Source organism: Neolamprologus multifasciatus, chromosome 18 (assembly GCF_963576455.1).
Source record: "Neolamprologus multifasciatus chromosome 18, fNeoMul1.2, whole genome shotgun sequence".
Classification (NCBI taxonomy): domain Eukaryota; kingdom Metazoa; phylum Chordata; class Actinopteri; order Cichliformes; family Cichlidae; genus Neolamprologus; species Neolamprologus multifasciatus.
Window position 1 is genome coordinate 19,849,772 of NC_140456.1, and position 144,179 is coordinate 19,993,950.

Below are 144,179 nucleotides of genomic sequence, written 5' to 3' on the forward strand. Positions count from 1 at the left end.
AGTTTAAACAACAAGCCACAAATTTAATAAAAAACAAAAAATGCAGCTACATGACTTCAGTGTTTGGTGAAAGGAACGGCAGACATGCATTTCTTCGTGTGAGCCATCCTCTTCTTCCTCCCTCCTCACGCTGTTTCTGCCCTCACATATCTTCTCCTCGTCCCATCCATCCAGTAATGTCTCCACATCTCTCCACAGGATTGAATGCAGATGGCTTGAAGCTGATGAAAAGCGGCGTTGTGAGGCATCCCGAGTCTCCCGTGCGCTCCTGGAGTCTCTTTACATCTCACTGAACTCATACAGCTAACAGGCCCTGGCAGGCATCTGAATAAGAAGGAGGTGCAATCCAGCTCTCCCAGTTAGACTCTCTCTGTGATAGCATTGTAAACACTGGGGCTTAATTGGGCATGCGGCTGGTGAACAGCTTGATTTTCATCATGCTTTTATTGGCGCTCCATGAGTTGGGATGGGGGAGCATGAGCAGGGCCTCACATACATCACAAGTGCAGTGGAAGGCATGAAGACTGGACTGTGCAGCCTCAGCAAGTTGAATGTGAGGTAAGATCTGGCTGTGCTGGTCACAGTCTCATACTTTTTTCCATTAGCTTTTGTGTGTGATGCTCCAGTTTTTTTAAATTGGAAAATATAAAAAAATGAAAATGGGAAAAGCTCCTATTATTCAAGAGGACTGTCTGACCGTCATTAGGGCTTTCAGCACACTTGGACACTTGCAGCTAATTAATGAATGCATTAATTGAAGGTTTGACGCCTGAGTACTTTTTCATAAGACTATTTTTTTTCCTGTAGTGATTGACCAGGTATGACCGGCACTTTTTCATCTTTAAAATTTAGTCCAAAGCATTTACTGTCTGCAGCTGCTAAGCTAAGTTTTAACCATCATCCCTCTGGACATGGCTGACCTGCAAAAGTAGATATGAGTTGACGTGATTCTTATGGTGCGGTTATTCCGGGTAAAACATTAGAACTGACAGCTGAGCTCCCGGAGAAGATTTAAGTGAAGAGTAAACCAAGAGAAAATGATTTTTTTTAAAAAATGATTCTTTAAGGATAAGGCACGCACTTTCTTTGTTCTAGTTTTGATTTCATTCATTCCATTAAGGACTGTTACCATCCTCCCCCTGCCTCCCCTCCTTTCCTATGAGGTTGTTGTATTTGATATATAATTTAAATCAGTGGTCTCTAGTCCTTTTCAGCGTACCCCTGACAGCCATATCAGATGAGCTTGTGTAAGCCTTTATCATACCCCCACAGACAGATTGAATTTTTGGAAAGGCTTGTAGAGTAGTATTTATCTGCAGAGAAAACATAGCTGCATGCAAATTCATGTAAAGCATGGTCACTCATATTGTTGATATTAAAGCTTTACGTTTTGTTTTTTAAACTACCATTTTGGAGTTTCAGAAGCAGGACACTGCAATAATTTACAGTGTGACTTTTTTTTTGTTCCCACTTAGTTCTTATGCAGTCTTAATGAGCTCACTTTGACCCAGGCAGAACACCAAAGTAAACATACCCTATACTTAAGATAAGTATTGTACCAGTTTGTGGTCCTGATTGCATATCAGAGCCCAACTTTCACATAGCTGCAGTAAGGTTTGAAAACCCATTACTGTGAATAAGAGAATGAGTGAAGATGAATTGTCAAGCACGGGGTGATCGATCATGCTTTGGGCTTGTGCTGCAGCCATTTTCAAGTGAAGTTGGAGAGGAAATAATGGGTTCAATCCAATCCCTGAAAGTTCTATAACAAGTATTACGGCATCTATCAGAGAAAAAAGGGGGGGGAAAGCTGTAGATAAAAAGTGAATGATGTCTACCAAGAAAAACAGGTTGTCTGGCATTATGAACATCTGCGTGGACTCAGGAGACTTTAAGGAAGCTTTAATGCTTCTTAGCCCAGAGAATCACAAAGCACAAATCCAAGTCCAAAAATCCCGGGGCTTCTGAAGCGCTTAGCCAGGAATTGGTGACTGAGAGACTGAGGCAATATATACAAAAGGTAATGAGGGAAGAGGAAACAACTAAACACAACTGAAGACAATCAAGGAATGAGTGAAGGCAGGGATAGGAAGTGAAACTAGACAAGATCCAAAAGCTAAAAGCACTTACAAAATAAAACATGAATTAAGGCGAGTAAATGGGGAAACAAGATAAACTTGACAAAGAGGAACACTGAAGGTGAGGCACATATTTTACACTGGAATGAAACACAAAAGGGAAGTAACTAAAAACAGCCTGAAAGCCACAGTAACTACTGAGAACAGAAGATTAAGATAACAAGATTAGAAATACAAAGAACTAAATTAAAGCAAGGAAAAGAATATATATATATATATGACACAGATAATACACTCAACATATGTAAGGCTGAGCCATGACAGCTGAAGGTTTTGCCAGGGTCTCAAAGTCTGTGGCTCAGACCAAAACATCATCAAAAGTCTGTGAAGCATCCTTAGAATAGCAGTGCATAAAAGACTGCCCAAGGTCTTTTATGCACTGCTAAAAGACCTTGGGCGGAGCCTTTTATAAGGACAAATGGTCAAAAAGCCAACAAACAAGAAGTGAAAGACTCTTACATGCTACAAAAAGCCTTTACAAGCTGTGATATTTGCCAGAGGGTGTATTACTAAGTACTCCAAGGTGTCCAGAGTTCTGTGTTGGGTTTTCTGCTCTGTTACTTTCTATATTACTGTGTTTTATGTGAAAAAATAGTAAAGAAATCTGTCATAGTTGGCTTTATGGCATTTGGAAATCAGCTAAACAAGATACATTGGATGTGGGGGTGTGGGTATCCAAACATTACATGGAGGACAGTGAGACTTTCCATTTCCTGTTGCTTGTTTTTGCAAGATTAAGGTCTAACATTTAAAATATACAGCCTAAGCTGAAGACCAAAGGTGTTTCGCTAAAAATACTTGGCTTGTGACCTGCTTTATAAAAAGCCGCTTCCTCCAAGGCTAATTTCCTAATAAATCTATTAAAAGATAAAAAGTGAAGAAAAATTGCTCACAGAGTATCTCATTATTTAGTGTATGTCAGCTGGTGACCTGTTACAGATAGTTTATAACCAACTGGATGGATTAGCTCCACCAGCTACAACAGCAGTGTCACCAGCATATGGATACACCAGCTAATAAATTGCTAACATGTGTGTGCACATACACAAAAAAAACGCATTACCCACATGGGGAGCCACACTTGATTAACCCATATTTTGCTACTGCTTGTATTTGTTTACAAGTATGTCAGTCATCCCCCCCACCCACCCCCCTCACCCGCCCCCACCTTGCCTTTCTTTCCTGCAAAGACATTCTTTGCCATTTTCTTTCCATGATTTAAGGCCAAGTAGGAAATGGAGTTTGATTTTGTAGTGTGCCATTGGGGATCCTTAATGCCCCCTTCATCATTTGAACTACACAGAAGTCCTCGGGAGCCATTCAGATATGAGAGCTGAGACATGTGAAAGTGTCTCTCAGGGCCACAGTGACCCGAGGGCCAAGCGCAGTAGAGAGTATGTTCTGTACTTCGTCACATCACCTAGAGGGAGAGCAATTCTACACTGAGTAGACTTTGGATAGAGATTCTTTTTTAGTGATTCTTGCGGAAAATGGTGGGAAAACGTGTGTTTTTGTCTGTGCGTTTATGAGATCGCTACACCTCTCACTATGTGTAGCAAATGGTAATTATGCTGTAATGGCATTTCAGTAAGGCTGTCAGTTTTACTTTTTTTTTTTTTAAAGTAAAGACTTAGGAACAAACACGGGATGGCAGGAATGCTTGGTAATAAAATCTCCCTAAAACAAAATATGATCACCATCCAACTTTCAGTTACTCAGAATGAAGCACGTGCACAATCAAAGTGATCATCACCCAAGTTAAGGACTCTACTGAGAACTTTCCATAGACTGCCTCAAGGCTAAATCGTCTTGTTTTATACCCCGCTGGGTAAACACAAGCACATGCTGATTAGCCATCAACAACAACAGAAGATGTTAAGTCATATTTACCATACCAGCATGTTTGCCTTACTTACATAATGGCCTCTGAGTGATTTAGATTTAAGTCTGAATAGTTGATCAATGGTGATAACAAGACAAGAAAATTTGACCCAGTGGGGGGCATTAATGCAAGAAAAATATTCAATTACCATCACACTGATATAAACTGGGGTAGAACAGTTAAGTGCTTTTGAGTTTTAATAATAATTTAAATAAAAGTGCAAGTTGAACATTTTCTGATTGGATTTGTTTACTGTGTCAAAATGTTTTTTTGACTACATGTTAGAAATTAAACATGTGCTTCAGGCTCTCTATTATCATTTTCACTTACAGTAAACAGTTGTGATACACTACACAGGTTCTTTCCTTTGAAGCAAACAGACAAACCCGACAAACCAAACGCGCGTATGCATTTAAAAAAAAGAAAGGAAGTGTATTTATGTTTCTTTGTTATCTTATGACCACATATTGTTGCCACACAGCTTGTTTTTGTCTCAAGACTGTCCGTCAAGCTTTTCTACTTGTCAAAAAGTAGTTAAGTCTGTCTGGAAGAGATAAAGACAGTAAATGCTATGTCGCCTTAAATGGGCACTGCGAACAGTGCAGTAATGTCTTGAGCGGCCTTAGTTCTTAGGATTTTGCTTAGAAAACAGAAAAAACGTGCAGTTTTAAGAAGCATCAAAGTCAATATTCAGTATGACCACCCTTATTCTGAACTCTCTTTGAACTCTCTTAAGGTTTCTTATACTCCTTTAGTGGTCTTCAGTAATATTTGTTCCATTTTCTGTCTATATGATTGCACATAGCTTCAGTAATGTTTGGGTTTGGTCTCTGGGAGGCCAATCAATGACTGATAGTGACTGATGTTTTTTTTTTCAAAAAACATTCCTATGATTCAGGTATGATGGCTGGACTAAAAATGAGACTGAAAGCCACAAACGTTGAGAGAAAAACTTTGAAAGACCTTCAGAAAGCCTGGAGAACTATTACTTCAGACCAGTTTAAAAAATACAGAAAATCTCTGACTCCTTGGCACCCCTCATTTCATAAAGAAATGAGGGGTGCCAGAGATTTCTGCATAAAAATAGCAGAAAGAATGCCTGGTATGCATCTGCAAATGATTTTCGACTGTCTTCTTCTGCGGTTTGTATTCGTCATTTACACTTAAGGTATTTGTAAGCTGTTGTCTAACACGAGTGACTTTATTTTCCCACAGTGTGTCACGCTGTTTCTTCTGTATTTGGAAATCCTGGGCCAAGAAAGAAGAAGTTAGAAAGTCCCCGCTGATTATAATTAAGTGCTCTGGAAAAACACTTCCTTCACTGCAAGCTGACAGCATTACTCTGTATTTATTTATGCAGCAGAACAGGCAGAACATTTCTTCTTCACAAGCCAAGAAAGACATGTTTAACATATTTATTCCCAAAGTAGAGCTTGTGTCACATGAGAACTATGCTTAGATTATTACATAAATAGATGTTAAAATAGCACACTGACATCATAGCTAGATTTTTGCATTTATGTGCTCTCATAAAAAAAAAGCCCAAAGTTTATAATGCCAACCGATCGCTATTGAAAGATGACTTTCTCTGAGAGCAAGAGGCAATTCCTTATATAGACAAAATCATTTCTTTCTCTGTCTTGCTCTCTGCCCATTGTCACAGAGTTGGCCTTAGACATTTTACAGGACTGGATTATAGCTCAGGTTTTCCTCCGGGGACACTGGATTTATTAGCAGGCTATTTCTGGACACTTGTCAGATTCGTCTACAGCAACCCTTTAGCCAGTTTCCATTAGCACTCCCATTCAGAAACTCTCACAGTGCACTGGATAGGGTTCATACTCATGTTTCAGTGTATGCTGGCAGAACCAGCAGGTCATGGTGATTCGTAATGCCCTTTTGCACAGTCCACTGATTCTGTGAGGCTTTACTTAATGCTCCTGGTAATGTCAAAGTCACTTTTTTTGCCATCATGATTGTATGACCAGTGATCCGACATGAGCTCAGTGGTCTTTCCCGCAATTTGTTCAGCTACAGACCTGAGTAGGATAAAGGGATATATTGTTGGAACCTTTTTCTCTGAGGTGAGCTCCGCTGCGAGCAGTTTCTATAAACCAGATGGGAGCTGCACCCTTTATAGCACAGGGTCGAGGTAGTATAAATGGAGAGTAAGATTTCCATAGAGGAAATGGGACGTATATGAGGGTCACTGCAGTATAGGCTAAACATAAGGTGTCCACAGAATGAAGGAGTGAAGGAAAGAGATAATAGAGACTGGGGTTTGTAAGAACAAAACAAAGTCTGTCAAGGAAATGCATATAAATCCTATATATATCTTTATAAAATAAAATAAAAAATATCCCCGACAACATATTTCTACAATATCTGCCTCTTATTTGTTCTGATACTGAAACCTGCTGTTTTTTCCATTACTTGAAAAGGCAAATTGTTACATCCGACACCTTTCAGATTGTTTCTTGTGTCGTCTCAAGGTTGAGAAGCAGATCCAACAGCACACATAAAATCTAGGTTAATACAACCCTGCAGGTTTAAAAGTGTGCCTGTGCAAAAGAGTAGATCTAAGCAAAAGAAAAGGCGGCTCCTGCACGCAGGTGTTTGAAGCAGCAATCAAAAGCAGCAAATTGAATACACAGAGAAATCATTTTCATACAAACTACTGTAAAGAAGGATTTCCATCAAGCGAAGTGCTGCTGCACTCAGGTCATTAATCAACGCTTGCTCGAGGTGACTGGACACTGTATTGCCTCAACAGCAGCCGGGATAGAGTCTCACTGTGTAGCACTGCATGCCCTGGCAATCAGACGGCACCCTCTGTGCTGGTATGTGTGTGTGTGTGTGTGTGTGTGTGTGTGTGTGTGTGTGTGTGTGTGTGTGTGTGTGTGTGTGTGTGTGAATGCCTGGTTGCTATTTCTCTGAAATGGCTCAGACAAACCTGCAGACACGGTGAGGCTTGTCTCATAAGTTTTCACATAACCATGCCTCATAGCTACAAAAGAGCCCACTTCCTTCTTCAGGCAGTCTGAAACCTGTCAGGGGGCATGATTTAAAAAAAAAAGGCAGATTATCAGATGAAATCGTCCCATCTACATACACCATGAGCAGTGAATAACTATAAAAGAGCAGCGACTCATCTGGTCTCATCATGTTTCAGATAAAGGACACAGACATCTTTTGCATCTAGCTATCTATACATTTAACTTTTGGATTCCTTCCACAACTACTGCTTCTCAAGAGGGTGGTAAAAGTTAAGTTCCTTTCCTTTCTGTTCATGACCAGGCTCTGCACACATTAGACACTCTTTGAACTAATTCTCCTTATATAATGTGTGCTTACATATTTTTGCATGTATATAAGCACACATCATAAAATATATGAATGCACAGGACCTACAGATTGTATGTCAAAGTCCTTTAATAAAACAACCCTATGATGAGAATAGTGAACAGTTTTCTTTAATGTCAGCTGAACCCTTTTTTTTCTTGATTCTTACTTGAATAAAAATTGTGTTTTGCTTGACTGAACTGAAAGGGCATCGACCACAATGCCACAGGCATAAAAAGTGGGTTTCTCTGTGTGTGTATGTGTGTGTATGTGTGTGTGTGCACTTCACATGACCTCCTTCTTTCATATCTTTCTTGTCTTGCTCATACCTCTGTCACTGTATTTACAGCACACACAAACGTAGGCTCGCGCAGTTTTTGTTCCCCCTTTTTATTCCTGTTTTGGGGCCCACAGATGGGTGGAGTGGTGTTTGTTCAAGCAGTAATTTAGTGCTATTATGCAAAATGTTTCAACCTTGCGTGCAACTTCCGCTGTAGTTGCAAGGTTTTCGGATGAGTGCATGCATGGAGGCCTTATTGTGGAGGGATTCAGCTTTTAATACGGCATTCCTGTGACTTCATATCAGACTTTTTAACTTCATTTATCTGACTTTCCGTCTTTCTGCCTGACGTCATTTAGTGACGGTAAAGTAAAGCAACCACAACTCTTGAGCACAGTGTGTAGGAAACATGTAAGCGCAGACAGAGGGCCCATTCTTATACAAAGTGGGCAGGGTGCAGTGACGCTGTGACCAAAACACACACTTACACAGAGAGGAGGAGGAGGAGGAGGAGGAGGAGGAGGAGGAGGAAAAGGAGGAGGATGAAACAAGGGTAGAGAGGGAAACAGGAACAGAAAGTGACGATGTCAGAGTGAGGGGGACCAGACCAGAGCTGAAGCCAGATGCCAAAACAGAAACAACAGAAGTTTGAGCAGCTAACTGGATTAGACAAGACGCGAGACCTGACCTGCTACTTCACAAGTGCCTGCGGGGTAAGGTTCTGCTTTCAATGAGATCTTAACTGCCACTGAATACTTTGATACTGCTGTGGCTTAAGTTGGTATTTGCTGATGTTTCTTGTTGTTTGATTAAACTCAGGTAAAATTGCTGCTTTTGGGATCTTCATTCTTCATCCAAAAAAAAAAGAAGCTTGCTTTTGGCTGGGGTTAGATTAGATTTCAGCCAAAAGCGTCTGTAATACACTCTCGTCTCCTTAAAACAAACCATCCCACTCAAACGTCTGTTTCTAAGAACTTTCATTTTTTCCCTCACTTTAGTTTTAAAGGGCTGACTAACTTACTGATGATGTTTATTAGCTTCATCTGGCTGCCCCCCCCCCCCCTTTTCTTACTGGCAGTGTGACCTCCACTTTGCTCATTTCATTCCAGTTAGGACTGAGCTGACACATCTGACATGTAATGGGCTTGTGCACTTGCTTTTGTTCACTGTCAGGCATATCAGCGGGCCTGTTGCTACGACAGCAAAACAGCTGCACTTTGAGATCAAACACAGATCATGTTTTCTGCAGAAAAAAAAAATCTAGAGGTTTAGCTGTTTACTGGTTCTTGACTCAGGTCAAAACAAACACGCCCAAGCGCTGTGAATTAATGCTGACTGATGAGCGAACTGCTCTGACTCGGTGCTCGGGGCAAGTCATTAAAGATTCCTGCCATGCCTTCTGTCGCAACTTTGTCTTTTAGGTCACGCGTGTTCCTTAAAAAAGCAGCAGGGGCTAACTGTGTGCAATCATAACATTTTTCTCAGCCCCTTCCTGGCTTTGTGTGGCCCAGAAAGGGCCTTTTCCTGTGTACGAATGCCTCAAGAAGAAGACAAAGTCATGAGAAAGTGAAACAGCCGGTGAGAGTCTCTGAAAGAATGTTGACATGAGTGAGACTCATTTTAATTTATTTTTAGTAAAAATAAAGCTACAATCTATTTAAAATAGCCATTAAGTTAGGAACAAGTACCGGCTCACATGGATGTTGCCAACATTGTGAACAGAGTCATCTCACAGTACTGCACAAAAACGGCCTGTTGAGTACGAAACAACAGTGGCAATCAGTTTGTTGTTACTTCTCTTACTGGATTAATTCCCTTAGCACGTTGATGAAATGACACGTAGATCATAAAGCATTGTATTTCCTCTGCTAGTGTTTCAACTCTAAGTTCAATCTCAAAGTGGGCTCTTTGTTCCTGGCCAGAGGCTATAATTATCATAACACTCAGTGACTTGTCCATTCTATTTAATGACTTTCCTACTGATTCATTGTGAGTCACTTCTTTTCTACCGGCTAGATCACACCTCCGTGCTTCACTCCCGATCTCTGTCCCTCTCCGACAAACTTATTGCTCAGCGGCTCTGGCTCGCCGCGGTGGCAGAGTTTTCATAATGGCGGGATGATCAGAGCGTGCACAGAGGTGCTGCAGCTCAGCCAAGCTCATCACAACAACATGTACCTGCAGCCAACAATCAGGAAAGATGTGGCAGCGACGCCATCGCTCTCAGGAATATGCACGGGTTTCCATGTCGCCTGCAGGCAGCCTTTGTTCCAAACGTGGTGCACATTTTTGAAATAAGGCACAATCCTGTGCACAGCTTTTATGTGCTGCTGCTATATGGAGATGGATATTAGGTGGAGTTATTAAACCATCGCAGCAGAACGAGATAACGACGCACGCTGCACTTGTTTTTCTTCTCATCAGAGGAGCACTGAGTGGCATTAAACTCACTGTCAGTCTGTGCACTGTGTGCATTTTACTTCATTAGTAGACCCAAATTTCCCCACTTCAGCAAAATCTAGATTAATTTTTTCTTAAATTTGCCGGTGACCTCATTTGCTTCTCTTTTTTTTATGAACAAACCAAAACTGTGCAAACTAACATGAAGAGTCTCTAATAACCCAAAAAGAAATCAAGCACAGTTTCTCATGCGGTGGTTTGGATCACTTCTATTTTCTGAAATGGGATTGCTCTTTCTGATCTCTCACTTATACATTTCAGGTGCTACTTAGCTTTAAGTGCTTAGCTTCCTGTTGAGCAAATGAACAGGAGGGAAGTTAGCGGGCTGTCTGTGGGTAAACTAATTTCACACATGAGGCACAACGCACGGTGGAAGCCGTGCCTATTTGCTCTCCACTTGCAGGTGCATCTTCATCTCTCTTTCTCTGCATACGAAGCAACCGAATGTGAGATGAAAATCTTTTTCCTTCCTGCGAACAGAATACAAAGAAGCCCTGTAGCTGAAAGCTACAGAGACTCTGAGGAGCGTACTTGAGTCAAATGGTGTTTGAAAAACTATAGATGCTTAACAGCATTTAAATAAAAATGTTGCCTCAAGGCTTCAGGCTTAATCAAATAGCTTTTTAGTCTCAGAGTAAGGAACAATATGACTTTTATTTCTATGTAGGACTGACAATTGAAGTTCCTTACATCAAGAATTCCTATTTGGGAGAGCTGTTAGGGGGTGGTTTTATTTGAGGCCAGCATAAAATTGTTAAATTCAGACATTTAGGAATACTTAGGTGACATTCCATCCATCTCCTGCTTTGGGATCCATGAGACGCGTATATTCATGAGCCTCCTATAGCAGAGCTTTCTCTGGCCTACCTTTCTCCCACTTCACTTCTTTTTTTTTTTCTGACACTGTCACGTTCTCCATCTCAGCGGGATTCTTAGGAAGATTGGTTACCTCTGTCTCGGTCTCGCCTTCCCTCAGACACAATCTCCCTCCATTTCTTCCACTCCTTCTTACTCTCTCTCTCTCTCTTCACCGCTGTCTTCCTCAGTGGGACTCTTAGAGAGAGAGAGCTGCCCTGAATCATGAATGCCCCTCTGCAATATTAATGAAGGGAAAGCTGAAAAAAATCCGAAGCTGACATTGACAAGATGGGGGGTGGGGTGCGGGAGTAGAGATGTTAAAGACAGAGGCAGAAAGATAGATTGGGAGGCAGGGAAAGAGTGAGGGAGATCGGTTGTCTGCCTGGACCCAAATTTTCTGTTCATGTTAACCTTCTTTTTTTTTTTTTTGCAGATACATCCACATTAAGTCACTTCTCTACAGCTCGTCAGACTGAAAGTTTGAAAGGGGAGGAGGACAAGAGGAAACTCAAGAAAACAATTACTGGAATGTCGACCTGGATAAAGAAACTTCCGCTTTCCTCGAGATCAGAATCCTCATATTGAAAGCCTTCTCTAACCAAGTGACCTCTTGGTTTTGTGGATTTGTTTAAATGGGCCTTGGCCTTCTCCAAAGGAGCACTTTAAAGCAGAAAGCATCAGTGACGTTTGCTTCTGGTGTTTCCATTTAACACACAGAGCAAAGCTCTCGTTGGATGGACGAGAGTCTCAGGGAAACGATTTCATTTTGGGCAGTTTTTTAACCTTAATCCAACCCAAAGGGCTCAGAGGGACATTATATTTTTATCATTTTAGTACCCCAGCATCCTAACATGCACATTTGCTGTCTCACAACTACTTCAACTCTCTAAAGGATTTAGCAAAACTTTTCCAACAGTGAGTTAGTCTCATTTAAAGGGCTGACACGCCGGTATCCTAAGCCATGGATGGGAAAACTGACAGCATTCAGGATTTTTTCAACCAACTGTGGCACTTTGCTACAGAAAAACACAACCAGGGGGCCTATAACACAGTCTGCCTGGTGGTCCTCCTGACGCTTCCCCTGCTTGTTCTCCTCACAACTGTGGTGGTGTGCTGTCACTGCTGTTGCTGTCGTCATGCCAACAGCTGCTGTTGTTGTTGCTGTGGCGACGCCGTGTCGTCTTCAAGGTCAGAAACAAAGAAGAAAAAAAATTCTGCCAATACCGAAGACTTGTGGATCTCGGTCAAGCCAGGGCCGATGACGCCCGACCGGGTTGCTCTGGCCATGGAGTAAATATCCCTTCTTTGACATGAGACTGCTGACGAGTTTATGGAAAGGAGCTGATGGAGCATCCTGAAAAGCATAAACCGTGGACGCTCTTGGACTCTGCTGAGCTGATATCCAAACAAAAAGGATGAACTTCACCTAGTAGCGGGCACCGATGTGGTTGAAATATGTAAAGAGTGTATATATTGTTGTCACTTTTCATTCATAAGATGTCGTGCGGTGGTTTTATGACAATGTTTACAGCATTTTTATGAGCATTTTTTTAGTGTTTGGTACATAAAGGAAGAAATATGAAGACAGAAGCACATATATAACTGCAAGTGTATGTGTGTGTGTGTGTGTGTGTGTAAGAGAAGCACAGTGTTATTGAGAGCACTTTGTTCTTAGAGCTCCCATGTGAAATTCAGTGCGTGTGTATTTGGGAGAGAGAGCCAATTTAGGGTCTGCCCAGTGCTCAGAAAGCTGCATTACTCACATTCAGGCTGCAATGCAGACTGTGATTGACTCTCAATTTCTAAATCAAAAGGCACTGACAATCTAAAAAGCTGAACTCACTGCCTGCAGAAAGAAACTTTCTTCATTCTGACATTTTTTCCCCCCGTTTCTTGAAGATGTTACAGCATTGTCACAGGAGTGGAACTTCACTTTCATCGGGCTTTTTTGTGTTTTTTTTTATTGCACTATTCAGGGCCAAATAAGCATTAATAAAAAAGACTATTTGTAAAAGATAAAGTGAGACCCTCCCCCCCAAAAGACAAACAAACAACACTGGAAACTAGAAACTAGATACTCGTACCAATGGAGGTGTTAGCAATGATGACCATCCATGTATTTATGGAAATTTTGAACATTTATTCCTCTAAAACGTATGAATATGACTGAAAGAATTGGTTTAAGTTGGTTAAGAGCAGATCCATATGCACTTTTAATATTCTGTTTTGAAGTCATCACACAGAAAATTTGGAAGGAGGACCAACAACACACTTAAGCCCCAATGCCTAACCCCAAATGCGATCTCCTGCCTTTTGCCCCCGTATCTGGGGGCGTTGGGGCTTAAGAGGTTAAACTGGCATTACGTTTGTTTGTAATCACTTTTGGCTAACTTCCTAGCACGGATGTGGACAATTTGAGATTGTCAAAAGTCTGTTTAATTAAAACAAACAAATCGCTGTCTAAGCATACATCTTTGCATATTTTGTCATGCTGAGAGCTTCCCCTACACTTGTGATTGTGCCTTATAACTGCAAAATTATGTGCATTTCTTTAAAAAGTTTGATGAGTGCTTACATGGATACTGCTGGTAAACATTTGAACATACAGTTCACATTTATTGCCATTCTGTTAAGATACAAACATAATGCTGATTAATTTGATCAAGTCCTCACTATTCACGTTTATACAACGTTTTTAGAAACGGGTTTGAACAGTATTCAAAGTATTTTTTTGTTTTAGCTTAATTAAATTCACATACTTTTCAAAAATTCCAGTAAAAAGAACCTGAAATAATCAAACGATTTGGGCTTCGAGTGGATTGTGCCTGAAGGCTTCTTGTTTTGAAAGTGTACGACATCTCAAGGCCCAATTAAGCAAAAGCATCTCAGCAGTATCATCATCTTTATGCATTAGCTTATTTTGGCACTAAGTTGATCTTCTTGCTCAAGTGCTGCTGGGAAAACCGGCCCCACTCATTTCATTACGGCTCAGACAGATACGTCCCCGTGTGGAAATCTGGGTTTGTCTCTTCTGCTTTATGTTCGCAGAGAGAAACTATACGTGTTGAGTTTAATATGAAAGCTTGCCTTGCAAAACACAGGCAACGTATGATGACTAATAATTGCAAGAGTGAGACGTTTAACAAGAAAACACACTGCCATGTTCGGGGTTTTTTGCCGAGCACGTCATTGTGGTTTGTGTTTGTCAAAGTAAAATTTACAGTTTTTACTGGTTATTAAATGCTGACTGTGGCAGGCTTCTTACAACATAAATAAAAATGTAAAATGATGTTATAGACTGAAAAAAATTAAAGGAATAGTTTGACCTGTTCAGAGTTATTCTTACTACTTTTACTTTCTCTGTGAGAGTTACATGATTCAGCTTCATGTCTGCATGCTAAATATACACCTGCTGTCAGCAGCTGGTTAGCTTTTCTTATTACAAAGACAAAGAGAAAACAGCTTGTCTGGCTCTGTGCAAAGGTAAGACTGTAATTACTAAAGTAGTGATCAGTAATTGTGAAACAAAAATTCACAGGTTACTTGGTTTTTTATGTGGTAACCTATTCTTGTTGACCAGAAGAGACTTTTAGAGGTACAAGGTGTTTTTTATGCAATTTGGTAAACAGTTGAGCAGTTACATCCCGTTTTCTGTCATTTGCTAACCTCTCCTAGTATTTTAAACTGAAAGGATATTGAAGCTTAATACAAGGATATTCCCTTAAATACCAGAATATGAGTCACGCATTCAGTAAGATCCATAAACAAATATAAGCACTGATTCTAGAAAATGTAAACTGTATGTCCAGCATGGGTGCTACTGTGATGCTCCCTGTTGGTGTGAGGACTTCCAGAGTTCTCAATATGCTCAGTTAATGAAGGAGTTAACGAAGCTGTAGCTGTCTCATGAGGTGGTATGAGTCAGTGACCACTCTGGATATTTTTCCACTGTAAACTTTAATCAGTCCAAGCACACAATACACATAATGGTCAATCCCGTCACGTACTGTTCCAAATGGATTAGCCCACACAGCGGTGGCTCATAACAGAAAAATGGTGCAGAGTGATCATTTAGCCAAATTATCTACAGAAGCTAAGAGGCAAATATATTTGTTTACACTTGCGTCTAGACAAAATGCAGGGATGCTAGCGTTCTGCTAATTTCCTTAATTTGCTAGCAGTTTATAGGCAACATCATAATTTCATCAATCAAGAATTTATAATAAAACTGAATTCCCCATTTTCCAACAATAACCTGACAATCTAGAAATGCAGCTATCTCAAAAATAGACATGCATGTTAAAGAAGCAGCTGGTTGTTGTAATGGTGACTCTTGAGGAGGCTTTTGCTGAAGATTTCTAATGCTGCTCACTTGATACAGAAAATCCATGCGGTCAATGTTCCCAGCACTTGTTAAAAGATATTTCTCCACAACTGAAACACTTTAAAAACCAAAAAATTGAATCGTATCTACAGTTATGACATAAAGAAAGTATGTTCTCTTTAAGTTCTGCTAAAGGTTTTATATAAACGGAAATCATAAAAAATGATCTGGTTATATAGTTAACAAAAATGCAGAAGCAAGGTGTGAAAAACAACAGCTTGACGTAGTCGTTGTCGAAATCGTGTGACTTTCTCAATTTCGCACATTGTTGTTGAGGATTTTTGTCCCACTCTTCTTTACAATGTTGCTTCAGTTCACTGAGGTTTCCTGGCCTCAGTGCAACACCTCATCTTTCCTTTTTCAGCCATTTTGCTGTAGATTTGCTGCTGTTCTTCTGTTAATTTTCTTGTTGCATGACCCAGTTTCAACATACTTTGGTTTACAGAGTTCAGTTACTGCAAGGTGTGCAGGTCCTGTGGCTGCAAAGCAAAGCAAAATCATCACCATCACCATGCTTTACAGTTCACGAGATGATTGTTGTGATACGCTGTTTCAGTTTTCACCAAGTGTGGTTTGGTCTCATCTGTCCAAAGGACACTTTATAAAAATCTTGTGGTTTATTCAGATGCAGTGTTGTAGACTGCCATGCTATTTATCGAGAGAAGAGGCTTTCTTCGAGCAACCTCTCCAAATTAAGCCATACTTTTAGTGTTTTTCTAATTGAGTCTGAGGTGTAGCTCTTGGAGTTTTAGCGGTTTCTCTTAGTGTGGCACAGTCTGGGGTGAATTTGATGGGGTATCCACACTATCTTGAATGTTTTCTGCTGAATAGTCTTTCTCACAGTAGAACAATGGACTTCAGATAATCTGGAAATGGACCTATAACCCTTTCCAGAATCACAGGCAGCAACAATTGCTTTAATAAGATCACCTGTATGGTTCAGACCTGTAAAACTGACACAAATGCAGATTTCATAGATGTGGCCGCACTTGCTGGTTATCAATTAATCAAGTAATCAACTGAGTATCACACACTGTCCCGATATATAAAACCTTAGAATTAAAAGAGGGTGTACTTTCTTTTTACCATGACTGTATATACTCATCTGTTCTATCAAAAACACAACAAACATGTTGCCCACATTATTTTTCTTTGTGCTCCAGCTCCATTGTGTCCCATTTTGAACGGTCCCCTCATAAAAACAAGTTCACATATTCAAATCTTCCCTTTTCTCTTTCATCATATTTTAATGACCCGGCAGGCAGAAGAGCGCAGTTATCACAGCCTGTATGTAAAAAACTAGCATATGGCTTCCAGATTTCCAGATTTCCAGATCCAAAAAAATGATGACAGTGAGAAAGTGCCTTAAAACTGCATCATTTCTAATTGCAAACACGGCACCGCTCCACATGTTGCAGAAGTTCTGTTAAGAAGTTTATCATAAAATGACCCTTCCTTTGATCTATGATCTCATTAAATAATGTCCGGACGAGTTTATGGTCTCATTTGCTAATTTAAAGTCTTATCTAATACAACACGATGTGTATTTTCTAAAGGTGGTCACCATTAGTGGAACATATGAGCATGTAGTGTCCCTTCATTTAAAAGTTAGTTCACCCTCAGGCTTCAAATGGTCACAAAATGATGGTAAATATGGATATATTAGAGGCTTTAGAATGGCCACAGTTGTTATATTAAGGTTTATTTTGTAGTTTCTACAGTTTAGTATATTGCACTGCTTTCCTGCTTGGTTATGAAGGTACACCAGGAATTCTATATTTAACAGGGTGCTAATGCTAACAAGCAAAAAATCGACACCTCTGTATTCACTGACAGAGTCACCTGAGCTTTGAGTTATCAGTAAGGTTAGAATAGTCACTGCAGAAAAAAAAATATGGTTATGGTTGGTTATGACAGCTGGTAAGCTTTTCATAATACAAAGACAAAGAAAAAACAGCTTGCCTGACACTGTGCAAAGATAAGAAAATAATTACTAACATTGTAATCAGTCAAATCAGTTCTTGAGAAACAGGAATTCACAAATTGGCGGGTCTGTGGTAATCTATTCTTGTCGACCAAAAGAGACTTTTAGAGGCACTACGTGCTCTTTGTGAAATTTGGTCGCTGGTTGAGTATTTATGTCTCGTTTTCTGTTATTTGCCTTGGGTCGTACTTTAAACTGAAAGCATATTAAAGGTTAATCCATGGTTTTCCCGTTAAATACTAGCGTAAAGTCACACATGCAGTAAGATCCAAAGATTCATTTTATCACTGTGGCAAATATAGAAAAAAAAAATACATGTTTATGGTTTTTATTGAACTTTTTCACACTCTAATCATATTTTAAATTCATTCCCGCTCATTTGCCTGCCGATTAAATTGTTTACAGGACAGCCATGGGTAACGTATTCCAAATATGGCTTGTTGTTTTTTTTCACGTCTCTGTGCTATAAATATATATATATTAAGCTCAAGTGTCTGATAACACTTTATTTCCGCTCATGTCCACACATCCATGCCTTTTTCTTCAACACTTGTTAGGCAGAGACTTGACCACTTTATGATCACTTTAAACAGATCATAATTTATTTTCAAAGCACTGTTTAAATTAGCTGCAGGAGTTGGGGGAGGGGAAATAACACATAGTGTATATTGTCTTCAGTTCTCTGAGATCAGAGGAAATGGAGGTGAGAGTATTTGTCATCTGTTTCAGTGTCAGATCTACCCTTGTGGATAGCTTCCTGCAAGATCGCACTATGTTTTTGTTTTTTTTCACCCGTCTAATTATGCATGACATTGTTTACTTAAGACATGTTTGCATTGTTCCACAGTTAAAAAAAAAAGTGCTGATGTGATTCTTTTTGTTTTAATTATGTGCATGACTGAGTTTTGTTGGTTGCTCTGCATGCATAATTTAACGTGATATATAGAGAGACAATGATAAAGCATATAAAAACGTTATGGGAGATGACAGGGACAGAAATAAAGTATTTTCCTAGCTTTGTGGGATCTCATTTTTCTATTTCTAATTTAAATTGAAGTTAACGGAGCCTTTAGGTTTTGACACGAAGTCATTATGTTTTCGTTTGCACAGGCATCTTCATTCAGTGTGGCTGCCAGGACAATATGCTTACAAAAATTCACTGTGTATACAAGCAACGCGTTTACTTGGAGCACATATGCATGCCAATGAGAACAAAGTTGCTGATCGCTTTTGCAGCGTGTCAACACACCGCGCTTGAAGAGACCACAGGAAGTATGATGGACTGTGAAATGTGAGGATAAAATAAACATAGACTATGATCCCTGCTGTGGGGCATAAACATACAATATGACGCCTGCCGTGAATGATTCCATACTGCAAAGTTTTCTATTACACAACAGGACCATCCACTGTTACTGCGACAAATTGCAGCAAAAAGTCAACTAAAAGCTGGACCATTGTTGAGTTAGGTATGAACTGCAATCAAAGAAAACGGAAAGCTGCTGAAGCAAAGCAATTAATAAGCACTTCTGCCCGCAGTGATCCTTGTGAACATATAATTTTCATCATTGATTTGAAAGCCGTAGCTAAGAAATCTTTGATGCACGTAATCTGTTTGGCTCGAGGAGCAATTCGTGTTTGACAAAAGACGTGCACTCTGTACAAATTCGTTACGTCTCATGGATCCTGATTTTTGGTGTTGTCAGAGTATTACCATAACTTGAATCTCAACATGTAAACACGCGCTTTTAGAGCCTGAGGTGTCGTTGGTATCTTTGACAACTTGCTACTTTTTTTTTTACAGAGATGTGAAAATATAAAAAAAATAAGGCACCGCACATTCTGCCAGGAGGTGTAACCACTTTGTTGACAACTAAGTGTATACTTTGCCAAGGCAAAACGAAACACAAAAATTGCAGTGATGACAGGTTTTTTAGCATTTCAAGTGAGCATTTCATCTGAGTATTTGGATGTAACTCATAACACATTTGTGCAAATAATATGTGAAGTTTGTCATACATGTAAATGGTAACACTTGAGAGATTAGGATATACACTCACTGGTCACTTTGTTAGGTTCAACTTAAAGCACGTGTCTAATCAGCCAATCACATGAAAGCAACTCAATGCATTTGGTCAACATGAAGAACCTGATGAAGGTCAAAATTGAGCATCAGACTATGGAAGGAAGGTGTAGGGACACTTCCAATAGACCACGTTCAAAAACGTTCCTGGTTTCCGAAACAAATGCTTCTAGTTGAATTAAGACTTGAAGATTGTTTTATTTATTACAAACTAAAATAAACATGAATATTCCAAAAAATAAGATATTTATCCAAAACAACGTGTGTACACGGTAAGAAAATCACGAGACTCCTAACCTCTATGTCCAAGCTCCTCCTCTTCCTAAATCACACATGCTGCCATTGCACTTACATGCTGGAAGTGATGGGCACCTCTTTTAGATCCTAAACAGTGACATTTCATTACCTTATGTGAACATAACTTAAATGTGCAAATGTATTAAAGCTGAAATTATTAATTATTTAACTAATCTTTGAATCATAAACCAAACATGAACTTAATCATTCATAGACTGGTGCCTACAGAAGGTTATTTAAATAATGTTAATCTTGGCATTGTTGTTGGTGGTGAATACCCCAAAAAAGACAAAATATCCAGTGAGCAGAAGTTGTCTGAGTGAAAGTAGCTTTCTAAATCTTGCTGGAGAGTGAGCAGACTGCTATGAGCAGATAGCAAGGCAACAGTAACTTAAATAAACAGTTATTGTAACTAAGGTATGTAAAAGAGCATCACTGAATGCTTAACATGTCAAACCTTGGAGCAGATGGGCTACAGCAGCAGAAGTAGACCATAATGACCATAAAGAAAGAAAGAAAGAAAGAAAGAAAGAAAGAATCCACAGTGTTGCAGAAATGAGTCAATGGAAATTCTTAGTGTTCCCGTGAGCTGTGTGACAGTGGCTATCTTGAATTTCAAATGTCTTCTGTTTTGCAGTTTCTCTCTCTTTCCATGAACTGCTCACACTCCACCCCTTTAAACAAACACCCACTTGTTACCACGGTACCAGGTTCTCTCATGGAAAAAATACATCACACTGAACCCAAGGCATAAGTGTCAAAATTCAGACAAATGTGTATGTCAGCAACCTTATACTGTACTATATATATGCACAAACGTAGAAGGGAGAGGCAGAAAGAGAGAGACAAACAGGGCAAAGTGTGTTTTCTCTCCTCTCTGTTTATCCTGGCACCGAGCAAACCACTTGCCCCGTAAAGCAATGGCAGGAACCAATCTCCTTAAAGTAATTTGCAATCACTGTGCCTGAAAAGGCCTCTCGCATCAATGAGCTTTTGTGAGACCTTTCTTTTCAAAGTTGATATGAATTACTATTCTAGAAATATTTGCTGGCAAAATTTTTGTCAGCAGCCTTCTCAAACTCTTATTTGATTTTGATGAATAAACACTTGGGGAAAAAAACCCCAAGACATTTTTCACTTACTCATTCCAAAAGTGTTCCATTGTTGTTTGAACAGATTATATCTTATTTCGGTATCTTTTTGTGTTTAAATGGCGTGATGACCTTTTTATATCCTTTCCGTACACCCTCAGCAGCTTGATAAAAACAGCTCCTGTGCAGAGAGCCAGTGGCTGCTTCTGTCTGCAGATTATGAGATAGAGAATTGGGAAACTGCTCTGAGACCAGACAGCAAACAATCATCAGTTCCTGCAAATGTAGTTGCTCAACTCAGTATGATGAAAGTGTGGCGTGGTACCAAAGAAAGACGAGCTGAGTTTCACAGGTCAGAGTCACGCCGTAGCAAATTCATGTCTGACTGAGAGGTTTTATTTATGTCTTATTGATAAAATTAAGCATCAATACAAGGAAAACAAGTTAGTAATAAGCACTGAACATCCATCCATTCTCTGCAGGGTTGGCCTTCCTATTGCTTTCAGAACTGTCCTAATTCTTCATGGCACAGATTCAAGGTGGTGGAAGCAATTTTCAGAGATTTTGGTCCATATTGACATGACAGCATCACACATTTGCTGCAGATTTGTTGGTTGCACATCCATGATGTGAATCTCCTGCTCCACAACTTCCCAAAGGTGTTCAGTCAGATTGAGATCTGTTGACTCTAGAGGCCGTTTGAGTAAAGTGAACTAATTCTCACATTCAAGAAAACAGTTTGAGGTTATTTGAGCTTTGTGACATTGTGTGCTTCTCTGCTGAAAGGAACTATCAGAAGATGGGTATGCTGTGAAGCTTTTTCAGACCATTCCATATAAACCCCAGAGATGGTTGTGTGGGAAACTCCCATTAAGTTAGCAGTTTCTGAACACTTAGGCTCCAGCTCAGCTTGGACCAACAACCATGCCACGGTCAGAGTCACCTACATCAACCTTTTCTTCCTTATTCTTATGCTCGACTTCAGAATTAACATGTTAAATGCATTGAATGGCTGTGTGATTGGCTTATTAGATATTAAAAAAACAGTTGAATGGGTGTACCAAGTCAGTTGCTCGGTGCCTGTATTTCCCCAAATTAACATGAATAATTTATTGTAAAAAAACAAATTAGCTGAAGACAAGATTTGTCTCCAGAAAGTCCTTTAATGGAGCACTTCAGGTCCAATGAACAGACAAAAATATAATTAAATAAAAATGAAAAGAACTAATAAGTCCATTACTATGCATATATACGTAGGCAAATGTATAAGACAAAGTTAAAGAAGCATGCATCAGCATTTACTGCTTCAATATGTCTGCATAAAACTTAATGTAGCTTCTAGTGTGGCTGCAGATTTTTGGGGGGTTGTTATGTATCTTCTTACAGCAGTGAAACACCCAAATATACTGAATAACTATAACATTTTGTCTGGCTTTTCCACAGTAACATATTCAGTTTTTAAAGCAACTCATTAAAATCTGCAAAGCAAAAAAAGTTTTAGTACTACTTGCTTGCCTATATTGAATAAGGCCATCGCTATATTGAGATGAGAAAAACAAACAAGATTATCACATATAAAAAATGTTTGATTTTTATTCCCTGAATGATTGCATTAATATGAAAGAGCAGCTATAATGTCAGCTTGAGAATACAATTAGTAAATAAAATATGGATAAACAGGTTTTTATTTCCTCATTTCTGACCTTCAAAGTCCTGATCCTAAGGATTAGCTGGAAGTTAAAAAATTCATAAAAACTTTTAGGGGAATTTAATGTGTGAGAGTCACTGACTGCAAATCAAATAACTTCTGGCAGATTAGGAGAAAAGTTGATTGATGTGCTCAGCCTTGTCACCTAAACCAAGTTTGTAATAAAAATGTGTTAAAAAAAAAAAAAGAAAAAAAAGAAAAAAGTAATCAAGTAAAGTCAAAGTCAAAGACGTATTAATAACTTCTGTCAGCTTTCCAGATTGAAAAACTAAAGTTTGGTCATTATGCTCCCGAGGATGGGGCAAACAAACTTCATTCCTATTGACATTTGATAAAGGCACGTCACATTGATGGATATTAGCTGTCTCGGTCATCTGAATGTAAAGCAGGAGCACTTTAGCGTCTCTAGACAGCCATCCGTTGTTACTGACGGCCTTGTCCCACACAAACTGATGTGATGTGACAGTGTTAGAAGCGCAGTGGCAGTTTAATGTGACGAAGCCAGCTGGCTTCACAATCAATAAACTCACGGTGCTAACTCTAATAGTCTACACCTGATCCACGAAAAAACCCAACAACAGACAAGCTATTTTTGTTTTCTACCATGAACTCAATTTCTTTGGAGGATATGAAATAAGCAAATATACCACAAGCAAAATAAACAGGTTCAAGTTTGAGTGATAAACAAAACCAATTAATGTAAAAAAAAAAAAAAAGTCAAAGGACGTTTGTCATTTGCCACTTTCTTGCAGTCACAGTAAATCTTTGAATTTCTATTGTGCATATGAACAGATATTAAGGTATTCGTTTTTCTAAAAGGTGTACATATTGTCCAAGAATTGAGACACACAGACAGGGAGACCAGTAGGTATTCTAGTCTAGAGTATTAAAACATGCATGTGTACATATGTACAGAAACACCAAAAGCTTGTGTGATGTCAGGCTGATGAGGCTGATGTGGTCACAGGTGCTCTCCTATTTCTTTTGGAGTTTTGCGTTTCTGCTTTTCTCCCTAGCCGCCAGCGATCGCCTCTTCCTGCTGGACAGGGCTCCCACAGGTCGGATCTTCATCTCAGAGAAGTCGAGGGATGTCAGGTGGCCCTTCCACGGTTCCCAGTTCACCCCCTGACAGCAAAAACAGCAGATTGAGAGAGAAGCTGATTGGGGCAAAGTAGGGAAGAGGAGAAATGCCGTATGTTTAGACAGGAGAGTCGTAATGAAAGGGGGAGACAGCGAGTGGAGAGATCGAGTCGCGAAAGAGGCAAGTGGCATGACAGGCAGGCGGAATGACATACAGTAATAAATACCTACCGCTGCTTCATTTCATGTGAGTACAAACTTGTTTTGACTGTTATTGCATTTTGCCAACAAACATTGCAGGAGACATCTGCAACGGCAATATTATGGATGAAATCTCGACAAGAGCAGAGAGATCCCCTGGCATTTCCTTCGGTATCAGTCTTCCTTAGACATAATAACTGTTGTTGTTACCCGAGCAGCCTGGTAAAAACACTTATGGTTTATAGCTGGTGTGAGAAATGTGTTTTCTTATCACTTCTGATGGATGTTGGCCATTTCTGCTTCACCTCAACAATCCAAAACAAAACAAGTAGAAGTGGGCTGGGGTGAAGTTGTCTTTGATTGCTGACCAGGGAGCAGCCTCCCAGAAAGCTTTTTTTTTTTTTTAGCTTCTTTTTGTTCTTGTTGTTTCCCTATAAGATGCTTAGTAAAGACTGTAAATAACAGGGATGTGTTTTTCCTTCACAGCAGTTAGTTGCAGTACTTGTGTGTTGTTCTAAATCCTAACAGAGAATGTTGTAATATATACTGTGAAAAATGGTTAGAAAGGCAACTAAAAATGCATCTGATCTTCAAAATGGAAATGGAAAATGGATTGCATTCGAAGAGCTCTTTTCCAATAGTTTCGGCTGCTCAAAGTGCTTTTATACCATAAGCTGCATTCACCTATTCGCACAGTGCCCACTAATAGAGATTTATGGATAACCTGCTCTGCATCGCGGGTCACAGCTGGACAGTAAATATTGAATTACATATTTTCAGACTGAAGAAGAGTGATAAATAAAAAGAGTAAAAAAGATTTTTGAAATCCAAAAGTTTTCTTCAGTATAGTAAAACACCTAAACTGTTTAGGAGGCAAGCTTTCAGTAATGTTTGCCATAAACATAAAAATGTAATGGTAGAGATGGACTGATGGGACTCTTCCAGAAAACCCATGTTGTTAACTGGTCACAGTTTTCGGGTAATTACAGGGTTAATACAAGTCTATGATGATGTAATATAGTCAGCCACCAACGGGTGAAGCGGTATGGTATAACGATCATACAGTAAAAGTGTGACTTAATGCAGAGCTCAGATTTTATGTTGCCCATCTGGACAAATGGAGCACAAAAAATAAAGGTGCTAGATTTTGTACAGCAGATGAGCAGTATCTTCAAGTCATGACCTTAAGAAATATGAGTCCAACAAAGAACATATGCAGGCCCTGAGAGATGAATCTGGCCCGAACATCAACATTACTGAAGCGGTGTTGGATCATCTTGACACAGAATGGAACAAAAGGAAGAAACATCCAGAGAAGAGCGTTAAATGATCTTCAAAAACACTAAAACACTAAAAAAAACTATTTCTGAAGGCTACTTAAAGAAATGATAAAAACTATTTCTTGAATAAAGGTGTTCATATCAAATATTGATTGTCAAGCTCATTAGAAATGCACTAGCTGTTTCTGCATGTATGAATGTTTGCACATTTCAATAAATCACTGCACATATTTCCCATTTTCATTAAAAAATATAAAGAAATGAGTCTCAAGACATTTGCACAATACTGTTGATTTAAATATGCGTGTGTGTGTCTTTGTGTATGCTATCCAGAAAACTAGAAAATCAACACTGAATCCAATAAACCAGAGTTTACTGCTGCTGAGGTGCTACAGTCTCATTCACTTACCATGCTGTGCCTGGTTTCACCCCATTTGCCGTTAAGGTTGGCCAGGTGGCAGTTTTTGTACCACCAGGCGCCACGGTGACTCAGAGCACAGTTGGTCAGGGCAATGTCATTATCTGAATCAATGGTAGTCCAGGGGAGGCCTTGGTGGTAGGTCATGGCATCACCTGGGGATCATCGAGAAAATTAGGATTGCACCGTTATTACCGTAAGATGGAAGAAATTGAATATAATGCCAAACACAGGGTGAGTCAGTTCTGCAGCACATTTTGTTTCAGCACACTGAGTTATATGTAGACACAGCATAGCTCTCGCTGTGTGTGTCTGTGTCTGTCTGGCTTCAAAGCCCACTTAAGCCTTGCTTTCACCCCTATATAGATACTGTCTATAAGTGACTGAATGTAAGTTTCTGAAACAAATATCCCACCTACTGTTGGGTACATTTCTTTCTCAGCATCCTACAGCATGACCGGTGGGGTGCCTCCCGCTTGAAACCCTTCTATTTTCGACCCTGTCTGTTTCATTGCTATTTTCGCCATCCCCTTTTGGCTATAACTCATTCCATTTAAGTGCCACAGAGAATATAATTCTTGAAAGCTGTTTGATTTGTCTGCACAGCGTCAGCCTTTTATGTTGCCTATAGTTAAGGAGGAAGACTCACCCGCTGTCCCACTGTATTTGCCAATGGTGAGCTTGAACTTTTGCTTGACTGGTGCAATCTTAAAGTTGTCGTATACAGCATATGCTCTCTCTGAACCCACACCCAAATCAAACCTCAGCTCATACTGAGTAGGAGTGTTGGTAAGCTCGTATATTTTATCGAGACCTGAGGGAAAACACAAGCAGAGAATATCAAGAACACACTAGACATTCCTCTAATGCTCAAATGTGCATGTTTATGCCTGTCTGCAGAAAAGCCCTCTTTCCCAAAACACTGAAGTGCTCACCAATCCAGAACTCCTCGGTTAAGTTGCCAAAACCTGCAATGTACTGCCTCCAGCGTTTCATAAAGTCCAGCTTGCCAATGTTACGGCGCTGAAGCACCTAAAAGTGGAAAGCACTCATAAGTGTTACACAAACATTTCAAATGGTTTGTTCTAACTATTTAATGCTATCATTAGGGAGTTGAGCCCAATCGATACTGGATTTCCAGATTTGATGCAGAAAATACATCTTGGAGTCTAATAAATTTTTATACACATAACCAGCATTGGGTCAGTTTGTTCACCACTGTTTCTTTGTTATTCAAAGTGAGACTAATACTGGCTGACAGCATTGACCTGCCAATAAACTGATCAGCCTTTATTAGTGATTAGTGATTGATTTAGCGTTGCAGCTTCACACAGGCATGGAGCTAAAAATCTAAACTGAATCAGGTGAGACCAAGAGTTATTTTAGTCCCATGGCTCATTCAGACAGAAAGAAATGAATCCACTTCCCATAATACAACCCAGGAGCAAATAAGTGACACGCACATGCCAGTGTTCATGTAGTCACTCTCATTGTTAGACAAAAGTTCCACACTGTGAGCTTCTTTATTGATATCATATCAAAAATTCCTACCAGCCAGCCGCCTCCATCAGTGTCCATGTCGCAGTAAGCTTCTATAGGTTTGGAGCGGTCATTGTTAATATAGACTGTATAGACACCATTCCTCCTATTGCCGTTCTTCATGATCTGAACACAGTCCATGGGGAATGGGTGCAGGAGACCAACTGGTGACGGGGATGTGGTGGGAAGATTATTAGAGTTTTCATACCAATGATTTGTAACAGAGTACGAGATGTTTAGTGACGTGGCACAAACCTGTTTTGAAGATGGTTTCTACCACCTTGCTCCTCCTGTTGCCCCTGTAGGCAATAATAGTGACAATGTACCTCTTCCCCATCTCAAGACTTGATGCAGCAAAGCTGCTCTCACCGGCTACAAGCTGCTTTTCAACAGTCTGATGAAAACATATAACAGAACACTGAATATAATACCATTACATTATGGATTTAACATTTCGGACTAAACAGAAAAGTAAATTGTGTTAGGTTTAATTACTTAGATCTCAATTTTTAAAAAGACAGCAAACAGCAACAAAAGAAGCTGATTACTACCAGGTTTGCTTTGTTTATTGCCACAAGAGGTCAGTGTTCTACAGAGATTAAGATTAACGTGCACCTTTAGCCCCAGTCAATTTCCCAAATGTCATTTAAATGACTGAGACCAGGAGAACATGTTGCCCAGAGATTCTGCTTATAACCAGTACAGAATGAGAAGAATCTTCCTTCATCCTTCACCTTCAGGTCTTGTTTTTTTTTTTTTTTTTTGCTGCTAAAGTTACACAAGAAGTGAAAACAACATAATATCTGAGAAATTGCACCTTTGAATATTACAAGTGTGAATACCGTGCTCTATGGTGCAAACACATCGGTGCTAATCATTATGGCGACCTACCTCCGTGTTTCCCTCTTCATCCCTGTAGGTGAGGATGTAACCCTCAATGTCAGCCAGAGGAGGAGTCCAAGTTAAAGAAGCAGAGTCCAGCGTCACATCTACAGCCCTCAGATCCTTGGGAGAATCAATGTCTGGTGGGTATGAGTGCAAATCAAAGTGGATTACAGCTCAGCGACAGTCATTTAGTCATTAATGCATTTGATAATATCATGTTTTCATTTGGTAAATAAACATGTGCTCCATTTACAAACCTTTAGCCCAAAAATTCAAACTGTGAAGAACAAATTAATGATTTCTATACACAATAGGTGCTTTTACATGGTTTTTACTGATAATGTTAATCATTCATCTGTCTATTATTTTCCTCTGTGAACCTAAAATGTAGAGCTTTTGATTCAGGCCGATTAAATTGGCAATTTAGATTTTCAGACTTTCTCCACATGAAACACAACAAGATATGACAACCGTCTACCTGCGCAGTTACCATTTGCCTGTGCAGATAAGCTAGTACTTATGCTTTCTTATTTAAATGCTTTGGGAGTTTGACCTGAAGCAGAAGCTGAGGTAATTTGTCTGACACCGAGATGCCTGTTAGAGCAGTTGGAGCTTTAACCTCCCATGGCTCAAGAAATTAGGGGAAGTCTATGCCACCATAAGGTGCAAAATCATCCCAAACCATTTTCTGTTTGTATTAAAAAATTACTTGTAAATAAAAGGGCAAAACAGCGTGAAGAGTGACATTTTGAGCAGCACCTTGGGTATCATAAGGAGAATGAAACGCTCCTGACAAATCTGTGAAACAGTTTGGTTCGAGACAGCTTTAAATGACATAATAATGGTGCTTTTTACTAGGTCCAATAAAGTCACAAATGTAATAACATGTTCCTTTATGTGTCCCAGATGATATCGTTTGACACAGTAACGCTCCTGTTTGAACACAGCACCACACTGGCCTTCTGCCCGCTGACGAGTTACGATGAGAAAAGTTTATCATCCAAAACTCGGTCATTTGCTGCCTGATTGAAAAAGACCCAGCTTTCACTTAGCGCTCCCAGATGATTTTACAGATCATCTGTGAATCACAAAGATGCCCCTGTTGTAACACGATCACCACATGCTGCTGCTTTTTACTTCAAACTAACCCCTGAGGCACGCCATGTGACCTGACCTGCCAGGCCTCTGGGAATCATATTCCAGTCAGAGAGGTGGTCTTCGGTACTTTAGAGGTTCCAAACAAACAAATATTGACTCTGTAATTGCATGTTAGATCTTTGATCCCTCTCAATACCAAGCTATGCCAAGAAGTACAACTTATTCCAATGTTGTTTGTCATCAGAAAGAAATGTAAAAAGATTTCTAGTCAACTCCACAGCAGTCAAGTCGGTGCAAACTGGTGGTCTCTTCATCAGAAACTCACTGAGTTTGAATCATCTGCAGCTGCGTGATGCCTTTTTGCCTTTTTTTCCAACCAATATACCCCCAAAACTAGGGCATATGTACTTTAGTAATAATTTACTGGTCTCAGGTTCGGATATTTTTATTACCAGTATAAAAGCAATAACATGTTTGAGCTTTTGAAAACACCTGGGACTGATTACTAAAAGAAAGTACTGATGGACCCTGTGCAGCTTTTCATGTCTAGTAAGAAAGAATACTAAATAAATTGCTTTGGATGAACTACAATTTAATGGTGTCTTCCTCTGCCTCTGTAGGAAATTGTAAGAAATTCTGACTGGTAGTTTTTGTGCAATACTTCTGACACATAACAAAAGGACACTCAAATGTTGCTGTTCATTATCAAGGAAATAATCTTGAGCTGCACCATTGTTTATTCTTTTGGGCATTTTCCATCTTGCCATGAAGTGTCATAAAATTTAGTTGGGTAGATTTTTGGGGGGCTTTCTCATCCTAACAGAGAGTCAGACCCACAAACAGGTAAACACTATTTAAAAGTAATGGGTATTTTCAGCATTTACAGCCAGTTAAAGCTCAGAGTTGGCTCATGTAAACATTCAATTAAGGACTACTTTAATAGGAGAAACTGGTTTTGCAACATCCTGCTGCTCTGCCCAAATGCATCAATGTATTTAACCGTAGAACCCAAGCCTGCAACAAATTTAAGAGAAGAAAAATGACCTTTTTCAATGTTTCATAAGAAAGAAGAGTTTCAATATCGCCAAAAGGGGGAAAAAATCCACTTGTTCATATTGTATTGACCTGTCTGTGCTTTTGTTGAAATCTTCCTGGTTGCTTTGTCCCCCTTGACGGCCCAGATGTAGACAGTGTAGAGAACTCCAGGCCTCAGGCTAGTCAGCATGTAAGAGGTTCTGTCAGACCCAACAGGGACTTCCTCACTAGAGCCCTCAGAAGAGGTGTAGGTAAGGATGTAGCCATCAATTTCTGCCTGGGCTGGATCCCATGACACAGTGAAGCTGGATTCTGTTTCATCTCGGGCTAAGAGGTTAGCAGGAGCATCCAGTTCTAAAGGAAGATGTTAGTAGAAGAGGTTTACTGCACTACTCATGCACATTTCAAGAACTGCTTGTGCAAACTACAAGATGTGTTGTTTCATCTTTCAGTACATCAGGGGGATGAAACAACTTTTTCTATTTTTTACTAATTTTCTACAAGCATTAGTATCATGATTGTGAGTACGTGATGAATACTGATGTTTTTTAAGTTCACTTTGTCCATTTAGAAACCTGGTGGTTTGCGTCACATTTCACAGGCCCAAAGTGGTTTAAAGGAAATGATGAGTCAGGACTTCAGTTAGAAACTATTCAGCTCCTAAGTGGTCTCTTTCACTGTGTTTTCATCACATCTAAAATTATATCTACTGATTCCTGCCTTAATGTGGTCTGATGATCCACTTAAGATTTTCTCTCGCCAAACAGGTGAATAGGAACATCCAGTTCTGTACAAAAACATGATTAAGAGCATAGAGAACAGAATAAAGACAGATTTGGGGGCTCTAAAAATCTAGCACCAGGCAAATTACTTGATTTTTGTGAAGAGGATTAAAAATTTAACTGCCTGTTTGATTGTCAGAAAGGAGAGTACTTATTACTTGAATATGGTATTTATATTTGATGATGCACGGAGAATTTTTGGTCAAATATTCCTCTGATATTGCCGAAAATGTCTTGTTTTTCTGTCAAGAAACATTTCAGTTTCAGCTCTGTTTTTTTCTATGTTATAGGTCCAAGGTGCTGTAGTTTGAAGAAGAAAAGTACATGTGATCATCGCAGTTCAAAAACTGCTGACATACATTATGTCATGACTGAAAATGGCTTTAAGAGAACTCTTCAATCCATGCTTCCCTTGCAATCAAAGACGCTGAGAAGCAACTGAAATTAACATACTGTTGAATAAAAGATGTTGAGATGAAGTTCTCCAATATGCTGGCTAACCTGAATGGATCTGAGTCTGCATGATTCAAGGAAGGGTCCTTCGACTGGAAAGGAACTATAAAAGGAGCAACTGCTCCAAATAGTGAGCATAATAGTCAATGGGAAAGAGCAGGCCAGACTGCCTCCCTGCACTGCAGGCATGACTGACTCAGGAAGAGCTGAGGTAAGTTATTGGGGAAAAAGATGTCTGGGCTGCTTTCCCCCTTATTGACCCAAAGAAGAGGTTGGCAAGTAGATGGATGAACTGATGAATGGATACATTGGAAAATTGCTTTAAACAAACAAGCTGATTCTGATTGGTCTACCATCTGAGAGACATTTTTTTAAGGTTTACAAGGAGGTTGACTTGCTGTCTTGTCAGAAAAGCTGTAATTATGGGGCATCTGAAGCTCTAGGGTATTAAACATGAATTTACTAGTCAGACAATTTGTTTTAACAAAACTGGCATCTGACACCTGTCTCAGCTTGTGTTGAGATCTTCCTGCTGGCTTTGTCTCCCTTGACAGCCCAGATGTAAAAAGTGTAGAGGAGCCCAGGCCTCAAACCAGTCAACAAATAATCAGACTTATCTGCCCCCACTAGAGCCGTTTTCAGAGGACGTGTAGGTTAGCATGTAGCCATCAATTTCTGCCTGGACGGGATCCCATGAAACACTGAAACTGGATTCTGTTTCATCTTCTGCTAAGAGGTTAGCAGGCGCGTCCAGTTCTAGGGGAAGATATTAATACACAAACTCTAATGATGAATATTACAGTCATCTGGAATATTATGGGTGACAAATTAAATTAATCTAAAAATGTGAAGGAATATAATAAATCCAGTTATTTGGTTGATAAACCTTATGAAAACTGTATGTCAAGGTGACGGTAGACCAGTGCTGACAATTTAGAATTAATACTTTTGGAGGAATTGGGAAGGGTTAGCGATTTACTCAAACATGTTCAAACAATGATGTTAAAGTCAGTAATGGTGTGACCAACTCGATTCTTCAACACATTCTGAACTCTCTTGGACAAACTATCTTGTCATTTCTTTAAATAGTCTTCAGCATTAGTTCTTGAGGTTTCTTGAAGGACATTCGACAGAAGATTCAATGTGTTTTACACATAGCATTAGACACTAACTGATGTACGACTCCTGAGGTTTTGATGATGATTTTACTAAAAAAAAGCTCTGTGGCACTGATTTGCAGTCTGATTCTTTTGTGATTTAACATTCCTCAGTCTTCTCCCTGTTTCCCTTCCTTAAGAATCGCTTCTTGACAGCCACCTTTCCACTGAGACCATTTCTGACGAGGCTTCAGTGAACAATAGATGAATCTGAAGGAGAAATGCAAACATGTTCCACTTTGCTGACCAAAACTAAAGGGCCAGACACATCTCTCAGATCCTGTGGCAGGACTTTGCTGGTGTGTTTCCTATTTCTTATGGACAGGAATTTCAGGTACTGTTCATCTGCTGTAGATAGTCTACCGCTTCTTTTTCTCCTTAAATATTTTTGAGGACACACTACACATTATCTTGATATATGCCAAGATTTTGGCCAACAGGTAGCTCGAAAATAATATTTTATGCCTGTCAAACTGTGTTATCTTTGGCATTTTTCATAGATTCAAACAAGAAATGGGAACGAATTATATGTCTCTGCAACAGGCTGGTGGTAATAAAGAGCCTGAAAATACAATTTAAAATCAGTTCTTTGCAAAGTTATGTGTCATGTGTAGACACCAATAAAGCCAGGGAACTATTGCTCAATAACTCTTTAGAAAATTACAAGAAAGTCTGCCTCACTCGGAGCAAAATTTTTAAAAAATGAGTGATGACTCAAGACTTTTGGACAATATTGTATCTTTATACGTAACATAAAACATATTATCATGTAAGAGGCAAGGAAATGGGTTTTGTTTAACTTTGATATTAACCATTTAATGCTGTGGTTTGAAAAGAAAGTTACATTTCTGAGACCTGTCTCAGCTTGTGTCGAGATCTTCCTGCTGGCTTTACTCCCTTTGACAGCCCAGATGTAGACAGTGTAGAGGACCCCAGGCCTCAGGCCAGTCAGCGTGTATGAAGTACTGTCAGACCCAATTACAATTTCTTCACTTGAGCCCTCAGAAGAGCTATATGTTAGCATGTAGCCATCAATTTCTGCCTGAGGGGGATCCCAGTGCACGCTGAAGCTGAACTCTGTCTCATCTTGGGCGAAGACGTTAGTAGGAGCATCCAGGTCTGCACAGGGAGTTGTAGTTAGTAGACACTGGTAAAAACATGTAATTACAGCTGTTGCAAACAGAAAAACTAAATAAATCAGCAGTGCGGAGCTTCACCTGTATCTAGAAGCAGAAGACAATGGAATAGATGTCAAACTTGGATTATACTCTGTGGTGAGCTTTAGCAGCTCTCTAGCCTTAAACAACAGCCCTCTTATATAAAGCTGTTGTTTTTCATATATGACATATATGAAAAATCTTTTCAATGGTATCCAAAAATACCACATTCAACTATTTCGACACATTTTTTATTGAATCCAAGTTTGACGGCATGACACAGTGATATGTAAGCAGTGGTACTAGGAGCTACTTGTAAGCAAAGAACATGCAAATTCTACATAGCATACATTTTACTAAGAGCAGGAGAACTGTTAAGAAAGTCTGTTTCACCAGCTTGTGCCGTCACAGTCATTGTGATCCTGATGCGTAAAGATATTTTTTAAAGCACTCATACTTCTTGTTCTGCTGACTTTCTTCCAAAAATATCAATACCAGCAGACAGCAACAGCTGCTAATTTGCACAACAGCCAGATTAAGAGACATGAGATGTGCCTTGCTCTGTTGACCAAGCAAAATGCTTCTGCTCAAACTTCTTATGAACATTCAGCCCGAGGCTAAACTGGGCTGCTTTTAAATGAGGTGTACCACCTAATTATGTTAAACAGCGTTTTTCACACAGAGTTCAAGTTCCCCTCTTGGCAGATGGATAAGAGGGGCTGGTGTGCTAAGTGTGGAATGTCTATGTTAATGCTTTTCACACATTGTCAACCTAGCATGCACAAGATCAAGAGGTAGTAATTGACCAATTATCTGTATGTTTTTTAAGGTCGTACATAAAGGAGCTTAAGTAAAAGAGACCCTAAAATCAACCTTACTTCAGTTCACAGACTGCTCCAAGTTCAAAGGAAGCAAAGAACAGTTGCGCTTTTGATCACTATTCAGACAATCAAAGGCTATTGTGCAATCGGTAAAAAAGAGACAGAAGATAAAAGCACTTGTGTACACTTTCAGCACCATTATTAAAAAAAAGAGGGGATAAGAGTTTCTTTTTTCTGCCTTACCTTTGTAGATATTCATAGCTGACCTCCAAAATACGATTCCTCTGTGGGAGTCTTCAATGACTGACAGCCAAATAATCAAATCAGTCTCTACTGTAATGTTTCCCCTTTCAGTACTTACTTGTTTCAGCTTCTGTTGAACTCTTTCCGCTGACTTTGTCTCCCTTATAGGCCCAGATATAGACAGTATGGAGAACTCCAGGCCTCAAGCCTATCAGCCTGTATGAGGTACTGTCACGTGCTACAGAGATGTCTGAACTGGATCCCTCAGCAGAAGTGTAACTCAGCATGTATCCCTCTATATGAGCCTGGGCTTGATCCCAGGAGACTGTTGCAGTGTCCTCTGTTACTTCGGTAGTGACGAGATTTGTTGGAGCATCAACATCTGAAGACGCAAAAAAGCAAAGAAAAAAAAGCATCAAAAAGAGCTGAAAAAGTCAAACAACCCATTAGAAATATGTTCATATATGCATCCACATACATCCCACACGTGGATACTAAATGTATAAAACAAAATTCTACATAAAAAATATAGAAAAAGAAAATAAACATTGAAGGAACAGAAGCAGAGGGGACTGTAGAGAAACTGTGCACATGTTCTGAACCAGAATACTAAATACGGCTGCTGAACTCACTTAAAGGTAAAGCAGTGAAGTGGTATTTTTATTAAATGTAAACACTAGCTAAATGCCAGATTTAAATGTGTGTTGTTGAGAGTTTCTTGACATCATTGGCACAGTTTGCTTCCTCGGTATATTGAGATAGTCTGTTCCAGATTTTGGGGGCATAAACACCAAAAGCTGCATCCCCAATTTCTCTCTGTGAGGAATACTGTATATCTAAGAGTTTGGCAGCAGAGGATGTTTGAGTGCGAGCCGGGATATAAATTGACAGACTTTCAGAAATATAAGATGGTCCAGATGGTCCAATGCCATTTAAGTAAGAGTATTTTTAAAGCAGTTCTGCAAGATACTGGAAGCTAATGTAGCTCTGCTAAAACTGGAGCGATGTGCTCTGTTATTCTCTCGTTTTACTTAATAACCTTGCAGCAGAGTATTGGATAAGCTGCAGTCTACTGATAATCTTTTTAGGAAGTCCAACGAAATGAGAATTGCAGTAATCCAGTCTACTAAAAATGAAAAAAAAAATTTCAGAGTCGTGGCGAGCCAGGAGAGTCATATTTTGGCGATATTCCTAAGATGAAGGAAAGCTGCCTTGATGATAAAGTTAATGCAGGGTTTAAAGCTCAAATCAGAATGTAAAACAATGCCATGACCTTTTACTTGAAATCTTACTGTGTCACCTGTTGTTGCTAACTTATAAATAAACAACTTGTTTTTTGAGCCAATTAAAAGATTTTCCATTTTGTCTTTGTTAAGTTAAAAAAGAAAAAAAACTGCTGTCATCCATCTATTAATGTCAGTTGCTAGAGAGTTCAGAACATCACTGACATTGGGCTCTACAGAAACATATAGCTGTAGACTATGGCAATCAATATTATACTGTGAGATAAGGTTGAATAATGAAAGAAAAACGAGCTCATACAATAAGAAAAGTAGAATACCTGGACAACATTAGCCAGGGTCTATTGGCAAACTTTACAAGACTAAACAACATAACCCTGAAGTAGCTACTTAAACAAATTAATTATCTACAGTTCTGTAGATAAAAAAATCCTCATAAATAAATGACCTGGGTTTTCTGTCAGTGCCTTTCATAATAGCCAATAATTTCTTAGTTATTGGTAATTATTAGTGCATTTTATGTATATTATGGTTTTATATTTTTACAAATATTTTCAATTTTTTATTAAGGGTTATTGTGGTGTACTTTATGTGTATGAATGCTGGACAGACTTTTCAAAACTGAAAGCATCACAAATGTGTAAGATATAGTCACAGTAACTCCACTGATGAGGTGATGAGGGCTGTTGCTAACAGTCAAATAAACATCAGTTGATGAGAAAGATCCAAGGTTTTGAGATCTCTGTGGTTAACAGACAGTACAGTACTTGACACTTGTTAAACCGAACATTCAAATTGAAGGGTTATACAGAGAGGACTTTAAGAAGTTAACATCTAACTTCTGCAGACACCATTATTCTTTTTTCTTAGAAACATGTAAGTAGTCTATAATTACCCACTTAGCCACCAGTTGCTCATGGATTTGATAGACAGTCTTCTTGCCCATTAGTTCACTTTAGCTGATTTAAGACCACATTGCAGCCCTGCATTTTTCTACACATTCCTTGCAGCAAGGGTCACTATGATGCTGTCAGATCAGACATTAGCAGTCTTCACAGTCTTTCCTGGAAGACCGACAATGTATTGTGCTTTTCTTGATGTGTGCACAGAAAGTGAAAAAAGAGTGGGGGAGACAATAAAATAGAATAATAAAAACAATAAAAACTGAAGACAGTTTCAGAGACATTCAAATTGCTGACTTTCTTACCTCAACACAGCTGGCAAAATTGAGGTGAAGTTCAAATTGTTGGTTTTGGAAACAAAACCAACAAATTGTGACACAGGAAATGTGTTCGGCCAGGCATTTTCTGACCATTTCACAAGCGCTTCTAATAGGTTTCACCGACTCCTGAAAAACAGCCCGTTCAAATATTCTGCAACAGTTTTTGTCGAGAATAGAGCACTTTGAAGAAATCTCACTGATGGCTGTCTCGCCTTTTTAGTCAGCAGGTCAGGCTGTAACATGGCACATTCGTGACACACATTTTTATCCAACAGAAATGTACATAAGCCTGTTACTGTTTTATTAATGGATGCTGAAGATAAAAAAAAATGAACAAAAGGGGAATTTGTAACATCAAAGCAACCTAGGTTACTGATCTGTTCATTGCACTGCAAAGCATGAGCTGTAGAGGAAAGACAAGCAGACCAGAACACCGAGCTTCTGTTTCAGTGGCCTCGAGGAAATATGAAGGATGCATACAAGACTCTGGTGAAGCTGTGAGTGTTGTCTGGATGGGCTCTGGGGTCGGTCGAGGTACTCCTCATGAAAGTGTAGAGGGAGAGCAACAAAGAAAGTAAGACTGAAAATAAAGTCACAGAGACATAGTAGGGGAGACACAAAGGAAGTGAAGGGAAATGTAAAAGTAATCATCATTTAGGATTATTCCTCTGTGGCAGCAGCTCAGTCGAGGTCGTTCTTGTGTCAGTGTGCAGTGTGCATCGTGAAAACTGATTGATGATGCATCCAAGAGAAGAAAGGAAGTGTGCAACTGTCTAACTCTATATCCCCTCTTTGTCTCTCCTCTCCCTCTGTCACTTCCCTGTCCTTGTGGCTGCACTGCCTGACAGCCTGTCATGAGCTAAACCACAGAAAGAATTTATAATAGCTCCTTTTTATTAGAGCTGTGTGTTTCCTCCAAGGCCTAGAAATGAGAGGTCATTCACTTTTCTAAGTACCTTAACTGAAAAACACTAAACAAGCTTAGTGTTGAACATTTTGCAATTAATGACTAATAATTTCAGTTCTGCACCAGAACTGCATGACCTAAAAACAGGAAGTGGCAGTATGTACCACCACGCAGATGTCATTGCATTCTGGAAATTGGCAGTAACTGTGAGGTGTGAGGCAACAACATATGATGCATGAGGCACAACATATAAAGCCTGTTAGTGCAAAAATGTTTTTCGTTTTGAATTGATCTAAAACACTCGAAAGAACTTTGAAAGAACAGTTTGAATATCTTCATTCTTTTCATCATTCATTATTAAATTATTTGTTCACTATAAAAAATGAACTTAGTCTCTCTCCTTTCATCTTAAATAGCCTTTTGCCATAAAACTTGTCTTACTGCCTTTAAATTACTGCCATCTTGTGTCCACAGTTGGCTATCGTCTCTGGAACCAGGATTTACTCCGCTTGCCTCTGATTCCAATTAAATCTATAGGCCAGCAGAGTTTTTTAGCTGCTTCCACATGCACATTGTGGATAAACCTCTGGTTTTTAGACTGGAAATTGATTTGGATACCGGCGCGCTAGACAATCTGCCCTGGCTCTACTTTCAGATCAGTTATCATGTACATTTTATTAGATTGCACTGTGAAAGAAGCTTTTAATATCTCCTTCAGGACTTTGAATCAGAACTTATGATGGAGAGGGGAACTCAAGTCACCTCTAATTTAATTAAAAAAAAAACCTATTTTAATTAAACCAGAGAAATACCTTGGTTGAACAAATGTACAAACTGTGCTTTGTAATATATATCTGATTCTCACAGGAGAGCGACCACATGATTTAACTGAATGTGATGCACGACTGTAGAATAAACAGAATATAGTATTTAAAATTAATAGAACATTAGTAGAAATTTGACAGCAGAAATACCAATACTATACAACACTGAATGGGGAAAATCGTTGCAGAATGAGTCATTTTTGCAAACAATTGTATGTACAGTTTGCCAGTAATGCACAGTTTATGTGTAGTGAGGTCTGTTTATAGTGTTTTATTGCTCCTATTATTACTACAATTCTAATCAATTCCTGCAGAATTCATCATGGTGAGCTAATGCAAAATATTCTGATGATTACTATAAAAGTCAGACCTTTTCACAATTCTTCAGCCAGGAATGAGTGCAGAAAGGTTGCAGATGTCTATGCCTATTTAAGTACAGCATATAAAAAAGAACAAATAAAAATATAGAATCATACACTGGTACACTGATTAAATGTGTTCGTTATCTCTGTTCTCTTGTGTTAAAGTTACTGTCCACCACTGGATTTTCTTTTTTCTTTTTTCTAATGTTCTTTATTCCCCTCTGAACAAATAAGTCCAATCCCTCAGTGGTCTGACATTTTCTATAAGTTATTTGATACGTTTTCTTATGTGCTCCAAGCCTGCATTTGCTCTGTATGATGGATCCAGTTACTCCAGACGTTCTACCCCACTAGCTGTGCAGCGTCAGTGACTACTTGGCTACACAACACAAGCTGCGACTACGGCCATTTGGAGGACAGCTTATCCATTATGGGTGACGTGTTCCGCAGACACTGACCACAAGGCACTCAGTAGTAGGCCGTCTTTCATCATTTAGAGCCTTACAGATTCACAGCCTCACTGTACAGTGAAAGCCATACAATATGGCTACATATGGAGCCAACAGAGCTCCATTCATTCAGAGACTACAATATGTCAGGCTTGATCTATGCCCTAGTTGAGTTTATTAGCATGTTTGCCCAACGACTTGTATGTGCTCTAAGTAGCTCATAATTCTTAATGACAGAACTGACTTATCCACATACCTGTATTTTGTCCTTACATATAATATGAATTGTGTGAAACTCCCTTTTTTACGTTATGAACTATCCTTTTATAATTTATTCACTCCACGTGGCAGCCGTAAGTAAGTTTTAACAAATACACAAAGAGAACAATTTTTCTTTCTTCTGAATGACAGGTTAAAGGTAAACACCATTGTAACTGTAAAATAATCCAAATATGTTCCAATAAGAAAATACAGTATACTGTTAACATGGACATATTTCAGGGAAAAGTTACAAATTGTGATCTTAGTTCAGCCCTCAGATTATACACAACAGCCTAACTTCTGGCTCTGACCACTCATGGAAGCATGATTGTTAAACATGGAATAAAAGCAATCAATCTGTGTTACTGTCTGTGTTAATCTGTGGCAGAAATAGAGCATTTTCTGTGTTATAAGGGACAATTCTTTTAGCAAAATTATATAGTAGGTTTGAGAAAATTTGCCCAAATTTCAAAGGACAATGGCTAAAAGATCCTGATTTTTCTTTTGTTTAGGTTTAAACAATTTTGGAAGATACCTGTGCAACGCATAAACTAAAATTAATTTAAAATTTAATTAATTAAAATTAATAAATTACTATTATTATGAATATTAGAAAATGTAAAAAAAAAACAAAAAAAACACACTTTTGAGCATAACAGGCTCAAACATCAATGCTACTAATGCAATAACCTACACCAAGATTAAGAAGATACCTACAAACAACATTATCTTTTTCTGTCTGTGAAGGTTCTCAGTCATCCAGGTCATTGTAGTCAAAGGAGCTTGCAAAGAAAAGCGTTTGGACTTCTTTAAGTTGCTTGAAGACGTTTCACCTCTCATCCGAGAAGCTTCTTCAGTTCTAAGGTCAAATGGTGGGGAGTCCCAGATTTAAACCTAGTGGGAGCAACCCCCCACAGAGGGACAAAAGGACTATCTTTTTCTCGCACTTGGTGCAGAGAGCTGTTCAACTGCTCCAGTTGAATAAACACACAAAGAGTAGTTCTACACAAAATCTGTCATTCCCAGTTTGACCTTTCGGGAATTTGTTTTGAATCCACATTACTTTTATAAAATGTCTCTTCTCACATTTTCATTTGACATTTTTCCAGCTCTTTGTATTTTGTCTAATGCAAAGAGCTGTCTCAAAAACCTCAGATGGACACATTTGAGTGGAAAATTCAACCCATCTTTGAACGTCAAGCCATCTGCTTTTTCTTATAAAGGCCTTGGTGGTGACTTTATTGAATCTGAATCAGCAGTAGCAGCTGTGGTATGATGTGTTTATATGCCTCTTAAGCTTTGGACAGGTTATAGTAAGGATGACAAGTCTGGTCCTTAGTTTCTCTTTTCGTATGTTGTCATTGGTGGCAATAAAATGGAAACATTCAGCCAAAAGTTGTGCATATTCTGCAACATAAACATAAATCCAACATAAAAGTCACACCGGAAGTGCATAACGAGGCCCAGCTATAAATATCCATTGTCATTCTTTTATTTGCTATGTAATACCTTGTTATCAATAGTGCAGAAGGTAAACAACTATAAAAGGAGCCACAGCAAAATAAGTTTAGCAGGATGCCAATTGTTATGCGTGACAGACACTGCGAAAGAGACGATGAGAAGGCACATAGGACAGATGGCAACAGTGAGGAAACCTTTCAACTGTGGCGCTTACACAGTATGTAAGATGGCAGCTGTAGTCTTAGAAGTACCTACCCAATAACGCATTACATAATGTCCCATAAATTGTTTCTTTATGACCCATTGTTTTTATATCCTGTCCTATTCCTGTTCTTAATTCCCTTATAAATATCTTGATTTATCACTCGACTCTGGTTTTTTAGCTCTAATGCCAACACTTAGTGTCTTATTCTTCTTTATTACAGCTTTCTCCCTGTTTGTGTATTTTCAATATTCCCCCCCTCATGTTCCTTTTATCTCCTCCCGTGTATAACCCCGCTGCCCAAAGGCAACAGCATGTTCGGCGAGATAATAGGTGACTGTGCTCTCTGTTGCGCCATGCCAGTCATCGAGAAACTAGCACATCCTCTCTGCCAGACAGAGCTGAGGAGTATCCTCTTCAATCACCTCTAAGCCTTTTCGTGCTACACCTAAAATGAAGGATTGTAGCTGCTGGAGTGGAGACAAGCCACTGTCTGTCTGGTGTAGATTAGCCCATTCGCACACACACACATACACATACACGCACACACACTTATGCAGTTGCTGCAAAAGTAAGTGGCATACACACAGAAAAAAAGATTAGTGAAGACATGAGTTCTTGAGTACCTGACTGTCTTCAAAAGATGAGAGGTGAGTCTTGAAAATACCTTGCTAAGGCCGATGACTAGAAACCATTAAACTGGTTGCCTCAGTGTCTAAAAAAAACAAAAATAACAACCCACCCACCCAAAATGAACAGACTTCAAACTGAAGAAAGCTTTAGAAGTGAGTAATCTCTAAAGAGAGGAGGAAAGATGGAAAGGTGAATGAGAGACAGAAAAGAAGATAATGGGAGAAACTGAAAACCTGTTGTGCCACTGTGGAGCATTTGGCGGTCTCTTAAATTATAACTATGTAGCAACTTCATGTCAAGAATGGCTGTGAAAGTAAAGAGTAAAAATGTATTCCTCATCACGTCCTAAAACCAGTCCAACTCACGCTAAGACCAGAATGCTAATATCCAACATTACCAGATGGACTCTGTAAATCATGGACCTTCTCACCCTGACTGTCAGGGAGCATCTCATAGTCATTACAGAATTCATATCATGTTTCCCCTCTGTGACCATGCTCACCACAACCATTAAAGATTGCTCAGATTATTAGGTTGTAAATTCCAGCCCTCCATCCATAACCCACAATCCTGCCTCTTGCTGGCTTGTATTCATGTAATGGTATCACTGGCTCTGTAAGGATGGTAACAGCAGTTTGCATAATACTCCATAGCATTTTTGTGTCTGACAGATTATGTGTTTTTCCTCTTAGCATCTGACCACAGGTGAATTATAGGTGACACAACAAGAGCTAAGAGCACTCATTGGTGGTACACCCAATTCAAAACTAAGTGGAATATGGTTATCCTCGCTGTTTCTCTGATGTTTTTCTGTTCCAAGAGTGGCTGATCTATTATATTAAGTGTCATCCACAGTCAGACTTCTCTGGTGGTCGCAGAAATGCAGTCTCAATGCAATTAATGTCAGGTAGCAGTCAATTTTGAGAAAATTGGGCCCACTTTATGCATACTGATAATAAGGCACAGCAGTATGAGATTCAACAACTCGTGAATGCTGATGTGTTGACACTTACCTGTGGCACCGGTGACAGAAGAAGCTTTGCCCCCATTGTTTCCCTTAATGGCCTGCACTGAGATGGCATACTCTGTTCCTGGATACAAACCTGTGGGAAGAGACTTTTAATCTTAAAAGAAGCAAATATCCATCAGTGTCTGATATAATGCCCCAAAACAAGGGATTTACAAACTTTGAGGAAAATCTTGAGTAGAAGTAGAAATTACTTTTCTGACTTTTCTCAATCAAATCCTTAAATTATGGGATCCCTTTTCTATTAGACTACATGAAATTTATATTATACCCACTTTCCTGGTAAAAGAACATTCACCCTCTATCAGTTTTACATATCAGAAAATTATATGAAAGAAATTCTGCTCCTTACCAGGTCATATACAACTCCAAATGAACTACAAAATATGAGACATAATCCATGTCATTATTTATTTATTTGTAATTATTTATTTTAACAAAAATTTAAGCCAAAACACAGAAGTAGTGTATTTAATTTATACAATGCCAAGTAGGGGAAACATTCAGCCTGAGAAGGTCATTTCCAAATAAATCCAAGAGCATCATGTGAAAAAGATGATTCAGCAGAAAACATTGAAGACAGCTGACAATCTTCTCAGGAGTGGACATCCAGCAAATTCCTCTCCCAAGGCCAGACTGTACAATGCAACAAACCCAAGAGCTTGCTCTCAGACAAACGGGCCTCAGTTAACATGTTAAATTTGAAGTTCATGACAGTACAATTAGAAAAAGACTGAACAAGCATGGCTTGTTTTGGAGGCTTGGCAAAAGAAAAAGTCTTCTTTCTAAAAAAAAAACATGGCAGCTCAGCTCATGTTTGCAAAGTTACATCTGAACAAACAACAAGACCTCTGGAGCAATGTCCTTTGGACAGATCAGACGATGTCGAGATGTTTTTACATGATGCCTAGAGCCATGTTTGGTGAAAACCAGTCATAGCATGGATTGATGATTTGACTTGTATTTGAAACATTGGATCTTGAAGTCATTGATTTGACCAGAAATTCCTCTGTATACCACAGAAATCCAGAAATGTGAGGCCGTGTGTTCAACAGTTAAAGCCTGGCTGAAACAGTCAGACTGAACTTAGTTTTTCTGCACTTTGGCTTTTAAATCATTTTGTTTTTTGTGAATTAAATAATGATGTTTAATATGTCATGTGTTGCTGTTCATCTCAGTTGTGTATTTACCTAATTAAGATCTGATAATAAATAAATAATTGTTTATTGTTTCGTGATATGTAAAACGTTTGAACGGACAGAGAGTGTGCCTTTTTTTACCATTGCTGTATACTGTGTGTTTATGAGATGATGTCATGTTCCATGTTTTTATATTCCAACATTAATAATATTTTTACCCTAATGCTTAATTTGAACTGAATATTTAAAGTAACTGTGTCTGTATATGTAAGTTTTTGTAGCACTTTTACAATATAAATTGCAAAGTAAAACCAGAAGATTATTTTAAATCAAATTGGATGACTATTTCAGGATTTATGTCCAAAAGTGTCCAATTCATGATTCAAGAAACAAGGTTACGGGACTATTTACTTCTTATTGATTAGCTTAGAACCCGTAGCTTACTCTAATAGCACAACAGTTCCAAAAATAATTTTGTACATTGTTCACAAACTTGTAAGACTCACCCACAATAGTGTGTTTGGTGCGCGCCTCTTGGCTCCTCTGTACCTTCAGCTCCTCCTCTTGCCCTTCTGGGTCAGTGTGTGTAAGCCTAAAGTAATCCATCTCAGCTCGAGGGTTCTGCCAGTCCACCTCAATAGAGACCTCTGTCTGGCCAAGAACTCGGATACCATCAATAGTTGAGACATCTGGGAAGGGTGATACAAGGTTAGGTGGAACTGAGTGTACAGACACGAAGCTCAAACTTAGAAGTCTGCCTTAAAGCTTTTGCAAACAGAAGCATCTGCCTTGCTCTGCTTCCACATGTCCCCGAGCTAGACAATGATCTCCCAGCACACTGAAATGTAACATTCCTAGGAAAGAGAGCCAAGCAAGAATTCTGCCTCTGGCCATCTGCAAGATATTATAACCAAATAATAGACAAATATTTGTATTTGGCATGAAACAAATATTAAAATCACTCATGGGTGCATTTCTTTTCTCCTTTTTTTGACATTGCCAGCGTCATCATAGAAAAGTGCATATAAAGGTTTATTGATGTTTTTTAAAGTAACCTTTGCATACTCTGTGCTTTCCCACATTTAAAGTCACAGCATTCACACAATATAGTCAGGATAAACTGGTTTAACATATCACCCAGCAGGACACACAAATTAAACACAGTCATGCGGGGTCAAATTGTCGAGAACGATCCTTGAGCAGTTCTGTAGACTAACATTTTACAGCTATTTGTAAAGTTGTGACATCTACTACACCTCAAGAATCAAACATCATAGTTATGCTTTAGTGCCGTCTACACTTTACACAGTGTACATTGTGACTTACTTTTATTTTTAAACTTTACATGTCACATCAGCATTTTCACTTCTACCTGTATGTAATTACTTTAAAACAACAGTAACAGCTCAAAGCAGCCGCCATGTCAAAACGCTTCAACCTCAATGATCAGATGACTTCCCCATGTTCAATCAGCTGCTATAGATTTAGAGGTGATGGGAACGCGATGACAGAAAAGGAGGTGCACAAACCACAAAAAAAAACCCAAAACCCCCCAAAACCCAAAACAAAACAAATCAGAATAAGGGGAAAAACCACTAAAAAGAGGATCAAAGTTAAGGACATGCAATCCTGGTATCCTGGTATGAGTAGTAAAAAGAAGAGCATAGAGAAGATATCAGTGCATCATGAATGGTTCCTCACAGTCTGAGTCTATAGCAGCATAAATGAGGGATGAAAATTGAAGTCTGATGTGAAAAGTAGAGAGAGTGTCTGTATCGTGAACCCAACTGGGAGTTGGTTCCACAGAAAATGGGCCTGATAGCTGGAGTCTCTGCCTCCCATTCTACTTTTAGATAATCAAATAACCGAAAATAAGCCCACAGTCTTAGAGAGATATGCTCTGTTGGAATGAAACGATGCTATGAGGTCTTTAAGATATGATGGAGCCTGATCATTCAGAACTTTGTATGCCACTGCATCCTCCCATCTCTCAGAATATTCTGAATAATTCAGACGTTAATTAGAGATATGCTTCTGCAATTTCATGAGGAAAAAGTGAGTGCCATCAAACAAAGCAAGCGTCACCAAATGAAAAGCTTCTTTTCATGCCAGCTGTTGTGCTTCCCGAAAGAAAACTTAAAAACATCCATCCAAACCCTCTTTTGAAGTAGATCATTGTTTGAAGTTAAAACAAAAAGTATGTACCAGTCTGCCTCACACAACAATAAGCCAGATAATGGCGTGGCTTCTTATGCCCATATGTGAAAGCTATGCTCTGTGAGGTTTTCCATGGTAAACCAATCTAACCACACTCCCACTTTCTGCACGTCTCCCATCAATCCTGTCAAGTAATCTCTGTCTCTACACATCTGTGTCCCACCACATCTGTGAGCAAGTTCATGGAGCAATTTCCTTGAGAATTAAAGGCTAACAAGCCAGTCTTTAATGAAACACTTAGTAATTAAAGTCTTCAGTCTGTTCATTGCTTTTTTACCATAGAATTTCTGTGAAAGACAAAGATGAATACAGGAACAATCGTGCTCATTCTACAAGAGTAACAGAGAAAGTGAGGCAGGTTATCAATCCATGCCAGGTCCATATTTTCATTCCTGGACTCTACCAGAATAGCTGGAGTCAACATTCAATTTCTTTCGAGGAAAAAACAAGGAAAATCATCCTTTCCAAACACATTTTCAAGTTTCAGGACTTGATATTATTAATGCGGTTAAAAAAAAATCAACCAGTGTTGAATTTTTGGCAGCATTTATGGTGTTTTAATGCCAAATCACACACACAATTACGTTTGACTTCAAATGCAACTATTTTATCCCGAGAAAATCTAACTTAATCCCTAAGACCTGCAGGCCACACCTGCCCTCAAAGCCACGGTAGTCTTTAATAGGTAACATCTGCCTTCACTTTAAACCACCAGCTCATTTAAAGGAAACATGCTGCACACCGCCCAGTTCTGCTACAGAACTAATGTCTGTTAGTCTGAAAAATACTCATTTTAAAGCTCCGTATTTGTTTTTCTGTCCTGATCAGAGCCGTCTGTGCTCACCTGTGGTGGCTTCAATCTCGTCAGCTTCACTTTGGATCTCCTTAATGACCACATGTACTTGGACAATGTAGGTAACCCCAGGAGTCAGTCCTGTGATGAGGTAGGAGCTCTCTGTGTTGGCAACCAAAATCTAATATGCAGTTGACGAGAAGAAATTTGTAAGATGAAATAGGTGATATAATTTTTTTTTGCTACAACCTGTATTTGACACAGAAATGATCAAAGCAGAAAAACCTACCTGCTCCTGCGCACCCTCGTCATTTTTCGGATAATATGTCAACACATAATACTCGGCCCCTTGAACGGACTCCCACTCAACCAGGAGAGAGACGTCAGTCACTTGGACCACCTGCAGACCCTGAGGTGCCAAGACTGAGAGAACAAAGAGATATACACAGAAGTCAGGAATTAACAGAATTTAACAGTTATTTTTATCAACAAGTCCGCTATCATGTCCAAAAGTTCTTTTTCTGATTTTGTTATTCAGGCTTGCATTTTAATTTTTCTTTTTTGCTCGCTTCCCTGTCTTCACTTCCTCTGTCTTGTCTATTTGTAGCTGTTGTTGTCATCCTAAGGCCTCCACTGTGAAGCAGGATTTCATCCTATCCATGTAACTTCAGGGTTAACCTTGGGTTAACTGGTGTTAAATCACTGCCTGTCCTGTAAAAGATCTCCCAGACCTCAGTGCTTGGATAGTGGCAGGGTTTAAAGTTTTTTTCTTCTCACCAACCAAACCACACACAAATTCATACAACACGTTTAATATTAAATTACTGAACACTACTTTTCCTCTCGCATACTCTCGCCTTGCTGCATTGTCTACAGCAGCTGTGCTGCTTTAAGCCCTTTTCATATTGTTCCCATAATATGGTTTTAGCTTCCTTTGCAGTTGCTCTGCTGCCGTACACTTAGCAAGATTTTTGATTTGACAGATGCTGCCAACACAACAACGTTCATAGGAATTTGCTAACTAGATTGATAAACTCCTGGTTGATAAACTGCTTGATAGCTTGACCGCTAGAGTCAGGATAATCGACCCCACCTGACTGTTAGGATAAGTGAATACAGATAATGAAAGCATAACCTGGATATGCTAAACTCACTTCATACTACAAGGCCCTGAGGGGGGTGTACTATGAAGGAAATTAAACATAGAAAGGTTTTCTTCGAGTTAGCTGGGTCAACAAAACCCCAAGCCCTAGACAGAGATAACGCATATCATGGTGATCTTTTATCAACTTTCTCTGTGAAACTGGGTTATCTTAAAGTTTTAAAACTTTAAGTTTGGCATAAATTGCTATCTCATTAATCTTGCCTTCCTGTCTTTGCTTTCCCTGCCGTGAGCTCTGTCAGGACATCTATTTTAACAACCTGTGTTTCCTGGTTGTCTTGTGTTTCTCACATTCGTCTTTGGATTTCAGTTCTTTGTGCCTTGCATTATGTTGAATTTGCCAATAAAGCCTATTGTTTTCATCACTCTGACTGCCTCTGAATTCAGCATCTCAGTCCCCACAAACACCTTCACTGCACTGCATAACACCTACACTTAGTCAATCTACCAAAAGGCTTAAATCTTTTTTTTTCTCAGTTGATTGTCAAAGAACCAACAAATCATGAACACGGCAAAATAGGTGTTTTGTTTTGTTTTTTTACTCTAAATGGAAAGAAAGACTCCTTTAAAGTGCTTCTCTGGCCATTCTGGAAAGACATGGTGGGGGAGCAAAGAGTAAAAACAAACCAAAACCGCAGCCAAAACACAGAAGATGACATGTCAGCCGTGTTGGGGAGTGAGGCTTTTTAAAAGCAAGGTGAGCTTTTGTGGGTATGATAGAGGGAAATAAAATGGCAGACTGTATAGATTTTTTAAAAAGAAAAAGAAAAAGCAAAACATGGTGTGCAAATAAAAGCTTATTACAAGGGAAAATGAGAAATGTGAAATAAGTGGTTATGGGGTCCACTATAGCTTTGGCAAGCAAGGAATTCACATAAGATTTAGATGCTGTTCCACAAGGTAAAGTCAGGAAGCTCGATGTTTTTTCTTCAAATGCAGCAGTCTTTTTCCATCAAGGAACAGTTAAAATCCTCCTGTTGCTAATCCAGGCATGACTATCAACCATCTTTGCCCTTAAATATTATTTCAGAACAGCTGGAGTGAATACATTTACATAATAAGATTGGAAAAGCAGAAAATAATGGTGATTTGTGCCTTTTTGGGCTTGAAAATCAGGAAATTGCTATCAGAGGAAGAAAATTTTACTGAAACAACACGTCTGAGAAATTTGATTTATTATGTGCTATCATCTTTCCTGTCTGTAGCTTGATATTTTGGAGGAAATCCTGATCCAGCTCATTAAAAGAGAACTGGATAAGGAAAAAAAAAGGCTAAATATGGTTTGAAGTCAAGTTTCCTAAATGTGCTTTATAATAAAAGGAAACATTTTAGAGGCCGCGAAAAAATAAAGGATAATAAGCTAAATACAGACCATCTGCATTATGGTGAGAAAGCTTTAATAATCTCACCTGTATTATATTCAGATTACCTCATTAAATTTGGTTGCATTTTTACTAAATCCTCTGGATTGACATAAACTGAGGCTAAAAAAAACTATTCCGACTGTGCAAGGGCTGCTGATTTCTGAGCCATGAGGCTTCTGCCTTTGATGGTTAAGAACACAAAAGAAAACATTAAAGTGTGCCTCACTGGAAAGGACAGAAACTGTATCTAAACCCATACTTCAAGAGTATTGTTCCCATCAGCGCCCAAAAAACAGATTGACGTCCATCAACCAGGTGTTGAAATGGCAAATAGCCACATAAAACAAAGAAAGCACCAACTGTTTTGCTTTTGTGCTCTTCCTCTCAGCCTTATTATTACCGCTAACACCTAATATCAACACAAGGTTGTTTTTTTTCTTACCTCCCACTTTCCCTTCTTGCCTGACTTTTCCTCTGACACGGTGCCACTGTTGATGTTGGACTCCATTCAACAGCACCTAAACGCGAAGCTACAGATCTCTTCTCTACCTCTGCGGTATGAAACACAGCTTGAAGAAATGGAATCGTCATCTACAGTTTGACATTTCTGACCTGCTACTGTGAAGTCTGAAACATTTATGGTTCACGGAGCTGCATTTGATGGATCCAGTTGACTTAAAAAAAAAAAGTGCTTTAAAACACATCCACAATACAAAGGAAAAACATGCCAAGACAACCATAGACAGATGTCAGCGTATAAATAGAATACTATTTTAAATGTAAGAGATCAATGCTATGAAAAAAAAGTGCCATTCACTTACAGCCAAATGTTCAGTATCTCTGCAGAATTGACTGTCACAGTGGGAATTCAGTGCTCATGCCTGGCAGCTGCTGCTCACGTTTCTGCTTTCCTGGCCTTAAATTGCTGTAAAATGCAATTTTGTACTCTGCTCCTCGGGCAGCACAGTAACAGTGATTTGGCGAGCAGTGCATTTAGCAGGAAAGGTGATGATTCTTCTGCAGGGTAAAAGCCAGATGAAGCCCTGAAAGACTGATGGGTATTCTTATATTTCTGTGGTATTATGTGACCTGATGTTATAGGTTGTCTGGAGGCCAAAAATGCAGTGGTCATCAGGTCAGCCCACTGAAAGCACCCCGTCGGCTGATATCTCTGAAATAATTGTCGGGAGATATGCTTTGAATTCCATAGTAGGTTTGGTCAGAAACCCTTCAGCATCACTGAGCTGACTAATAGTTAACTGTAGGGGTTTACTGGCTAAGAGTGGCTTTTGAGGCAACTCTTAAAGTTCAAGCACCATCAGGGACTCTGCTGCAGGTCATTACTGCATTTTAAAAAAGCTAAAGTACCAAAAAGTACAGAGCCAGTGGAGGAGGCAATAGGGGCTGTGAAGAAAGCTGTGAAGATAACAGCTGGGCTCCAATGACTAGTTTAATTTTAGTAAAAATATCTTCTTTTGGGTTTTTTTAGCAGAGCAAGGTGCAGCTGTTGAGCAGGGATCTTAAGCGGCTGATGGCAAGATGTAACAGCAAATACTAAAACGGGCTGGTTGAAAAGCTTTTTCTGCCCTGTAGCTGCACCTATACGAATATGACTTGATATTACTTGTAAGGTAATTGCCATTCAGTTGATGTATGACCCTGGACACTTGTACATGAATCACACAGATGGTAGGAGATAGATGATTAAAGCCCAAACTGCACTGCTTTGGCTCTTGCAAATCATTCAGTCTGGGCATGAAAATGCTACTAAAAGGATGTATATGGAAATTTATATGAAGGTGAACAGGTCATTAGGGCCAAGTGTTATATTTTTTAACGGTCCCTGAGCTGCTTGTAGCATCTGTGCTTCCTTCGCACTTAAAATTCTCAGGTTAATGTTAGTGCCATAGAGGTGACTGTAGAAATGTGACTCTTCAGTCTCAAGTGAAAAATGCAAGTTTGGGTCACATAAAGTTAATATCCACACCTTGATGCACACAAAGTTCACTTTTTTTTTTTAACTGTGATTTTTCTGCAAAACTCCCCAAACTATGTATTTTAGTTACTTTGATCTTTAGTAGGCTGGACGAGTGAAGCTATATGATAATGTGTCAGATTACTGAAAAGGTTTTTATTAAATTTCAGTAAATGTCTTCTTATGTCCTTCTTCACATTTTCACGCCGTCCACTGGGCCTTGGAGTCGCTGCCAGGCCGATTCGGGCCTTAAGTTTGATGCCCTTGTGTTAAAGTTTGCAAAGCATCAGTAGAAATCATGTTAAGCTTACCTAACGAACAGTCCTCCCCGTAAAAGCCGTCATCACAGATGCACTTGCCGTTCACACACTGGCCATTATCCGTGCAGTCATTGGGACACTTCTGGTTGCTGCAATCCTCACCAGCGAAGTGTGAGAAGCACACACATTTCCCGTCTACACACTGGCCCTTGTCATTGCAGTTGTTTGGACAGGCCAGTTCGCTGCAGTCTTCTCCGGTGTAGCCCTCATAGCACACGCACTGGCCATCCACGCATCGGCCATTGTCATTGCAGTTGTCTGGACATGTCAGCTCACTGCAGTCTTCTCCGGTGTAGCCCTCATGGCAGACGCACCGGCCATCTACACATCGGCCATTGTCGTTGCACTCATCTGGGCAGGAGGATTCAGAACAGTCGGGGCCTTCCCATCCTACGTTACAGAGGCAGCTGCATGTGTCGTGTTGGTAGGTACCATGGCCACTACAGCTTTTGTCCACGCCTAGATAAAGAGATACACCAACACAGAGAGAGTGAAAAGAAGTGAGTGAAGAAGAAACGTTGAGTTCATCATGGAAAGTCCCCAGCAGCCTAAGTCTAACATGTCATGTCATGGCCTACCTGCAGCACCACAGCATCCCTGTGCACACTGGGTCTTAAGGTAGTTGACTTCTTCTTCGAGTCCATTGACTCTGTAAAGCAAAGACTTAAAGCTTTCCGACTCCTCGCAGTCACATCTGGGTGACTGCAGCTTGATGTTGTGTCTGAAGATAATGTCATTGTTTCCAGTTTTTGTGGTCTCCATTTGCAGACCTGCAAAATGGATATCTTTGTTAAGTTCATGCTGCTACACCTATCTGTTGCTCTTCACTCTTAATCTCTCAGTTATCTCTTTCTTATGACCTGTTTCATCCTGTGTTGATATGTGTCGTAGGTTGCAGCTGGTGCTCCCCGGGATGTCAATTTTATAGATGTGGCTCAAGGTGACTTCCCGCTCTGCAGCTGAGGGGTCTGGCTGGGTGTCAGCAGAACTTGTGCATGACCATGTGCAGAGTAGGGCCAGCAGGCACAGGGCCCTCCACAGGGGTCTAGCGGTCATTGCTAGTAGTAAGATAGGTGCACACACACACACACACACACACACACACACACACACACACACACACACACACACACACACACACACACACACACAACACAGTTTTCATTGATTTGAGGCTGATAACCACACATTTTATGCATCCTTTAAAAAAATCATATTTAAGGAATCTTAATAGTATTAATAAAAAGAAGAAAAATTATTGTCTGTGGTATTTGTGCAACTGAGGTCTCTTATTATTTATGTTTCAACATATAAAACAGCTCTGACATGCAAAAATAAAATCAATATTCGGCAACTTGTTCACTTTCAGTCTGAGAGTTTGTTGCTGGCAGGTTTGGTTAAGCTGTCATACTTTGTTACTCCACCTACTTCGTTCATCTTGTGACACACAGTTACCCCATAACCATTTTCCCTATACACAATCACTGGATAAGGACCAGCTGTAAAATTGTTACTAGATCTTCAGTTTCAAAACTCCCTCTGAATATATCTTTTTACCATTAGAATTTGTTGCCTTTGGCCCGGCAAGATTTGGAAAATGTCATGAAGTGTCTTAAAGAACTGACATGAATCAGTGGACTCTGTTAGCAGAGGTTGCGGGTGCACATAGTCTAACAATGACTGGATATGGACTCGACGTGTGTGTTCTATGGTCTGAAGATCCCAGGAGTGTGAGGAAGCCCATGGAAACATGGCAGACAGTTTTCTTCATGTGTGTGGTGTACTCCCTTCTGAATTATACGTGTATAAAAAAAATCTTCTTATGAAAAGAGTACAAAATGTGGTAGAACTTATTAGCTAAGCTTGGAAAAAAAATACTAACTACTTCATAATCATCTTTCCTTTAACAATAGTGCTGCATCTTACATATCTTCAAGCATAAAAATAATGCAACTCCAATGGTATCAGCTTTGTCTTGTTCATACAGTCACAGAAAAGGGAATTGTAGTTTTACATATCAACACACAAAAAAATAAGCTCATTCTGAGTAGGTTTTAAAATCAAGCTGTGTTGTTGTTGTTTTTGTTGTAGTTATTTATTTAAGCCAAAATGCATGAGCTATAAGTGAAAAATTAAGCATACCCCATGATTCAACAGCTTATAGGTGGGCGGATTGTGTTCTGAGTTCAGATTGTTAATTCTAATGGAAGCAGAAAGTGTGGACTTACTTTTTCATATGCTGCTTCTGTATTTTGGCTTCATTTTTATTAAATAAATAATGAACTGACATGTTAAACCTTGTAATTGAAAGAGGATGTACTTTTTTGCCATGGCTGCCATTGAAGCAGAAGAAAATGAATGGATGGATTAATGTGCTACAGTATGGGGTTATGGAGTTTCCAGCTTTTAAGTATCACACAATTTACTGTTGAACTTTCATTCATCCTTTCCACAGAAAACGCACACATTTTATACAGTGAAATGTAATAAGTGAATTTAAAAAATTGATGTAGTTTTAATAAATAAATATATTTGACAAAAAAGGTTAAAACAGCTGCACAGAACATTATTTTGCAACATAAGAGAAAAATCCAACTTAAACACCAAATCTCTTAAAACCAGTTTTTAAAGCAGCGTGTGTGGTTAGTCAAACAGAAATTATATCTCATACTGGGGGGCCTAGGAGTCTTGGGCCCTCCAGACAGTTGCCTGCTAGTCTGTGTTTGAAAACAAAGACAATAACGTTAAACACCTCACAGCTCAGTGTGAGGTACATCAAATTTACTTCCAGGACTCTCACATTGGCATGAGCAAAAGCATATGGAGATGAAATATCCCATCTGTTTTTTAGTGCTGGACTATACATTTTGTACAGACTGTATCTTTGGCAATAACTGTGTGTAACAAACCCCTGAAACTGTAGGCGTCTGTTGTTGCGCCTGACTGAACCTGTGTCTCGTGGCTGACAAAGGCACAGATTTGTACCTTCAACAGTGTTTTATACAGAGCTGAGGACAGAAATACATAAGTTACATTAGATTCACTGGGGCAGACTACTGTATATTTAATCACAAGAAACCTGAACCATTGTGTCACCCTGTGTGTGTCGTAATGGAGCTCTCATTCCACAGTGTGGCAGTAGAAAGTGAATAGTCATCACTTTGGCAGAGATCGTAAACCATAAATTGTGCTCAGTCAGGCATTTCAAAGCTTCAGCGAATGCAGAAGCTTGTCCTCAGTGATGATGTCATTTTTTCTAATGACAGTGATGTCATGTGAACTTAAAACCTTGCAGCGGCTTCCCCGGGAAGCTAAATTACATGCTTTCAAAATAGAAATCCTGCTTAAGCTTCAATAGCCCTTTTGCTGGACTTTGGTTTGAATTAAACCTTATGGTACAAAAGTTTAAAAGGTGGCTTGAAGGAACACATGAGCTAACTGTGTTGAGCTCATGTGGTCTATGGAAACACAAAACCTCTAATCAAGTGAAGAAGAAAGAAGAAGAAACAGTGTCATGCTTGATAAATGGAAACTCTGTAGCATCAGACAATTGCATAGATGCTTAAAGTGGATACATTTCCTGTCATACACTACAATATTGAATGCAAATGGTCAACATGGATAAAGTTTTAATTACTGAGGTCAGCGTATGCGCAAATAATCCATATGAACCAAAATTTCCTTACTATGGTCAGACATACAGCTCTGGTTGTGAGCACAGCAACCCCATCCTCTGCTTATGAGGGGCAGCCAATCAGGTTTGCTTAAAGGGGGAGGAGCTGAAACAGCAGCTTTCAGAGTGTATGCATGGCTTCAGTGTCACAGGCCTATACTATTCATGTAAACTGAGTGGCTCCACTGGGTCCAATACAGGACCAAATATGCTGCTGCACAAATAAAACCAGCAAATATTTCTCAGGCTTTTCCGGCATGTCACGATATACAAAAATAACTATTACTCAGTTTTATTTCAGTGTTTTAGCTCAACTTTACTATAAACTGTAAACTCGCAGAGCTGGGCAAAAACAGCTCTCTTATTTTGAGATTTATTCCTGTGTTTGCTCAAAATGTGAAATTTTGAAGTGGAAAAAATGTATGACTTGGAAATCCATCAAAACATTTTCTCTTTGAGCATCAAAGACTAAAACAGCTGGAAAAGTTAAAAAAAAAAAAATGTGCAGACAGAGAAACTAATACTTAAAATCCCATTAGACATTGTGAGAGCGTTGGCCAGAATATTAAGTTGTCAACAAGCAGAACTAAAAACCTGCCAATACCATGATGACACCATTATCAGATTAACATATAATCTAAGCAGGGATCCCAGGAAACTGAGATTACAGTTAGGTTACATGCTGTTATACGTGACATATTTCCAAACTCTAAAGTGGAAAGCTTCTCTTCATCGAGTCAGCACATTTTATTTTGAGTTAAGTGCTGGAATATGAGTTCTAGCTCAAATGAATGCACACAACTCAAGTAGGTTTGTGATTCAGAATTCCCAGTGCTTTTTTTAGGGAGGCAAATGCACGTGTAATTATCATGACCAGTTCAAACTCAGTATATCCAGCTTGGTTATTTTAGCTGTGTATTTAACTACTACTGGTCAAAGGCTTGAGGTCAGAGACCGGTGCCTGTGCAAACAATCCAAGCTATGACATCACAGACATGCTGTGTCTTTTACCCTATGCTGTGGTGAAAAACTAGACCTTAGAAGGTCTTTTGTCAATGGCCAAATCTTAGGATTGTAAAACTGAGATTAAGGCCTTAAGACGGGAAAATGGAAATAAAGTGAGGGGTATGGAGAGTGGAAAACAGGATCGAGAATCAGATGGATCAGTGGGTGAGGGAGAGTGAATAGGTAAGAGAAGAAGTGATGGAGAGTTGTGTGTTGGAATCACTGACACTCTAGCAGTTAGCCACATTACAGATGGTATAGTATGGTGTGTAATAGCACTGAGCACGGGCTCACAGAGATGCTTAACAAGCATGTTTATAGCTCCCTGTCAAGGTTTTATTTGATGCTTGCCATTTTCAAGGCCTTTTCTTATTTCTCTTGGAGGAGATTGCAGTGTGACTTTCCAAGCATAGCACAGGGTCGTGTCTGACTGCTGAGACTGTCCTCATGTTGGAAAGACAGACAGATGGAGGAATTAATGGAGAAAGGAAATGGGATAAAGAGGGAAGTGGGGCAGTTACATTTGAATGGATGGATGGATGGATGGATGGATGGACACCAGTTGGGCTAAAAAAAACAAAACGGAGCCAGTACTACAGTGTGAAAAAACTGCAGTTCTTTGAAAAGTGTTGGTTCCAACACTGCTTGACCATTTTCGACAAAAATGTTACTGCTCAAAGTTTGGACACATGCAGTATATTGCTTGCTGTGAAATTTTAGTTTCATATGTTACACTGTTTTTGTAGTATTTGTATTTATTTTTGTCCTAAGTCTCATCTACCCACCTTCTTTCTTTTTCTTTTCTTTTCTTTTTTTTCTTCATTGACATCTGAGGTCATGTTTGAACATGAATCACTCAAAAAGTATTCAAGATGGAAGCCTGAAATTGTTACAGGTCTTTCTGATCGTAATATTAAATCTCGATCTGTAATTTGAGATAGCTGCATCAAAAAAGGTCTGAGTACTGGCTAGTTGAATTATGTATTTAAAAAGTTAAAGCAGTTCTGTGTAAGTCTCGTATTTGAGCACACACTAATAAAACAAATCACATTGTGAAGAATAACTGTGTCAAGTTTTGAAAGTTATATAATTAGTAATCTAGGGTTTCACAATATTGCACCATAAAACACGTATAGTCCGTTTAACATCAAATTCTCAGCGTCATAAATGAAAATATTGCTATTTTGATTCAACTTTCATGCTGGTTTGAGCAAATCTGAACAGTTGGACCACAAAAAAACATAAAATATCAGGAGCTAGTCTATTTTAAATGCTACAAAAGATTGAAATTTCCAGATGGTACTTAGTTTGTTCAGTGTTTTCATATTTTTCATTTTCCAGACCCTCTTTGTAAGCGTGCACATTGCCACACTGTCAGCTCTGAAACACAGACAGGTTTAAAGCCTGTTACAAAATGTTATCTATAGCTAATTTTACCTTTTTTTTCTTTACAACTCATCCTGTTGGACTTTCCATAAAGCTAGTGATGTGTTTTGATTGAAAGGTACTGTCCGCGAGGCCTCACCTTCCTAATTCAACTTACTGAACTGCTGTCCATTTTGTAGCATAGGAATTTTTTTTGTATGCTTTGTAGTGCAGACTGTGGGCTCCAGTTTTGGTGTTTGAAATTCAAGTATTTTATTAAAATCACATAACAACTCCCTGTCATCCAAATATGGTTACTTTTGGCTCCAAAAGGCAACAATGAGGAAGCCAAAACACTAATGTAGATGTTTCAGTACTGTTGGTTGACATCAGAGTGACTAATCCCATCTTAATTTACAGTCTGTGAGAGAAATAGAAGGTGGGGTGATGGATAATTGGCATATGAATGTATAAATGTGAAGGACAGTATAGAACAAATACGCCACTATGATTTATTAGGTACCAATCATTCACTCCACTAATGGACAAGTGGAAGAGGGGGTGATTAAAAGTAAATTGACAGGCAAGATTAAATATCAATTAATGAAACAGATGGGATCTAAATAAAGGTGTAGAATTCAGTATCTGCCATGACATAAACCATGATATATTTTCGATTATTGTAAAAGTGAGCTTTCTGGCTTTGGCGTCCAGTTGATTTGGAAACATAATTCAGCTGACTGCCAGTAATGACTCTAGACTGCAGGATAAAGCAGGGAAACCGATGGGCTTTCCACATGGGTCATTCGGCATTTCATTATGGCTTTCAAGCCAACACAAACCTAATTCAGTGTGTTCGTAAACACAGTCCTTCCTGACAATAACTTTCCTTTGAAAGCAACGCTGTGTTAGTAAAGTGTTTGCTGATATAATATTTGTTCACTCTGCCCATCTGTGTGCTGTTTTTGAAACTTGGTATTTATGACCTCCAGACGCAGTGGAGGAGACCTCCAAAGGTAACAAGAGAAATGTATTCGACCTGAGACAAGACTGTCTGGACTGGACACCTTTCACTAAAGGCTGCTTGACAAGCTGTGAGGGACGATTGTGCATTTGTGTGTTTCTCTGTCAAAGCCTTTGAAACCTCACCGTGTTAAACAATAGGCCATAAGAATACAGAGAAAGGGGAGAAAAGGCAACTGCACATAAAAAGAAAAACAAACAGCTGCAGAGGAAAGCTTGTATCGGGAATACAGACTCCGAGAGAGAAACGTGAAGCAGAATAAGGCCCGGTCAGTCTTTGCACATTTGCCCTATCCTCTCTAGAGAGCCATTAAATATCAGACAAAAGGCTGACTGTTTCACCGGATTTCAACTTTTGACTAATCTCTATGGAACAAACCGACAAGCCGGAGGATGAGAAGAGGTAAGGTCGTGCCTCATGTGTGGTTGCAAACTTCTAGACGTTCCTCTCCCTTCCTCTCTTTCTTTCACACATGGCAACTCGCAGACAGAACATGGAAACGAAAATGAATAAAACAAAGCTGAAAGCAATTATCTTCTGAGAGCAGAGCTCATATCTTCATGATTCTGTCTGTCTCCTACTGATACATAGACCACAAGGAGACCTCGATAAGGACCTCGCTTCATCAGAACCGCAGAGACTTAATTCCCCTCAGTGGGCTGACAGAAGAACCCAGTGAAAAGGCAATAATAAAGCAGCTAAATACCTGACATAGATTAGCTTTTCTAATAATAAAAGTGTTTTCAGTAGCTTTGCAGGAAGGTCATTTTCAGGCAGTTTGAGTAAATAAAATGACTGATGTTTCCATGAAAGCAGTAACATGCAATGTGAACACATTTTATAAGCCACCCACTCAGGGTTGTGGGTCTCTCTCTCTCTCTCTCTATCATTTTGCATGGCTCAAGGCCCACATCTGTAGCTCATTTTGCGAGGGCTTCTGTGAATTCGCGGTGCCAGTACAGTAGCATTAAAGGTAAATCTACTGGATCAACAGTCCTGCGAAAACATTTCTCACCTCAGCACATAATTGAATACTAATAATTTTTGTTATTATCATAGAGGAAAATCTATAATGACAGCTTTATTGTCAAGCAGCACGGGATTATCATGACAACAATCATATTCATGATATGAAATTAATTTTTTTAATACACCGTTAGAAAAACTGAGGCTGTCACAGTTACTCTGATGGGAAAATAATCACACTGATCACATTTATACTACGTTAAGACGATCGATCTATTTTTTTTTTCATTCATAAATGTTTACCTGAACGCATGTTCTTCATATTTCAATGAAATACACTAAGTATGCTTTGATTATGCAAATTAAGCATGAAATGCTCACAGGAGGTTGTTGATCATGTCAAATATCATCATAAATCAGTCTGTATCGCTTACCGAGTTTTACAAAACCTTCTCTTAAACCAAGTCCTGCAAAGCAAGCCCAGACTAACGCAAGAACAGCTTCAGTCCTGGGACACTTGATAAATTCTGGGTCTCACTTTAGCTCATTTGCTGTCATGTAACTAACAGCAGAAAATCTGACGTTGTGTCTCATTATCGCCCCTCAAACCTTCTGAGTCAAAAAGAGGTAAACAGGGTTCTAAAAATAAGGGAAAAGGCTAAAGGAAGGTAGAACAGACAAAAAGAAATGCACTAATAAAAATATCCTTAGCAAGAGTGAAGCAATATTTGAATCCTCCAAAAAAGAAAAGGAGCATATAGTTAACGTATCTAAGTTAGAAATGGCACTTAAAAATGAAAAGAATATGAATATGTCTTACCCTTGGGGGGAGCTTTGTTAACTTTCTCTCCTTTCTACCTTTCTTCTTTCTGACTTTTCTCTGACGGACCGAGTGTCACTCAGCAACTCTCTCTCTACCACCTGCTGACAGGCCAGGGCCCACGAGTCAAGGATCTCTGCACTGCCAGCGCTCTCTCCCTCCCTCCCTCTACAACTGTTAAAATCTCCTCTAAATGCCTGTAGGCCAATGGGCAGTTAGTTGGGGAGTGTCTGCTCTCCCCCATCCGTTCAAGTGATTAAAACAAAAATGGGGGACAAGAGAAGGAGATAATGAGTTGCATTTACTTCTGTTTACTTCGTGGCTCTTATCACTCGTAGTTCTCATTTGTCTCAACACTCTCTTTCCTTCATTTTTTCCTTCCTGTGTGAGTTTAGTTACGCTAGCAGAGGGCCAGCAGCGGGAGGTAAATTCAATCTCTATAGCAGAGATAGTAGCATTTAAGACACAGAAACTGAGTAGAGGTTGGGTTAAAAGGGGCAAAACTGAAGCCAAGAAAAACCCTGAGTAGGTTTAGGTTTGAAGAAAAAAAAACAACTTAAGTGTCAAAATTGTGCACAAGAATATACAAGAAGAACTAAAGGGGGGGGGGGGGTATTTAAAATGGCATGGATATAGCAGTGGCATTGTGGATTGTGTAACATTAAATGAAAAGAAAAAGAGTGACAGGGATATTTCCTGGAAAAAATATTGTCTTGGGGATGAGTTCTTGAGTGATAATAATCACTTTGCTGTTGGTTGGATGACTGGCAATTAGAAACCCCAAAGTCTTGATGTGATTTAAAACTTGCATATTCTTCTCTCTGAAATATTTCTCACGTTATTTTCCTTTTCCATTTATTTCTGTGAAACGGGCCACCGCTAAGCATACTGTGAAGACACATAGCAACGCTAACTCTTTCAAGTCGACAGAAAAAACCACAAGCTTCAAAAACCTGCCTCCTCAGACTGTCATCACTTTAAAACATGCAATGAAAAAGTACTGTGTTTCAAGATGTTTCCTGTTAGCACAGAATAAAATGCAAAAGCTAAGTGCATCCATACAAGCGAGGGCAGAAAACACATCACCCCTTAACACTGCAACCGTTACTGAAGACCCCGTGTGTCACGGATGACAGCTTTAAACTGACATAAGTAAGGTTTCAGATGTCTTTGGGGCACAGAGACCTGTGATCACATGTTTTCACCTTTGCTTTCTACTTTTTATTTTACATATTGAGCACACAAGGACCCCAGAATTCAATTTGGATCAGATTGAATATCCCACACCAAATATTCACTCCCTCGTTCGGTTTCATCATCCGCCTCCTCCCTGAAGATCCACGCTATAGATATGTTAAAATGGTACAACTGCACAATTAGGTGATCAATCTGAGCAGGTTTGTCTATTTAAGCAGCACTTGTTGCACCATGTATGTCATCATGAATGTAAAATGTTTCCTCAAAAACTGGAATTCTTGGGGAACTCTTGAGAAAGGATAATGACTTAGAAATAACAAATAGTCTCTTTTAAATAATGATGTAAATTCAGTCTCCCATATAAATATATAAGGTCATAAGTATATAAGTATTTAACTCTATAAAAATTCACTGTGGGTTTGCTGTTGATGAATGGGTCAGATATTTTGCTTGTTTTTTTTAAATAGCATATGTATAAATAGCAATATTTTCCAAATAACTAAAAAGACCAATGATGGTATTATTGTCACTGAAAGACAGCATAGCTACTGAAAGATAACATCTGTCCTTCAGCAGCGATATTTGAAGTGCCGTTAGTGGCAAACTCCTCCCTGGATGATGGACAGAGATGAATGGCTCACCATATGCTCAATAATGGCGTAGTCATTACAGAGAATTTACCTTTCTTCCAGAAGTTAAGACGTAACCTTGGAACATCAGTATGTGTTGCTGAGCCTTAGATTTGGTTCTATACCAGGGCTTTCTAGCCCTCTTTCAAACTTGCATTAGCAGACAACTGTGAATCTAGGACACTTTCAATTACACTATGCCTCCAGAGTAAAGCCTACAGTGAGTTGCCTTGACTTTCTTTTTATCAAGCTGAAAGATTCCTTTCAACTCGTACAAAGCTCTTCAGTCCTTGTTATTAGAAAAAGGCATATGTAGATATGAATCAGAGGTTTTTTAATTAATTTCATCAGAGTGCAGAGTAAAATCATGAGAATAAGATTTGTATGGAGAAAAAAAGACTCTGATCTGATATCCCCAAAGACAAAAAATACTTCTTTTAAAAACTGCCTCTTGTGTCTCGTATGGCCATAGACCTCCCAGAGAGAACATATACATATTTGTTTTTTTTCTGGGAGATAATCCATTTATTTGGTATTTCCTCCGCTAGATTTATAGTGTTTCTCCTGCATCTGCAGTATTTGTTGTACTAAGCCCTATAGCTTGTGGCTGTAGTATCAAATTGATATGCGAGTGGTATCTAGCTTCTCATTAGCATGGAAGAAAAACACGTTTTCCCTAATGCCATTCTAATTTTAACCTCCTGAGACCGGAGATCTTGTTTGGGATGTATTTATTTAAAGTTCTCTTAGCTATTTGAGATTGTTTGGACTCGATAAGTATAAAAACTATGCATTATCTTTGAACCAAAAGTATGACCTGATGTAGAGACAATGGGTTTATTTTAAAATAACCATGGTTGTTATCAAACTATTGGACATTTTATGGAGCAGAATAAAGTATAACAAAAGCTCAAATGTAATGTTAAATTTAAATATGTTATAAATAAGCAACATACATGGTAACGTAGTATTTATTGTGAAAACTGTGACAAGTCAGAGAAATCAACTAGAGGTTACACACTGAACCATGTATTACAGTAGGCAATACTGTAACACCATTATTATCAGGTCTTTTTACCTTTGGTCACTTAGCACTGCAGGAAAGTGCATGAAATGTTCCTTCTCTATAGGAACACAACAAATGTCACAATCAGGCGCATGCATGCAGAGATTCACTTGCCAAAAATTTAGCTGTAAATGTCATGAAGCATTAATGTTGTGTTTCTGCTGACAACCCCCTCAACAAGTGACTGATTTTGGTAAATTCAATGCATCATAAATGGCATAACTGCTTCCTAACAGTGGAAACAGTTTTTGTTGCTTTCCTCTGTACTTATTACAAAAATTGCAACTTCTTCTGAGTCATTGTCTGTTTGTTAGCAGTTGCTTTCAATGATTTTGTAAAGAAAGAGTCAGACAAAAGTATCTGAACGGACTTTAATACTAAAACATACCAATCAATTTCTTCTCATTTTTAATTCTCAAATCTATTTAATATCAAAACAAGAAAGACCTCCATCTTTTGTATGCATAAATGTTACAAAAAAGTCTGCAAATGGAACACATGGAGTCTATCCATACGCTTTGTTGTGGGGGCATGCTGTGCAGGAGGTGATGAGATTTGCATAGCTTCATAGGACAAAGAGAAACTATTTCATGCATGTCACTATAAAAGTTGACAGTGTGACCGCTTAAATTTTGCATTTTTGTACACTGTGAATTTTTCCCATGCTGGGAAATATACGCCACACTAACAGCAGATGTAAAAGAACTTTTCCCAGCAGGATTAATTTCATTTTATGGTTTCTTTAATGCGATGCATGTCTTTGCTCCTGTTCTGTATTATTTCTTTGGGAAAAAACAACAACTCTGAACTGTCTTTAGAAGAACCCACGCACCTCTGGTCCTCAAATGAGTTAGCCTGCATGGGATAAAAGGATTCGCCCTGTGTGTGTACGTTGACATGTAATATGAAAGGATGTAAATGAAAGCTTTCTGAAGGTAAGAAATATAAAAGTACCAGTCTAGTCTGCCTAATTGGACATGGAAACTCCTCATCTTCAACTTGAGCTTGAGAATGGAGACAATTCAAAAATAACGTTACTTTGTGTTTTGTTCATGACAGTGGAAAATCTTGGCTTTAACATCACAGTTATTTTTCAATTAGGCTAGGGTCTGGTAAGCAGGATTAGTCATGGCTTGTGGTTTGCATTTTTTCCTCATGTTTTTAAAACAAGTGCAAATATGAGTTTCAAGGACACGGTGAGAAATCATTATGACATTATGTGAAGACAGACATATTTTGTTGCAGCTGACATTACACTGCATGAGATTCTCTGTTAGTACGCTTGATTGAACTGACAGGTAACATTTCTGTCACAAGGTGTAGCAAAAACAAGAGAATTGTCTAACCACAAACATTTTTTTATGATGCTTTTGTTAGGATGCCTGGGTCGTTGACCCAGAGGTTTGAGTTTAGTATATTATTTATCATTTCTAGTCTTTGGTTTCTTTGTCTGTGTTCTGTCTTATGGTTTACGTCTCGGTTTCCTCTGTTGCAGTGCCTGCGTGTGAGTCTGTGTCTTTAGTTCAGTCTGTGTTGTTTCCTGTTTTATTTTGAAGGTCCATGTCTGATGTTAATGTATCTGGTTTTGCTTCCCCTGTTTCGTTAGGCCTGATTTGCCCCAGCTGTGTTTCCCTCCTGTTACCCATTCCCTGATTGCTCCCTCTGTGTGTTTAAGCCCTGTGTTTCTCTGTGTCCGTGTTGCAATCTACCCTTATCTTGCTGTGTGTTCTGTCTGCGTAAGTGTATTTTGTATTCTCAGTTTTGTTACCCTTTTGAGTTCAGCATTAAAGCTGTTTAAGTTCACATTTGTGTCCGGAGTCTGCACTTTGGGTCCTTTTCCTGCCTGCACGCAGCCGTTCCATAACAGCTTTACTTTTTTAAAGTAAGCTAAAAAGCATTCTTTTGGCATTTCTGGTGGTTTGTTGTTATGTATCTTTCACAGATAAGCAAGGATCATAACAAGACTAATGTATAACACTTAAAACAGCAATAATAAAAAAATATTAGTAGCAATATTCCTTAATTCCCAAAGCAGCATTAAAATCATAAAAAATGCAACATTCAGCAATAAGAGGATAAAATAAAAAGCGTCATTATAACTGCACATCCTCATAACACAAAGACTTTTTTGATGGATGGTTATAGAGTGTTACTCATTTAGTTCTGCAAGAGCATGAAATGTTACAGTGTTTTTCTGTGTCTTACCCGCATGCCTTGAATCAGGGTTTCACTTAAGGTTAAGACAGATTTTAGGTAATATTCTGTGTCTAGAAATCATAAAGTGTTGATGATGTCAGGATCTTCCGTCCTGCCATATTCCCTTAAACAGATTTTGGATTCAGTTTGACGGCTACCTTTTTTTCACTGTTTTCACTAACAGCCAAGATAAATAGCAGCTTTCAGCATAATCATGTAATTCTTGGAAGAAAAACCTTGCAAAATAATTTTTAAGCTGCTCCAGTACTCTCCTGCAAGTACCCCGATGCATAAAACATGCCAAAGATGACATGAACTGAGCTAATGACAACATTATTTATTAATACATACGACACCATTTAATCCAAAGCTATATAAAAATTTCAGTTTTTTTAAGTTCCATATTTGCAAATCTGCACACTTATTAGAAAATGAGTTTGCAGTTACAAATTTGATATAAATTGGAAATCAACTGCTCTCCTAATATTGGTGGCTGTGACATCTTTGGTTGACCAAAAGTATAGTTCAACTCTTTATGAAGTTTGTTTCATTTTATATTGTATTCTATAAATATGTTGTAATATTAAAATATTATACAGCGACAATGACAATTTAACACATATAAATGGATGCTTTTGCTGACCATATATCTTCCTCCTGCTCCCTGAAAATTGGCTCATGGTCTCCTTTCCAATAAGGTGGTGACTATAGAGGATAGTCATCATACAACATTATGACTGTATACCACTTGTATTGCTTGTGGTACATCGCATGTAGCAATACTTACTATAGATTCAGAAAGGTATGTTTTTATACAAAAGTATGAGATCTGAGACACAGAAAGATCTTAGTTCAGCTTGAGCATTGCTCAAGCTAACTGAATGAAGAGTGAGGTGGACAGTCTTTGAAAGGTGTACCAGGTGAGCATTTTTATGTACTTTCTTAACCCTTTTTTGTGTCTACACTTAGCCAACGTTTCTGTACTAACCTATGTATAGAATACCTGCCAGGAAGCTAAAAGAAAATGCAAGTTTATATACAAAAGTATAAGATCTGCGACACAGAAATAGCTTAGCTTAGCATAAACTCTGATGGGTGTTTTTGGGTCTGCCTAAAGGTGTCAAAATGCACATACCAGCACCTCTGAAGCTCTATCTAATTAAGTCAATCAAATAGATATTAAACTAAATAATGGAAACTGCAAGAACTCTACAGAAAAACTCAGTTTCTTGTTTTTTATGCTATGCTAAGCTAACAGGTTAGCTCAGAATAGCAGTGTTAGTCATCCCTTCTTTTAACTTTCAGCAAGAACGTCAAACTGTTTACTCAACATTACTAAACTTTAAAAGGTTTCATTAGAATCTACTGAGAAGATTTAGCACCCATCATGAAAACATTTAGCCTTTAGAAGTTTATCAGAACTTGAGAACTTGAAATTGTCTGAGGCTCACAACCACATTAGTGTAAATACGTTTGATCAGCATCAGACATTCATAACGACAGCTTGTAATTCTGTTCTTAAACAACCATTTTAGTAATGAAGACCTGAACCCTCATTGCTTTTTTCCTCCATATAAATATACAAGAAGCACATTAACTCTACCCTTTGAATCATATGGCACATTTAATCATGCACACGCTAACAGAAACACTGAATGCGTGTCTTCTCATGGATCTGGAAACTGTTGATTGAGAGGACTGATTTGAGCTGAGGGGGAGCTACACTATGAAGGCCTGTTGTGAAATGAGGATTGACAGATAGGTCCAAATAGCACCCTCAGATATCTAACACATGAAATGTGTTTAAAGACATACTGAATGCCTGGCTTGTCTGAGGGTAATTATGGTAGATAAAAACAGCCAACTCAGAGTTGACCATTTTCCATCATTGTGGGTAAAAAGCTGATTTTTCCATTTCTACTAAAAAAAGAAAAATGCCAAAAAACAGGCAAAACGTTTGCTCCTTGTATAGAAATGACAAGATCGTATCAGGGGAATTGTAGCCAACACTAGCTTCAGAGTCATTTTCTACATGTTTACAGTTGTCAAAGGTCTTGGTGTGTGACTTTGGTGGAAAGTCACGACACCAGACGAGAAAACTGCCATACATGTAGATAAAGCTGAAGTCATATCAGGGAAAACAGATTAAAGCCATATGAAAGTTTTGCTAAATGTGTTTCCTTAAGAGCCCATGTTGTGCGGTTAGACATCTTTAATTCCTTCCACATTTGGGATATATGGTACGAGCACTTGTGGACACTCATACGCCAGCGTAACACACATTCAAACTGTTATCTCCAGTGATCTTTAACACACACCACAGTAAAGCTTTAGTTCTTTTCCAACCACAGAAAGTGGTAAATACAACATATGTGGAGCAACTGTTTGTCTACATCGTGATTAACGGCTGAAGCTATTCGACTTCTGGTGAGCAATCAACATATTTCTTTCTTTCTTTTTTTTTATTTTGGCTTCTGTTTTGTTAGATAGCGTATTGCAAAGTGCTGAAAATGATCTGACAACATGTTGCTACGGCTGTGGTCTGGCCTCAGACCTGTGATCTGTCAGAAGTCTTGTGACACATGCTTTGCATCACAAAACCATTTCTAAAACCATTAACAAAAATATGAATACATTTGTCACTCTAAATTTTACACAAAGAAAAAAACACTACGGTAAAAATTACTTGGCACTTACATGCGCTTTGATTCATAAAATAAGATGAAGCTGCCATCAGAATGATAATTAATGAGTCCTAATTCATATAGAGGGAGTCAGTGAAGCGTATTTGAAAACGAGTTAATTGGATCAGACAGGGGAAGTCGAGCAGCAGCGTGACAGATGAGTTGGTGTCAGCAGCTGTTACAGAGCTTCCTGGGCTGATGTGGATACCAGTCATCAGGGTCTGGTCCTCCTGTGCATGTGTCGCCGTGGGGAGACCTGACCTTCATTCACCCAGCTGACATAACTTCGCACTCCTTATGCTTTCTGATCTTAAAGACGCGACAGCAGTGAGCTGGCCTCAGAAGAAGAGAGAAAAGGTGAGAATTTAAAGTGGGACAAGCTGGAGCAGGAAAACTTACATCACTTCTTGTAAAAACTGGAGGTTAATTCTCTTTTTACAGCATAAATAGTTATGGAGTACTATTTTGTGGCTTCCTCTATAAAATGTATCCAACCAGGGGAAATTACCAGACTTAATGTCTTTATGGAATGTGTGACAAATTGTCACCAATTTCATATATATATATATATATATATATATATATATATATATATATATGCATATGTATATGTATATGTATATATATATATATATATATGCATATATATATGCATATATATATATATATATATATATGTATGGCTTTATCTTTTCTTTGCTAAGATAATGCATTTTAAAAGACAGTAAGAATGAGTTAAGCAGGACCAAGACTTCAAGGCTTTCTACTTGGAAAGAGAGGCACTTTTTAACAGGGGCAAATAACACACTACCTTCATTCTTGCAGAAGAATTAGAAACCCCTTATTCTTTGGCTATATCAATATGGTTCAACTGCAAACACAGAAAAAGCAAGGTCACACAAAAGAAGACTTCTTCTAACACTGACACATAGGAAATTATTTCAGCCTTGTAATTCGTCACCAGCAGTCTTGGTCGTGGATGTGCGGTCAAAGCTTCTGCACTATACCTCCTAGGGTGGCTGGTGGCCCTGTGAGTATAATCACAGATGTGCTTGTACCCCCTTCTCTTCCCTTCTCTACCAAAGCAACAAGTCCATTTAAATCCAAAGTTCTTCTTTTTTTCATCTTCACAATGAACTAAATGTCAAATCTCCAAATCACAGGAAAGAGGAGTATTGGAATTAAATTCAGACTTTATAAGTTTACGCAACAGATCTTTTAATCTCACAACAACCAGCACTGCTTGGAGAGGTGAATTGTTGACTTTAGAAAAAAGACTCCCCTAGGTTGAGTATTACTAAATGTAGCATATCTGCAGATGGGACTCAAAATACTAACTTTTCCCCTCCTCCTTAACTTTTCCAACTGAAAATATTAAGTTGGTGACTCATCAGCCAGGGAAAAATAAAGATAAAACAAATGTGATGTTGCATAACACTCATGCTAACACTATCCAGACTGGAAGAGAGTTGTGACGTGAGTACAGACCGATAAATCAAGTTTCAGTAAATTATCATCTTTATTTCAATCATATTATTTATGCATCTGCTATACCCTGAATTTAAAAATAAATCTTTGGCCTAACACTGATTAAAAGTGCCACATACTGGTATTAGTATGTTAGATATGTATGTGTACTAACTTTTCTATAAACTTTCATACATTTTTTATTAAAATAAAACCAAAATCTTCTTTTCACTTCCCTTTATTAAAGGCTCAATTCCATTTAACTGCAAATCATTTTTACGTACTTTATTAACCTTAAATGTCTGTTTGGCATCTGGACTAACCTATACATAGCATACTTGCCTGCAAGCTGAATAGTCCGTCCCTCCTGGAGGAATGCTGGACATTCCTGAGCAATGCAAAGCAGGGACCTCCAAGTCAGTCAGGTTATGGCCTCTTGCTAAATGAGCTGTATCTGGTTCAAATGCACACTGATTACTGAGAAGCAACAGAGTTTCCATGCTGAAATGCCACTAAAGAGAAGATATTTTAACACCTATCCTGATGCAGTACCACGAAGTGTCTATGTTGCTTGATTGTTTTTGTTGTTGTTGTTTTTGTTTCTTTTACAGAAATGTGGAATTCTGAAAATCAGTTCGTAGACGTAAGAATCTTTTTTGATTAAAATGCAGTCACTGTGGAACAAAACCTTGTCAGTGTTTATCTCAATAATGTTTATTTGTGAAATTTTAGAAGGCTTCAAGGATCATTTTCTCCCCTAATTTTGCAGATTCTCTCACATCTTAAGGCAAGTGTGCACACTGCTTAAATATACTGTAGACTGCTGCATGAGTTTTCCGTGATCAAAAATTCAGCCTGAAAGGTTTGCTTTGTCAAAGATTTATTAAAGTGCCTTTAAATGCAGTAGCATATGCTTGGTTCTTTTCATTTGGGGGGGGAATGCCCAAGACATCCGGTTCAGAATAAAGGAGCAGTTGAAAACTTGAAAACTGTGGCTGAGATTGTAAAGTTTATAACATCTGTAGGAGAAAGAGTTATTTATTTAGCTCTGCCAGAGAAACACAGCAAATGTCTCACTGTTACAGTTTTTCCTTCGTGTGCCATTTACAGTACTATATGCATTTGATTGTTATTTCATAGAAATGGTGTAATTTCTAAAACGAACTGAAATCAGTTTACAGTATCACAGCATGTACCATATGTGTAATGGCTGGTCTTTCAACACAGAATTCTTTCTTGACGTTAAATGACTATGGTGTGTTTAGAGAAGCTATAAAGAGGCACAAAAAAGTAGACTATGTAGATTACTTTCGTTTAGAAGAAATGAAAATACAGAGACAATTGTCTGCAACACACACACACACACACACATATATATATAATAGCATATATGCTCTTCTGTATAATTTGGCTATGACAAGTATTTATTAAAGGTACTGCTGACTGAAACAGTCTGGCAACCGCCTCTGACCCAGAGAACTGTTCTACTGGATCTACTGGTGACTGTGTAGATTTGATTTGATTGAACTCACTGTCATGTTTCAGAAACAAGTCTGAGATGATGTGAGCTTTGTGAATTTGCATGTTATCCTGCTGGAAGCAGCGACGGGACACTTTGGTGATGAATGGTCAGAGACCACACTCAGGTAGGCTGAGGTGCTGCTTAGTTGATTCTGAGGTGCCCAAAATGTTCCACAAAATATCCCCCACTCCATAAAGCGACCAATACACTGTTGATACAAACCAGGACGGATCCATACTTTGATATTGTTTACACAATATCAAATGTGGAAGCAGAAATCAAGATTCATCAAACCAGCTAAAAACTGTGGACAAATTTCCTTTCCTAGATGATAGGATTGGTACCCTGTGTAGTTTTCTGCTGCTGTAGCCCATCTGCTTCATGCTTTGACCTATTGTGCCTTCAGAGATGTTCTTTGACATACCTACATACCTTGGTTATAATAAGTTTTTATTTAACTGCTACCTTACTGCTGCCTTCCTATCAGGCTGGAGCCTTGAGACGACTGTTGTTGTGATGTGGAGCTTTTTAGATAAAATCGAACTAAAGCAGTCTGTTAAGTGTATATTTTTTTTCCAAGAATAAAATATAGTTATTTGTTTATTTATTTCAGTTTTCAGTTTACATGACATACCTGAAATTAGCTAAATTATGAATAAAAGTATGACTGACTGACTATGTTTCTTTAAGCAGATGAGGGACGCAATTCGTCTTTGTTTTCATATCACGGTCACATAAAAATAATATATGATATAGGAATAGCTATGATAAGGAATTGCTGGATATGACTGCATTCAAACTAGTGTCTAATATTTGAGCTGCCAAAGGAATACGAGCTGAAATGCGCGGCACTAGGCTGCAGTGCAGTTTATTTATACGGGCTGTGTATGAATAATGTTCACAAGACATGTTGACACAGGTCAAATGTGGGAAAACCAATCCAGTAAGAAGAAAAGTGACACTTTGTTTATTGCCTACAAGCTTTGGAAATATCATTCTGATCAGACGTGCGGACACAGTCGTTTCTACCCAGGAATCTGATGTGGATCCAGCGTGTGAGTGTTTTTCCCTGCATCTATTTTACATCAGATATTTGGGTAGGAAAGCTTAGAGATGCTGGCAGCAAACATGCCACTTCCACCATCCCCTGAAAACCGTGTTATGTCTGAATCAAACACACCGTAAAAAAACACACGCACACAGAAAATATACAGACGTTCTACTCCTGTCACATTTTCATCTGCATGTGGTACGTTGTGAATGAGCTTCATGTTTGATCCTTGTTTGCTTTAATCATCTTGTTTAGGGTTAGATGAAAGAATGCATAAACCACTAGAGGAGAAGGTATCCTTGATGAATACCAGGAAGGTTAGCTGGTTGCTCATGGCTGTCTGGTATGTATTAGTGGACTTTTCCTATGGCTTGAATGTGTCTCCCTGGAACTTAAGGACTTTATAAAGACTTTAGATGTAGTGCTAAAGCATGCAATTAATTATAGCTGTTGCAAGTACGTCGCTACTTTAAAGATGTTGTTTTGCTTGGAGTAGTTCAGAACCAAGCCCAACACCCACATCATCTTGAGTACATAGAGACCCTTTGATGGTGGTTTAGCCTTTTGTGTAACCCTCTGGTGTAACCCGTGATCCGAGCTGCAGCTTGGTTACATCACGTCATGGGTGTTGACTGAGTTCACCGCTGCACCATCATTTTTTTACTCATTAGGCCACCTCGCTGAGCAATTGCAACTTCTCTCAGTTACATCTCAGTTTCATATCGCCTGATTTTGTATCCAAATTACCCCAGTCTTAGCTGTGATCTGACCTTAGATCTACGGATCTTCTGTAAAGCGCACCGGTGCACCAGGGTGACACTAGCGCAAGACACCTTGAAATTGCATCACTTCCCTAAAGCCAGCGGGCAAGAAACACTATATCATTGATCTAATTTATATTATCTGCTGGCACGTTGGACATTTGTCACCGGTGACCCCTATCACACTGCTGTTATACAGCAACCCAGTACCTCCCACTCTCTGTCAGTGCAGCTGCAGAGCTGTTCGTCCCAAGTCATTTAGAATAGATTCGCTGCTTGAAAAATAATGATGACAAAGGATGATGCCAGCTTAAATTAAAGTTTGATTTGCATGTGTTAATCTGTAACACCACCTGTTCTCGTTGTTTTCATATGTTAGGTCGATTGCTTTGAATGAGACTGACCAGCATTGCCCCCCATAAGCTCTCTAAACTATAACTATGTTATATTACCTGTGCTATATTTGAATGATGACCCTTTATCATTAAAAGAGTAGCTTACTCTTATTTTGTCAAATTGTTTAAGGACTGATTAAGGAATATTTTAACTTCCTCTCTCCATCACAAACGTTTATTCCTAAGTACAACGGGTCACCTTTTCAACTCTGCTCAGGAAAGTAAAAGAAATCACTGACAGAATAATTCTGCCTTCGTCATGATGATCTTGGAACAGCCGTGTCGGGGAGTTTTGAACTACGGGCCAAAACTAACTCGGAGCCAAAAAGCAGTTTAAGTATGATAAACTGGTGCTGTCAAATGAAAAAGCTGTGTTTTTGCAAATTTCAAAAACATTTCTCCTGGTTGACAACCATATAATTTTGCAATTACAGTGATTCGTAAAGAGTTGTTCCCGGTAACTCAGAAAATGAAAGTCAGCCGAATATTTTGACATCCATTACAAAAAAAGTTAAGGTAATTTCTTGGTACATTAATACGCTTGGTGCTGTGACAGGTTTACAAATACCATTATCTGTAAGTAGTAATGTGCTTACTTTTTGAGTCATTTATTATTTAAGCCAGTGCTCAGAGCCCGGTACCAATTTTCCAGCCTGGTTCATAACAATGCTTTTTATAGAGGAAGCACTGCCTGGAGTTTGTCATGTGTTAATATTTATCCAAAAACGCATCTCCTCCAGGCTGCAGAGTAATGGGGACTGTTTAAGAAAGTAACCCACTCTGCTTATATGCTTTTTTTTATCTATTAAAGACAGCACCCTGCTGAGACATATGTTGAAAGAAGAAGAGCACACTGTTTAATATATGTGCTTCCTTAAAACACAAGGGTTTCATTGTTAGAAGTGCTGGGGAAGCAGAGATGACTCTGTGCTTCAGAAGATTTAAGACACAAGGTTTCAGCTGGAACAGGGGCCCTGGTCCTGGTGGGTGGTGAGAGAGAGAGTATGACCTTATCATGAAAGGACTACATTGCCACCTACTGGTAGTCAAGTGGTACTACAAGTGACTAAAAATTCAAGTAAATTCAGATTGTTACAGCATGTTCTCAAAGGGGATTATCAGTTACTTGAGACTCAAAGCAAAACTAATCACAGCAGGTTCAGCACTGATGAAGTAAATGTAATAACAAATGTAATCCTGCTGCAAAAATCTAATATTAACTTCACCATAATTAGCACTTAGTGTTTCTTCTTCACTCACCTCTTTTCACTCTATATGTGTTTATACACAAATCTGCATTTAATTAATGGTTATCATTCATCTCTGGCTCACTTCTCCAGAGTGTCATTTGTCCTATCTTCCTCCCCTAGCCGGTCACAGCAGATGGCTGCCCCTTCCTGAGCCTGGTTGTGCCAACGTTTCTTCCAGTTAAAAGGGTTTTTTTCCCCCTCCCTACTGCCACCAAGCCCTTACTCATAGGGCGTTACTTAATTGTTGGGGTTTTCTCTCTGTTACTGTAGGGCAGGGATGTCCAATTCCAGTCCTCGAGAGCTACTTTCAGTAGTAGTAGTAGTAGATGCATCCCTACTCCAACACAGCTGGATCAAATGGTTGGATTACCTCTTCAGCATGCCATCAAGTTTTCAGGCCTGATAATAAGCTATTTATTTGATTCAGGAAGAAGGATGTGTTTAAAAGCTGCAGGGCCGTAGCTCTCGAGGACTGGAGTTGGACACCCCTGCTGTAGGGTCTCACCCTTACAAAATAAACTGCCTTGAGCATCAGTTATTCAAATAATATTTGTTTATTATACTGTGATTTACACTGTGGACAGAGTAAAAGTGAGAAAAAAATATATTTTTGAGACAAAAAAAATGTAAGAGTAATGTAATGTTTGGGATCAATAACTCATAAGAAATATTGAAATCACATTATCAATCGACTGGTTGGGAGGTGTCTGTAGAAGCTGTCTACAAAGATAAATCATGAAAAACAAAATACATGTTTCAATGCTCACAATCGCTGAACACTCACATAGCGATTTAAACAGAAATCAGCTTGTAGTATATGTGAACTTCCTTGCAGTTTAAGATAGAAAAGTGAGGCGAAGTCTGTCTTTGATTGAAAAAAAAGACACACTTTTCCTATTTTTCCCTGTTACGAGTTTTTTCTCATAAATTTGTCACGGTTTACTTGTAAATGTGTCGCGTTTTCGCTCATAAATTTGACAATTTTTTAGGCACTGTACGTCTCATTTTATCTCGTCACACTCCAGGTCGATAGGTGGCGGTAAAGTTGAGTGTTTTTCTTTCAACCTCCGGTGGTTTCGCGCAAGTCAAATCCAATATGGCGGTTAACAGACTAACATGTTTGGGGTTAAATGCCCTTTATTCCACCGTCTGCGTCCCAAAGCAGGTAAAGCATTTACTGTAATCTTGCATGTATTAGCTGAGGTTGTGTTTTCATTCAGACTCAATCTATTATCTCTGACTTTCGGTCGATAAATGTAACATTGGCTATTTTACTGATGTAGCTAGCGTTCTGACGTTAGCTTCCCGGCTAATGCTAGTTAGCCTGCTATGTGTCAAACCTGGCTCAGTATGGTTCTTTGAAGGGTTTAACAGGACATGATATATAAATTATAAGAGGACAGGTAGTATATGCTCAGTCCCCGTGCTTGTTCTAGCAAGAAAGGTTGAGTGATTAACTTCTTTTTACGCTATTGCTTCTAATGATCTTGAAAGCAAGATATTTAAGCTGAATAAAATGATGACTTTTGTTAGCATTAATTGTGTCCCGTTATCCCTCAAGATCAACCGATTTCTTTTACAGCTGAGCGCTCTTTATATGGATAAAATTATTCCCTGTTTAGTTTTACTTGAACCTGCAAAGTGAGCCTTTTGTTAACACGATCTGTGTGGAATATGCAAGCGTCATAGGAAGACAAGTTTTCAATGGATCATCAGAAGTTGCATGTAGTAGTTTTATGTCCGAATCACCAGGGTCTCTCACCCTCTGTTATTTCGGAAGCATACGAAGGAGGTTTCATTTATTTTTTGGCTCACATCTGTGTGTGTCTGTTGTCTTGGGCTCCTGATGCTCTAATTCGGGCAAACTTGATTTCTATCATAGAACTGAAACTGCTAACATCAGGTCAGATGCTGTATTTTCAAGTGAAAGCTTGTCCAAATGAGCCGAAATAATCAGCTTTTGGTTTAGACTGCTCTGGCTTGTCTGAAAATTGTTAGGGCCTAAAGGTGGTTCAAACAGTTAGAGCTACAGTGTGTGTGTAATTGAGTACAGAGGCAGACTAAATACTTGTTCACTAACTGAAGGAGCACTGTTTGCAGGCATTGAGGAGCTGCTGGGGGGCGGTGGAGCAGGTGAGAAGTTACTATGTTGACTGGAGGATGCTGAGGGATGTCAAGAGGAGGCAGATGGCCTTTGACTATGCTGATCAGAGGTTACGAATTAACGCACTGAGGAAGAACACCATCCTACCCAAAGAGCTTCAGGTATATACTGAAGAAGGACACCTAAGTCATATGTGTATTAATAAATAAATCAGCAATGGTAATGATTGAACTGTTACAGAATGAATCCTTGAAAAGACATTAGTACAGAGTGAAGTACTAATGTCTATTTACTTATTTATTCATTTTTTTGCAGGAGATAGCAGACAAAGAGATTTCAGCACTACCCAGAGACAGCTGCCCTGTGAGGATACGTAACAGGTGTGTGATGACTTCCCGACCACGAGGAGTGAAGCGGAGGTGGCGTCTTAGCCGTATTGTCTTTCGTCATCTAGCTGACCACAATCAGATGTCTGGGATTCTGAGAGCAAGGTGGTGATAAGGTCTCACTGGACATTTTGAAAAACAAGATTTTTCAGTGGTTATCAATAGACTGCTACATTTGATTACTTGTGTAAATTATGTTTTCCTTGATCAGTAAGGTGGTGTTGCTTCCTTGTTAGCTTTCTTAATATGAAATATTGAGAAAGTTTATGAGTACTGATAAATAAATGAATTACATTACAGTTTTGTAAGTGTCTTGGTCTATTATAAAATGTTATGTGTAATATAAAAGTTTTATAAAAGCTTAACACCTTCTACTGTCACAGGAAAAGAAGTAAGTTATTTTTTTAAGGTAATGGCTGCCCTAAAATGAGATGGAATTCATAGGCAAGAAAGCCCACATTTTCCTTTCACTTACTTTCTTTTCATTTATTCTGTATATATTATATAACTGGTCTTTTATATAGTTGAAAAGTATCTCAGATGTAACAAATACCAAACGTGTGGAACTTTTGCTTCAAAGCAGGATGGATCCTTGCTTTCATTTGGTTAGCACCACATTCTGGTCTTACCATAAAATGTTCCAACAGAAATGAGATTAATCAGACCAGGCAACAATCTTCCTTCCAATCTTCTTCCAATTTGGGTGAGCCTGTGTGAATTGTGGCTTCAGTTTCCTGTTCTTAGGTGACGAGTGGCACTCGATGTCTTTCTGCTGCTGTTGTTTTGATATGTTGTGTGTTGTGGAAAAAAATCAGTAGAGTATGAAAAGAAACTGGTTTTCTGAGATTTATTTTATTTTTTTGTGTCCTCTCCGGCACTGTAGCAATCAGAATTATTTTCTAAAGGCCAAGAAAAATGCCCACCAGATTTATTTTCCCAAGTAGACCATTACGGCTTCTGCTATACAGGTCCACTTGATTGTCATATTTTATTCAACCTTCACAATAATAATAACAATAATAATAATAATAATTATTATTATTATTATTATTATGAAAATCTGTGTGATCACCTGCTGAGAGAAAAAGAAGACAACACAGTAGGGAAACCACAGCAACAACCAACATAAGCATCAGTAACAGTAAATAATAAATAGTGAATGTTACTAAGCAGCATACAGTGTGTGTCTGTGAGTGCCTGCTTGTACACCTGTGTGTGTGAGAGTGCACTTATGTTCATGTTTTTATAGAGGTTATATCATTCAAAACACAAATTTTCCTCTATGTTATCCATTCAGAGATGCTGCTTCTGCTTTTTCTACCATGATTGTAATGAGTGACTATTTGAGTTAATGTTGCCTTCCTATCAGCTCCGAGCAGTCCCAGTAGACTCTGACAAAAGTCACTTAAATCAACTTTCTTCCCTGTTGATCTTCACCACATCTGCATGTCTAAATGCACTGAGTTGTTGCCATGATTAGTTATTTGCATTAATGAGCAGATAAAGGATCGAGTGGCCAGTGTGCGTATATATAATGCAATTAAATAGAATGTGTCTCTTAAAGTTGTGCAAGTTTGTTGAAAGCCAGCAAACTGTAACATTCATTTGATATTACATTAAAAGGTTCAGTAAAAAAGTTGAAATTACCTTAAAACGGTTCATTTCATTCATGTCATGCTCTACATACAAGGATTCTTTGCTGTTTAGCAATGGTTAAACCAGTACAGTAGGTGGCGGTAGCACACCTGTAATCGGCCTTGCAAATAGCCAAATGAAGAAGACGGAAGAGCCATTGGCGTTGGAAAGAAGCGCCGCTGGAAAGTAGTCTGAGAGCAGTGAAGAAGAACCGCAACGGCATTTCATAGTGTAGCTGATACTGATAAGCCTGAATGGATTTAACCGAACAGGTGAGCAGAATCGTTTCATTCAGTTTAGTGTTCAGCAAAACTGCATCTTTTAAGGTTTAGCTGAGGTAGCTGGATTTACATAGATACAGTGAAATCAGTGCAATACTTGCTAACGTCAGTCCTATCAACCCGTGACGAGCAGCTGCGTGATGCCTGATACATTTCTTTTTATTATTTTTTTCTCCAGGGTAACGTTACAGTTGTAAACTAAACTAAAACTACGATTACAAATACGATTACAGTCGGTGGCGGTGCGTGCCAGTAGCTCGCGGCCCAGCTTAGCTGTTAGCTTTTAGTGGACTACCAGAACATTCTAGCAACATCATTCAGTGTAAAACAACTACTGCGCTGCTAAACAAATCAGTACGGTAGTTACTCGGCGTCTCTGTTAGCTGTCTGGAGATGTTACTAGACCCACTCATGTACAGTATCATTAAGCACTTTTACATTTGAATTATATATATATACATACATATTACAATTCATCTGTAAAGGATCTCTCCAGACATGAATAACTGTAATATGTACAGGCTTCTAAGTTGTTTAGATGCCAGATAAATCGCAGACAAATGCATAGTTCCAACATGTGTTGTGAGTTAGGTTAGACTACATTTAAATAAAGTAATATGACTTCGAGAGTGGATTGTGGGAAATGGGTTAGTGACTAAATAATTATTGTAGAAGGCACTTTCTTCTTACTATTTATTAAGTTACAATATAAATTTTTATTTAGAAATGAAATGTTAGCTTTTGCACATTTATTTACTTAGTTTTTTTTGTTTTTTTTAATTAAACATGTTTGGTAGATGGATTCAAACAGACAGCACTACTCTATTAGTGGATGTGCATGTCTCAGTGATTGTATTGTTCCCCTCATACAGATTACACAGTTGGAGGCAGACTTGCAGGAGCTGGGGTCCCTCTTGGAGAAGGCAGAGAGGAAAAGAGTTCAGGATCTGCTTAAACAGGAGCAGAAAAAGGTGGAGAAGGAGCTCGCAGCTAAACGACAACAAAAAGAACAACAGGCTAGGAAGGAGGCAGACCCATCTGCAGCCACTAAGGCAGCATACACCGTCAAGATTACCAGCTATGGTATGGGGCAGTTATCGAGTAGCACTATCAAACATTACTGAGAAAACCAAGCGGTTAAGATGCGTTCAAGAGCTGGGGAGGGGAAAAAACAGTATTTCAAAATTGTTCACATGTGTATCATCTTTTCTGCAGCATGGGACCAGTCAGATAAGTATGTCAAAATTTATCTGGCATTGAAAGATGTGCACAAAATATCAGCAGATAATGTGGAGGTCAAATTTACAGAACGGTGAGTTGATAATCAGCATAGTGTTCAGTTTGTTTATACATTCCTGTTCCCTTATCAGTGCACGTGAATTTGCCCCTTGTCTGTGTTGCAGGTCATTTTCTGTGCTGGTGAAGGATCTAGATGGCAAAAACCACGAAATGACAGTTCTGAACTTGTTGTATCCAATCAATGAACAGGACAGTTACAAAAAGGTAAACAAATCATCTGCTGCTTACTCAGCTTCTTCTCCTCAGTCCAGCGGCCATGAGATGTTTGTATTTCAGAAATCGGTTGCTGGCTTTGGGTCAAAAGTCTTTGTCATCTTAGATGAGTGGGTGTGCGTTAGGAAGCAGTGGTGCAATTTCTCTCAGCAGACTATCCCCATATTTCACAAAACTGTGTAGGTCTTTGATATTGCAGGCCAGTAATCGGCCAAATACTTGCAATATATACTTCTTCTCTCTCTCCTTCTCTTACAGCTAAAACATCAGTTTGCATGAAGCTGTGCATAATGCAGGTTTCCCCTGCTGTCTGTCAAGAGGGTAATGCTTGACAGGCAGCCACTCCGTGCTACTCAAAAGCTCTATGGCAAGACTTTGGATCAAATCAAAGTTTTTATTTTTTAAGATTGCTTTTGCATATTCTGCATCATATCAACAGTTCTAAGCCATGTTACCTCTTGCAGCCATCACACTAAATCTCTTTTAAACCAGAGAAAAATAATGTTAGATGGTTGTAATGTAAGCTTGCTGCTTGATGAAGAGTAATGGAAAAAAAAAAATTAAAATCATGTACGCATCAATGTAGCTAAGAAAGCAAAAAAGGTACCTTGTGCATCATTTTAAATAGATGCATTTATTTGTATTTATTTTAAGATTTCAGGAAATATTAGTCATTTTGCAGAGAAAAACTGGAGTAGTGATTCTTAGTGATTGACCTGTTCGTCAGAGAAAAGTAAGCATCAATGAAGAGCCAAATAAAATAAAAAATTTAAAGTTAAAACAAAATTACATGAGAGCATGTTGCTGGTTTATTAATTTTGTAGCCTTATTACCACAGGTAACATGTTCTTGCTTTGGTTCTGATGTGGATAATTAAGAATTGTGTGGCCACTAGGGGGCAGCAGACACCCAATTTCTAAGCTTGTGGCAATAAGTTTAAATATACTGCATTAACTTATTAAGGTGGCTATTGTGATTATATGTAAACCTTGTTAAATGCAGTGTCAGTGTTGTCCACACTCTGAAACTGTCTTTTGCTCTCTGCAACAGATAAAAACAGACATGGTCTTGGTCATGTGCAAGAAACAGTCAACAAAGAAGTGGGACTGTCTGACGGCGGTGGAAAAGCAGTCTAAAGAGAAAGAGTGAGTTAGAAATTTGCTTATTGATTTTAGTTTGTGAAATAAAGTGCAGCAACAGTGCTGTGTCTCAAGCCACTGTGACTGCAGTGCAGTGATTGGGTGCACACATACTACATGAGAGCAATCCAAAGAATTGTTTGCACCATTAAAGTATTTTCCTGCCGCCTTTCTACAGAAAACCCAGCCTTGACGATAATGCTGACCCCGGCGAGGGCCTGATGAATGTGTTGAAAAAGATTTATGCAGAGGGAGACGACGAGATGAAGAGAACAATCAACAAAGCTTGGACAGAGTCCCAAGAGAAGAAATTAAGAGGAGAGGAGATGATGGACTATTAAATATTGCCACTTTTCCACAGCAGGACCAAATGAGAGCTCCAAAAGTTGAAGCAGGCATGACTTAATTATTGAAAGTAAAGTCTATATACACTGCTCATAAATAATTTGTTTAAAGTAATGTCTAAGCTTGGGATGGCCTCAATTTGGCCCTGCTTTGAAAACCAGGCTGCTGGTGTTCTTAGTGATGGGCTACAACTCATCTGTCACACAAGTAAAAGGATGGAGTCCATCACATGATGACCTGAAGACTGCAAGAACGCACACATTTCATCACAGCTGACGTTAAGAGTCCAACCTGTGGGTAGAAAGCAGGGAAAATGTTGTCTGCTTCACCACTTACATACATTCCCCTATGTGTTTTGTGAAGTCGCACTTAAAGGGTTAAAGGACCACTGCTCAGTCATTTCACAGCTCTTGTTCTTGTTTTCCTGGCTTGTTTCAATAAAATGTCATGTTGTGGTTTAAATTGGACCTGGGTAAATGTAATTGTTCATTTTCAATGGTAGTTGAAAATCAGTAGATTAATTAATTAATTAATTAATTAATTAATTAATTTTTGTCTTGTCAGCTATAAATTTGCCAAAGTTCTCTTACTTCTATTTATGAAGTAAACCAGAGGATAGTTTTCTTTCTTTTTTTTAATCTTTACATCAGCTGTATGATTTTGTAAATCCACAAATAAGTCATGTAGCATACAAAGACAGTAAACTATCTTGTGTCAGCCTAGTGTAATACTTTACTGCATGCAGGTATGTTTAAAACTACATTTTCCACAATCCTTTTTTTTTTAGTTAGAAGTTCTGCAATACTTGATGTGACTGATTTTTGCAGATTTTTTTTTCCGACATTGTGAAAAATGTGTGTTTTCACTTTTGCTGGTTGTTCTCTGCTCTCATAAATACAGCTGTTGAACTCAGAGTTTTTCCATCTGTCTTTCGAGCTTAAAATTAGATTTAAAAAGTTATTAAGCATTTTATTGCCATTTATATCCACTGGCTGACGTTTTTAGCTAGCCTTCCCAGTTAATATTTCACGGAGTCCTATCTTAGATGTGTTATGAAATTACAAGATGTGATTTGCCTGTCCTGGAGACATGGATGGGTTGTGTAAAATGTGCATACACTGGCCACTATTAAATGCATGGTTATTAACTGCTCGATAACGTGCATATCTAATTACTAGGGGTGCAACAATACTCATATCGATATTGAACCGTTCGATACAGTGCTTCCGGTTCAGTACACATATGTATGAACAATACAATTTTTTTTATTTATTTTATCAACTTTTCTTCTGACGATGCTGTCTGTGTTGAGCGCTCAGTGGATCTGCGTTCGACTACTCCGCCTAGGCTGCACTGTCGAGCACACATCCACTGAGCGCAGCGCAAGCTAGCAAAACAGAAGCTAAGCTCGTTGCAACATGGCAACTGGCTCAACGCTACCCGAAACTGAACCTCCCCCACCCTCATTCAGATCTGACGTCTGGAACTATCTTGGTTTTCATGTGAAGCATGACCCTGATGGTAAGCACGTCATGGACAAAAGTAAAACAGTATGTCGGATGTGCCACGCAATGCTCAATTGGTGGGAACTACTGTGTTAGCGCAGTTAGCTTGTTAACGTGTTGCCGCTGTCCAGCCCCAAGCACGGGGCGATCCGCGGTAGCTCCTTAACGAAGATTTGCCGCGTTATAGCGTTAATGTACGGTGGCCCTGAGAGGCCAAACGGACTGCAACTTCAGAAAACACTTGCAAAAAGAAAAATGCTGCAAAAAGAAAAATGCTGCAAAAAGAAAAACACTTGCAAAAACAAAAACACTTGCAAAAAGAAAAACACTTGCAAAAACAAAAAGCGCTGCAAAAAGAAAAACACTTGCAAAAACAAAAAGCGCTGCAAAAAGAAAAACACTTGCAAAAACAAGAAGCGCTGCAAAAAGAAAAACCCTTGCAAAAACAAAAAGCGCTGCAAAAAGAAAAACACTTGCAAAAACAAAAAGCGCTGCAAAAAGAAAAACACTTGCAAAAACAAAAAGCGCTGCAAAAAGAAAAACACTTGCAAAAACAAAAAGCGCTGCAAAAAGAAAAACACTTGCAAAAACAAAAAGCGCTGCAAAAAGAAAACCACTTGCAAAAACAAAAAGCGCTGCAAAAAGAAAAACACTTGCAAAAACAAAAAGCGCTGCAAAAAGAAAAACACTTGCAAACAGAAAAGCGCTGCAAAAAGAAAAGCGCTGCAAAAGCACACACAACACAACGGAAATAGGAAAAAACACAACGGAAATGTTTCTGGGGAGACAATAATCGAACGGACCAGTTGACCAAAACATGCTAACAAGTGCACTGGGACTGAGAGACACTTCAACGAAGTGGAAGCAGAGCGGCCAAAGAGTAAACTTCCAAAAGTAAGTTCTGAATATTATGTCACTTATTTATGTGCAAATGTTTAATAACGAGGAACATTAAAACATTACTGTTGGCCACATGCCGGCAAAGTTATGTGACATTAGCGATGTTTGTACTTTCAGCGTTTACTTTGTTTTAAAGTCTTTACTTTATACGCCGTTAGATAGTCGACCTTAATCTTACAGAGAATGTGATGATTTTGTGGATAATTAAAGTCAGTCATATATCCACAAACACAACAGGCTGAAAGTCAGTGATGCTGCTCTGTTTGCAGTCCTGAATATCACGGCACAAGCAGGATTCACTGCACTGTTAATGTTAACTATGTTATATTGCTGCCTCTGTTCGGTGGTGTTGAGCCAAACGGACTTTAACGTGTGTTTGAACGAGCTGACGGTTCACTCATTGTAGCGACTTCCACAGTCGCTAGAGCCCGGGGATGGAGCCCGCCTATTTGCCTGACGCGCTGTCAACTTTAGCAATAATGCGAGAGGTGGAATTGTTTGCTTGTTTATTAAAGTGTTTACAGAGTAATGTCATCTCGAGATTTGGACTCTTACAACGTCACAGGCTCTAATGTAACAAGACGAAACATGTCGTGCAGCGGTCAACAAAAACTATGGCTACCCAGCCCTCCTATCTGTCAAAATCAAAACCAGTGAATGACAGACTGACAACGCCCTCTTAATGTCACCGCTAGCACCCACGTGACTCCCATTACACATCACCATAGCAACCAAACAAATGAAAACCCAGTGCTCATCAAAAAATTCAATACATTTAATTATGGTTCCTACACTCATTAAGCTGAAAGAAAGATGCTTTAATCACAGCAGTCACACATGTGTCCACTGTACCAGCTGGGAACTCTTCTTGTTCAGCACTCGTAATAACACTAAATCCTCCTGTTTGTAGCAGTGTATACACCTGAGACTGTCACCTGTCTGTCTGTCCTGCACTCTGTCTCTGTTTCTTTCTCTCTGATTGTGGAATAAAAGTATGAACATGTATTTATAAGTTACACTTGTGTTTGAATCCTGCAGCTTATCACACATTTGATTTCCATGTGTGACGACTGCAAGTGTCCAGAGTGAGGACAGACTGAGGGACCCACTGCTGCACATCATCTGTGAGGCTTTGCACCCCCAATGATCCACCAGGAGAAACTCAGCAGTGTGTGAGGAAGAGGAGGAGGAAGAGCCAGCAGCAGCTGATAGATGGAGAGAATAGACAGACTGTTCCCTGTTTGTGAAGGACTGCTAGGAAAGTTTAACATAACTAACTGTCTGTCCTGAACCAGTCTTATTAGGTAATGTTCAAATAATGTTATCATCCAGTGTTTTCAGTGTGGGAGAAAGTACTCAGGGCCTTCAAGTTACACACTATGAAAGGCAGCAACAAGTTTAATATTCAGAAACCTAAAGTATGTATCAGCAGCTGAATGGAGCTAAAAATAATTGTTTGTTTCAGTTCTATGAAGCTTTGAGTATTTTGGATCAGTAGCACTGCTGTGTTTGTTGCATCATATCGCTGTAATTGTTTATATGCTTTATATATTCTGAGGTAAGTTGATCTATAGTGTTACATCATATTCTATAAGGATGTTATGTGTTTGTAGACTTTCTGCCCAGTTTGACCCATTTAGCAGAAGTCAGCCTTTTTAAGGCTCTGATATCTATTCTGTATGACTTAAAGCAGTTATGACATGGTCTGATTTTCTCACCCAATAAAGGAATATTTCATATATCAGTCTACTCTTCATTCTATCAGAAACAGTTATCACAGCTCGTACATTTGCTTCTTCCACACATATATGTAAGCATTGAGCCAAATTTAGTAATAATGCCAACATATTAAAAGAACAATATTCGTCTCTTATATATAATACATCTATATATACACTGTCACAGATACTTGAGTGTCTTTAAGGGAAGATTTAAGGTGATAGGAAATATAAATAAATGCAACTTGAATCTTTACTGAAGCTCAGTGTTTGACACAGAGTTCACTCACATGTGCTGTACCAGTGTACCTGCACATGTGATGTGACAATAGAAGTGATTTGATTTGAGAGTTCAAACTCACTGCTGTAATAACTTATAATGATTAATATATATTGGCCATCTCATATTTACACTGACTTTAGTCTCATGAACAACATTAGCTAATTGTTATTTACTAGCTAATCTTATATGACTGTTCAGTACAGATATGAAGCCCAACAATCATGTTTTACAGTCCTGTGGTCTCAGCCTCAGATACTTATTAAATCACACAAAGCTCGTGTAGAAACAAACAAACGAACAAAATATGTTCTCCTTCATTTCTGTCAACCACACGTTTCCCGCTATCATGGTTGCTAGGCAACCTGGGCAGCGCGACGGAGGCTAGACCGTCCCATTTCACAAGCCTGACACTTCCGGCCTTAGCGGTCTTTGAGTACGCGGCCCTTGAGGACCGTTGAGGCTGCGTACTTTAAGGCTGCAGACCCTGAATTGGGATACAGCAATTCAGGGACTGTTTCCCAATTCAGGGTCTGAAATGGGAACTCAAAGCTTCATAGAACTGAAACAAACAATTATTTTTAGCTCCATTCAGCTGCTGATACATACTTTAGGTTTCTGAATATTAAACTTGTTGCTGCCTTTCATAGTGTGTAACTTGAAGGCCCTGAGTACTTTCTCCCACACTGAAAACACTGGATGATAACATTATTTGAACATTACCTAATAAGACTGGTTCAGGACAGACAGTTAGTTATGTTAAACTTTCCTAGCAGTCCTTCACAAACAGGGAACAGTCTGTCTATTCTCTCCATCTGTCAGCTGCTGCTGGCTCTTCCTCCTCCTCTGCCTCACACACTGCTGAGTTTCTCCTGGTGGATCATTGGGGGTGCAAAGCCTCACAGATGATGTGCAGCAGTGGGTCCCTCAGTCTGTCCTCACTCTGGACACTTGCAGTCGTCACACATGGAAATCAAATGTGTGATAAGCTGCAGGATTCAAACACAAGTGTAACTTATAAATACATGTTCATACTTTTATTCCACAATCAGAGAGAAAGAAACAGAGACAGAGTGCAGGACAGACAGACAGGTGACAGTCTCAGGTGTATACACTGCTACAAACAGGAGGATTTAGTGTTATTACGAGTGCTGAACAAGAAGAGTTCCCAGCTGGTACAGTGGACACATGTGTGACTGCTGTGATTAAAGCATCTTTCTTTCAGCTTAATGAGTGTAGGAACCATAATTAAATGTATTGAATTTTTTGATGAGCACTGGGTTTTCATTTGTTTGGTTGCTATGGTGATGTGTAATGGGAGTCACGTGGGTGCTAGCGGTGACATTAAGAGGGCGTTGTCAGTCTGTCATTCACTGGTTTTGATTTTGACAGAGAGGAGGGCTGGGTAGCCGTAGTTTTTGTTGACCGCTGCACAACATGTTTCGTCTTGTTACATTAGAGCCTGTGACATTGTAAGAGTCCAAATCTCGAGATGACATTACTCTGTAAACACTTTAATAAACAAGCAAACAATTCCACCTCTCGCATTATTGCTAAAGTTGACAGCGCGTCAGGCAAATAGGCGGGCTCCATCCCCGGGCTCTAGCGACTGTGGAAGTCGCTACAATGAGTGAACCGTCAGCTCGTTCAAACACACGTTAAAGTCCGTTTGGCTCAACACCACCGAACAGAGGCAGCAATATAACATAGTTAACATTAACAGTGCAGTGAATCCTGCTTGTGCCGTGATATTCAGGACTGCAAACAGAGCAGCATCACTGACTTTCAGCCTGTTGTGTTTGTGGATATATGACTGACTTTAATTATCCACAAAATCATCACATTCTCTGTAAGATTAAGGTCGACTATCTAACGGCGTATAAAGTAAAGACTTTAAAACAAAGTAAACGCTGAAAGTACAAACATCGCTAATGTCACATAACTTTGCCGGCATGTGGCCAACAGTAATGTTTTAATGTTCCTCGTTATTAAACATTTGCACATAAATAAGTGACATAATATTCAGAACTTACTTTTGGAAGTTTACTCTTTGGCCGCTCTGCTTCCACTTCGTTGAAGTGTCTCTCAGTCCCAGTGCACTTGTTAGCATGTTTTGGTCAACTGGTCCGTTCGATTATTGTCTCCCCAGAAACATTTCCGTTGTGTTTTTTCCTATTTCCGTTGTGTTGTGTGTGCTTTTGCAGCGCTTTTCTTTTTGCAGCGCTTTTCTGTTTGCAAGTGTTTTTCTTTTTGCAGCGCTTTTTGTTTTTGCAAGTGTTTTTCTTTTTGCAAGTGTTTTTCTTTTTGCAGCGCTTTTTGTTTTTGCAAGTGTTTTTCTTTTTGCAAGTGTTTTTCTTTTTGCAGTGCTTTTCTTTTTGCAAGTGTTTTTCTTTTTGCAGCGCTTTTCTTTTTGCAAGTGTTTTTCTTTTTGCAGGTGTTTTTCTTTTTGCAGCATTTTTCTTTTTGCAGCATTTTTCTTTTTGCAAGTGTTTTCTGAAGTTGCAGTCCGTTTGGCCTCTCAGGGCCACCGTATTAATGTCATTTTAACGAGATTAACGCTGACAGCACTAGTGGGAACACAACGAATATGACTGCACATTTAGCCTGACATCATCGTAGTGCAAAGACAAGTGGAAGCAGACAAAAACAACAAGCACGCATGCTACAAACTTTACCCGAGTCATTTATACAGCCGTTAGCACATGAGTCTCCTTATGGGGACCTGATATGTTTAATATGCTGCTGAGAATATAGCCCAGAAAAAGCGTATAGTATAGCTTTTATTTTGGAACCAGCCATTTCTCTGTAATAAACTCTCTTTTCCAAAGATGAGTGATTTCTCGATCAGATAGATTTATTATTTTGTTGTTTCAGCAACATTACATTTAAAAACTGTACTTTTGAGTTAAAATATATATTTATAATTTTAATAAATGACAAATTAAAAAGGCATGAACATTTTTTGTATCGAAAAAATATACGAACCGTGTCACCAAAGTATTGAACCGAACAGTGAATTTTGTGTATCGTTGCACCCCTACTAATTACCCACTTGTTTGGCAGCATCCCCATTCAGATATGTAGGCATCAGGTCAAGACCACCTGCTGAAGTTCAAACTAAGCATCAGAACAGGGAAGAAAGGTGATTAAAGTTACTTTTGACATGGTGTGGTGTTTGAGGTGATGGGGAGACAATAATTTAAAAAAAATCAGAATCAAGGCAGAAACGCATCTGTGAATGGCTGTCTTTCAAGCAGCAGCAGAAGACCACACTTACTGATGCTCCTACACAGGAAGGTGTAGCTACAGCTCACACTGACTCACCAAAAATGGACAACAGATTGCCTCCTATTGTGCATCCTTTTATGACCACAGTGGACACAGCTTCCAAGGGCTGATTCTTACAGGATAATGCACCATATCTCCAATGGAATCCACAGTCTAAAGCACCTTTGGGATCTGGTGGATCAGGAAATTTATATCTGAAGAATGTTCCCAGCACCTTGTTGAATCTGTGCCATGAAGAATTAAGACCATTCTGAAGGCAAAGGGGGTCCAAGCCATTACTAGGAAGGTGTGGTGACATTACCGTAAGCATGGTCAAGCCATTCTGAAATTCTAGTGTCACAGAGTTTCATTACTCCCTCATGTGTCTCATCTACTCTCCAGATAAAGATGCACAGTATCAACATTATGAAGAAGCTGCTGGGCTGTCCTTGAGGCCCATCATGGTCAAAACAAAGAGCACCAAACAGAGGGACACCTCTCTATCAGGCATCAGGCTTTCTTCAGGCCTTCACCAAAGAGGGCGCACCAACAGCTATGGTCCAGAATTGGAATTAATAGTAGGGCCACTTTTTATTTCAGGTCTTTATTACTGTATTTGCACAGTCAACACTGGACAAAACTGCCAAATATTAAGGGCAAAGGCCATGTTGCAAAGCCGAGTGCAAATGCTGTTAGAGCAGGCTTTTCTTTTCTTTGGTTTCTTTTACCTTTTTAAAAAAATAAAAAAGCACATTAGCTTTATAACTGACCACTACTGTGTCACTAGAGAAATATTTTTCATAAGTCATTTATACTGCACATTCAAGTCCTCACAGACCTGAGCTTGACAGCTTCACATTTTGACCACCAGGTGGCAGCCGTATTCAGGACTTTCTCCGGGGGGACTGCACACAGGGGAAATCTAAGCCAGGATTTTACTGTAGCAGCCTTGAAAGTTTTGGATTTTTTTTTTTTAGTAGAACAACACTTTTGTTTCTTTGTAAGAATATGGTCATATATAATATATATAATCTGTGGAGCCCTAACAACTGATTCATACATTTATTTGCAGAATGGAAATGATATGTTCCAGCCCCATCTTATATCTAATGGAATAATTTCCTAGTAAAAGGTTTTTCCTGCGTTTAAGTCTTGTTCTTCTTAACAAAGTCTCCTTTAAATTACAAAAGTCTAAAAACTTTCTTCTCTCCTTACATGCTTACTTACCTCTTTTCATAAAGTGGCTTTTTGTATATAAAGGGTTAAAACACTGTCCGGGTCACTGGCCTCCCAACAGTCTCAGAGACTTGAGGCAAAACCAAGCCATTCTATTTTTTATCAGCTCTTTCATTCATATTTCCTCTCAAAAAATCCACATCAATTTTTGATTGAGTTTCTGTCTGAGCAAATCATCTGGAGTTTCTCCACCAGTGCACCACCTCCTGCCCGCCCACGACTCCGTGACGTCGGTGCCACTATATAGCCAGGGTTTGCCTTTCGTCCACACCAGTTGGATAAAATTGAGAAAGACGGACGTACCGTGAAGACGCACTTGGCACTTTTACGGAAAAAAGAAGAAATATTTAAGCGAGACGGAGACACGTACGAGTCGATCGTTTATTCCGCTGTGATAAATGAGTACCGGCTGTTTCACCGCGGCTCAGCGGATTTCGTGCCACACCATGAATGCGGATTTATTTAAGCCTGCTCCGGAGCGTGGTGGACCCCAACAGACTTCTGCCCCGGCGAAAAACAGCAGGAATAAACACGATCAACCCAAACCGGAGCTGGCTCAGGTTGTGACGGATCTCAAGACGGGGAGGTCCTACATTAAAGGGAAGCTTTTGGGAAAGGTACGCGCATTTCATACATTTTTCTTCGCCCCTTTTCTCCTTTTCCATGTGTCTGTGCGTCGCTGCGTCGGTTTTGACTGAGGAGGCAGATGGATCTAGAATCTGAATTAATTAGCCGCAGTTTTGGGCTGATTTTTATCCCCCCCCCCCCCCTTTTTTTTTTTTTTTTGTTTGTTTTCTCTTTCTGTTTAAAATCACTATGAGCCATGTTCCAGGTGTGCTTGTGATGTGATGCGGGAATAGAGAATGACCTCGTGGTGGATGAGACCAATATTCCCCTCTGTTCTCCTCCTTGCTGTTCTCGTCAGTGCTGAATGAATCAGACGCAAGGTGTGCCCAGCTCCGGTGCGCACACATGCTTAGCTATAAAAAAAATAATTAAAAAAAATCTCCACCGATGATGAACGTTTACAGCCCCCTCTCGTATTTTAATGGCCTGCCGTGAAGCCAAAGACACGCTTGTCTGACCACAGCATAATTTCTGCCCCTCATGATGATGATGATGCATCAGCATCGCTTTTTGAAACAGTGTCTATGGAAGCGAGTTTATCAACGTGTTGCTGGTCGTATCGATGTGCTGCAGCCAGTTTTTTTTTCCTTCCTCTGCCTGCCGCAGAGCTAGAAACGTCTCCGCCAGTTTCACGGTTAATGAATGCAGCAGCTCGGGCTGCCTCATCCTTCATGTACCCGAGCATGTGTAGTCTTGATCACATCCTGGAGAGAAGGGGGGAAAAAACAAATGTATAAGCGGCAGAAAACGCATCTGGGGGATGATATTTTTCATCATATCTGCGCATACAAGCCAATAAAAGATGCCTGAGGCATCAGATGGATCGTTTTATGGTCATGACAATCATTTTTATGTCTTTATTCTTACCTCGATTATTGTTCCTGAAATTGTTTTGACTGCATCGCTACCTATCCTCAGGTCAGACTTGCCTTGAGACTGAGTGTGTGGGTTTTAAACCTGCTGCTTGTGTAAATTGATTATTCTGTTTGTTTCCCCCCCAAAGGGCGGCTTTGCTCGATGCTATGAGATGACAGACCTGTCCAACAACAAAATGTATGCAGTGAAGGTGATCCCACAGAGCAGGGTGTCCAAACCACACCAGAGAGACAAGGTACACGATCACCAATCTTTGTGTCTCCCGTGTCTTGCATAACTGGAAGTCAATGTCTGGGTTGTTGTTTTTTTCTTTTGGGACATTGAAACGTCTTCACCGATTGATGAGTTGTCATATGTTGACAGATTACGAACGAGATCGAGCTGCACAGAACGCTGTCACACAAGCATGTGGTGAAATTCTCCCACTATTTCGAGGACCAAGAAAACATCTACATCTTCCTCGAGCTGTGCAGTCGGAAGGTGAGACTTCAGAACTCTAGAACAGTCTGCGCTGCTTTGTGTTCTGCTTGCACTAACAGTATTTCTTGTATTACCCTACAGTGCTGCTTTGCACGCTATATTTAAAAGGGGTCTTGGCAGATTTTTACTGTTTTCCTAGTGAATGTAAAAAAAAAAAAAGATTTCTTTTATGCAGCTGCAGGGATGCATATGTGCTAGCAGTGTTTGTACAGTCCCACTCACTGATGCAGGGTTGACAGTTCACTCATTGCTCTCTCTGCAGTCCCTGGCACACATTTGGAAGGCGAGACACACACTCACAGAGCCTGAAGTGCGCTATTACCTCAGACAGATCATATCCGGCCTCAAGTACCTCCACAGCAGAGGAATCCTGCACAGAGATCTCAAACTAGGTACGTGGCTGAAAATGCGGCTTAACGCATACACAAAGCATCCCAGGAATCTGTGACTTTGGACGAGCATGCGTGTCATCTGTGGAATGCTGACCGGACAAATGCTTTTGTCTCTTTCAGGGAACTTTTTTATCAATGAGAACATGGAGTTGCGGCTGGGAGACTTTGGCCTCGCTGCCAAGCTGGAGACAGTTGAACAAAGAAAAAAGTAAGTTAATTGCTTAAAATGTTTATCTGCTGGAGGATACCAATGAGCTTAATGGGGACCATAGATCATACTACTGTAATGATGATTGTTATAATGAAACAAAGCTCTCTAAGGTCTCTCCATATTACCCTTTTTTTTATGAGTATTTTTAGCCCCATCTCAGATGTATCTTTTAAAAATCTGACTTTTAATGCCCTATTTTAGCACAAGCACCCTCAACCTAAACCATTACATCAGTTACTAAGCATAATCTTCCTCCCACAACTTTCCTCCTGCAAGTACCTAACTAAACCGGTTTCCAACTGACAGTTGAAAGTACCGCTTAGAGCACAGTTTCGATTCCTGTTAGACAGCTTCCTGTGGAATACCAGAAGACTGAGAGTGACAGAAAAAATATTTCAAACATTACCTGTATGCCTGATGTTGAAAGCAAACCAGTTCCTTGTTCCATGTTCGAAGCATTACATCTTACCCATATATGGTTCTTGCTTTGTTTTTCTTAGAACAATCTGTGGGACTCCCAATTACTTGGCTCCTGAGGTGCTCAACAGACAGGGCCACGGCACAGAGTCTGACGTGTGGTCCCTCGGATGTGTCATGTGAGTCTTTTTACTTTAAGATGATTATAAGAACTATCCCGGTTTCATAGAGAGTGTGTGTTGGGGGGATTTTGACCTTGGCATCACTTTGTCTCAGTCGGTCGGGAAAGTGGGGACTTTTTTTTTTTCTCTCTCTAAATCACTCATTTTTGTTTTTGAGCTGACTCACTGTTGCCTTGATTACTCTCTCACAGGTACACACTGATGTGTGGAAACCCTCCTTTTGAGACGCTCGACTTGAAAGAGACGTACAAGTGTATTAAAGAAGTTCGCTACAACCTGCCCTCCACGCTTTCCCCTGCTGCTCAGAAACTCATCTCAGGCATCCTGCAGAAGAATCCCAGTGACAGACTCACGCTGGATCAGATCCTCAACCACGAATTCTTCAAAGTATGTTGACCTTCGGGAAATTTCTTGCCAGTGTTACGAAACACTTTCATTCAGTTGTGACATTTTTATCTCGAGGTGAAGGAGTGTGAAAATGTCAGTGCTTGATCTGTTATCTCAACTGAGAACAGAGTGGGCACGCTCCAACCTCTTCACTCTTTCTCACTGTTTTTTTTTTTTTTTTTTTTAAATGCATCACCTTTGCCTCTTTCTCAGGGTTTCACTCCTGACAAACTTCCCCCCAGCAGCTGTACAATGGTGCCAGAGCTACACCCTCCCAGCCCTGCCAAGAAATTCTTCACTAAAATGGCCAAAAGTCTATTTGGAAAGAAGAAAGCAAAAGGTGAGCAACCAGCAAGAGCGATGGGGGGGGGGGGGGGGGGGTTCGTTTTTCAGATTTAGTTTTAAGAATATCCAAGAGCTGCTGTATTTATTTAAACAGTCCTGCCTTTAAACATATTTGTTGTGACTACAGTGTGTCGTGTTTTCACAGTGGAAAAAATTCCATGCGAGGACAAAGAGGACAAGGATATTTCCAAGCTGGTGTCGGGCATCGTTAAATGTTCCATCAACCGGCAGATCAGCTACAAAACAGTGGGACCCAATGAGGTACTTTTTTTTTTTTTTTTTTTTTTTTTTTTTTTCCCTCTCTCTCTCTTTCCTCTGTGAGAAACTTTTGACCTGGTTTACCTTAATTTGGGTAATTCCAGCCAGTTATGCACACAGTTGACATGCACTTACAGCCGTTCTAAAGGCTTGGAGAAAACACAAAATGCATATTTTAATAGCATACAGCCTCCATTACAGTTGAGAATTGCTTTCCATTAGCATGCTCATTTAAATAGTAGAAGTGCCCTAGAAAAAGGAACTGTTAGAGAAATGGGGTGGAAAAGTCTTAATTTTTAAAGAGACGTTGTTTTAAATTTTGTTTTTCTTCAGAATAATGTAAGATGCATGACAAAAAAAGTAGTTCAGACCAGAAGAAATGTAGCAGTCTGTTGGTGGTAGCTTTTGAAACTTGATAAGCTCTAGTAAGCTCATCTGGGTGTTTGTCAGGGTACTTTCTTATCAGAAGAATCTGAAGAAGCTGTTACTGCGCACTTGGGGGGGGGGGTAAATGTTCTCTGCTCAGTAACGACATGACTTATTTGTTTTAAAAAGACTGAACAGAACCTAGAGTATATGCCACAATTGCAGGATGCTCAGTTGGCCGATCCCCAATCAGGCTCGTCTAGTTTATTTATAGAGCCAAAAAGGAGCTACAGTTTTTGCTGTCATGCATGACTCTTCCTTTGTCTGTCTTAAGAAGCCTGTCCTGAGGAACCAGATTGTCATTAATAAGCGCAGATGAATATAGATTTCTACAAGTGTACTCTGAAAGTGGTGCTCATTTTAGCTTGTTTTCATGTTTGTCTGTTTGCGGCGGGAAAAAACAAACCTACTCGCGCAGCGCTTGTGGTAACGTGACATTAGAAACTACGTGTCAAGCTTGCAGCATGCTTGCAACGTGTACAAAGGGAAACCGTGCAGCTGAAAGTAGTTTCCCCACCTTGCAGTGGCAACGAGATGCGCTGCATTTAGTCTAAGATGTTGCAGAAATTGAATAAATGAGCTTCAGCGCTGACACAGCAAAAGTGAGCATGCAAGGATTAAAGGAGCTCTTTCCCTTTATCTCTGGTTACCCTTTCGGGCATGTGACACACTGCTCTTTCACTTTGTTGCTCTTACTCATCATGTGCTAATCGCATGTTTCGTTGTTGCTCAGGTGCCGTCTCCCACCGGTCAGCTGGTGAGCTCTGTGCCTCTGGAGCAGACTCCTGCTGAGGAGGAATCCAGAAAGTCCATTTCCCGGTCTTTTAAGGGCACCATGGCCAGCAGCACTGAACGTAAGTTTCTGTTTGTTATTTATGAACACACATTTGGTGTTTGTTGTGGTGGCTGATTGCAATCAGGGTTTCTCATTTTTGCTCGTTTTGGTTGGTTTTTCTCTTCAGCGTGTGAGGATGTGCTGACCCCTGCAGCTGTTGCCGACTCTGCCCTGAAAGTTCTCACGAACTGCCTGGTCACCATGCCTGCAGGTATGTTTATGCAAGATTGTAGCTCAGCCATTATTTTTTGTTGTCCCTGTGGGATTACTTGAGTGGACCAAAGAGGAATAAAATCAAGCAAAATGTCCTTCTGCTGTTTGCCGAGATTACAAAATGCAGCAGAATCATTAAATTTAACTAGCTGGATATTTTCCTTGAATCCTCAGAATTTCTGCTGACTCATTCTGCTCATTTGAGACACACTGTATGTGTTAAGAGAAACAGTGTTTCTTCACATTCAAATTCTTTTTTTTTTTTTTTAATATTTTGACCTTTTGAATTAAGATTTTTTTCACTAATCCTCTTTTTTTTTTCTTTTTTTTTTCTTCAGCCAATAGGAATCCACCCTGCCTGTCCAGTCCGCAGTCCTTCCTGTGGGTGACTAAATGGGTTGACTACTCCAACAAGTATGGCTTTGGCTACCAGCTCTCAAACCAAAACGTAGGCGTGCTCTTTAATGAGGGAACACATCTCAGTCTTTGTGACCAGCGCAAGTAAGTACTTTAAAATCAACCGATTAAGATGTCATGTCAACATTTACGCAGTGCTTAGAGCTTATTGTCAGTTGCTTAGTGACTAGGCTCAATGGTGTAAATGGAAAAGATGTCAAAGTTCATCTACCAATTTTTATTTTTTTAACTTCCCCCCCGTTCTTCCAAACAGGACTGTCCACTACTGCTTGACCAACAACAAACACTTCAGCTTCCCTTCAAACTCTCTACCTGAGCAGCTGCGCAACCAGAAACAAATAGTTGAACTAATGGCTAACTACATGGAGGAGAACCTAATGGAGGTAGGAAAGCACCCATTAGTTTTCAGCCATTACTTAGAGTGACTGACTTGCATTTAATGACAACTGTAAGCCAGGATTTGTGCCTCCATAAACCTGTTAAAGGGCACTTGAAGAGATTATGACCTCATGCAAATGAAACTAAATAATTTCTGTCCTCCTCAGGGTGGAGATCTGCATTGTGAGGAACATGTCTCAGCTCCTCCTCCTCTGCTCCTCCAGTGGGTGAAGACTGACCATGCTCTTGTCATGCTCTTCAATAATGGCACTCTACAGGTTTGGATAATTAAATTAATAAACCCAGTCATGGGACACTGAGTCTACATAGCTACAGTTTCAAAGCAGCTGGATTATAATTCTCCTTTTTTTTCTTTTTAGGTTAACTTCTACACAGACCACACCAAAATCATCCTGTGCAAGTCTTCTGACGATGCCTACCTGCTCACCTATATCAGTCGGGAACGTGCCTCGTGCACGTACCTCCTCAGCATGTTGAATGAAATGGGCTGCACATCTGAGCTACGGCACCGCCTTAGATATGTGGTCCAGCTTCTCCAGCACCACACTGATGCCTGAGAGCACAGCTCAGTGCCTCCCAGGCTACCCGAGTGACAGATGCCTTAGAGGCAACCTGACTGGTTGATACAGTTTCTCAAGGCATAGCCAAGCAAGGCAATGTGTTCATATGCGTGACGGATGAAAAGGATGCTCAACTTCTCGGAGCAATATTCTTGTCTGGCTTAGTGCCTAGGCAGCTGATTTATCAAACTGACTGATTTTGATAAATGTCAAGCAGTCAGGGAGTTGCCCAAAGCAGCATCTGCCTCAAGGGGTTGTGCCTATCCAGCTAAGCCTCAAAGGTATCCACCTGGAAGCTATTGATACCTAAAATAAAGACTCATACATGGCCTGAAATGATGGATCCCTCATCGGCAGATTCCTACAAAACGAAAAAAAAGACAAAAAAAAAACAAAACAAAAAAAACCCACCCAGTTATCCTCCCTCACTCAAACGCACTGCTTCTTGTCTTGGGCCTTTCAAATCTGCCAACCCTACAGCTTTCAGCCTCCCCTGATAGCCCATAACCCAGGCATGGTATCTTAAACATTTCTCAACACTAAAATTGTCCCTTTTGCTCAGAATGGAGATAATCCTGCAGCAGAAATGCTCAGATTTCCAAAAGTATTTTAGCAGCAAGGTCTTTTACACCGTTCTCTTGCACTCCAACTGATATTTCAGCAAAGAAGCTTTGTGAAGAGGTATGGTTTGACTAGAGAGAAAGACCCCCCTAAACCCTCAATTGGTTCATTGTCTTCATTGGTACACTTGTTTTGTTTGTGGTTTTTTTTTTGTTTTTTTTTTTTCTTTCAAATTTGTTTTAAAAAAATGGAAAGAGCCAGCTATAGGATCACACTACAATCTTGACCTCACACGCACAAATATGCCTGGCCTTATTTGATGATGGTGATGCTTAAGTTTGGGAGTCATTGCTTCTTCTGCTCCAACATCATTTTTTTTTTCTTTTAAATTGCAACCAAATTTCACTGATGTGGTGCATAACAAACTACTGGGGCTGCAGGAGTAAACACAATTTTGCACTTTCTTTTTTTTTTTTTTCCTTCTGTAAATTCATCAGGCATACAAAGCCTTTTACCACTTGTTAGCTTTTTTTATTTGTTTTTAACTAGATACCAAAAAGCATTTCAACTTTTCTGTTTGTTTTTAAAAAGGGGGAAAAAAAAAAGATTCAACTTTTTAAAATTCACACACAGTAGGTGAATGTGCGCTCCACACGTGCTGGGAAGCTGAACTGTTGGTTGGATAATGGGGTGGGGGAAAGGGGGGTAAAAGTGCCTTTCTGAGGGATGCCCGTTTAGTGCAATAACAGCCCTTTGTGAATGTCAAGCTGGCTACAAACAAGATTGAGATGGGTTTTACAGGTGGGATTTACTTTTGGACTTTGCACCAAGTTTAAGTCCAATAGCACTACACTCTCACTACCTGGTATAAGCTTTTAGAACAACTGTTAGAAGTATATATTCCAATAATATCTACTAAGGGAAAAAAAAAAGAAAACATTGTACTCTGTCGTACTGTACTGTACTGTAATCCTGATCGGTTTACATTGCTTTCTTGACCCAGAGTTGTATCCTAAAAACTGTGACCTGGAATGCAAGTATTATGTACATGTGTTTTCAGAAAACTCAACATTGTGAAAGCCATCTGCCAATTCAGAAGAGTCTTTATTTTTTTGGCACATAATGTCGTGTTTATTTATTTTTTATTTATACATAGTTTTTTATTTATTGTGCAAATGTTCCGGTCTTGACACAAGTAAACGTTCAATTCCGATCACTTTTTTTGTAATGTATTTTGGGGGGAAAATGGGACAAAAATAAAGTTTATTGAAAATGACTTCAGTTTCTTGTTGCATTTTGCATTTACAATATTTGTATCATATCTTTCTGGAAACATCTAATATATTTATTTACTACAATAACAACAATATGAAACTTTCATTTCTTAGCGTTTGCTAAATGTCTGTTATTCGTGACGACTTCCCCTCTAACCACATTTTCTAGTTACTCTTAAGCCAGATAATAAATTGCCTTTGCCATCTCTTGTAAACCTGTTGTCAGAGTTTATACAGCATCATTCTTTCGGTCCCCTTTCAAACCTTGAAACCATAAGTGACAGTATGTAAATCAAAAGCTTTGCCCTGTGGCTGAATAAATAGGCAAACTCTCTTCCTGAAGTCCCTCAAGGGGGGCTAGTCCATTGTTTCAAGGACAGGATGGAAGCTGAATTGCTCGTCCTGGATGCCAGGTTTGAAAAATCCTATGATCTTCCTTCTACCGCTACCAATCAAAGCACTTTATAGTATAATCTACACTCACCCAACACTTTCTAATCTATAACTAAATAAATGCCTTTTCACCCTAGAGAACACACAGTGATCAGAGCTTCCTCTTTCATATAGGTGGACATCTGGCTCTGCTGCCTGAGCACAACACCGGATCTATTCAGTCTGCCAGGAATAGATCTGGCGTTAGTTTTAACCCTCTCAAAAGAGGGTTAAAACAATCAATATGTAAAATCACATGGGCAGCCAGATAAAGTCATAACATGACGGCTCAGATCTGAGCTGACTCAAATATCTCTTCTTCTTCTTCTTCTACTATTTTTAAATTATCTGTTTGGTTTTTGTAGACTCTTTGCAAATGAGTTGATATAAGCTAAGTATCATTTCAGCTATAAACTTGATTGTGGATTGTCACTTCATTAGGATAGGCAATAAGGCACAATGCATCACATCTTTTTCACCCCCAGTAACTGTTATGTGTGTTAGCAAAGACTGGACCCACACTGGCCGTCAGAGCAGTGTCTGAAACCTTAGTGTTATTATCTCTACTTTTCAGCTGCTGTTTTTCAAAAGCTCTTGTATGGAATTATGTTTTTGTGTTTTGGCTATCAAATGATTTATGACACCACAGCACACAGTATAGGCAGATCCCAGGCCAGGTGAGACAGATCCTAGTGGAATTAAATGTTTCCATCTCTGAAAAATGGGAAAAACATGCAGGAACTGCATTCATGATCTTGGCAGACACTGCAAGCCTGTGAAATAAAGTAGACCGACTGCTTGACAGGAAGGTACAATCTGTTCTTTACAAAGAGGACCTTCAGAATAAACCCTGGTCGCCTTTACCCTGCAGATCTAACCGGAAATATTTTAGACACTCTTGAGTGAGTTCCTCAAATGTTTTACACCTTTTAAAATAATTTCATTAAATAAACAGTGTCTGCAGTCTAAAGTGCACGAGTTCCTTATCATATCACATGACACGCACTAAAGAAAGAACTCCAAGCCCCCTGCTGAGTTGGCTGGTTATCATAAGTGCTGTACCGGGAGTTATGCAGTATACTTCACATACAAAATGCTCAATATTTTGGCACGTTAAGTAGGACATTTCTACACAAGGTCCCAACATAAGCCACCTAATGGTCTTCTGGGTCAGTTTAGGGTTCCTGTTTAAATGCACAGAAGTATTTTAGATTAAATACTTGTTGTTATCTGCCTTTTAGACAGAGTACAATACGACCTGACTTACAGCCTCAGATAAAGACAACTTATGACGTGAATGAGAGACTCACATCATTGTTAAAACTTGTCAAGCATGTCACATTATGTGCAAGAAAGGTGTGCATCGTTTTCTTATTTTTTTAAGTCAAAGGCTTGGCCTGTCAAGTCATTAGTGCAACTTCAGGTAACAATTCTTTCATGTGCAGCTGAATGTGTCACGTTACGCAAATGTTAGTAAAAACTGGTTTTAATTACATATGTGTGACAGGCCACAGTCTGGGCTGGGGTGGGACTCCCTGCTATCCAACTTCCTGTTTATAAAATGCCGTACTACTGTATGTACAAAATATAAACAGTATATATAATGATAAACGTCACGAGTTTATCGCTATATGATTAAACAGTACAGACTTGAAGACTTGAAAGACTTGAAACATATTCATTTTTTAAACATAAAAGGTTTGAACAGCTAATAGGCCCTCTTTATTTGATAGAATGACATGTGTACCATTGGCCTCTGGGCACTATGAGTACTTAAACCTTGCTCAGTTATCCAGATCGACTGTGTCTTTCAGCATTCACGAAATACTACTGAGAGTATTTCCAGTTTTTTCCATTCCTCGACCTCCACGTACACACTTACACAAACATGTCTCCTTCTGAGAGCTTCAGGCTGTTTTATTCACTGTGCACATGGAGAAATATGAGTGCCGAAAAGCAAATATTAGCTTTGCGAGGTAGTATGTCAATGTATGTGATGCTCACAGTTTTACACCATGTTGACTTTTGAAATAGAAGTGATTTCCTGTCAGGATTGCTTTTTTTGGGTTTTTTGTGGTATTGCTTTTCCCCTTCACATTTACAGAGACAAAAAACAACACTACTGTGATCCATAAAATCTTTAAAGGATGGTATGTGAGGCATGGTAAAGTGGGTGGCACAGCTAAATGAGCGAAAGGAAGGGATGTCCTTCCCTTCCTCTGTTACTATTTCAGTGACCCTTAGCCACATCGTATTCTGGCTGTGATGTGTGCGAGTGCGTGTGTGTCGGCTGCGGTTTATCTGTCATGCGGGGTACTGATGCTGATGTCACATTCCTGCCTGTTAAGGCCAGACTGAGTCCATTACACACACCGATGTACGTCACACACCAATCCTACAGGAAATGTGTGTTTCCTTTTATGATTCTCCCTGTGTTTCCCATTAAAAGCACAAAGCGCAATGTTTTATTCGCTCTTCGGCTGCCAAAATGAAATGCTCTCGCCACACTTTAGTGAATCATCAAGCACTTCAGAAAGAAAATTGTCTCCAAAACAATTGAATCATTGACTAGAATTAAGACTTGTGAGCTCTGAATACAGCGTGTATTCTAACCACATCATGTGTCAGTGGATGGGTTATAGACTGGTAGAGTGGTGCAGACGCTGCATGTGTGGAGATAAAGTAGCTTAAACATTTATCAAAGGCAGATAACATACATAAACCTCTCCACACTCCCCATTACAGAAGTTGAGTAATCAAAAGCTATAAAATTACTTATCAAGGTAGGGTCTTTCTTTGGTACAGCAGAGTTTTATGTTTATTTAATTATCTTTTTTATTATGAGCTGATACATTACTGAATCCTTTGTTTCCCTTGTCTGTAAATGGCCATGTTAGTATGTGATAGACTGCCTGTTCCAAGACTGTGGTTGTTGTTTTTTTGTTTACATACATGGAGCATTGAAATGTATGAGAGCATGCTTCCTGTATCTCAGGCTTAAAGTGCTCTTCCTGTTTCTCGACACCATCATTCTTTCACGTCTTTGTTCTCTCAGCGGGGCTCATTATTTATCCTCACTAATGATCAGCCATAATGTCCCCTGTAGTGACAACATGAAACAGCACTAAAGCTTAGGAAGTCAAACATCTGGAGATGGAGAGGACAGATGAGGGAAAAGGGAAGGAAAGAATTTGGCCAGACATCTAACTGCTGTGGGACAATTTTACCTAATTAGTAACTTCTGTTTTCCCAGGAGTTTTCTCTCTCCTCGGTCTCCCTTCATCCTGTGTGTGTGGGAGCAAAAGGGAGAGAGAGAGAGAGAGAGAGAGAGAGAGAGAGAGAGAGAGAGAGAGAGAGAGAGAGATTGCAATAGGCTTTCTTTGTGAATTGCTGCCAAGACCACAAGCCAAAGTCCTTGTGAGTGTTACTGGACTAGGGTTTCTCAGCTAGCACTGGTTTCCTCTCAAGAACAAATGTTTCTGAGTCATTTGCATAGCCCTATTTTGGTTCAGAACTGGTGCATCCTAATGCATTGTTCAGGCTTGCACAGTCATTTCCCAGATGTCTTATGTTTATGGCTTTCCCATCTCTGTGACCCTGCAGATTATGTCTCTCTCAGGAAGCATCATCTATTCACAAGAAATCTCAGTATCTCAGGTGTCCCACAACCTGTTTCTGAGGCTCAAGTCAACCCCCCCATTTGTGATCTATTTTATCATCATAGTTCTTTGGTAAAATTCCAAGCTCCTGGTATGTTGTTTTATCTAAAAAAAAATTGTTGGACCGCTTTTAGTGTCTGTTTCCATGCCATATCCTTTTTAAGTGCTTGGTTCAGTCAAATGAATGTTCTGACTGATGATCCTGCCACCTTCTGCCTCCTTTGTCAGTCAATCATAACTCATAAATCGTGTGGGGGTCAAACAGATCCTACAGCTGGCGTGTTTTGTTGTTGTAATTTTGGCTCTGTACACCAACAAAGAGGATTTTAAGTAAAACAAACGAGATGTGATTGTGGTGCGTACTTTCAGCTTTAATTGATATAAATTGCATTTTTAGGAATGTGTGGGAATTGCATGTGCTCTTATAAACATCTATTGTCCACTGCTCGAAATTAATTGGAGAATTGACTGATAAGGAGTTTCAACACAAGTGAGAGAGGCCGTTATTAGACTCTAAAACTAAATTGAGCCCAGCAGTGAGATTCTGGTATAGTCAGCTTACACTGGCCAGCTAAGCAACACCAAAAAAGTCATGAGGCCACAGTAAACAGTGAAAGCACATGATGACATATTTTCCATGGTTAAGAAAAACAGCTTCACACATCTAACCAAGTTAAGAAAACTCTGAAGGTGGTTCATATGTCAAACCACCGGTCACATTTAAGAATATGTTTATCTTTTAGAATATGTTTATCTAAAAGAGCCTGCACAGTTCTGAGAAGTATTCTTTAAATAGATGAAACCAAGATGAACTTAATGAACCAGAATGATGGGAAAAGAAAAGTATCAAGAAGGAGAGAAATCGTATGATCTGAAGTATAGCATCTGTCAAACATGGTGGAGGTAGTGTTATGGCATGGGCTTATATGCCTGCCAGTGGAAATGTTTCACTGGTTTATTTTTGATTATGTGACTACTGACAGAAGAGACTCTGCTCAGATTCCACGAAATACTTAAAAACTGAGGAGACAATGCTTCACAAATAGATAATGACCCAAAACATAATGCAAAAGCAACCTGAAGGCACATACATTTTTCAGTGGTCAGGTCAGTCACCTGCTCACAATCCAGCAGAGCATGCTTTTAAGTAGCAGCCTAAGTTAGCTGCAGTAGCAGTAAACAGCACTATTTAGTGATGTTAAATGATGTTCGTTTGTACAGTTGTTTTGAGTCTCTGAAAATGGGGGGCTGTGTATAAAATGGCCGTAAATCCTAAACAATTTTGTTAAAACCCTTTTCTGGTAACAGACTACATGCAGTAAGCCAAGTCAGTGTAGTTTCAATCTTTTGGTAACTGATACAAGTTTGCAGCCAACGACAACATAACTGTCCAGATGGCTTTCCACTGTAAGCCAAGTCAGAACTGTTATCATCTTTTGGTTGTCTGAGTGAATCTGCGTGAGGGGCCTGTGCTTACTCGAGACACACACTTTAAAAAACTCATGCGTACACGTGGAAACAGAAAAAATTATTTTTAGAGTCATGGGGTCTACAGTTGTGTTTTACTTCGTGGAAAGATAAGTTTAACATCCTGTGGTATATGCGTGCATGGACATGCGCATGCATGCAAATACACACTGAATACACACACCTTCCTGTTTGTTAAGTATAGAGGAACTAGATACAGTGCCCACGCAACAACAAACATGTGAGACAGAGCAAAACAAAACACCCCCTTGGTGCACTGTGTGTGTGTGTGTGTTTCCGTCAGTTATAAATACCAAAGATGCAATCACCTGCAGTTTATTGTCGTTTTAATGTCAGTATCACACAGGTGTGACTTTATCATCAGATATAGTGTTCTTTGTGCTCTTTAAAGAGTAATATAAATAGGCAAGGATGTGACAACTCATGAGTTCAGAATGTTTTTTTTTCCAAGAGAGAAGAAGCAACCATTGACATTATCACACTGCTACACATTAAGAAAGAAACTCATTCATAGAAAGAAATCTAGCTTAAAGATCTAAAGCTAGAGGAACTAAGTCAGACTTTGTAAATAAATGATCAGATTGATAACAATAACACAAGAGGCCCATAAAAAGTGTCACAAAAAAGCAGCTTAATTGAGTTTATTTCAAAGCATGCCCTCTTATTCACAAGGAAAATTAATAAAACTGATCACTATTCACCAGATGCCAGCTTTGCTTTTTTTTAAATATAATGCCCTACTCTCCAGAAAATGAAATTCAGTCAGGATCATGGCACCCCGCAGGATTACACAGTTACGCAGGTATTCTAAAAATAGCAGCAACAACATCTGGACCTTTGTTAACAACTAGCAATAACCAGGCTCATCACGGTTTATCCCTGATGATGCTGAGCAGTGAGCAATGCACTGAGCAATGCCTGCAGCGTACATACATCAAAGTGATGCAGCTTGTCACTTGTCACACTGGAAAAGCAATGGAGCCCTTTTATGGCCCTAAACTGTGATTTCAATAGTTAACATTGTCACTGGATATTTATTATTTATTCATCTTTTCTTATTTTTTGTTACTTTGTAATTGTCTAAAAAGACTGCATTTTAATCCTTTTAAAGAAAGCATGTCCACACCCTTGAATTATGTGGAGACACCTTGTGTGTTAATCCACTAATGTCTTTGGTAGGAGGAGACTCTGCTGACTAGACAGAAATGAACGGCACGGGGAAACAGATGGTCAGAAAGCAGTGATGTGAGGGAGATGATGTAGTGAGGCTCCAAATGGAAATTTTTAAAAGGGATGTGAATTATTAGGTGTGGGAATTTGGATTTGGAATAGCAGCAACTCAAAGGAAAGTTGACATGTGTGCCTGATTCATCATTATATATATGATGTGAAAGTAAAGTGAAGCACATGCAACTGATGTGACCAGACTGGAGTCAGCAACACTCATGTGATACAGGGTATGATGGAAGGGACAACTCATCCCTTTTAAATGTCATCACTGTAGGCATACAGTCTAACTAACCCTTCACTCATGAAGCAGCTGATCAAGGTCATTCACATGAGCAACTCTAGCGTAAAGAGAAAAATGAGCAGTGTCATCCATGGCAGAGTGATGCAGCAGCAGTTTTATCTATCTATTATTATCATATCTATCTATTATTATCAGAAATGACAGCTGTAACACGCAGAGCAGAAAACCACACGTAAAACCATAATAATCTGTAATTAATTATTATCAAGCATTACATCATGTTTGTAGTTCAGCCTCTTCAGTTTACATCTACAAAGCAATCGCAGTCAGCTTTCAGTCATCTTCCCCTCATACACCTTAATAGATTTTACAGAAATCTTTAATCTTTTGACATGCGAGTTCTGTGGCTCAACCAGAACAGGCTTTAGGACAACTGAAACTGTCCACGTGGCCTCGAAAAAAAACTAAAAGGAAAAATAGGTCAAGTTTTACTTAACAACCACTATGACAACTCAAAAACCAAACTTCCCATTTGTTAGAATGTTTTTATCATATGATTACATCATCGTGTTTCTAACATGAACTTTCATGGTTGAGTACTTCCATATAGAAAAATCCCACGTGGTTCCTGAGTGCAGATTAAGCTCTACATGTGATCGTTACAGTGTGCGACAGTCACAAGGGAAATATGCAGTGTGTGTTTGTTTTTTTTAAATTGTCTCTTTGAAACGTGGCGATTTGGGTAGGAGAAAAAAAATCAATCTTTGTGTGGGTTTAATCTCCTAATCCAGCAGCTCACTGGATCACAGAGTAGGATTTAGGCCTTGTTTGGAAAATGTTTCCTGCTTTAAAATGAAGTGGGGTTTTTTTGTTTTTTTTTTTAATTTTCACTATGCAGTCTCTGAATTCTGTTTCCCAGTTTGACAATCAAGATACTGAAAATCCTCCCACCAGTATGTACAAGTATGTTTGTACTCCAGAACAAGAACAAGGGCATGCTGTAGGACGAGGCAGCCGCGGCCCTCTCACACCACATCTGCTCAATGAGGCACTTTGTGTTGTGACCACTGTGGGGGTTGTTTAAACCAACCCCCCTGTCTCCACCCATTGACTTTATTAGCTCCACAGCCTCACCAAGAAAAGCTCTCAATGTTATGAAAAAACTGTAACAATTATCTGGAAAGATTAAGTGAAAAGATGACATATTTAAAAGTCAAATGACTTCACGTGCTTATGGCAATCACACGATTTGACACTCTTTCTTTTGCCCTCGCGATGCTTCTTTCTCTTCCTCTCTCCTCTTTCACTGTTTCTATTCTTACTCTCTTTAAACCCAAACAAGCATTACTCCCAAAGAGGGATTCCACTGTAGACTGACTGATCAGTGGGGAATTCCCACCCTGTGACACAAAGTTAAGTTCAGATGAAACGCTTGTGTTAAAGCAAGATTCAGTCAAGATTTATTTCCATATTTCCTTTAAAATTTGGAAACATGAAGGGGGGATGATTTACAACATGGGAAGTACCTATAATGTGATATTTCCCTTACTTACACAGTAAGTGAGAGAACAGAAAAGCTTGTTTATGAGACAGAACGTCTTCTAATAAAATGCTTTTTGTTTTCTTTAAAGAACCATAAATGGATAAATGATCAATTCCTTTTTAAAATGTAGGTAAACCAACACGATTTACACTCGGTTTCATGTCCAAAGACTTGCAGTACATTGAAAACACCTTTAACCTTTTATTTTATTAAACTGTGTGAGAACTCTTTAAAGACAAATATGACATTTAGTAGCCATCGTGTAGCACGTTAACTAACCACAATAAAAACTCCAAGCTTTTGGACAACAATACACATGGGGATATAAAGACATACCAGTACAGAGATAAAAGAAATCTGATCTAATCCAGAGGGAATGAGGGGAAAGCCCATGACCTGACTGACTTACTGAATGACTGGAAGTAAACTCGGTGAGCCATGGTAATGGGATTATTGTACTATATTTCAAGCTGTCCTGTACTGACAGCTAGAATAGTTGTATGACTTTGTTTAGAGGTCTTTGGCCCTGTGAGCCCCTCGAGCTGAAACCATGATGAATGAGTTTTCTGTCCACCACCTAGTTTGGACCGTATCCCAGGCTTAGTCTAAAACCCACCAGGGCTCTGTAGTGCGCCTTTAGCCATATGTCACATACATTAATCTGTTTGTCTATAACCACTCAATTAGAACCATTAGGATCTAATTAATATGTATTATGTATAAAATTCTGTATGTATCTGGGTTTGCTTTAAAAGGATAATGCTGTTAGAAAATGTTTTTTGGTTGATGATAAATGGTCGACAATATCCAGTTAAACTTTGAAAGGACAAATTTAGTATGAAGGATGCCTCGTTGTCCTCTCCTTTTTGCGTTTATGCCTTGAAGACATCTGGGGTTGAAGCACAGAAGCACATTAAATGTATTTTGCTAACCAAGGTCAATGTTAAATTAAACACAGTTTTTGATTAAACCTTGACATCACACTACAGTTGGAAAGTCTCTATTTATAAGATTATTGCGGATTTGTGGAAATGAAAATGAAAAACAGTCTGAAACTGCGCTGATTTTGGAGTCATGAAAGCTGAGTTCCTTGTCAAAGCTAAGGAACAGTAAGTAACATTTAAAAACAGATTTATATATATATATATATATGTCTGCAAGAAATCCTACCAGTGGCTGGACAAAGCTGGCCTGAAAGATGGCACTAATCATGGCAGCACAAGAACAAGCTCTGAGTACAAGATCCATAGAGGCTGGGGTCTATCACACCAGGCAAGACCCCAGGTGCAGGCTGTGTAAAGATGCCCCAGAGACAATCCAGCACATAACAGCAGGGTGCAAGATGCTAGCAGGCAAGGCATACATGGAACGCCATAACCAAGTGGCAGGCATAGTGTACAGGAACATCTGTGCCGACTATAACCTGGAAGTCCCGAGGTCAAAATGGGAAATGCCCCCAAGGGTGGTGGAGAATGACTGAGCTAAGATCCTGTGGGACTTCCAGATACAGACGGACAAAATGGTGGTGGCTAACCAACCGGACATAGTGGTGGTAGACAAACAGAAGAAGACGGCCGTAGTGATCGATGTAGCGGTTCCGAATGACAGCAATATCAGGAAGAAGGAACACGAGAAGCTGGAGAAATACCAAGGGCTCAGAGAAGAGCTCGAGAGGATGTGGAGGGTGAAGGTAACGGTGGTCCCCGTGGTAATCGGAGCACTAGGTGCGGTGACTCCCAAGCTAGGCGAGTGGCTCCAGCAGATCCCGGGAATAACATCGGAGATCTCTGTCCAGAAGAGCGCAGTCCTGGGAACAGCTAAGATACTGCACAGGACCCTCAAGCTCCCAGGCCTCTGGTAGAGGACCCGAGCTTGAAGGATAAACCGCCCGCAGGGGCGTGCTGGCTGTTTTATATATATATATATATATATATATATATATATATATATATATATATATATATATATATATATATATATATTAAACATTTATAACTTTAAATATATTAATTTTTCACATAAAACGGAAAGAACGACGGTGAGGGTCAGATAAATAACAAAACGCCTTACTTTAATATATTCTTGTAATATTTTGTTAACCCAATGTTTTCATTGCGACACGTACAAATCTCTAAGAACTTTAAAATCTATATATAACAAAAATATTTCATAAATCTGTCAAAAACGTTTTATTTAGTTGCTAAATAACAAACTGAATTTATGATTTTAAACATAAATTTGCTTTACTAGTTTTCTATTTTTTTTTGTAAAACACTAAATCATGAAAAATCATAAATAATATTTTTGAATAAAGAAATATCATTTAAATTAAAGCTTGTCATATGTCTGCTGTGCTAATAAATGCCCTTATAAGGACTGTTCTTCTATTAACATTACATTGGTATTGCATAGCTTGGTGGAGATATCCTGCCACTACATGAAATAGGGAAATTCTACAAGGAGGAACTAGAAAGTCACTGTCATTTAACAATATGTTGAACTGTTGTCACATAAAAAAAATGAGTGTGTCAGTGACAACAATAGTTCTTTCACTCAGCAAACCACCCCACTACCCATCTCTGGATCTCCCCTGCAACAGCCTCCGCTGCTTGTCATATGTTCTTTTTTTTAGTGTGTTTCAATAAAGTGCGGGGCTGTCCCACGGGTTCCACCTTCATCAGAACAGCCCACTGCTTGTATTCATAATCACTCTTTTAATAAGGGGATCCTAGAAAACCATGGCTCACATCTCAACTGTGTGTGTCTATATGCAGAGGTGTATGCACTGAAGTGTAGGCGAAACAAAAGTGAGAAGTTACTTTGAATTTTAAAAGAAGTTTCTTTTGATGATGAGGGGTTTACCTTTTTTTCCTGTAAACTTTTCAGGGTTTACCCGGGTGCAGTTCCATTACTAAACCAAGCAGTGGGCCACAATGGTAAATACTGCAAGCTCATGGTTGCAACTTTGAAGAAATGAAAGAAGTGAAGAAGCGAAACACACGCCTAATAGCAATCAAAACAACTTCTCTTATCGTGACAACAGACTTCAGTACAACCAAGCTGAGATAGGCAAAGCTGGAAGAGTAGTATCTGTTATGGCTGCCAGATAAGATTGGTGGTTATTGCTATGAAAGTCTGCTGAGGTTGTTTGCTTGTAAAAATTTATTGGTTTGTTTTGGTCTGTTCTGACATGTTCTCACGTGTTCATAAGGTTTATAATTCTTTTTTCTTTTTCTTTTTTATGTCGTAGACCAAAATTAGACAGTTTTATTAAGATTTTTATCTCTCTGTGTCTTCCGCTTTTAGCTTAATGATGCGTTACTTTTTCACGTTGACCTTTCTCAGACTGCAGAAATTCCAGGGGCTGAGGAAGGTGGAAGCCAAAGGGTAGTGAGAGGCTAACAACAAAATGACACACGGTATCAAAATGAACATTTTAAGGAAAGTTTGAATCATTCCACACAGATTAAAGTCTTTGTGACTAAATCTGCAAACAGTGAAATAAAAATTTTATTTTCAGTTTGAAGATAAATCATTTCTTCAGTGCTTGACTCCAGCTCTGAATCCCCAGCTGATGACTACAGTGCTGAGTCCTCTTGTCCCTAAAGGGACTTTCATGGTTGAGCACAGTTGTAGGAGTTTACTCTCACCAGGGGGGCAGAGTAAGAAAAAACCTGTCTGCAGGCTGCTGTTGTTCATGTTTGTGCTGTTGCGGTTGTTAGCTTAGCACCTGCCATGTCAAGGCCAAAGTCATAAAAGATAATGTTTTTATATATAGTGAATTTAAACAGATAATTAAAAAAAGAAAACTGAGTACTGGAGCACCTCTCTCTGTCTTTTCATTTTATTTTTGATTTGTTTTTTGGATCTCCATTGACGTTCCTGTTGGATTGTCAATGGAGATCCAAAAAGCCTTCTCTCATCTGCTCTGATTCAGGTTTATCCACCATCTGCTCGACTCCCTTTACTGCTGTGCTCCTACCTGATTCCTGGAAGTTTCTTTTGTGGCCTCATGACTCCTAACCTTCTGAGTACGGGGTGGCTGTAGCTCAGGTGGCAGAGCGGATCAACCACTAACCAGAAGGTCGGTGGTTCTCCAGCATGCCAAATATCCTTGGGCAAAATACTGACCCCATGTTGCTTTCCGATACATCCATTGGAGTGTGTGTGAGTATGAATGTTAGATACTTAGCACTTAAGCTTAGAAGTGCTTGTATGGGTGTGATTGGGTGAATAAATTAGCTGTATAAAGCGCTTTGAGTGCTCGGACAGAGTAGAAAAGTGCTATATAAGAACCAGTCCATTTACCATTACCATCTTTGCCTCCTCACCTATATGCCACCAGGTTACCCTTTCTAGGCCAATGGGTCACCTGGCTGTCAACCTGGTTTCCTGCTCTTCAGCTGCTGGGCAGGAAGTCACAATTCTACAGTCACAGGATGTCAACTTGAAGTCATCAGTTACATGTGCTCCAACTCCTGGGCCTCTCTCCTGGCCCGTCCTCCAAATCATCAGCTCTTTTTTATCTGACTTCTTAACATTGTTTTTAGTATCTGATGTCCTGCATTTTGGCCCACAGTCAGTAAAACCTTTTTTAGCTGCTCTGGCCATTAAAGAGGGCATAACAATACACACACTCCCTTAAAAGGGAATAATGCATGCAGAGTAATAGAAAAATGATTGTGTAACAAATGCAAAACAGAAGATTAGGATTCAAACTTCAGAACCTGCTTACATCTTCACCTCTGCCCCTGTATATTTATTGTACATTGGTTCCATGGCCATCGGTGCTGAAAGTTTGTGAATCTGCAGTTTAAATCTTCTTACCAGTAACAGCAGTGCACACAGTGGATTACATAATTACAATTACATATACCACTGACAGACAGTACCATGGTAACTGCTTTTGTGGAAGAAAGGCACAATGGGCCAACAAAATGATTGCCACCTACTTGCATTTTTCATACTTGAATAAATCATGTTAATTATTGGTCTTTATAGTTCATGCGCAAGTGTATTTATAGCCATACAGACACAGTATAAATTCCTTTGTAAGTGTTACAGATTAACTCAGTCACCCTAAGCCTGAGCAGAGGCTTGGACATAGTTCATTTTAGGGAGTCTGTATCAGTCTGTATCAAGCTCTAAAATGTTCTTTTGTCCATTTTCCTGTAAGCAGTCAGCACTCCCACTCTCAAATGCTGCAGGAATTCCAGGCTTCTACTTGCAAGGCCAAAACTCAGTCGTGCATAAAAGGCATGCATGAATATTGTTATCTGTCTTAAATATTAAGTAGTGCTCTCTTGGTCTTTGCACAGTAGAAGTTGTGTTTACAGTTTCAGGAATAAGGCATGTCAATCTCGTGCAATTAAGTCTACATTTTTCTGATCGTTGTCTTTACAAACTGCAATATGCTTAAGCTCAAAACTAATTAATCTGATGTTTAATGAAAAAAAATTCTTACCAGGTTTGCAATTTATCAATTAGTCAAATCTCCTTGAGCAACAATAACTTTCTGGCAGATGCAGATCAGATACACAAAGTGAAACAAAGCAAGCTGCGTCAACACAGGAAGCAAGTCGCTCCACACACATTATGTTGAGACTGATAGCTGGCTGTTACAGTGGACATTCCTTATCACTCTGTCATAAATCAGTCACCGCTTTCTTTGGTAACACCTTCAACTGTGTGCCCAGAGTTGAGAAGAGTTCATCTCAAGAATCGGCCACTTCACATGGCAGGGTTTTTTTTTTAAAATTCAACTGTAGTTGCTCAATGTCACCCACTGATGCGGACTTTTCATGACCTCTGGTCAAATTTCTGTAAATCAATTCCTGTGGGGACACAGATTACACCTGACACTTATTCTTTACTGTTAGGATCTGTGTATAACTGTCTCCCTGGAGGTTATTCATAGCATTGCTACTGCAATAATGACTGGATATCTCCAGAAGGTGCATAATCTATGAAGCATTTTTGTAGCATTTATACTTTAATTTTTAGAGCCAGGTTTGCAGATGGCCTTGAGCAGATATTCCTCAAAGTTTCCCGTATGTTGTTTTTTAAGTAGGGAAGCCAGTTTCATCTAGTCAGGTCAGTCTTGGCGAAAGGTAATGTTACAAACATCGGAACAAAATTCAGGCCAACATTACAGTCAACATCTTAAACTAATGGAGGAGAGACTTTTGATTTTGTGTATCAAAAGTGACCTGTGCTTGCTTCCTCCTGGTCGGTGTTAGATTTCATCAACAAGCAGCAAAATACTTTCTTGAGTGGATGATATTAAGACCAGCAGTGCTAATTCTAGTAGTAATTTTAATACACTACCTAACATGTAGCCAACTAGTAGTTATGAAGTTCTTGGTCACACAGGCCTAGAGAACACTGTATTCTCTGACTGGCCGGTGAGCAGGTGGTGGTAGTCACTCATGAAACATTGGTCAGATATGAGGAGAAATACAGTGCTGCACTGAAAACATTGTTGCGAATGCTTTGGTTTCTACCAGGCTGGTCAGCAGTAATTTGCATTGGACTTGTCTGCAAAAACTCTCAAATAACGGAGAATTCTCACTTCTAAAGAATGAACTTTTGAACTTTTTTAAACTTTTGAAATGGCTTGGTTGCAGCGCTGAGGCAAGTTGCAGCTTTTACATTAAAGGTGAATGTTTTCTATTTCTGGTTTGTGTCATGTTTTTTCAGGTTTCACTACTGCTCAGAGAGTAAATGGCCAGCATTTGCAGAGAAGTCAGAGTCTCTCATGTAAACTATGGGTGACAGCAATAATCTGCTAGTGACCAAAGCAATCACAGAGAGGTTTTTGGTGCAGCACCCTCTTTGATACTGATTTCACCTGACAGCAGTCAGCAAAGTATAACTGTGTTGTTGCTTATCAATTCACCTAATACACAATACATATAATACTGCTAACTAACAGTGCAGGATAGTCTTGTGCATGTCACTGCGTTGGCCAATGCATGGGAAGCTCGCTTGCACCTACCTGCACAGAGCAATGATGATGCCCCTTAATTGCCACTGGTGTCATATTGGATTTCATAACCATATACAGAGATATAGTTATCACTCTAAATGGTGTCAACACAGCCTAATCTGTGTCGTGTTTTGCACTTCTTTACTCAATCTGTATGACCACACACGAGCTGTCTACATTTGCACCAGCTCTTTTGCTCTGTGTGTGCACCTGATGAGACGTTTGCAGACACTTGCACAGACATACAAAAAGAATCCAAAATGCAAAAAATGCTCACATTATTGCACGTGTTATGCAGACTTTCACTTTCCCATACAAATACTGTTTTTTTTTTGTTAATCATTAAACAGTTTTATACAACACGTGTGATTATCTGTATATTTTAACTTACTTATCTGTGGACTATGGATTTCACGTATTAAGAAAAACACAAACGGCATGTCGTGTCAGAATATGCACACATCTTCAGTAGGCTGAGGAAGGCTGTTGTTACTTCTACCTTAAAGTAATCTGACCACATCGCACCGCAACTGATCCTGTGCAGGGCCCACTCACAACTGTTATACAGACAACTGATTATACAAATCTTTCCACATTTCTTTACTTCAAAGCGAAATTTGTGTGGATGAGGTTTACCAGTTATTTAATTCAACACTCAACTGATTAGTGTGCACAATATTGTCAGGTTAACCACTGCATCAGTCTCTACTACAGGCTGCATGCAAATACTACCGACTGTCCATTGGTTTGCGCTTAAAGGAAAACACAAGAAACTGACTCACATTATAATAATATCCTTGAGAAGGAAGCTAGTTAAATAAATGTAAATTTAATAATAAATGTAAAAATAATAACATGAACATATTGAACTTTTTTGTCAAAAATCTTTGAAAGTCACTCTTTAAAACTGGTAACATCTGGTAAAGTTTCAATTACATAGACACTATTTTCCAATGAAGCTCTCATTGCACAGCCCCTGTGTCATACTGAAAATATCTGTGCTGTCTGACTCTTGTACAATTAAGGGTAAGTGTGACACTACTACCACCTTCCTCCCACTAACACACAAACAAACTAACACACAGGCACACACACACACGCACGCACAAAAATGAGGCATTAGCACATTACAGGATGTGTTGCCATGGTAATGCGACAACCCATAATCACATTGTGAGTGTGTGTGTTGATGAGTCACCCAGACTTAATCTATATTCATATCCGGAGTGCTTATTTCTGTCACATTTGCCACCACGTGTATTATTACTGTTGCTTAATGTGTGTTAACATAAATATTTAACCTTAAAAAAAAAATCTGTAAACTTTGTTGATTGGTTTGTGACATGATCAAGGTCAATACTGGATTCTTTTCTATTTCTGTGTGTGTGTGTGTGCGTGTTTGAAAGAGGGAGAAGATTGGATTGCTACTTTGTTCAGTGTCTCTAATGATTTTTCCAGTGACCACCTGCTTCTCTCTTCCCAGCCTCCTTTTTGTTATTGCTCTCTTTCTCTCTGATGCATTTTCCAGAAACTAGGTCTCTGTTTTTTTCATTTTCATCTGTTTTGTATTGTAAGTGCACTGCTAAAAAAAAAAACTCCTTAAATCTAACATAAATGTGAAATTATGCACATCACTTGGGCAATATTACAATTTCAGATCATGTAACATTTCTCTAACATAACTCGATCTCAATTCAATGCTGCTTGACACCAGCACACTCAGGTGCAATGTATCTTATTCTGCCACCAGTTTATTGTCATTTGATTTAACCCACGTGAGACATCCAAACTCTGAATAGCAACTTCAACTGACGGAGAAGAAGCCACCAATGTTGCAGAGGGTATCGTGTGAAAAGTGTGTTACCTGCACTAATATGTTCCCATATTAGTGTGAAGACATGGTAACTACAAGCTAGCTTGCTATTCCTCATCTGTTTTCTTATGTGTGCTCTGTTTAATACACCCAGTTAATCTGTGCATTGATATTTAGAGTGTTTAATTATTTAAAGGAATAAGTAGCAGTCATGTTTTTCTTGAGAACAGCCCACCCCCTGCAGCCTTCACAGGGCACTGTGCCCCTTACTGTTTTATTACTGAGGGAGGGAGGTGTGTGGGTCTGTTTTGCTGAGGTTTGTGTTATCTCTGTGTTTGCAATTAACACTTGCCAGATGAATTATATACCTGGCCTCAAGCAGAGTTAATGATCTAAGGCAGGCTGGTGTGAACTTTCTCAGGCAGCTCTAAACATGTGTCACTGGGTGTCTTCTTCAGAAATTGCACGTTACAGTTGTGGTTTTTTTTACTCAGATTTAGGTCAAGTTACATTTGCAACGAGTAAATCTTTAAGCACAGATTGGTCTCTGTCATTTTATGACATGATGAATGTTTTTCCTGAGTGGCTGACATGTACATGAATAAACATAAAGAATGCAATGAAATTTTAGTACATAGATGTGCTATACTATACTATACTATACTTGCATCTGAATGTAGGCATGTGTTGCTACAGGAACCTGCATTTGTCATTGAGCAATGGGGCCTTCAAAGATGTGCAGGTTACCGTACCACAGTGCAGTAATGGACCCAAATGTCATCACCATATGGATACTTGCTTTTGAAATGTCACACACTGTCCCACAAACAACGATGTTCTGCTTATCAGTTGCTGCTTTATATATATGAGCAGAGCACTGTTTAAAGAATTAGTATAAAGTCATAGTTTAGATTTAGAGAACAAAAGGTATACAGTACAGTGGCCATGACTTTGTATATTGGGAATGTCTAATTACTTTAAACCTGGCACGGAATTAAGTTTTTCCATTATGAATGATTTGATAGTCTAGTCTAGTCGATAGTCTTTAGTTTTGTGAGCTACGGTCATGTGATCAAAGCATTCTTCACCATGTGACTGAAAAGAAGCTAAATGTCATATAATCTTTAGCCCATGGTCACACATCGCTGATGCAAAATATGAAGCATAGTTTCAATTCCTGTTCTTAATGTATTAATAGTAAATAAATAATAAATTTATTCAATGCTTCCCTGACCATCAGTTATATTAAACTTCTACAGCTTATAAATATGTTGAAATTATTGGACTATTTGCATATTATATATGGTTATTTGATCAGCTGTTGTAAAAGTATTGATTGCTGTCACATTAACGGAAAACTTACAATCTGAATAATAATTTAGATAAAAGAAAATTTTGTGTAAAGTATCATACTTTAGCAAAGCCACAAGGCTCCCCAGATCAATAGTCTGGGAGAGAGGCAGTAGTCTAATCAATACAAGCTCCAAATGGAATACGTCATGCATTTGTTATCAGAGTCGATCTATGCAGGAGGAAAATTGGGTTACAATGATTCACAACTGTCAATATGCATTCCTTTACTGGTGATAGAATGGGAGCATATCTCTCCTAGGTCTAAATAAATAGCTGGGTAATGTCCTTGCTTGTCTGAATGAGCTGATATTCAAGCACACAGGCATCTCTTTGTTAGCTCTTTCTGAATGTTTGCTCACTTCCCTGTCCTGGTGTTGATGTCAGAGAAATACGCATTACAAGCTGAACAGAAATCAGTATTTTTCACACTGTCAGATTAAATTTAATATGTTTGGGGCTCGTGTTTTTCAGTCCCCCTGTTTAGAAAAGGAGAGAGAATGAAAGATTGTATGAATGTTAGAACAGGACCGTAAAACACGGGGCACAATGCCTCTTTCAGCTCAGAGGGAGCCATGCCAAGTGAAAGCGAGAGAAAGGAAGATACCTGAAAGAGGAGAGACATCTGATAGTCTCCTTTAGACACACACACACCAAGCCAACCATCCGTGCATTCAGACACAGACAGACAGTTCCCAGAGGTACTGCTTTGGTGAATAAAAATCAGAGGCCATGCTGCATTATTTTCTACCACCCAACTATCCTTTTCTAACTCTTATGCTTCCTTTTTGACTATGGCTCCGGGAATCTCTATTTTTCTCCACAACATTTTCATTATGATTGATTTCCTTCTTCACCTCTACCTTTTCCTTTTGCCTGACTTTCTTTGACAGAAATTTTCTTTGATTCTATTCATTCAAGAAGTCCCTCCCTCACATACGGTCTTTTTCCCTCCCATATTTCTATTGCATACTGGACTGTAATTGCAGCAGTGTCTATTTGAATAGGAGAAACAGAATACCAAACAGAGAGTGAAACATGAGAAAGAAAAAGAGAGTGGAATGATGTCACAGCTCAGAAGTGAATGGCCAATATAACAGGGTCACTACCACACATGTCATCCACACTGTCATCATCTTCTGGTCAATGGTAGCGTGTTTCTAATGTGTTCCACTAACTCATTATTCCCATGATGCTAATAATGGCAAGGCCCCCAAATCATATTTTGTACTAAGCTGAAGTCAGTTAGTTCAGAGTGAATATCATTCTAAAGTGTAATATAACTGAAGTTATTTTGTGCATCTTTACATAGCTGTTTTCAGAAGTTTACATAGACTCATCATGGGCATTAATTTAATGGTAATTTGGAGCTTTTAATGATTCCTTTGAACTGTTCTTTTTCCATTATGCAATGATTGTACAGAACATCTTTAATAACTCTAAAACACAAAAAACAGAATTCGGTGCACAAGCTTAAACCTACATAATGCCAAGAGTATACATACAGACACAAATATATACATACACACCCACTGATTTGGTTAAATGCCCCTTAGCAAGATGCACCTTGCACCTTGACCTTGAGTCTTGGTAGCCATCACTAAGTTTCAGGAATAATTCTGTCTGGATAATTGAGCACTCTTTTTGGCAGAGAATTGGTTGGTTTCCTGGCATGGACCAAGCTTTTAAGCACAGTGGGAAGGCCTTTCCTCAAGATGCTTTACCTGCATTATCCGTTCCCAAACTAGTCTTCATGTGTATTTGGGATCATTGTCTTGTTGGAACACCAAACTGTGTCCAAGTTTCAACCATTTAGCTGCTGATTTGAAGTTAAGTTGAAGAACTTGGAGGTTGTCCTTATTCATTATTCCATCCACTTAGTGCAATGTACGAGTACCACTGTTAGGAAAAACAGCCCCAGAGCATGATGCTACCACCACAATGCTTGATAGTCTGTATACTTTTCTTAGGCTGGAAAGCCTCACTTTACTCCTCCAAACAGACCTCTTGTCATTGTGGCTAAATTCTCAATCTTTGTATTTTCTACCTTTTCACCAAAAGGCCTTTGGTTTGTCCATGTGGCCAGCTGCAAATTTCAGTCAAGCTTGAAGATGTTGATTTTGGTTAGCACTCTGAAAGTCAGTGTAAAACTTGATTAACTGTGGACTTTGATGCTGTCACAGTTTCTTCAAGCACTTTCCAGTCCATGGCAGGCTTGAGTCTTGGTGGCTCCTGAAATGATCCTGAACATCCTAATCCATTTGCTCTCATCTGAGGGAGATGGTTTGGGTCTTATTTCAGACCTTGTGGAGGCACACACTATTTGAACTGATGACTGATGCAGTTGTTTAGAAATGGTTCCAAGAGACTTTCTTAAAATCTACAATTTACTTACCTGGACTACCCCATTGTTCCATGCATTGATGAGTGCTGTCAAACAAGTACTTTTTACACTGGCAAGAAGAAACTTGGTTGTATTGGTTGTAGTCAATCATCATCACAAATAACAAGTTAAATATGCTTGGCATTGCAAAGTTGAAAGACACTGTAGAACTTTTAGAACCACTTAATAAAAGATGTAACTGTACTATATATGCACAAACGCACAGATGATGGCTGATTCTTAGTCAGCAAAAGTGTTTCCTTTAGTAAACCTCACTGAGTGAACTAAACTCTGACACAATCACACCTAAAGGGAGACTAAATATTTCATGTCTTCAATAAAACAAACTCTGCTATGAGAGATCTCTGCGGATGGTATGTTTTGTTGCTTTTAGTCATTCCCTGCAAGATGACTCAACTCGCTCTGTGAATTTTTCAGTGGATGCTGTGAATTCTTATGCTCAGATTATATTTACAGATAGGATTTACAGAGACTGCCAGCAGTGTGAATGGCATTGATGGTGATGTCAGTGTAGAGGCATGAAACAGTTATTTAAATTCACATATTTAACATTGTTTTTCTCCTCAGGATTGTCTGGCAATGACACATCTTGTTGTTTTACAGAATGTTGTGACTTTAAAAAAAATCCCATAAAACCTGAACTGGTTTGTTAAAGAGCTTTCAGTGTGTTTTTCTGTTTGTTAAGCAATGGCATATCAACACTGTTCGTGGGTCCAACTGTATACTGCTTTGATGGCCATATTTTTAACGTGTTGTAATGCTTTCTTTCTTGTTTTATCTAATAAAGCAGTTATCCTCATCCTGTCCAGTTTATTCAGCACTACTAACTTGTAGCATATCTTTGAGCTAACTGTTCTGGACACTAAATATTTTAATGCTTTAAAAAGGAATCACTCTCAGGCAAACTAAGATTTCAGTGTGGAAATTCAGCTTAGGTTCACTTTTCATGGTGAGTAACCCAAACTAAACAGCAGCATGTTAATGACTAAACTTGTGTTGCAAATAAATTATCTTAGATACTCTCTCAGCAGATGTTTTATTCATTTTTGGTATCCTTTTCCTGCCATGTGATGGCATTTGTCTCTGGCCATCAGATACTGAGAACATGAGCTTCTGTTACAAACAATTTAAGCCTCATCCTACGTTTGCCTTGTCCATGTGTTTATATTAGCCCAACCACAGCTCCATAGCCATCTACCAGCTAGCACATCAGTATGTCTCCCAGTCCATCTTTATGGATCGTCAAAAATATTGATACTATTTAGATTTCTATCTTTCTTTGTTTCCATGGTTATAGCAGTGCTATACCTTTCAGCTTTGTAAAATTACTTCAGTCACAACATGGTGTATTTACTTCAGGTGGAAACTTTCCCCAGCCTTGTGAATTTACTTTTTCATGAATGTCTTCATGCATGTTCAACTTTATTTTAACACCTGGTGAAATAAACACACAGATTATTTTATTGGAGCTGAAAGAATCTGTATACTTTTAATGCTCAGTTAATAAGGTTAATAATGTCAGACTTAACAAGCAGATGTGCTGAACTGACAACTCTAGGACTGAGCCAGGTTGGCTGTTGCCCCTTTTCCATTCTTCCAACCTTTATAATTAGCAACTACACTCATACTTAAGTATATAGATGGGTGATAGCATGAGTATCTCATTAAAGTCCTCCTGTAACCCTTAAAGAAAGTAATTAAACATATTTCTAAAACTGTCAAAATGTTACTAAAATAAGTAATAGCTTGGAGAAATCTGACAGAAGTCTTTGTCTTTGTTCATACTGGCAAGTTTAGTTCATTAAACATTGCCTCCAAAGAGCATTGGCAACTACTGTGGCTGATTTCAATAGATTGTCCTCTCAACTATAGGTGGTTGCTCTTTAAGCTGCAAAGGATTTGGAAAACCAGGCTAAGCTTTGTAATGGGGGTGCAGTTCAAGCGACAACAGCAGTTGCGTGTGCCGTGTATTAATATTCATGCAACCCCTGGAAAGCTGCCTATAAGAGCAGTGTTTATTGTGGCCGGAACAAATAGAAAAAAAAGAAGATAATTGAAAGAAGCAGGCGGGCCTCAGGAGAAGCAGCTTTGGGGCGTTGAGGCAAACCAACACTGCTGGGCTATGAATGGTCCTCACTCAGCAGGTGGGATCAGCCACAGCCCCCCACCCTGTCCTGCACACACTAACACACACATAGACATAAGTGCACATATACACAAATACATTATACATATTTGCATGAATGCAAGCAAACCAGCTGACTTCAAGGAATTTTACAGTATGCACATAGAGGTAGCACAATAAAAAGTATAAAATTGATTCATAGCAGAAAAAGACAAAGAGCTGAAAAAACAGAAGCTCACAAAAGCTCCATCTGCTATGACGAAAGTGCTGACTTGACACATGACCTTAAGCCTCGGCGGCTGCCACCATTGCAGCCCTAGAAACCATCACCTCACCTCCTTTGTCTCCCCCACTTCTTCTCTTCCTCCTGTCTTCACTGAATGACTACAGGCTCCGGTGATTGCTGCAGCTAAACGCCCCCACCCACCCCATAAACCCACCAACCGTTTTCCTCCACCCCCTCCTCTCTGCTGAGTGATTCGGGGCCCCCGGGCTCAGCACAAAAACACGGCTGCTCGTCTGTCAACCAGAAGCAAAGGATAGAGCGGGGCCCCTACTGACTCCTATTCAGAACTCGTGAATGACATTATTGAAATCCCAGTACCGGCTGTGTGCATGTGTGGAGGCAATAACCTCACACCTGTCCTCTTAGTCTGCCTAAGAAGACAAGATAGATGGGGGGAGAGCCCGAGGAATGCGTTGATCCACCATCAAACCAGCTGTTATGTCTAAGCGGTTTGCAAAATAGGCCATGTGTGTTACTTTTGATTTCAATGTTCCTCTTAAGCCTCCTATTAAGCAGAAATAAACCGTTAAAGCAGACAATGATGAGTTGTTGTTTTTTTTTTTTTTTTTTGGTTGTTTCTTTACTGAAGAATGATGAAAACTGTCATTTGAGTGTGTGTCTGTTGGGCATATAAACTGTCTTTCATCTGTGCCATAAGAAAGCAGTCTGTAGTTTACCATCTGTTGCTCCTGTCTTCCATAGCAGGAGATTTATGTGTGATTATTGTTTCTCTCTGTTGGTTGTTCATGTGAATCCCCTTCCAGCCTCCCAGACTTTAAAGAGTCAATTTACTCAACACTTGCGTGTAAGAAACCACCTGTTTAAATAAAAAGTGTCCGAGGGGGAAACATTTTTCCCCCTCTGCTTTTAATATTAACTAATTCTTCAAAGGGCTCACTAATCACAACACATCTCCCGTTTATCTCCATTTGCTTCAGTTGCTGGGACCGATATCGACTACCCTCTAGGGGTTCGCACAGGATCAAGGCCAATCAATATGTTCTGCTTGTCTCACACACATCAGTGAAATACATTAGGTAAAGGGAAAAAACAAGTTTGCTTTCAATGTCTGTATAGTTGAGTGATAATTTGCAAGGGTTTCCATAAGAGTTTTAGAGGAAAACAAAACTTTTTTAAAAAGCATAACTGAAACGGTATGCTTGCTTTCACACCGTGACAGGGAAAAAGATGCATAAATATTTAACAACTCTTTTCCCTTTGTTTCTGCATCAGTACTTCTCTAGCACAGGAGCTGCAGAGGGTATTGTGTTCAAGATAGCTTATAATGAATCTTTAAATCTGCAGGCATTAAAAATCAAATGTAAAAACAAAACCGTAAGTAATTCACAATAGTTGTGAGACTGGGCTTCTCCCAGTCTGAGCAGACATTAGCTGCGTTATTCAAATCATGAATTCATTTAAACAAAAAGAAAAGCACTAGTCCCAAATCCCTGTGTTGCTTTCGAAACTGTGGCGAAACCTTAATGTTTCAGTATCGGTGACATTTATAGTCAACTGACAGAAACCTTTTCCTTTAAAGTTTTGGTTGCACGTCATCAACTTTTATCTTTTCAGATGCGAAGGCTGCAGCTCTTCACAGCAGGTATGTCAATGCATCACATTTTTCATCATCTTCCTTCTTCTCTTGAAGCCTTTATGAGGAGCCAGTGTTTCAGTATGAGCTCTTTGGCATTTTGCATTATGTAACTTTGCTGTTGTTATGACGTGCCCTTGAGTTATAATCCAGTTCTGAGGGCAAACACACTTTCCCTCGCACCCACGAAACGCACAGCAAGGAAACACATCCACAGACACAAGCACATACCCGCATTATTACGTAAACACACATACTCGCTCACGTTAACTAAACAAGTCACCGATGAAATCACCTGAGCGGTGCAGATTTAAATTATATCTGTAGCTCTGTAACTACGTACAGTTATTGTGACCTTGTGTCTTTCCCATTCTTCTTAGCACGATACATATGGAACGTCTAGAGGGAATTTATTATATCTGGCACAAATACTCATTTGGTCTCAAGAATGAGTTGATTAGAATTAAATGGTGAAAGGCTAAGGATCTCTGTGAGTACCACGCATGGTCATAACTCATAATTCATGCAGGAATTGTGGCAGAATATTGCATTAATGTCCCATTGCATAAAATGAACGGAGGACAAAGTCAAAGGTCAGATTCATTGGGACATTATAAAATTCAGCAATCTCAGTACTTTATATGCAACAGCTAAGAGACAAAAGTCAGACTGTGGTCGTATTTCACATTTAATGTGATAGTAAACTGGTGACTGAGACCTTTGTTGCTCACTATTAAACTGTGGTGACTGTATAGATCTCTGAGAAAACATCTGTAAAGCAGACACACTTGAAGCATTTCCACTCAAGCTGCACTCAGTCATTCACATCTTGCATTCCTCCCATCATGTCACATATCAAAAAGATGTGACAAAGCTGCTGTTTCAACTCCTCCACCTGAAGGTCATCAACTGAACATTCGCCAATCCCTAAATGTCACATCCATCCATTTCCTTCCTCTTATCCTATGCTATCCCATCTATTACGAGGTGACAGGTGGGGTACACCGTGGACAGGTCGGCAGGCTATCTGAGGGCTAACACAGAGAGACACACAACCATTCTCTCTAACATTTCTACCATGTACGTGACTTTTGAGAAGAAGCTGGAGCACCCGGAGAAAAGACACACAAAAATGTTCCAGTGGGCCTTCAAACTCAGGACCAAGAGCTACAATGAATGTAACATACTGAAGTCTAAAGGGAAAGGTCTATGTTGTAAGTTCAAGAACGTCGGACTGAATCATGTTCTGCTCAACCCTGTTTACTGAATCTTTTACAAAAATGTCCTCATAGACATGATGTACATAATTTATGTTGCTTGGAAGTTGCCAAAAAAATTGAGAGCAGTTACTGAAGGTGAAAAACCAACTAAGCAACTATACTGTTGAAAACCAGGTTATCAACCAGTTGCTAATTTTGTCTCTATCTTATTTTAAGTTATTATTTTAAGAGAGTAATAATGCTAAACCATACAGTTACACTGTACTAAAACCCCAAATTTTGGGAAGCTAATGCCACAACAGCCACAATATCTTTTAAAATTTGATCTATTATTGCATCATTGCTGTAAAAAGATATAGATTTATGATCATTTATTTATGATTCATAAAGATTTATGAAGAATTGTTTAAATAAGTTTTTTTTTTTTTAAGGAAAATGGTAGCATTTAGTGCTTTTTCCTGTTTGAGAGTTGATGCCTAGCAGCACAATATGGAAAGTCTAACCATAACCCACATTTCTGTATTTGAATTCGCTAGAAAGCAAAAACAGAAACAGGAAGTGGCATAGCATGAACTGGATTTAGAAAAGTGAAACAAAAACTGAATTTACAAAAATATAATATATATTGTGTGCAGTGTTTTTTTAAACTTTCATTTCTGAGCACACATGTTGAAAATATCATTATCATTAAATTACAATTTCATGCTTGTCAAACTTTGTTATCTTCAGCATTTATCATGAAATTGAAAAAAAGAAAAGGGAAGAAAATACCTGAAAATACAATCTAAAGCTTTTTTGTAGCACCGGTTTAACCTTGAACAAGGTGCCTTTTGCTGAATGCTTCACATGTGAGAGTTAAATGCCTATGAGCTCTGCTGAAAATGAGTGAAAAAGCAGCCAATGAACAAAGAAAAACATTAAGACACCTTCAGAAACTCCGGAGAGCTGTTGCTCAAGATCACTTAAAGAAACAAAAAACAAAAACAAAAAAACAAACAGAAATGTGTGGCTCCCTGGAGTGGTAGTTCAAAATCTTTGCACAGTAATGTATTTCTTCTTCTTCGTCTTCTTCTTCTTCTTGTACCAGTTAATAATAATGATATTAATAATATTATATAATATCTCCACAGTAGTTAAAGCAAAACTACCACAGTTTATAAGTTTATAAGTTGCAACAGCAGGTTTTAAAGAAAGCAGTGGCCTTAATTATCCTCAATCCAGGCCCCTAACCCTAACAGGAAAAACAGAATGTTTTTTATACTCTCCCTCAAATACCCCAGCTCTCCCACATTTTTTTTCAAGAGATCTAACAGGAAGTTTTTGGTGATATGAACTAACATGAATTATTGCCTGAGTGTTTCCTGAAAACACTGACAGTTAAACTGGATTTTTCTTTAAAAAATTCTGAATGAATTTTCTAAGTAAGACTCCGGTGTGAAAAATGTTGACAGGAAAGCATAAAACAGTCTGAAATCCACTTATATCTAAGTGTTAAATACACTTTCTTTCAACCCCCCCCCCCCCTTCTCTGTCTCTCTCTTAAACATGCACAGGCATGTCCAGAGAAGAGGAAACGGGGAAGCCCGCACATGGTGGGGAACTACTGTGCATCCTGAATTACAGGACAGACCAGCAAGTACAAGAAATGGCACACATGTAACTGCAGTTACAGTGTTCAAATGCGATTATCAGCAGGGCTTTGTTGTCTGTCTGAACTCTCTTTGAGCTGATGAGGCCAGGAAAACCAGATTAATTTGAGACAAAACAATAGCGTGATTAGAGGGAGAAACGGTGACAGGTCAAAGAGGCGGGCAGATGGACAGAGAACCAGAGAAAGGCAGACAGAAACATTAATGAATATGGATGTGCCTACATGAATGCAAGATTAGGCGCAAGCTCCTGCACGTGTGCGCTTTGTACGCATCCGTATAAATTTGTGTGTGCGCTTCAGTTCATTCTTCAAGGGAATGTTTGACCTCTGACCATCTCCCTGCACCCGCAACCCATACATACACAGCCCATCTTAGCTCCCTATATTCTGGACAGCTGTCAGCAAGGACCTGGCCAAAGAAAAAAGAACCATCTGTTGCCTTCCTTCAAAGGTCACGGCTCAGGGTTGTGTGTGTAAGCGTGTGTGTGTGTGTGTGTGTGTGTGTGTGCTTGGAGGGAGGAGGGAAGCTTCTTTTCACTCGTTTAATCTCCACTGTTCTCTCTCGCTCTCTGGCACACTTCTGAGGGATACGGCTGTTTTAAATGCAGACACCACTCGTGTCCGTGTCTGCTGTATTTAAAGTGTGTTGTGATGATGCCCAAGCTTGTTTGAACATGAGAGCTCCACTTGTGCATGTGTGTGTGTTGTGTATCTCATCTAATGCTCATTTATATAATAAAAACTGGAGTCCTGGTGCATATCTCTCTCAGAAAACTGCATACCTGTCACAGACTTATTAACCCTTTTGTTTCTCTTACTGGAGCAAAAATACTGCTGTGGGTCTTTGATCACATCGATCAAACACATTGATCAGCTACTTTAGAAACACGAACGGGTAGAAACAGAGGCTGGCTTCATTATTCGCTCAGTTTTAACCTCACTCTGGGTTCTTGGCTTGCTTAGCATCAGCATGCTTTCTTTGCAGATGTGGTGGTTAAGCAGATGAAGAAGGACGTAGCAATAGATGAAGCTACACCAAGTGAGAGCAACATCAGGAAGAAAGAACATGAGAAGTTTGAGAAATGCCAAGAGTTGAGAGGGAAGCTAAAGTGAAGGATGAAGTCAACAGTGTTCCCAGTGGTAACTGGAGCACTCCGGGCAGTGACTCCCAGAATGGCAGAGTGGCCCCAGCAGATCCCAGGAACGACATCTGAGATCTCTGTCCAAAAGAGCGCAGTCCTAGGAACAGCAAGGATACTGCGCAGGACAATCAAGCTCCCAGGTTTCTGGTAGACGACCCGAGCTTAAGGGATTAAGACCACCTGCAGGGAGAATGGGGATTTGTTTTAATTTTTTTAAATTAAACAAATGGTATTCACCTCCATGGTGATGTTGGCCAACAGGGTGACAGTGGAAGCTGTGCAACTGTTGACTGAAGACAAAGTAGAAGAGAGGGAGAAAGCACGTTTTCTTAGAAGAGGCAGAAGAGGATGCTAGAGATGCAGATGACCTGCTGTGCCAATCCCACAGGGAGCAGCTGAAAGAAGAGCTGAAGATGATTAAGAAGATGTGTTTAAAAATTGGTCCTGTGATTCAGATCAAGTTAATTTACCTGGGTTTTAACTTTTTGTACATCTTAATAAGGTTAAATAGAAACAATAGTTAGAAGTTTAACTGAGAGAAAGACATTTTTTTAAGCTGTTACATTCGTTGTTTTACCAAAGCACTATATGACAGTCTACCACAATAAGAAAGGGCACAATTTCCTAATCTAACCCGAGAGATTAACTAAGCAGTGATGCATTCCTTATAAACCCACCCTTTTGGCCTGCTATCAAAATCACTGCATGGTGTTGTGATCACTCAAGTGGTTCATTCTGGGTCCAGTTGTGCTTTTTTCACAGTCCTCTAATTGTGAAAGAAAAAATGCCGCTTTATTAAAGATGTTCACAGTACATATAACATTATGTATGTGAACTGTCAATCACAATATAAACACATTGTCTCACAACTGGCTTCTAATCTAGCATGATCTTCTCACCTGAAAACCTCAACTCTCAAATTTTTATCCTCCATTAAAAATAAATTTAAATCTCTGAGCAGTTTCACACTTTTGAGATTCTTCAAGACTTCCCATTATATACGTTCATATCTGTTTCCTCAAAGATGAAATGATAAGCTGGAAATCCCCATGTTTGTTCTCACTGTTTTACAACATAAATATCCAAAATGTTGAATTACAATAATAACAATATAATGTTTTTGTGGCTGATTTCTACAGCTCAGATTTTATCACGGCAGCAGATTACTCAATTAATTCATTCCAAGTAGTGCAAGACAATACTGTCAGAGAGCCAGTAATCCATTTTGGCAGGTAGAAACTAGTTTTCAGGGTGATAAGAGCAGCGTGTGTAAGAGAGTGTAAGAGATTTGGACTAATACATTATAGTTACATAAAGGGATTTTAGGGAGAAAACAAAGGCGTTTTTCTGTGTGATTACTAAGGTTTGTACGCAAATGCATAATCTGCCATGTCTAGCACTGTAATAATAGACTGCCGGAAAAAGGCAAGGATTACAGGGGCAACAGGCAAGGTGTTGTATCACAGACAAATGATTATCATTTCATAGTCATTTAATATGTGAGATAAGGTGCCTCATTTTCTTTAATAAATTCAGTTCAGACAGACTGAATGTAAGTCACATGTTTAACCCTAGACAACAGCCTAGTTACAGTTTTTGGGGGGTGAAGAAACTCACAGTTTACCCAAACAAATATTACTGTTACTGGTCATCTGCTAAGAAGGTCACAAGTCAGTCATATGGTGCAACACACACACAAACACACACACACACACACACAATATATAAGCTTTTAAGTGGACCTCATTGAAACTTAAGTATTATTTAAAAGGTTTCCCATATTTTGCTCTTTTGCTGAATTATTTAAGCCCCATTCTTGATATATTTTTTTCCTTTATGTCAGATGTAGCTCATTTATAAAGGAAAAACCACCAGCATTAAGGAACTAATAAAATCTGAATCACTGAAGGTAACTACAGCGTAGATGTCAAAATATCACTGCATGTTGTAATCAGATTCTCCTCATCTACTCAGCCGGGAAATTGTGAGTGCTATGAGCAAGTGTATGGGGCCTACCACAAAAACCATCATCATCAGTGACACACCCAAAACAGCAACAACACACACTGTTTGGCAACCCAGCATGTTCCAGCAGTGCGCACGCTGATAACAGTCTCTATGCTCCGTTGCCATTACACATTCAACCCATAATATTGCATGCAAAGAGCATGACCTGTCTGTCACCCTCTTTTTAACCTCAAAGTGATCCACCTTTGGAAAAATTAATAATAATAAGATTTTGTTGTGTGTCAAACACAAGCATATAAAAAAAGGTGACCTTGTCCTCCATTTCAAAAATACATAAAAGCAGTTAATTTGTCTTACTAGTGATTCAGAAATGTTACATCCATGTTTGAACAAAGCTAAAGGTAGGCTAGTCTGTCTTAGCAAGTTGCAGTTACTTTTCAGTTAAAGGGTTTTGTTATAATACATTTTATAAGCGGATCAGATGTAGCGAAACAGTCTGAAAAGTGAAGCCAAGTGAAAGTGTCACTTTAACCTGCAAACAGAAGTCACGAGAACAACCTTACTTCTCATTTGATGTATTGCCTCAATAAACATTTTCAAAGTAGGTTTATGGTCCCAACCTCCAATTTAAAGACCTTGGAGAAAATGAGATAAAGCAGCGGCAGAACCAACTGTAGCATTTGAGGTGTATGCGGAAGTACTAACCATTCACTTTTCAGTAATTATATCTTTATTTTAATTCACAGTTAATGTAAATTGCAAATGGACTTAGCTTAACATGCTAGCTAGCTTGTTATGGTAGGATATAGACAGCATAAAATATGGACTGGGCTATCAAATTGGTGCCGTAAATGTGCATTGGATCTGAAAACTACCAAATGGCAATTGATGTAGTTGGAAAGAGACTTTTGGTCATTATATCATTTAAAAAGTAGGACTATCCTTGATGTGCTCTTTGGCTAAAGACTTGTGATTGACAGGACATTAGCCAATACCCCATCTGTCCTCTTCATGTCTATTTTTTTTTTTAACCAAGGTGGTGACAGTGAAAACGCTTATGTCAAGGTTTCAAAATATGACAAGTGGATGGCACTATGGTAACTATGTCCATCCTTTGTACCGTCTACAGCAGGGGTGTCGAACTTCAGGCCTCGAGGGTCGGTGTCCTGCAGGCTTCAGATCTCACCCTGGGCCAATACACCTGAATCAAATGATGAGTTAATTACCAGGGCTCTGGAGAACTAGAAGACATGTTAAGGAGGTCATTTAGCCATTTAAATCAGCTGTGTTGGATAAAGGACACATCTAAAACCTGCAGGACACCTGCCGTCAAGGCCTGGAGTTGCCCACCACTTAAAATGTGTTTCATTTTTGCTCCAAAAAAAGGTGCACCCAAAAGACTCGACATAGCTTTACATCATTGAAAAATACAGATGTTTGTTAATCTGCAAAAACCTTTTAGCATCTCAGGATAAAAGGAACTACACAAGAACACAGTCCATTTACTTAAAGTGCTTTTGGAAAGGGCTGACCGAATAAAGGATAAATAAATTATAGGGAGAAGAGGGTGGAAGGGTGAAAAAGGAGCAGATGCTAAAGGGAAAAGGGAAAGTTATGATAGGGACATAAAGACAGGAAGAAATAAAATAACACAAACAATGACACACAGAGACATGAGGAAACCTGCCCAGAGGCAAGGAGAAGCCAGTGTGGGTGGTTTGCAAAATGCTGATAGCTTGGAGCACTTGCATGGCAAAGTATGTGTGTGTGTGCGCGCGCGTGTGTGTAACGGGCTGTGTATGTACTTGTGGGTGGTATCATCTCCTGTGCCTGCGTCATTACCTTGATTAGACTGCATAAAAGAATGGCTAGGAAACCCCAGCCCATTTTTCCCCTCCCTCTCTTCCTCTCCCTCCTCCACTTTATCTTTCTCTCTCTACTTTATCTTTTTGTCTCGCACACTCACACATTTCACATCATAGTAAGTGATTCTTGTAAATCAGATGCGTTTTTTTGCACCAAATATGTTTTCTCTGTTTTGCTCACTCACTTCTTTTGCCCCTCTTTCTTTCTCTTTCTGAAGGCACACTCATGTCATGTCAGAAAGAGGTCTCAATCAGATATGAAAACATATGAGAAACGCAAAAACAAAAACCTTGGTATCTACCGAATGTTGAAAGAGTACAGAGGAAGTCAGGCTCTGCCCTGTCTGATGCTTCTGTGGTTGGATTTAGCAAATGTGCAAAGGTGTGTGCATGTGTTTGTTTGTGTTAGTCAGAGTATATCTGGAACTTCTCATCATTTTACATGGGCCATTTAAATATTGCCGTCTGAAAACTCCCCTGAAAACTGACCTTTGAATTCCTTTCTGGCAATAATTACCTGATAAACTGGGCAGACTATTAGTCAGAGATAACCTGATCAGTTTTACTCTATGTAGATGAAGGCTCACTAAAACTCTGACTTATGCTTCTTGTAAGAAATACCCACTTGAATACAGAATTATATGCAGTATATTTGAATGTATAGGCTGTTTTAATCGTAACTATTTGACTGAAATTCTTTAGGTATGTATATTTCAACTAAGGTCTCTTTGTTTACCTAAGTAATGCAACATTTATTGAAACTTTACTAAAACATATTATTTCAGAAGCCATCCAGCACAAATGTAAAATCTAGAGTTGTTCCTTGTGACCTTCTAGCTAGTCATTTAAACAAGGGGGGGGGGGGGGGGGGGGGGGGGTGAACTAAGCTGGTCAACTAGTTTAAAAGAAACTGAGCACACTTCAAATGTACAAAGTTAAACATTTGCCAAAAAAATATTTATTTTAGCTGCAATATGAAACCATTAATCCTCATACATTTTATTTATAGGCACCTTTAAAGACCCACAAGGTTACCTTATAGTAGAACAAAGTAAAAACATGAGGTAAACAAAATACAAAACTATAAAAGCTAATGAAGGACAAAAAAATATAGACTAAGACCAAGTCATAATGAAGGGTATGCAATTCTGAATAGATGGGTTTTTAGGTGTGATGTAAAAGTAAAGAGAGAGTTTGTAGAGAGATGTAGAGATGTTGTGGAAGTGCACTCCAAAGTCTCGGGGCAGAACAACTAAGGTTCTGCCTCTTAGTTGAGGCCCACATTTGAGGCTCTGAGGCCCAAATGTTGCAAACACAGTATCAGTCTAGTTTGCAGAGTTTGGCTAACCTCAACAGCACTAGCAGCAGTAGCCATGGCTTCTTTCATGCTGGCATCCGCATCCTGGTGCAGAAGGTGTTTGCACATCACTTCGGTTCCTTGGTTTTGTTCTAGTTTATTCTGACAAACATGACATACTGTATGGTTGCTTTGTTTTTTTGTTTTACAATCAAGTACTTCAGAAGAGCGCTGGTTAGCATAGCTGCTATCTTCTTTACTTAGTGTTAGTGGCCAGTGGTACCTACCATTGTACATGAATGAAATAAGGATGATACATAGTTTTCATCACTAGCAAGGGTAACAATGTTTGTCGAGTAGATTAGACTAGACACAACATTGTACATTATGTGGCGTCTAATTAAGATCACTCTCTCTTAAGTTCTCAACCCAGTCTCTACTAACTCATATACATTGTTTGGTTGCTGGCTGCTTCTATATACCATTTCTAAATGCATTTTCCTGCTAGTGGCAGACATCATTTTGCACCTCAACATGAGTCACTGTAGCACCAGTTCTGCCTTTAGTCTGACATTAGAGGATGAATCAGTAGCATTGCCCAGAGACATTTGGACCTCTTGTCAGTCATGTTGAGAGTCAATGAGTAAAACTTCAAATATAATATTAGCTGAAGGTCTTTACAAGCAACCCATAAAGACCACAGTGCAGGTTGACTGTTGGAGGATTTCTGTGATGTAGCACTGTCTGTAAATGTCAGGCTAAAACACCAGCTTTTTCAGTGTCTGTGTGCAATTACACTAAGAGACAGACAAAACTAAGAAACAAAACTAGTGTTTCTTACAATCAGGTGCTGCTGTTTCACAGTACTGCTGCCAAGGGAGTTGGGCATTCTAGAGTTTTAACGTCTATCTTTGCTCTTTGAATCTCTCAATTTCTGCCTACATCTCAAAATTGTATATTATAATGGAGTGAGTATCATGATGCATTAAGTTTAACACGGTTTTAGTATTTTTGAGAAAATGTAAATTTCTGAAAAAAAAATCCCATAGATATTACTCAGGCATTTTACCAACTAAAAAAATTCCAGACGTATGAGAATGTAACAGAAAGTAGCAGGAAACATAAAAGCAGATGTGGGGAGAGATTAAGACATTGAAAACCACTCTATGACCTTCTAACATCCTCTCTTTTTAACCACATCATTGCATTTCACCTTTAACAAACCAGCGTGGAAACAAACATAACCTTCTTCTACGGAAAATGTCTGACAGTACACCACTGTTTGATTGCTCATCGCTCCTTTGTTGTAGTTTTTTCTTTTTGTTTGTTTTGTGTAGCGGCGACCCATTAAAAGTGATGTACGGCTATTTGATGTCCCCTTAGCTGAAAAAACTCCCCCTACTCACTCTCACTTTCAGATTAATATCTGGTGTAAGAAAACAGTTATGTCTGCGGCTGACTTTGTGCGTCTTGGGTTCAAACCACTAAAATAAATCTCCAGAGTGAAATATCATCGTCACACCTCATGATTGTTCATCACTTTCTGCTGTGCTTTTACACCACATAATGGAAGGTGTTGATAATGTCTTTATGTAACCTTTCTCTTTCTATCTTTCTATCTTTTTCTTTTGCTGAATAGTCAGACTGCCAGAAAAGTTGAGGCACCCCTCAGCCTGTTTAGTATAGTGCATCTGCGGTGCTTGCCAGGCAAATGAAAGGCCAGCAGATGGCTGGAATGTCAAAAATGCCAAAGATCAGAAGGCAGCAGAGACACAATGAGAGTAGCAGGGAAAAGCAGAGCAAACGCCCCAAACTGAGCTGTAAACATCCATGTGCGTATGTGCTTGTATCTCTCTGGAGAAGAGTTTTTAAGAAATGTTGTGTGCCGAAAGATTAGATGTTGGTTATGTGCTGCTCTGACTGTAAACACAAGCCTACTCCTCTTCTCTGCATTGGGACTAGACATTAAAAGCAAGTTGTCTTTTGGCCTCTGATGTAAGACAACTGATTCTGCAAAATAACCACTTGAGGTAGCACTGGATTGTTGGTAACATGCAAGGTTTTTCCTGGGGAGCCAATGTGGATGGGCCAATACCTGCAGTTCCCCTATTCACCACTTGAGGCTCACTCCAAAGCCAAGCCAATCAGAGCCCCTTGTTAAAATGCCCAACTTAACTGAAATGACAATACAATAGAGGTGTAAGGTTAAATCTATAATATGTGTCAAGACATAGATTCCTCTGGACAATTTTCTTATCTATCTAGTTACTGTGTGTGAGTTGCCTTGCTGCAAATATTTTTTAGATGATACTATAAAAAGCAGACACAAGCAGTTTCATTTCATTCTTGTAGCGTTTCTCCACATGGAACTGCATTCCCTAATAAATCAGCTCACTGTGTATTGTTGTAAATGTTTTAATTGCACTACCTAATGAAATCAAGAAAGCTCCAAAGGCACTGAAACTTTACATTTCAAAAACTGCTAAAACATTTTCAGAAGACATTATTTCTGTGTTCCTCATTTCCTCATAAAACTACGATACATTATAACCCAAAATGAAAACATTAGAACAGCTGCAAATCTGAAATATGGGATCTCAGAGGGAAAATCACATTGTGCAGTGAAAACCTGCAAATCCAGGTTTGTAGGGTAGCTTCTTACGTAATCTCTTTGATCGTTCGCTGTATTGTTTTCTCCTCCTCTTGACACCAAACTATCAATTCTGAGCACTGGCACTAGAATGCTTTTAAATTATTAACTAACAGTAGATTTTACAGTAGGCTGGAAGTATCTTCATAAAGCTGGATGCAGCAACCTCGTGTTTGTGCATGGGTCTGTTTAAGCAAATAATCAGAGTGTGTACTTTTGTGTTGACTGACAACACTCTTCTTTCATTACATAACAAACTGAATGACTTTTGCAGTTTTTATTAATTAATGTAGTAAAACTAAATTACTTATCAACAGAGTAAAAATGACACATTCATATCTTGTGTAACATTCAAATTACAGAATGAGTCATCATTACTATTTGTGAGTCTGTAATGCTGTAATTTGTAATCATAATGGTAGAAGTCTGCATAATATATGAAACCATTTACAGCATATTCAGTATCTGAGCATCTTTCAAACTGAGTCAAAATTTAGAGGTTGGTGGTTTTAAAAGAAAAGACAATCACATCTTTTCACATAATCCTTCACATATTATTCTTCCTTTTCTATATGGCCCATCCTTACATGATTTAGTTCAGGAAGAGTTGGAATCTTTAGAGAGCCCCTTGTGTACCATCTATTTCCCCTGCCATTGTGATATTAGAAAAGGTTTAATTTCAGATCTGTGGCTTGTCTCGGACTATCTCAGTGTTCGTAACAACACAGACTACAGTTACAAGGTTTTGCTTAAACTGCATCAAAAATATATGAATATAATATGACATATGTAACATGTTTCTACATGTTTTACAATAAATTAAACTGTCAGCATACACAGAAAATAACAAACAAAATTATGCTTCCCAAAACAGAGAATGAAAACAGATGGTGTATTGTCAAAGTAATACTTTCAGACTAGCGCAGCTCTGGCACAGTGGCAGACTGAATTATCCCCAGAGCATTGTTAAGAGGCCTTTAATACACTGGTATGAAAGCATCTAACAAAATGTTGCATGCTGTATTATATAACCAGAGTTTAGAGGGAAAATGAGTCAACATGAAGTGGATGTAGGCTAAGATAAGCATAAAAGCACTGTAGCCTCCTTTTACTTCCTCCTCTATAAACTCTATTGTCATCCCTCCTCCCAACAAAAGGATTTGTCTGTAATGCATTCGAGTGCCAGATTGGGAATGTTGTAACCTCATAATAGATGAACTCTTACGTAGTTTGAACCAAATCTGCAGCGTTTTTTTAAGCCAATGAGTACAGTATGGTGGGAATTTGTATTTCAAATGTATAAACAGTTCATTGGCACAAATATAACAGAGCCTGTATATCAGTCGTACCGCTGCAGTCATGGTCTTCCACAAAAGGGAGTGTGCTGGAGCAGAGCCAGCTGATAAAGTGATCAATTTGACACAGCAGTGGTTCGACTGAGGTGTGTGTGTTTGAATGTTAAACAGGCAGCGACTGTAACTGAGAGTCTGTGTGTGCAAAAACATTCAATGTGCCTAACGCTGAAAGGCACCAGTGTGTTGAACACAGTAATTCGAGAAGATGTCATATAAAGCGGAAGAGATAAAGCAGCCTCACTAAAGTGTCCAAGTCTGTCACAAATGTGATGAATAAAGTAAAACTGATTACAAATCAGTTAAATAACAACAACAAAAAGATGAGGATGCAGATGAGGACTCGGGTGAAAAATGTAATATGTCTTGAGTTATTTAGAAGTTTGTTCATTTGTTCCATTTACACATTTATTTCACTTGCCAGTAGGGGGCAGAATAAGCTGTTTATGACACACTGTTGCAGAAGAGGCATGATGTGTAACGCAGAATCCAAGTGTGTGTGATGAGAGCCTGTACCCAGTGCTGCTGTAGCTTTCTTGTCTTGACTGGTTTTATCTGGTGAAGTAATAAAATGAACTTTTTTTTTTTTTTGGTCACCTTGGTTAATTCTGTTGCAAACAACTACAGAAGAGCCAGGTGTCAGCCGAGCTAGTGAAATTCTCTGAAATTTCCAGATAACACCACTCACTTCCTGTTTGCTTTTGTAGCCTTCACTGCAGCTGCAACCACCGCATCCTGTTAAAACAGACATTGATTGATATTTGTTCAGTGTTTGATTTTGTTTTTTTTAAAATTGAGATTTTTTTCTTCTTGTGTAACATATAAGACAAAATTACTTAGGATCAGAGATTAATCTGAAATCACAATAGAGAGTCGCTATAAGCTATAAAATACGAATAAATTATATATTTAAATTTTACAAATCTTCAAACGAATATTTTTGTGCTCCAGACTTTGTGACCTGAAGCGCTGATGTGGCGTTTCATTTGCTGTATTGGTTGGTCATATGCAAAAGAGTTGAATGAATCAGAGTCCAGGAAATGTGCTCATCGGATGACAGGAATAAGAAAAAGCAGGAAGGAGGCAGAATGGGTTTAGGATCAGAAATCATCCCCTCAAAAGTGTATTGGCAGGAAGAGGCCTCTGGCCTGATGTTGTTGGCTTCGGTGAAGCCGAAGTGACTGAAGAACAAGAACCAGTGAGTCTGATCAGGATTTGAATATAGGAAATATTTTTTTTAGTCCATCTCCATTCATCCAATTGCATTTTGAACTGACAATAACTCATCCTTTTTCTGATGCTGACGATGTGTTAGGCATTCCTCGGGTCAAAGAATGACAGCAGCATCTTTCAAAAAAATCAAAAGCTGAGTTGTAATCATTGCAAGTGGTAATCATTTGTGACCACCACCTCCCCTATCAGGAGGTTAATACCATAGTTATACGACATATGAGGAGGTAGAGGAAAAGCTTTCCTTTTGCTGACAAGTTCACTAAAGTTATGGTATTATGGTTGTTACCAGGGTAACATGAACATTATAATGAGCAACCTCAACCAAGACGTAACCAGTAAGACAAACGGCTCTTCAATTTAATAGCTCTAAAGGAATACTTTCCTCATTCAATTTTTTATCCAAAAAGCTGGCCTCCGTATTGGAAGCTAAGCTAAGAGCATTAATGTGAATTTCTGGTAACGGAATAGCTTGAATGGGGATTTTAGGGCCCACCAGTAACCCTTGTTCTATTAGTTAGCCTGGTCTTTTGGCTGAGATGGAAAGATAGCCAAGAAGTGTCCCAGCTGACAACAGTGCAAGCTCTCCCCTGACCTGAAATGACATAAAGCGTGAGTGTTGGATTGAGACTGCATCAGCGCCAACCATTCTCTACGTCACTCATGCAACCGATTGTCTAATTTTATGGCTAGAGAGACAAGAGAATCAAGGTTAGCTGGCTCATTCTTTAATGGTTCGCATAACCCATTAACAAATACTTCCCAAAGTAAAGACTTACACAAATACTTAATGTTTGTCCAACACAAGCGTAGCATGCAGAACACTGAATGATCTGGCAGACAGTGGCCTAAAGACTGAGGGTTTAAATGCAGCAGTCTTGATGAGGAGATGATGCTCAGGTGTGCATAATGATTGAGAAGCATAGCCATGCTAGTGCACACGCCAGATGGAGATGGGCAGAGCTAATCAAACTGGAGGAAGGGGATACAGGATGAAAACCAGGCTCATATTAACTGTAATTTTGTATAATAGACTGCTGGTAATAAATTGTATCTCAATCCATAAGCATTCCCAGTATAAAGAAGAGTATCTAATGTGCAAAATGTGTATTTTTACAACAGTTTGTTGCAGTGTCTGTGCCCCAATCTCAATATTATATCAAACAGAAAAAATCACTGTTGACCTTTCTTTTAAAAAGGTAAAAGTTCTGTATTGATAATCCGAAAACACCTGTGTGCTCGTTTATGTGAAGAAAATGAAAGAAGAAATAAACCAAGTTATCCCTTCTCCTTTTTTCCCCTGACACATCCGCAGCTTTTAGTCTTTGTGCTGTAGGTTGCCTACTTGTCTGTGTGTGTGTGTGTCACTTGTCTTCTTTGTACAATACCGGAATAGAACAATGCACAACTAAAAGTAGGACATTGACGCAGGATATGAATAGATTAAAAGCTAAAAGGAAAAAGATGAATTTGCCACACAAATGTGCGCATTAAAGAGGTCGGGCACAGGCTAAAGCATCACAGATTACATCACGTCACAGTAAGTCAGCAGCTCAGTCTGCAGGCCTAAACGCATCTGGACTTCACCAAACTGCCAATTTACCACAAATAGAAGTGCTCTCATTCCTGACTTCAGGCATTGTAATGTTCCAACAGACCAAAACCCAGTATTATGTTGACACTGCGTTGATATTTATAAAACAGGGAGGGAATCTGATCATTTAAAAAAAAAAAAAGTAAGACAGATTATTTGCACATTTCACATACCCTATCAGCTAGGACAGAGTGTTTGTTTATCCATGTTAAATCTACTTGTGCCTTTTCCTGCAAGGGAACAGCCAGATAATCTACAGAGTGGGTGAGGGACTGAATGCTGTTATTTCAGCTTTGCAGTGTCTGCATCTATGAATCAGTTTGGATGTACAGAGCAAAGAAGGTAGAGGGGTTATTACACTAATGATTCAAGCTAAACAGTTCTGTGTGTATGCTGCTCACTAAATGTTCAGTAATCTTTAAAAAAAGAAGGGGATGAAATTTGCAGCTGATGTACAATAGTTAATCTTACTGTGTGAAGGCTGACATTTGTTTACGTGATCTGCTTTTCTCACAGTTTGTACATACAAGTGTGCCTGTATTATGTTTTGTTTTCTACTATATCTATTTTTGATTTACTTACTAAATACACATCCTCATACATCTCATATCTAACAGCATACCACATGTAATTTAATTTTTTTTTTTTAAATATTTCACCATCAGTGACTGTGTGAGGTAGAAGCTTTATCTGCAAGTGCACGCTTTTGCTGTTTGTTAGGTCAGCTAGTCTAAACGGTAAGCTGCCAAATAATAATTTCCCAGAGTGATTACGCATGCAAGGAAAACAGTCTATATAGGCCAGCTGCACTTACAATGTTCATTAGACTCTCATTAAAAGACATGAAGAGAATGTGCAGAGGATGACATAATACCTGGTGTTGTGGGATACATCTTTTAGTGTTTCTTCTAACAATTGATGGTCCAGGTGTTTCTGTTTGGTCCTTTTAGATTCTGGATCATGGGAGTAAATAAAACACCCTTTTGGAAAAGAGCTACAGAGAAGCAGAGGATGTAAACCAGCCAAAAGAATCACATGAGTATTAATGATCACAAATCCAATATTGTATTGTCTCTTTGTCGGCTCACTGTGCTCATTCGGGAAGCTAATAAACAGATCCTTTTACAGTTCAACAGAAGCAAGAGTGAAACAGACTTGGGGAGATGGATGGTAGGGGTCAATCAAGCAGCACAGCTGCAATCACAAAAGATACTTGTACTAACTGGCTAATAGCTTGAACAATGCTTCCCCCTAATGGTTAAAAAGAAAAAAAAATGATGGCCTTGGGCAGGCAACAATTACATGATGAACAGAAAAGGCCTGAAGCTCTTCCTTTTAAAACAGATGTTTATATCTGTTGGTTTCCTTTGTGATTACCTGCTGTGAAGCATTTTGCGAACTGAGACCCACATCAGAGTTTATCATGGGCAAATCAAGACTGTAGACTGAACATAAAGTAGTATGCAGCTCCTATTTTTAACATGTTTCCATCAGCAACAATTGACCCGGAGAAATAGCTTCCAATCTCTGACTGCACAGTGGACTCTGCCTGATCATTAATATTATTTTAATTATTATTTTAATGCTGTCAGGATACAAGGAGTTTCTATGAAGCTAAAAGGGGAATATCAATCATGTCTTATGTTTTACTGCCATCTGCTGGACACACACAAACACGCATAAACACGACTATGTAAAACTGTAAAAATGATTTTCTTCATGTTTTTTTTTTCAGTCATAACCAAGGTCACTTGAGTGCCACCGACTTATACTTATGACAAAAGTTTGGTTTATCTCAACTGAAATATGAATTGTGTTTGGGGGTCCTTCTGTTTGGAGATTGCATGTGTGTGGCTCCTTCATGGTTTCTTTGATTTGTTTTTCTTCCCAGTGGTCTGGTTTCCTCCCACAGTCCAAAGATGTTAGATAAGTGGTGATTCAAAATGGTCATATGAGTCAGTGTGGGCACAAATAAATGCTCATCTGTGTCTCTGTGTTCGCCCTGTAATAGATGGGCGACCTTTCCTGTACTCCACCTCTCACCAAATATTGGCTATGATATGCTCCATCCAGTCCAGGAGTGTCAAACAAGAGGTGCAGATAATCCAATGTACTCCACTGGCTGGCTTGGGAACAATTGAAGGATGGCGTAAATTTTGGACTTTTAACTGTATTTTCATGTTTTACAGAATTTCCTATTGATAAAGGCATCCACCATACTCATTTATACAGCACCAAAGTAATCAAGTAATAGATACACAATTAAATGACAGAATTGTTCCAGGTTTTTTTACTGTCTAGTCTAGAAATTTCTGTTTTTTACAGTGGCTTCACAGTCAAAGGAAAAAAAAAATATTTTTTGTGACTAACATTTCTGTTTTATAATTACAGGTAGCTCTAGGCAATGAGCTACCAGAACGTTGTCTGTAATTTTACATTTTAAGCCCAAAATGTCAGTCGAGCAACATTTCTTTATCATGTAGAAACACTGAGACATACTGCTGAAATTCTTTTTCTTATGTTAAGATATCTCAGGGATTAAATGTGTACTCCTCCAGCCAACTTAACATCAAAGTAAAATGACTTTGACATCCCCGCTCTAG

At 39.1% G+C, this 144,179-nt stretch overlaps 5 protein-coding genes across 6 annotated transcripts; 4 read left to right on the forward strand and 1 right to left on the reverse strand.

The window, feature by feature from the left end:
• The first annotated feature begins 408 nt into the window (after positions 1 to 408).
• Positions 409 to 14,291, forward strand: kiaa0040 (KIAA0040 ortholog). Of its 2 annotated transcripts, none has more exons than XM_085141734.1 (2): positions 409 to 558; positions 11,394 to 14,291. In XM_085141734.1, exon 2 carries the CDS (start codon positions 11,922 to 11,924, stop codon positions 12,252 to 12,254), a length of 333 nt encoding a protein of 110 aa, XP_084997860.1. In that variant the 5' UTR covers positions 409 to 558; positions 11,394 to 11,921; the 3' UTR covers positions 12,255 to 14,291. The 2 variants fall into 2 exon arrangements, with proteins under 2 accessions (XP_084997860.1, XP_084997858.1); XM_085141732.1 differs by lacking the exon at positions 409 to 558 and adding an exon at positions 8,159 to 8,355.
• Positions 14,292 to 21,099: 6,808 nt separating this feature from the next.
• tnn (tenascin N) lies at positions 21,100 to 61,241 on the reverse strand. The gene is given in 20 exon segments (XM_085141731.1): positions 21,100 to 23,632; positions 25,478 to 25,641; positions 26,136 to 26,300; positions 26,422 to 26,518; positions 27,038 to 27,189; positions 27,281 to 27,419; positions 27,917 to 28,047; positions 30,134 to 30,397; positions 31,782 to 31,906; positions 31,908 to 32,034; positions 33,291 to 33,554; positions 34,775 to 35,038; positions 43,232 to 43,321; positions 44,891 to 45,073; positions 47,446 to 47,575; positions 47,684 to 47,817; positions 52,207 to 52,674; positions 52,794 to 52,985; positions 53,076 to 53,273; positions 61,069 to 61,241. Coding segments are annotated over 19 exon segments (3,435 nt in total). The 5' UTR covers positions 53,272 to 53,273; positions 61,069 to 61,241; the 3' UTR covers positions 21,100 to 23,482.
• A 15,104-nt stretch (positions 61,242 to 76,345) lies between these two features.
• On the forward strand, positions 76,346 to 78,766 carry mrps14 (mitochondrial ribosomal protein S14). The gene is made up of 3 exons (XM_085141649.1): positions 76,346 to 76,451; positions 77,387 to 77,551; positions 77,706 to 78,766. The coding sequence occupies exons 1-3, from the start codon at positions 76,383 to 76,385 to the stop codon at positions 77,886 to 77,888; spliced, it is 417 nt and encodes a 138-aa protein (XP_084997775.1). The 5' UTR covers positions 76,346 to 76,382; the 3' UTR covers positions 77,889 to 78,766.
• A 770-nt stretch (positions 78,767 to 79,536) lies between these two features.
• On the forward strand, positions 79,537 to 83,859 carry cacybp (calcyclin binding protein). The gene is made up of 6 exons (XM_085141648.1): positions 79,537 to 79,683; positions 80,565 to 80,775; positions 80,908 to 81,004; positions 81,096 to 81,195; positions 82,255 to 82,349; positions 82,522 to 83,859. Exons 1-6 carry the CDS (start codon positions 79,666 to 79,668, stop codon positions 82,682 to 82,684), a joined length of 684 nt encoding a protein of 227 aa, XP_084997774.1. The 5' UTR covers positions 79,537 to 79,665; the 3' UTR covers positions 82,685 to 83,859.
• Positions 83,860 to 91,854: 7,995 nt separating this feature from the next.
• plk3 (polo-like kinase 3 (Drosophila)) lies at positions 91,855 to 99,404 on the forward strand. Its single transcript, XM_085141561.1, has 15 exons — positions 91,855 to 92,211; positions 93,225 to 93,332; positions 93,461 to 93,577; positions 93,840 to 93,969; positions 94,090 to 94,177; positions 94,681 to 94,776; positions 94,971 to 95,166; positions 95,380 to 95,506; positions 95,657 to 95,772; positions 96,929 to 97,049; positions 97,158 to 97,241; positions 97,582 to 97,744; positions 97,914 to 98,043; positions 98,206 to 98,316; positions 98,419 to 99,404. Exons 1-15 carry the CDS (start codon positions 91,993 to 91,995, stop codon positions 98,614 to 98,616), a joined length of 2,004 nt encoding a protein of 667 aa, XP_084997687.1. The 5' UTR covers positions 91,855 to 91,992; the 3' UTR covers positions 98,617 to 99,404.
• The last annotated feature ends 44,775 nt before the right edge of the window (positions 99,405 to 144,179 follow it).

What these genes read in the sequence shown, in the direction of transcription:
- kiaa0040 (XM_085141734.1), top strand. Translation starts at nt 11,922, where the DNA reads ATGGATGGGAAAACTGACAGCATTCAGGATTTTTTCAACCAACTGTGG.
- mrps14 (XM_085141649.1), top strand. Translation starts at nt 76,383, where the DNA reads ATGGCGGTTAACAGACTAACATGTTTGGGGTTAAATGCCCTTTATTCC. An exon ending in CCGTCTGCGTCCCAAAGCAG is followed by an intron (nt 76,452 to 77,386) that starts GTAAAGCATTTA and finishes CACTGTTTGCAG; the next exon opens with GCATTGAGGAGCTGCTGGGG. An exon ending in TCCTACCCAAAGAGCTTCAG is followed by an intron (nt 77,552 to 77,705) that starts GTATATACTGAA and finishes ATTTTTTTGCAG; the next exon opens with GAGATAGCAGACAAAGAGAT.
- cacybp (XM_085141648.1), top strand. An exon ending in CGTCAAGATTACCAGCTATG is followed by an intron (nt 80,776 to 80,907) that starts GTATGGGGCAGT and finishes TCTTTTCTGCAG; the next exon opens with CATGGGACCAGTCAGATAAG. An exon ending in AAGCAGTCTAAAGAGAAAGA is followed by an intron (nt 82,350 to 82,521) that starts GTGAGTTAGAAA and finishes GCCTTTCTACAG; the next exon opens with AAAACCCAGCCTTGACGATA.
- plk3 (XM_085141561.1), top strand. Translation starts at nt 91,993, where the DNA reads ATGAGTACCGGCTGTTTCACCGCGGCTCAGCGGATTTCGTGCCACACC. An exon ending in TGGAAAGAAGAAAGCAAAAG is followed by an intron (nt 95,507 to 95,656) that starts GTGAGCAACCAG and finishes GTGTTTTCACAG; the next exon opens with TGGAAAAAATTCCATGCGAG. An exon ending in AGTCTTTGTGACCAGCGCAA is followed by an intron (nt 97,745 to 97,913) that starts GTAAGTACTTTA and finishes TCTTCCAAACAG; the next exon opens with GACTGTCCACTACTGCTTGA.